This window comes from Macaca nemestrina, chromosome 2 (assembly GCF_043159975.1).
Source record: "Macaca nemestrina isolate mMacNem1 chromosome 2, mMacNem.hap1, whole genome shotgun sequence".
Classification (NCBI taxonomy): domain Eukaryota; kingdom Metazoa; phylum Chordata; class Mammalia; order Primates; family Cercopithecidae; genus Macaca; species Macaca nemestrina.
In genome coordinates, this window is record NC_092126.1 from 1,645,910 (window position 1) to 1,788,264 (window position 142,355).

Here is a 142,355-nt window from a genome sequence, read left to right on the forward strand (position 1 = left end):
AAACCAGCCTGGCCAACACGGCAAAACCCCGTCTCTACTAAAAATACAAAAACTAGCCAGGCGTGGTGGCAGGTGCCTGTCATCCCAGTTACTCAGGAGGCTGAGACAGGAGAATCGTTTGAAGCCGGGAGGCGGAGGTTGCAGTGAGTCGAGATCGTGCCATTGGACTCCAGCCTGGGCGACAGAGTGAGACTCAGTCTCAAAAAAACAAAAACAAACTAACAGAAAACACCCTTCCCGGCAGCTTCCCTGCCCATGAAGAAATGCACGCGGCAGTGACGGAAAGGGTCCAGCCTTGTGTTCTGTGCCTCTGTCTTCCAGAGCCTTGTCAGAAGTGACTGGCGGACAGTTTATGATTGAGGTCTTCTTCCCTCTTGCCATCATAATCGTGACTAGCCGCAAGAATGAAATATGTAGAGCCCCAGTCTAGGCGATCGATATAGCCTCACGTTCCTTTGACTCAGCACCTCCTCCATGGAACATGCAGCACAGGTACTGTTGGGACTCTGCAATGCAGGTACTGTTGGGACTCTGCAGCGCGGGTACTAGTAGGACTCTGTGGCACGGGTACTGTTAGGACTCTGCAATGCGGGTACTGTTGGGACTCTGCAGCACGGGTACTGTTAGGACTCTGCGGCGTGGGTACTGTTGGGACTCTGCGGCGCAGGTACTGTTGGGACTCTGCAATGCGGGTACTGTTAGGACTCTGCGGCGCGGGTACTGTTGGGACTCTGCGGCGCGGGTGCTGTTGGGACTCTGCGGCGCGGGTACTGTTGGGACTCTGCAATGCAGGTACTGTTGGGACTCTGCAATGCGGGTACTGTTAGGGCTCTGCAGCGCGGGTACTGTTGGGACTCTGCAATGTGGGTACTGTTGGGACTCTGCAATGCGGGTACTGTTAGGGCTCTGTGGCGCGGGTACTGTTAGGACTCTGCGGCGTGGGTACTGTTGGGACTCTGCAATGCGGGTACTGTTGGGACTCTGCAGCGTGGGTACTGTTGGGACTCTGCAGCGTGGGTACTAGTAGGACTCTGCAATGTGGGTACTGTTGGGGCTCTGCGGCGCGGGTACTGTTAGGACTCCACGGCACGGGTACTGTTAGGGCTCCGCAGCGGGTACTGTTGGGGCTCTGAGGTGCGGGTACTGTTGGGACTCCGTGGCGCGGGTACTGTTGGGACTCTGCAGCATGGGCACTGTTGGGGCTCTGCAATGTGGGCACTGTTAGGGCTCTGCGGCGTGGGTACTGTTAGGACTGGGTCCCTGCACTCCAGGTCTTCAGAGATACTGTGCTTAATATTTCTGGGCAGCTGCTATGTATTTTATCTACATTATTTGATTTATTTGTTAGAATATCTTGATGGTATTCACATTTCATGGAACACTGAGGCTCACAGACGATAAATAACTTGCTAAAGTCACAACCTTAAGTTTCAGAGTCTTGTTTCAGCCTAGATCTCTGACTCAAAACCTTGGTTACTTTCCCCTCGAGGGGGAGGCAGATATGTCAGCAGATAAATATCCAATAACAAGTAAGTGCTCTCGAAGAGATAAACGTGAGTAGTGTTGGGGTGGCTGACTTGCCTGGAGAGTCAGCAGATACACTTTGACCGTGTTTTATTTACCAGGACTGGAGAGGAAAATGGGAAAAACATACATTCCCTCCAGCCAGCTCCTCTCTGCTCCTCTCCTCACTTCTATGAATCTTCCCTCAGCCTGCCAATGAATTATGATCACCATTCACTAAAGAACCTGACCTGTGTCCAGGTTGCCAGACAAAATTCAGGATGCCTGATGAAATTTCAGATCAATGAATAGTTTTTTAGTATACATATATACCCGATGTTGCATGAAATATAATGATACTGAACAATTATTCATGTGTTTGTTTTTTTTTTTTTTTTGAGATGGAGTCTCGCTCTGTCGCCCAGGCTGGAGTGCAGTGGCGCGATTTCGGCTCACTGCAAGCTCCGCCTCCCGGGTTCACGCCATTCTCCTGCCTCAGCCTCCCGAGTAGCTGGGACTACAGGCGCCGCCACCAAGCCCGGCTAGTTTTTTGTATTTTTTTAGTAGAGATGGGGTTTCACCGTGTTAGCCAGGATGGTCTTGATCTCCTGACCTTGTGATCCGCCCGTCTCGGCCTCCCAAAGTGCTGGGATTACAGGGTTGAGCCACCGCGCCCGGCCTTATTCATGTTTAAAATTCAGATTTCGCTGTGGGCACTGCACTTTTTCCCAATTTTTAAACTGTGGTACAATACACATAATGTAAAATGTTTACCATTTTAACCAATTTTAAGTGTACAGTTAGTTATACTAAATACATTCATAATGTGTGCAACCATCACCACCATCCATCTCCAGAACTCTGTTTGTTTGCTTATTTGTTTGGTAGAGATGGGGTGTTGCTGTGTTGCCCAGGCTGGTCTCCAACTCCCTGATTGAAGTGATCCTCTCGCCTCGGCCTCCCGAAGGCTGGGAATACAGGCACAAGCCACCAAGCCTGGCCTCCCGAGCTCTTTTATCTTGTAAAATTGAAACTTTATGTCTACTAAACAATAACTCCACATTCCTCCAACTCCCCAGTCCTTGGCAACCACCATTCTACTTTGTGTATCTATGATTTTGACTCCTCTAAACACCTCATGTAAGTGGAATTATACAGTATTTGCCCTTTTGTGACTGGCTTATTCCACTTAGTGTGATATCCTCAAGGTTCACTCATCTGTTGTAGGATGTGTCAGAATTTCTTTCCTCTTTAAGACTGAGTAATAGTCCATCGAGCCACGTTCTGTGGATCCATCATTCACTGATGGACTCTGGGTTGCTTTGCTACTGTGAGGAATGCTGCTGTGAACACGGGTGTGTGAAGGTCTCTTTGAGGCTCTGCTTTCAGTTCTTGTGGGTGTGTTCTCAGAAGTGGGATGCTGAATCATACAGTCATTCTCTGTTTTATTTTTCGAGGAACTGCCAGACTGTTTTCCATACTGGCTGCACATTTTACACTCCCACCAGCAGTGCACGAGGATTCCACTTTCTCCAGATCCTCACCAACGCTTCCATCTGATGTTTTCCCAAACAGCCGTCCTAAAGGGTGTGAGGTGAGGGCATTCTTTATTTTTATTTGCCAAATGTAGCAACCCTAAAGCCCAGCCAGGGACCTCTTGCCTGGCTCTGATGTCACACCTTGCCCATCTAACCTTTGCCTTTTCTGTGTCGCATTCCGGCCTGGATCCTGGTCCTCTGGTCCTCACCCAGCCTCTCATTTGCTGCTGCACATGCCTCAGCGTGAGACTGTGTCTGGGGCTGCCGCAGAAAGAGCTCTCATCACCTCTTCTCGCTTTGCTTCCTCTGAGAGCACCTCCCTGGCACCACACTGACAGGTTGGCACCATAGGCTGAGCCTGAATGCAGAAACTGGCAGAACAGCAACTCAAAGGAAATGGTCCAAGAGGAGAAACTGTTGAGATAGCAAAAGTTTGCGGCCTAATCTCAGAGCACTCACAGTTACAGATACCTGACACTTTGCAGGCCGGAGGAAGCTGAATTTTTAGTTATTTGATCCTTTCTTCAGTTAGGGTTCCAGATTCCTCCTCCTTTCCTTTTTTCAGATACTAAGAACCCGCCATGAACACTACGCTGACAGGCAGGCAGAGACACGTAAAACTCTGCCCTCAAGGATCTAGGCCCAGAGAGGAAGCTGAGACCTTTCTAAATAGTTGTAACATATAGAAAATGAGAAGAGCTGAAGGAAGTGCAGGAGGAGCGCCACGTGAGGGCATTTGCAGGTGAGGGAGGGTTGTGGTCCGAGGAACTTTGTGGAGGATGTGTCATCTGAGCAGATCCTTAAAAGATAAATCATATTTAGGCATGTATCAATTTGCCAAATAAAATTGTTAACACAAATTTATATTTATTTATTTTTATTTATTTATTTATTTCGAGACTGAGTCTTGCTCTGTGTCACCCATGCTGGAGTGCAATGGCACGATCTCGACTCACTAGAACCTCCACTTCCCAGGTTCAAGCAACTGGCTTGCCTCAGCCTCCCAAGTAGCTGGGACTACAGGTGCACGCCATCACGGCCAGGCTAATTTTTGTATTTTCAGTAGAGACAGATTTCACCATGTTGGTCAGGCTGGTCTCAAACTCCTGACCTCAGGTGATCTACCCACCTCGGCCTCCCAAAGTGCTGGGATTATAGGTGTGAGCCACCACGCCTGGCTACACAAATTGATTAATAGCAATTTACCAATGTTGCTCGCTAAAACTTTATTCCTCTTTTATTTATTTATTTATTTATTTTTTTTTTGAGATGGCGTCTTGCTCTGTCGCCAGGGCTGGAGTGCAGTGGCCGGATCTCAGCTCACTGCAAGCTCCGCCTCCCGGGTTCACGCCATTCTCCTGCCTCAGCCTCCCGAGTAGCTGGGATTACAGGCGCAGCCACCTCGCCCGGCTAGTTTTTTGTATTTTTTGGTAGAGACGGGGTTTCACCGTGTTAACCAGGATGGTCTCGATCTCCTGACCTCGTGATCCGCCCGTCTCGGCCTCCCAAAGTGCTGGGATTACAGGCTTGAGCCACCGCGCCCGGCCTATTCCTCTTTTTTTTTGAGAAGGAGTCTTGCCCTGTCACCCAAGCTGGAGTGCAGTAGCACAATCTCAGCTCACTCTAACCTCCACCTCCCAGGTTCAAGAGATTTTCCTGCCTCAGCCTCCTGAGTAGCTGGGATCACAGGCATGCACCATCAAGCCCGGTTAATTTTTGTATTTTTAGTAGAGATGAGGTTTCACCACATTGGTCAGGCTGGTCTCGAACTCCTGACCTCATGATCTGCCTGCCTCGGCCTCCCAAAGTGCTGGGATTATAGGCATGAGCCACCACGTCCAGCCAAAACTTTATTCCTTTTAGTAATTTTTTTTTTTTTTTTTTTTTTTTTTTTTTTGAGACGGAGTCTCACTTTGTAACCCAGGCTGGAGTACAGTAGCCGGATCTCAGCTCACTGCAAGCTCCGCCTCCCGGGTTTACTCCATTCTCGTCTCAGCCTCCTGAGTAGCTGGGACTAGAGAGGCCCGCCACCTCGCCCGGCTAGTTTTTTGTATTTTTTAGTAGAGACGGGGTTTCACCGTGTTAACCAGGATGGTCTCGATCTCCTGACCTCGTGATCCACCCGTCTCGGCCTCCCAAAGTGCTGGGATTACAGGCTTGAGCCACCGCGCCCGGGCCCTTTTAGCAATTTGTAGAATGTATAGCAATTTAATTTTTACCAAGCTTTCCCAATATTCCATTTATTTATTTATGTTTTCATTTCAGGCAATGTTTATGTCCCAAATGTCAAAAAACATTATAAGGTTAATTTTTCTCTTCCAACCGTGTTTTTCTGGTTTTAAAAGTAACCTTTATTTTTAATTAATGTATTAATTAATATAAATTAATGTAATAGAAATTAGGATAATTTCATTTCTCTTAGTTAATATGTGCATTATAAGAAACTGAAAAACACAAGCAGAGAACAAAGCCGTCCACAAGCACGAGCAGTTTACAGTTGGCCGTGTCCTTCTAGGTCCCGTGTATGCACAGACACAACACCCAATGGATCGTGCTTTTTCACACATCATTCTGCCCAATTTCAAATCCGTTTTGCGCCTCCTTGGGATTCTATGGCTCTAGTGGCTTGGTTCCCACAGGTATCTCCCTTTGCAAAGCTATGCTTGAAGATTTCTCTGTCATGCTAAGTCAGTGACTATTGTTTTTCAATTTTGACATCTTTGAAATATGCAGAAGAGGCCAGGCGCGGTGGCTCACGCCTGTAATCCCAGCACTTTGGGAGGCCGAGGCGGGTGGATCACGAGGTCAGGAGATGGAGACCATCCTGGCTAACACGGTGAAACCCCGTCTCTACTAAAAATACAAAAAATTAGCCGGGCATGGTGGTGGGTGCCTGTGGTCCCAGCTACTCGGGAAGCTGAGGCAGGAGAATGGTGTAAACCCGGGAGGCAGAGCTTGCAGTGAGCCGACATCACGCCACTGCACTCCAGCCTAGGGGACAGAGCGAGACTCCGTCTCAAAAAAAAAAAAAAAAAAAATGCAGAAGAGTAAAGAGAGTAACAACAAACACCCATTTGCCCAATGTTCAGCTTTAGCAAATCTTAACATTTTGCCATATTTGCTTCAGATATTTTTTCTCAGAAATGAAATGCCACAGATACAGTGGAAGCCTCTTATACATCTATGCCTGTGATTTGACTCCTTTCCCTCCCTCTCTAGAACCTGACACGTGTCATTGCTGTGTTTGTTTTTATGCTTTTCTGTAGTGTGAGGGGTCCCCAGCCAAGTTACTAAACAGTGTGTGTTGGCTGCCTGAACCCTGAAGGCCAGGCCATGAGCCAAGGCCACCGTCCCCAGCAGAGGAGCAGGTGTCCCTTGGAACCAAACATCCTGGAGGGTTTCTAAGAAACTACCAAGAAAAACAGTCCATCACACACACAGTGGGCAAAGAGCCAGAAAATTAGCTTAAAGGCAGTTCAAGAGTGTGGCTGGGCGCGGTGGCTCACGCCTGTAATCCCAGCACTCTGGGAGGTCAAGGTGGGCGGATCACGAGGTCAAGAGATCGAGACCATCCTGGCCAACGGGGTGAAACCCGTCTCTACTAAAAATACAAAAATTAGCTGGGCGTGGTGGCGGGCGTCTGTAGTCCCAGCTACTCGGGAGGCTGAGGCAGGAGAATCGCTTGAATCCGGGAGGTGGAGGTTGCAGTGAGCCGTGATCACACCACTGCACTCCAGCCTGAGCAACAGAGTGAGACTCCGTCTCAAGAAAAAAAAAAAAAAAAGAGTGGGAGACAGTGCAGGTCTCTAATGCTGTCCTGCGGCTGCCCGGGAGGCCTGGTATGTTGGTCCACATAAACTCGTCTACTCGCCAAGCTGGACTTGTCTCAGTCATTCTTTGGTCTCTCAATCTCCTCCTACTTTGGGAAAAGACTTTTTGTTTGTATTTTTTTAATACAATTCCAGGTTTTCTTTTTTTTTTTTTTTGAGACGGAGTCTCACTCTGTCGCCCAGGCTGGAGTGCAGTGGCCGGATCTCAGCTCACTGCAAGCTCCGCTTCCCGGGTTCACGCCATTCTCCTGCCTCAGCCTCCCGAGTAGCTGGGACTACAGGCGCCCGCCGCCTCGCCTGGCTAGTTTTTTGTATTTTTTAGTAGAGACGGGGTTTCACCAGGTTAGCCAGGATGGTCTCGATCTCCTGACCTCGTGATCCACCCGTCTCGGCCTCCCAAAGTGCTGGGATTACAGGCTTGAGCCACCGCGCCCGGCCTCCAGGTTTTCTTTGTTATGTTTTCACGTATCCATGATCTATAAAGAAGGCTTAGCATTTTTTGCATATTTCTAAACCACATACAGGATATATACACATGCGCGTGTGCCATGAGCTGTTTCTGTCCTCCTGCAACTTCACGTTCTTGTAATTTATCCATTCCTAAACATAGAGCTGTCACTTTTTTTTATTTTTTATTATACTTTAAGTTCTAGAGTACATGTGCACAACGTGCAGGTTTGTTGCATATGTCTACATATGCCATGTTGGTGTGCTGCACCCATTAACTCGTCATTTACATTAAGTATTTCTCCTAATGCTATCCCTTCCCCCTGCCCCCACCTCATGATGGGACCCGGTGTGTGATGTTCCCCACTCTGCGTCCCAGTGTTCTCATTGTTCTAATTGCTGTACAGCAGGGGCCCCCAACCCCAGCACAGGTGCACGGCCTGTTAGGAACTGTGTCATATGGCAGGAGGGGAGCAGCAGGCGGCTGAGCAAGTGAAGCTTCATCTGTATTGACAGCCGCTCCCCATCACTGGCATTACTGCCAGAGCTCCGCCTCCTGTCCGATCAGCGGAGGCACTAGATCTCATAGCAACGTGAACCTCATTGTGAACTGAGCATGCGCGGGATCTGGGCGGTGCGCTCCTTATGAGAATCTAATGCCTGATGATCTGTCACTGTTTTCCATCATCCCCAGATGGGACTGTCTAGTTGCAGGAAAACAAGCTTGGGCTCCACTGATTCTACATTATGGTGAGTTGTATAATTATTTCATTATATCTTACAATGTAATAATAACAGAAATAATGTACACGATAAATGTGATGCACTCGAATCATCCCAAACCATCCCCCCCACCCCCAGTTCATGAAATAATGGTCTTCCAGGAAACGGGTCCCTGATGCCAAAAAGGTTGGGGACCGCTGCCGCACAGTATTCCATTTCACGAACGTACTACAGTCTATCGATTCTTCTGTTCACGACCATTTAGGTTGTTTCCCATTTGTGATTACAAACAGAGCTGGAATGAATTCTGTATGTATGTGCTCTAGTTTCTAGAATACATTATGAGAAGTGGCATTCTTGAGTTCTAGCTTATGCTCATCTCCACCTTTGTTAGATATTGCCTAATTGTTCATCACCATCAACATTTCTGTTTCTTCCGCCATCAATATTTCTGTTTATCAAGCAAGGGACAAGGGCAAGCACCAAAAATAATACACGGTACAGGCATATTTCAACCTGCAGGTGTAGGGGATGCACATAGTACCCAAGATTCTCACCACTTCATGGGGAAGAGTGCTTAGGCTGGGCAGAGCTGGACATATCATGTGTTCTGTACAAGGAGAGGGAATATAAAATTCCTTGTTGCCTCACGCATTTATAAAGTATTATGGAGGGCAGGGCGCAGTGGCTCACTCCTGTAATCCCAGCACTTTGGGAGGCTGAGATGGGTGGATCACCTGAAGTCAGGAGTTCAAGACTAGCCTGGCCAACATGGTGAAACCCTGTTTCTACTAAAAATACAAAAATTATTCGGGTGTGGCAGTGCACGCCTATAATCCCAGCCACTCGGGAGGCTGAGACAGGAGAATTGCTTGTACCCAGGAGGCAGAGGTTGCAGTGAGCCAAGATCACACCAGTGCACTCCAGCCTGGGCGACAGAGCAAGACTCTGTCTCAAAAAAAAAAAAAAAAAAAAAAGAATTATGGAGGAATCAGAGATCATCTGACCAACATGGCTTTGCAAGGAAGGTTTCAGCCTTTCTGGCCTAAGAAATAACGTTAGAAACAACCCAATAATCCAGACAGTTTATACATGAGGGGGTTTTTAGCCCATCCTGAAGAGCCAGCTCATTGCTAGGTTACCTGAAAAAAGACTCACAAGGGTCGTCCACTTAACGAACTTGTTTATCCCTCTACATTACACCTCTGGCCCTAGCGATTTATTAAACAGGTTTTCCGACCTAGGGCTTGTATTAGTTGACAACACTGTGACAAGTTTGCATCACAGGCCGTGAAAGGCATAAAAGGTATTTTGAGGCTTTTGTCCATATCTGCAAAGCAAAAGGAGAAATAGTCTTTAAAACTTTTTAATACAGGTTTTTAATCTATCTAGAATTTATTTTTGTTATGGAGAAAGTAGAAATTTCATTATTGAAAATATATGGTTAACATTTCATCCTGCTCCTGTTTACTGAATATAGCTTATGCTTCCCTTGATTTGCAGTGCCTCCTCTGTCACTTATCAAGCTTCCATACATACGTCTACATGGGCCAGCTCCTGGACTGTCTGATTCTTTTGACCTCTTTATCTATACATAGGCTAGTACCATACACTCTTAGTTGTTCTCATTTTATAATCAATCTTTGGGTTTTTGTTTTGTTTTAGAGTCAGGGTCTTGGTCGGTCACCCAGGCTGTGGTACAGTGGCATGATCATAGCTCACTGTAACCTTGAACTCTTGGGCTCAAGAGATCCTCCCATCTCAGCCTCCCTAGTAGCTGGGACTTCAGGTGTGCACCATGACACCTGGTCAATTTTTTTTTATAGATCTGTTATAATGTTTTAAATAATCTTTTTTCTAGGGCTGGAGTCTCACTGTGTTACCAAGGCTGGTCTCATATTCCAGGTCTCAAGCAATCTTCCTGGGATTACAGGCTGGTATTACAAGCATGAGCCCTGTGATCACGGCTCACTGCAGCCTCTGTCTCCTGGGCTTAACTTCTGATCTTGAACTCCTTGGCTCAAGTGATCCTCCCACCTCAACCTCCCAAGTAGTTAGGACTACATGCATACATACACCACTATGCTGGTTAATTTTTTTGTATTTTTTTGTACAGACAGAGTTTCACCACGTTGCCCGGGGTGGTCTTGAGCTCCTGGGCTCAAGCAATCCACCTGCCTTGGCCTCCCAAAGTGCTGGGATTACAGGAATAAGCCAGGGTGCCCAGCCCCAGTCTTCATTCTGAAAGAGCAATTCCCTCATACTTTTGGTTTTAAAAAATTGTTTTGGTTATTTTTGGCCCTTTGCTCTTCTGTATAGATTTTAGAATGTACCTTGTCGAGTCACCAGGAAGTTCTGTTGCAATTTTTATTGAAAATTGAAAATATAAATCAATATGCATGTTGAATCAACAGACTAGAGAAGAATTGGTATCTTTATGATGAAATGCATTCTCATCCATGACTGTAGCATATCTCACCATCTTTTGGGTCACTCGATATTGTCTTTGAGGATCCAACAAAAAGATGGGGTTCCCTGCTTGGGTTTGACCCCTATAGAAGCCAAAATATTATCTTTATTGCTGATAGCGACCAGGTTAGAGGATGCAGCTTTAGGTCTGTTAGCTGATTGTTTAGTAGATCAAGGCAACAAATATACAAACAATTTGATAAATATATCTATATATAAAACACTGCCAGCAGTTTACTCCCCAAAAAGAAAAACAGAACTAACAAATCCAGATTATTCTTCCTAAATTTACTATTTAACATCACTCCGTCCTCTAAGGAGCAGGATGAGTAAAGAGGCAGAGAAACTGAGACTATCACACCAATAGAGGTCCTTGAAATGAATGGAAATCTTAGGAGTAGGAACTAAGCATGCTTTCCTCACAGGCATCTAAGTTGTTTGTGTACAGATCCTTTGCCCATTTAAAAAATGGGTAATTTGGCTGGGTGTGGTGCCTCACGCCTGTAATCCTAGCACTTTGGGAGGTCGAGGTGAGCGGATTGCCTGAGCTCAGGAGTTTGAGACCAGCCTCGGCAACATGATGAAACCCCGTCTCTACTAACAGTATTTTAAAAATTAGCTAGGTATGGTAGTAAGAGCTTGTAATCCCAGCTACTTGGGAGGCTGAGGCACAAGAATTGCTTGAACCTGGGAGGCAGAGGTTGCAGTGAGCTGAGATAGCACCACCGCACTCCAGCCTGGGTGACAGAGTGAGACTCTGTCTCAAAAATAAAAAATAAATAAATAAATAAATAAAAATGGGTAATTTGTCTTTTTATTGTTGAGTTGAAGTCCAACTTATTTACTTCTTTTGTCAATTGGGCTTTTGGTGTCATAGCTAAGAAACCATTGTCTAATTCAAAGTCACAAAGATTTACTCCTTTGTTTTCTTCAAAGGGTTTTATAGTTTGATCTCTTACATTTAGGTCTATGAGAATTTAGAATTTTTTTTATGGTATGAGGTAGGAATTCAACTTCATTCTCTTACATGTGGATATTCATGTGAACTATTATCTATTCAATCATTTCTCCTTTACTGTTATTTTCTTCTGAGGCTTTTAAAAGGGGATATATTAGAGACCCAATGTATTGTCTCCATTGCTTAGCTGATGTCACATATTTTTTACTTGAAAAAATGCCTTTATTGTCTTTACTCCTCTGTCATGTCCTAATTCACAAATTTTCTCTTTGTGCTCAGTCTGGAGTTTATTCTATTAGCTTTTTAAAGTCATTAAACATATGTCATGTTCCTAAGATTTCTAACCCATTTTTTTCTGATTTAAAAATAAACTAATGAATTTATTATTTTTGAATATGAAACATAGGCACGTTACAGAATTCAAAGAATAAAAAATACAATGATGAGGTTATTGGTTTAAAAATATTTGCCTGTTCTTGTTTCATTTTTGTCAGTTCTTGTTTCATAACTTTGTTTATAATGTGTGTTATTTATAGAGGTATAAGTGTGTGTGCAGGGTGTGTTGGTAGAAGACAACATAGGTCACAGCCTGTGCAAGGAAGAACAGTGAGAGGCAAGGCTAAAGAGGTAGGTTGGGGTCAGTTTGTGGACTTTGGAATAAAAGGGAAGAAAATGGTTGTTGAAGAGTATGAATCTTAGCCATGTAGTCTTTGAAGAATTTTTTTTTTTTTTTACCACGTAATAAACATTGTGCTTTAAGAAGACTAAAATGCTTCAGATACACCAAAGGGAGGAGATGGGTAGTCTAGGCCTCATTAAAAGGCTTCCATCTCAGGTGGGTACCCAACCACCTTATATTTCCTTGATCCCTTTTCACACACCTGTATGCTGATTATAAGCCAGATGTTTCAGACATTTTGTGCAAAGATTTTAGTGTCTGGCTATATTTAAATGCTCTGTTTTATTACCTATCCCTCAGAGTCCCCTCCTGTCCTGCCCCTGATGTGGCCACTCTGAAAGGAGTCCCTCTCCCCGGGATCCAACAGTGTTCTCCCAGCAGGGGGCAGCAGCGGCACATGCCAGGTGCTCAGGGTAGGGTGGGGTGCTATGGGGTGCCCTGTGGGGAGGAACTTGGAGGAGGAAACACATAGAATGGAAAAAGTAAACTAGTTCCTCAGTCCCACTTCAGAGTCAAACCCACACCTGTGGTGAGTTGAGCCACAAATATGTTTTCTCTAAAACTGGCAGCCATTTATTTTGGAAGTAGGAAGACGCACTCAATATTACTGAGGACATGGCTTTTTGTTCTTTGCTTTTTCCTAATTTCTTATCCTCTGCTTTGGCCATAAATGTTCTAGTTTCTCTCACTCTTCTCTTTCCCTTCCTTCATGTCCAACATTTTCCCATTTTTTCCCTAATGGTCAGGAGTATAGGTCTGGCCAAATAATCACCTTCTAGTCACTCTGGAAATAAGAAACACAGCATAAGGGAAGGGAAAAGCTGATTGGCTCCCCCCGTTCCTCACCTACCCCAGAGGCATCACATTTATCTCCAAGACTATCATCACCTGGAAGGCAAAGGCCTCTCACAATTTCTTACACATCTCTGAGTTCCCCACTCACTTGCTAGACTGGATGAGAACATGGACACCCACCTGCAATCTGGTCTATACCTTTGTCCACACACGCATGGCATGTGGAGAAGGAATGCCTCGGGGTAGGACCTGGGGGGCTGGGATCAAAAACTGTAATGAGGGGTCGTTTTGCAGAAATCCCCAGAAATGTGATCTTAGGACCTTCTCACTGCTTCTCCCTGAAATCCACTGTTACAATGCCCGTATACCGCCTCGGTACCCCGGTATACCACAGTAGAGGCAGCGTGGCAACTGCGTGACCTCTAACCTAGTCCCACCATGGCCAAGGTGATAAACATGTACATGGGAGTTTATTATCTTGGGCATGGTGGAACTAGGTTAGAGGTCACATAGTTAATTTTGGGCAAGTCACTTGCCTTCTCTGGGACTCAGTTTTTTTTTTTTTTTTTTTGAGACGGAGTCTTATTCTGTTGCCCAGGCTGGAGTGCAGTGGCACGATCTCGGCTTACTGCAAGCTCCACCTCCTGGGTTCATGCCATTTTCCTGCCTCAGCCTCCCAAGTAGCTCGGACTACAGGCGCTCGCCACCACGCCCAGCTAATTTTTTTGTATTTCTGGTAGAGACAGGGTTTCACCGTGTTAGCCACGATGGTCTCAATCTCTTGACCTCGCGATCCACCTGCCTCGGCCTCCCAAAGTGCTGGGATTACAGGAGTGAGCCACCGTGCCCGGCCCTCAGTTTTCTTATCTATAAATTAACAATGCCTTTCTTTTTTTTTTTTTGAGACGGAGTCTCGCTCTGTCGCCCAGGCTGGAGTACAGTGGCCAGATCTCAGCTCACTGCAAGCTCCACCTCCCGGGTTCACGCCATTCTCCTGCCTCAGCCTCCCGAGTAGCTGGGACTACAGGCGCCCGACACCGCGCCCAGCTAGTTTTTTGTATTTTTTAGTAGAGACGGGGTTTCACCGTGTTAGCCAGGATGGTCTCGATCTCCTGACCTCGTGATCTGCCTGTCTTGGCCTCCCAAAGTGCTGGGATTACAGGCTTGAGCCACTGCGCCCGGCCAACACTGCCTTTCATAAAGACCTCACAGAGGACAGGCGCAGTGGCTCATGCCTGTAATCTCAACACTTTGGGAGGCCAAGGCTGGAGGATTGCTTGAGGCCAGGAGTTTGAAACCAGCCTGGGCAACATAGTAAGACCCCATCTCCACAAAAAATAAGAATTACCTGGGCATGGTGGTGCATGCCTGTAATCCCAGCTACTTGGGAGGGTGAGGCAGAAGGATCACTTGAGCCCAGAAGGTGGAGGCTGCAGTGAGCTGTGATCGCGCCACTGCATTCTAGTATGGTGACAGAGTGAGACCTTGTCTCTAAAAAATAATAATAAATACCTCACAGAATTGAGATACTCAAGAAAGATAATAATGTGAAAAGTTTGCATTTGTGGTGGAGTGTTTTTAAAACATTATTTATCATTACTAGCTCTTTCTCAAGAGCACTTTGGCCCTTGTCTCATGGGCATATTGCTTGAGTTTAAGCCAAAGAATTAGGTGTTGGGACAAATTGGCTTAAAAAACATTTGTTAATTTATTTTTAGAGATATGGTCTCTCCGTGTTGCCCAGGCTGGTCTTGAATTCCTGGCCTCAAGCCATCCTCCTTGCCTCAACCTCAAAGCCTCACTTGCCTCAAAGTGCTGGGATTACAGGCATGAGCCACCAGGCCAGGTCAAAAATTTTTTATTTGTAATTATTATGGATACATAATAGTTGTACGTCTTTCAGATTGAACTCCTGAGGGGTCCAGGGCCATTGAGAGGAAAAACAACACAGAACCAGGTGGATTTATTTCTAGGGATTTGGCTCCTAGCCCCTTGTCAGGGAAGGTGGCTTCTTTCTTTCCCCGGGGCCAAGAGAGACTCACAGAGAGATGTACCTCTGGAATCCGAGGTCTGAATGAGACCACCAAAGGGTCATTGGTTTTAGGTGCTGTTGTTGTTGTTGTTGTTTGCCCCTCACGTTAAGGCTACATCGAAACCACTCTAAAGGGATCAGAAGGAATATGACATATAGTCTGTCTGTTAAATGTTTCCATATTCTTTCCTGGTAATTCAGGACTAAGTATGTTTTACAGTGAGTTCTTCTTTTCAGCCTTTTGGCTGCAATTGAGGGTTGCAAATGCTTTGAGGGCAGTCTATTCATCTTTATATCCTGTCCAAACCCAGCACAATCAGGTCCTAGGGTCCCATCTATTGACCTGAGCTGCATTGTTCTGCTCTCCCTGGAGCTAGGAAATATGCTGGTCACTGTTTTTTGTTGGCTTTAAATACAGTATTTGCAAAGTTCAAAACAAACCTTATGATCATTCGGCTTGTGGCTTCTCTCCTAAATCTCCCTCGTTTTGGAATGGTCAGGATGGCAGGAGGACGTGCCAAGACTGAGCTTCTGTTTCTGTTCAAGGACAGTCCCTGCCATGGCTTCGTTTGAGTTGCCCTCCCTTTTCTTATCAAATGAAATCAGCCACCACAGGAAATTGGCTTCTCCAGATTGTAGGAGACAGGAAGCAGCACCACAAAGCAGGGTCCGGGGGGGAAGCCAGAGATGAGAGAAACAGCTCAAGCTCCAGCTCAGTCAGTGCCTGGCCCCCGCCTTGCTTTCTGCCTCTCTGTCTCATTCTTACCATCTCCAGCCTGATCTACCCTTCTCCTGTGTCCTGGTGTCTGAGGCTGAAAGGCGCTGTAGTAGAAGTTACGTCAAGGCCAGCCTCCCTCCCCACTCAGTCACTCCCAACAAGCCTGCAGCATGTGCTTGACCCTTCCAGGGATGGAAATTTTACTGCTTCCCCTAAGAAACCAGCTCCATTTTGCCTTTTATCCATCTGAACCTCCCTCCTCCAGTTTTCTTCCTTAGGTCCACGTGGGCCTCACTTTTCCACGGGACAGCCCTTTCCAAACCTGAGTCTCCAGGCTAAGCCATCCAGGGAGGCCTGTTGGTAGAGGCATGAGTTTCTCAGAAACTCAACCAGAGGGAGTCAGGAAGGGGTCTAAGCAGGAAGGAAAGGCGAGAACAATGCTACTCATGGGCCCTTTCCTTGCCAAGGAGTTACGTGTGGTGGCTTTAACGTGATGTTTACTACAACCTCCGCATGCTTTTCTTCTGCGTGCCTGGTGCCTTATGGGAAGAGTGTCTTCTCTTTAGCTCACTTCATTAATTTTTTATGAAATATTTAAATACATATATAAAGGTATCATGACATTCCACTCCTAAATACTTCAGTATGTATCTTTAAGACATAAGAATATTGGCCGGGCGGCCGGGCGCGGTGGCTCAAGCCTGTAATCCCAGCACTTTGGGAGGCCGAGACGGGCGGATCACGAGGTCAGGAGATCGAGACCATCCTGGCTAACACGGTGAAACCCCGTCTCTACTAAAAATACAAAAAACTAGCCGGGCGAGGTGGCGGCGCCTGTAGTCCCAGCTACTCGGGAGGCTGAGGCAGGAGAATGGCGTGAACCCGGGAGGCGGAGCTTGCAGTGAGCTGAGATCCGGCCACTGCACTCCAGCCCGGGAGGCAGAGCGAGACTCCGTCTCAAAAAAAAAAAAAAAAAAAAAAAAAAAAAAGAATATTGGCCGGGCACGGTGACTTATGCCTGTAATCCCAGCATTTTGGGAGGCCGAGGCGGGCGGATCACCTGAGGTCAGGAGTTCAAGACCAGCCTGGCCAACATGGTGAAACCCCATCTCTACTAAAAATATAAAAATTAGCCGGGCATGGTGGCAGGCGCCTGTAATCCCAGCTATTCCAGAGGCTGAGACAAGAAAATCGCTTGAACCCTGGAGGCTGAGGTTGCAGTGAGCCAAGATCGCACCATTGCACTCCAGCGTGGGTGACAGAGTGAGACTTTGTCTCAAAAAAAAAAAAAAAAAGAATATTTTTCTGCATAGCCAAAATCAAAATATAACACCCAACAAAATTAACTATAACCTCCTAGCATTATTTAATACTTAATCCACAAAATTTCCCCAGTTGATTCCAAAATATCCTTTACTGCTGTTTTGTTCAAACCAGGATCCAGTCCAGGACCATGCACTTACTTCATTTTGTTGTGATGGAACTTAGGACTCTTTTATGGATGACGCTGATAAATAGAAGAAAGTTTCCTTGTTAAAGTGCTCTCTTTTAAAAAGTTCATATCAGGGCCAGGTGCAGTGGCTTACGCCTGTAATCCCAGCCCTTTGGGAGACTGAGGCAGGTGGATCACCTGAGGTCAAGAATTCAAGACCAGCCTGGGCAATGTGGTAAAACCCTGTCTCTGCTAAAAATACAAAAATTAGCTGAGCCTGCTGGTACACGCCTGTAATCCCAGCTACTTGAGACACTGAGGCAGTAGAATGGCTTGAACCCGGGAGGCAGAGGTTGCGGTGAGCTGAGATCACACCACTGCTCTCTAGCCTGGGCAACAGAGCGAGACTCCATCTCAAAATAAATAAAATAAAATAAAATAAATAAAATAAAGTAATCAGGCTGGGCACAGTGGCTCACTCCTGCAATCCCAGCACTTAGGGAGGCTGAGTGGGGCAGATCGCTTGAGCCCAGGAGTGTGAGACCAGCCTGGGCAACCTCATCTCCTCAAAAAAATACAAAAATTAGCTGGGCGAGGTCTGTCGCCCAGTTTGGAGTGCAGTGGCACGATCTCAGCTCATTGCAACCTCCGCCTCCTGGGCTCAAGCAACTCTCCTGCCTCAGCCTCCTGAGCGTGCACCTCCTGGGCATGCCTGTGGTCCCAGCTACTCGAGAGGCTGAGGCGGGAGGATCCTTTGAGTCCAGGAGGCAGTGGTTTCAGCAAGCCGAGATCGTGCCACTGCACTCTAGCCTGAGCCTCAGAACCAAACCCCGTCTCAAAAAAAAGAAGCAAAAAACAAAAAGAAAAACCAAACCAAATAAAATACATATCATATATCATCAACATAGTTCATTACGCCATTATTATATCATGGATATAGTTCACATTACACATCACGAGACAGTTGTACCACTCAGATGTCAGATGCCATGAACCTTCTACTTGAGACAGTGAAATTCAAGAATAATTTTTTCAACCAGGCGCGGTGGTTCGCATCTGTAATCCCAGCACTTTGGGAGGCTGAGGTGGGCAGATCCCCTGAGGTCAGGAGTTCGAGACCAGCCTGGCCAACATGGTGAAACCCCATCTCCACTAAAAATACAAAAATTAGCTGGGTGTGATAGCCAGCACCTATAATCCCAGCTACTGGGGAGGCTGAGGCTGGAGAATTGCTTGAGCCCAGGAGGCGGAGGTTGCAATAAGCCAAGATTGTGCCACTGCACTCCAAACTGGGTGACAGAGCAAGACTCTGTCTCAAAAAAATAAGATTTAAAAAAAATAAAAAAGGATAAATTTTACCAGACTCCATCTCAAAAAAAAAAAAACAAAAAAACATGACCTCATGATCCGCCTGCCTTGGCCTCCCAAAGTGCTGGGATTACAGGCGTGAGCTACAGTGCCCAACCAAGAATAATTTTTTTCAAGAAATATTCAGTCTACAGAGTCCCAGTAATGGAGGTAACAAATATACACATGGTAGCATTTCATATTCATGAATTTGTCCAGCTTGGGAACAATGGAAATTCAGTTTTTTCTTTTTTCTTTTCTTTCTTTTTTTTTTTTTTTTTTTTTTGAGTGGAGTCTTGCTCTGTTGCCCAGGCTGGAGTGCAATGGCACAATCTCGGCTCACTGCAACCTCCACCTCCTGGGTTCAAGCGATTCTCCTGCCTCAGCCTCCCAAGTAGCTGGGATTACAGGCATGCCCTACCATGCCTGGCTAATTTTTTTTTTTCTTTTTTTGATTTTTAGTAGAGATGGGGATTTTCCATGTTGATCAGGCTGGTCTCGAACTCCCTACCTCAGGTGATCCACCCGCCTTGGCCTTCCAAAGTGCTGGAATTACAGGCGTGAGCCACCACACCCGGCCAAGTGATGTTTATTTGAAAGTCACAATTAGTCAGAAAAAGGAAAGGCAGGTATGTTAGCATTCTCAAGGACATGTAGATAGAGAAAGAGATGTTTCTAAGGAATTGGTTCACATAGATTATGGAGGTTGGCTAGTCCAAAATCTGCAGCGTGAGCTGGCAGGCTGGAGAACTGCCTCTTCCTCCAGGGAGCACCGTCTTTTTGTTTCAGGCCTTCAGCGGACTGGACGGGGCCCACTCGCATTGTGGAGGGTAAATCTGCTTTGCTTGAAATCCACCGATTTAAATATTAATCTTTTCCAAAAATATCCTCACAAAGACATCCAGAATAATGTTTAACCACATACTGCTCTGAAAAGTCAATGGGTTCATTTTTTTTCTATTAAAAAACCCCACCACATAGCTGGGTGCTGTGGCCCAGCTAAGCTGATACGTAAAATTAAGATATTACGGCAGCGCTGAGAGAGACAGAGTTTCCATCTCTGCTACTGTGTTCTGTTCTTGTGTAAAAATGTAACACTTAGGGCCTCGGTTTTCCTCTTTGTAAAACAAAGGGTTTGGACTAAAAGATCTCTAAGTTTCCTTCCAGCTTTAAAGTTCTTTTAAAAATTGTAGTAGGCTGGGCACAGTGGCTTGCACCTGTAATCACAGCAATCTGGGAGGCCGAGGCGGGCAGATCACTTGAGGTCAGGAGTTCGAGACCAGCCTGGCCAACATCGTAAAACCCCGTCTCTACTAAAAACACAAAAATTATCTGGGCGTGGTGACGCGCACCTGTAATCCCAGCTACTCAGGAGACTGAAGCAGGAGAATCGCTTGAACCTGGGAGGTGGAGGTTGCAACCTCGTGATCCGCCCGCCTCGGCCTCCCAAAGTGCTGGGATGACAGTCATGAGCCACCGCACCTGGCCTTGTGTGTGTGTTTTATAGCAGCCATCCTAATGGGTATAAGGCAATATCTCATTAAGATTTTGATTTGCATTTTCCTAATGACTAGTGCTGTTGAGCATCTTTTCATAGGTTTGTTAGTTATTTGTGTATCTGTTTTAAAGAATTGTCTCCTTAAGCCCTTTGCCCATTTTTTTCATAACTGAGATTTTATTGGTTGAGGATCAGTACAGACATTTCAATTTGTACACAATTCTTAACATAGGTAACGAAATTCTAAAAAGCCATGTATTGTAATTATTTTTTAAAGTTATTCCAGTGACTTTCCAGCTTAAAATTTGAAGCAAATTTTCCTTAAGAGGCTATCAAGTACCAGTATCTTCACATGTTGGTCAGCTGTTACATGTGGCCCACCAGTTCACAACTGAATAGCATGTACACTACATATTCAAATCTGTAATCTTTCACAGCACAGGAACGAAGTTATTAGGAAAACGGGACTAACAACCAAAGATGTTACAGAGTGCACACAATTCCGACAGGGAGCGAGCGCCATGATCGAGGGGTGGTTTGCTTTAGGAAACAATTCTACTAAAACACATGAGAATAGAAGTAAAATAAAATGTTCAAGACATTAAATGCAGGACTGACTCCATATTGCCATTTAATATGCTTTGTATTCTAGGATATAAAAACTAACCCCCCATCTATGGAATGTTAAGCTGACACCAGAGACAGTCAAAGTCTCCCATAATTCAACATCCCACACTAGTTTCTGGTTGTACCAAAAAATAACCAGCAAATGATTTCACCTCTTAAAAAAAAGCATTTACACCTAAAAAATGGGATGAGGTGGGATTCCCTCCTTCGTAAAAATGTTTCTAGAGCTACTAGAACACTTGCATTTACAAAATAGTTGATAAAAATATTCCTCTGGATTGTACAAGAAGGGACACAGGGACCACTGGTGAGACGTGGTATATGGTATTAATCAGACGTGGCTTCTTTATCTCCTGCTTCGTCAGAGGCTGGACTCTCCTCGGTTTTCGTTTCCCCGTTTACTGCAGGTAAATCTTCTTCAGTTTCTTGGTTAGCCACTTCGGCCTGTTTCCCTTTGCTCCCCTTTTCCCTTTTGTTTGCACTTTTTTGTCTGAAGATTTATCCTTCGCTGCTGCCTTTTTCAGCTTCGCTTCCACTTTTGCGGGAGGTTTAGCTGACAACAGCACCCATCTCCTCTCAGGCTCTTCCTTGGCGGCCCCTTCGGCGGAGCTGACCTGCGGGGAGAAGGAGACGGGGAATGGAGGTGGGCCGCAGTCCCAGGACCCGCGCGCCCGCCCGGCCCGGAGAACAATCCCTTTGCCCATTTTTACGTGAGGTTGTTTGTTTTTGTTGTTGTTGTTGAGTTATAAAAGTTCTTGATATATATTCTGGATATTAACTCCTTATCAGATGTGTGATTCACAATGTTCTCTCCTGCCTAGTGGTTTGTCTTAGCCCTCTGTTGATTGCATCCTTTAATGCACATAAACTCCTTTAAGCCTATGAAATTTGGGGTTGCAACTCTTTCTCCCATAGCTACAGGCTGAGGACCTTAACCTCTCTGTCCTACATGAGTGGTGTTCCTGCCCTCCTATCTCTTCGATGGTACATATTTCAGAATAGAACTCTAAGTTCTTACTGCTGGAATCGGCTTTGGAATTCTTGTCCAACCTCATTTTACTCATGGACAAACAAGGCCCTTTGTGAGCAACAGCTGGATCTAAAGTGTGAGCTTCTCTCTCCATCCAGCGCCCTCTGCACTGCGATGCAGCTTGACGAGGCAGCTGGTCGTTTTAATGAGCTCCTCAGGAATCAGAAGCAATTACAGGAAAAGACAACCAGGCTATTAGGAGGGAATTTCATCCTATTGAAACTCTGCTATGGGGAAACGTGTGTGTTTGTTATAGGTAATCTAGTTACATTTTCAAAACCCTTTTTACTTTCTAAAAGCAACTACATATATTCTAGGACTGTGAGTGCTGGTTTCTGGTAAATGGGGAGTTGCTTAGAAACCAGGAATGAGGGATGGAGACCAGAGGTCTCCTGTGGATGAAGTATAAACAGTAATTCTTCTTTTTTTTTTGAGACAGAGTCTCGTTGTGTTGCCCAGGCTGGAGTGCAGTGGCACGATCTTGGCTCACTGCAAGCTCCGCCTCCCGGGTTCACGCTAGTCTGCCTCAGCCTCCCGAGTAGCTGGGACAACCGGCGCTGCCACCATCCCCGGCTACTTTTTTTTTTTTTTTTTTTTTTTTGTATTTTTAGTAGACAGGGTTTCACCATGTTAGCCAGGATGGTCTCAATCTCCTGACCTTGTGATCCATCCCCCTCAGCCTCCCAAGGTGCTGGGATTACAGGCATGAGCCACTGCACCTGGCCATATAAACAGTAGCTCTTCTAAGGAATCGGTACTAACCTTGGAAAGAAGATGAACATAATTTTTCTTTGCGCAACCTCTACCCCTCTTCTGATGAAAGCACCTGCTTTTCTTGAGGGCCTGCTCCTCCATAAACCTGAGCCCATGTCGTTTGGGTGGAGCTTCAGGAATCGGCATATGAGTCAGTCCAGAAAAATCCGCACATCTGATCGGCCAGCCACAGCGACTAATTGCAGAAGAGGCGTTTGACCCCAGGTCACGCCAAGGGGATTCCGTCCCGGGACTTTTGCTGCACTGTTTTGAAAGAGGCCCTCTTTCCCCTGGTATTGCTAAACTGGCAGGACGTGGGCCTGAAACTGCCAGAACGTACCTTGATCCCAGCCGGGTAGAGTCAGGGGGGAGCAGGGCTGAGAGCTGGAGACACAGATTCCTGAAAGCATTGTTTGAGCACGCGGATCCAGTCTTGCCTTAAATCAGACTTTTTAGTAACATGAGCCGATCAGTTCCTCTGCTACGCCAATTTGAGTTTAACTTATCATTAGTTAATAAGTATAATCATTTAAACACTAATGATTAAAATAGTCCTCATTAGTCCAGATTGTACTTTAAGTTGCTTGCATACATTATCTGGAGGAAAGTATAAAAATAATAGGCTATCAATAGTGAGACTAATATTAAGTTCTTTTAGGTAATGAAAAGTCAAACTGATGGGAAAAGTTCTGTGGGAAATTGTGTGAAGCTATGTTAACAGTAAGAAAAGTGACTAGGTTTTGCTGTAAGTAAATGGATGGTCACACTTTCGGGAAATAATAATTTAAATTCTATTTCTAGTATGACAAGTGGCAAGGCAAAGAATGAGTCATGAAGGGCTCTTTAAGAACATACAGTGCAAAGATGCTACTGTACCGTAACATGTTAGAAAAATATAGTAGAACTAAAACAGGTAACATGTGATGGACGGTGAAAAGGTGTAAAAACAAACAAACAAAAGGTGGCCAGATGCAGTGGTTCACGCCTGTAATCCCAGCACTTTGGGAGGTCGAGGTGGGCGGATGACTTGAGGTCAGGAGTTCGAGACCAGCCTGGCCAACATGGTGAAACCCCATCTCTACTTAAAAATAGAAAGAAAAAAAAATTAGCCGGCATGGTGGCAGGCACCTATAATCCCAGCTACTCGGGAGGCTGAGGGAGGAGAATCACTTGATTCCAGGAGGCAGAGGTTGCAGTGAGCCAAGATCATGCCACTGCACTCCAGCCTGGGCAGCACAGCAAGGATCTGTCTCAACACAACACAAAACAAACAAAACCAACAGGTAACATTCATCCCACTGTTGCGTAGACTCACAATGGGCCTAATGTATTCCGTCCGAGCTTCCAGATCCACAGTCCACCCCCTCCCACCCTGCTCTCCTCTCAGCAGACCTGCGTCCTTTGGCTTCTAGCTGGAGTCCCTAACAGGGATCCCCGTCAGGGAGGAGAGAGTGGTTGTGTGTGTTCCCCTGGTTTCCTCCTACAGGGGCTTCCTCAGGGAGCTGCTTCCCTAGATCACAGGTCACAGGGCTTCTCAAGGAGCCTCTCCCCGGCGTGTGTGGACTCTGCCTTTTGGGTTCAGAGGTCACAGGGCTTCCCAAGGAGCCCCTCCACGGCGCGTGTGGACTCTCGCCTTTTGGGTTCTGATCACCATTGCCTCCCCCAGACCTAGGGATAGTAACAGCCCTTTGGGGCAAGTCCTGGGTTCCCGCATTCCCATGACCACACCGTGTACTGGTCCCTTTATTAAACCCTCCTCGAACTGCCTAGCTTGCAGGTGCCAACTCTGTGCTATAATATGACGTCATATGTCATCATGCACATTCTTTTTTTTTTTTTTTTTTTGAGACGGAGTTTTGCTCTGTCCCCCGCTGGAGTGCAGTGGCGCGATCTCAGCCGCTCACTGCAACCTCTGCCTCCCGGGTTCAAGCGATTCTCCTGCCTCAGCCTCCTGAGTAGCTGGGATTACAGGCGCACACCACCACGCCTGGCTAATTTTTGTGTTTTTAGTAGAGATGGGGTTTTGCCATGTTGGCCAGGCTGATCTCGAACTCCTGACCTCAGGTGATCCACCCGCCTCGGCTTCCCAAAGTGCTGGGACCACAGGCATGAGCCACGACACCCAGCCGCACAATGCACATTCTATGTCCATATTTGGAAAATTACCTTTGATTGTGAGTGTTTAGCCTCAAGAAAACAGCAAGGCAGGCAAAGTCGAAAGGAGGGAAGTGAAGAGATCAAGAGATGGGAGTGTGCAGCCATTTCGGGACCGATCAAATGTGATGCCTGAGCTTACAATCTTCACATTAATAACTTACAGTTTGATTATAGACTAGAATATTAGTATAGGGAGCACACCTTAAACCTGGAGATATGCTTTAAATAAATAAAATGGAGTATTACCTCATGCAGAAGTTTGTACACTCACGAAATTCATTACTCTAAGAGGCAGTATAATTTGAAAGTAAAAATCAATTCCAAATGGCTTAAATACACAAAGGAAGGAATTTTAAGTCACCCAGGGAAACTTGAATTTTGAGGTTAATATCAAGATATGAGAGAGGTAAATGGACTAGAGCTGATCTGGAAATTCTCATGTTTAATAATAAAGGAAATTTTGAACATAAATAAAACTTACGTTAGCTTCTCATTTTCCGCCTTAGTTGGCACTTCTGAAAACATACACCTTATATAATACATTTACCTCTCTCATTTGAATTCTGAACTACTATCTGCTGCCCTCTCAGGATGTTTTAACCTGGAGTCCATGGATTCTAGGGGGTCTGTGGATAGAATTGTATTTCAGCGTAGTCTATTTCTTCTCCTTGAGTATGTATTTCATTTTCTACATTTAAAAACATGATTCTGAGGAGTCCACAGGAGCTGCCAGAGCACCAGAGGGCTGTGTGGCAAGATGAAGTTTAAGATTCCCTTGTAGGCCGGGCGCGGTGCCTCACGCTTGTCATCCCAGCACGTTGGGAGGCCGAGGTGGGCAGATCACCTGAGGTCAGGGTTTGAGACCAGCCTGGCCAACATGGTGAAACCCTGTCTCTACTAAAAATACAAAAATTAGCCAGGTGTGGTGGTGCACACCTGTAGTCCCAGCAACTCAGGAGGCTGAGGCAGGAGAATCACTTGAACCTGGCAGGCGGAGGTTGCAGTGAGCCGAGATCACACTGCTGCACTCCAGCATGGGTGAAAGAGTGAGACTCCATCTCAAAAACAACAAAGATTCCCTTGTAGACCAAACCAGCTGTCTGGATTTCCCAGGGCACTGCCTTGCTTCACAATTCTTGTAAGGGTCCTGGTTAACAGGGCACTTCTCAGCCTCTGGAGAGACAGGGATCTCTCTCCACTTTGGTGTGGATGCAGAAGCACAGAGACTAGAGTTGAGGCAGAAATGAGTAAGAAGCTCTCCCCGCCCAGGGCCTGTTTGGGAAGGAGGAAGCTCAGCTGCCAGGATCATCTTCCAGGCCCAGAACAAGCAGCACCTCCCTTCCCTGACTGCTGCCAACATGGACTCTCTCTGCAGTTCCACTCCCTGATCCCATCCTGCATGACTGGATGCACTTTCGGACCAAGCACTGGGACAAAACTAAATTTAAAAATTTAAATTGGCTGGGCGCGGTGGCTCAAGCCTGTAATCCCAGCACTTTGGGAGGCCGAGACGGGCGGATCACGAGGTCAGGAGATCGAGACCATCCTGGCTGACACAGTGAAACCCCGTCTCTACTAAAAAATACAAAAAAAAAAAACTAGCTGGGCGAGGTGGCGGGCGCCTGTAGTCCCAGCTACTCGGGAGGCTGAGGCAGGAGAATGGCGTGAACCCGGGAGGCGGAGCTTGCAGTGAGCCAAGATCACGCCACTGCACTCCAGCCTGGGCGGCAGAGCGAGACTCTGTCTCAAAAAAAAAAAAAAAAAAAAAAAAAAAAAAATTTAAATTAAGCCAGGTGCAGTGGCTCACGCCTGTCATCCCAACACTTTGGGAGGCCAAGGTGGGCAGATCACCTGAGGTTGGGAGTTTGAGACCAGCCTGGCCAACATGGAGAAACCCCGTCTCTACTAAAAATACAAAATTAGCTGGGCGTGGTGGCGCACACCTGTAATCCCAGCTACTCGGGAGGCTGAGGCAGGAGGATCACTTGAACCTGGGAGGCAGAGGTTGCAGTGAGCGGAGATGGCACCATTGCACTCTAGCCTGGGCAACAACAGCAAAAATCCATCTCAAAAAAAAAAAAAAAAATTATTAGTGGGGTGTGGTGGCACGTGCCTGTAATCCCAGCTACTCAGGAGGCTGAGGCAGGAGAATTGCTTGAACCCAAGAGGCAGAGGTTGCAGTGAGCTGAGATCGCACCACTGCACTCCAGCCTGACAAAGACATGTTCTTGAGAACAAAAGGTTCTTTTTTTTTTTTTAGGCGGAGTCTCGCTCTGTCACCCAGGCTGGAGTGCAGTGGAGCGATCTCAGCTCACTGCAAGCTCCGCCTCCCGGGTTCACGCCATTCTCCTGCCTCAGCCTCCCAAGTAACTGGGACTACAGGCGCCCGCTTGTATTGTTTAGTAGAGACGGGGTTTCACCGTGTTCACCAGGATGGTCTTGATCTCCTGACCTCGTGATCCGCCCGTCTCGGCCTCCCAAAGTGCTGGGATTACAGGCGTGAGCCACTGCACCCGGCCAAAAGGTTCTTTAATTCCCTACACAGGCCCCTAGTGACCACCGCCATCTCATTAATAAATGGCTTTCATTCTTGGGCTCAGTGAACAAAATGGCTTGTGGCGTGTGGAACTGAGTGTCTTTACGCTTTTGAAAATTGTACTAAATTCTTGTCTCCAGAGGTTTGGCCCTTAGTCAATGCCTGGAGGGAAATTTATTTGCAAAACTCCCCACTCTCTGGAAAATCATTTGTTCTGGTCAGATTCCTGGAATTCATATCTAGATACTGGGGCGTCTCACAACGGGTGTCTGTCACAATTTTTTCTGCCACTTTGGGTTGAGTTTTCCTCCGGGCGTGTCAGTTCTAAGAATGCTCCTTCGACAGAGAAAACAGAAGCAACATACGCTGGGGAGTTTCTGTTTTCTCTTGTCACCCACCAGCATGACAACACTGACCACAAACAGCGTATCCCCTTTTTTGCTTTGAATATGACTTTATGAAGCCCTTGTACGGGCCTCAGTTCACGTGAGGCTTTCACTTTCTCGGAAGCACACTGCCATTTGTTCCATCTTACGTTCCTCTGCGGGCAAAAGCACCCTCTGTTCAGCTCAGGCTCACCTTCTCCTACAGTCACATCGAAGAACATCTGCAACCTTGGGTTTCTTTAAGCCCCTTCCTTCTTTTTTGCTGAATTGAGATTTCACTGGCACAGTGAATGTTCTTAGGAAGTACTCAATTCTTGAGCATCTTTCCAACGTCTCAAGCCATGGTATGTTCTTTTAATTGGTAAAATCCAGGGACCATGTCTAACTGGGCCCCACCATTTCTCTCGCTATTATATACTGGAAGAAGACACAGTTGCTTTCTCCCAAGCTTCCTGTCACTTCCACTCTGCCAACCAATTCCTCCTTTTGGCCAAATTTAGTTCAGAGTGGCAGTTCCCCTTACTACTTCCTCTACTCGCTGGAAGATGAGATTGTCAGCAGGCAATAATAATAGCTGACGCCTACTGAGTTCTTTCTGTGCCAGAGGCACCTTTACTATGAGGAAGCAGAGGCACGGAGATGCGAAGTATCTTGCTCAAGTTCACCCATCTGGCCGGGGTGTGGGCATTCGAGCCAGGGTCTGACGCCAAAGCCCAAGCTCTGTTTCTTGCTCTACGCACCTGAAATTGAAGACTCTGATTTCAGCTGGACAGACTTTCTTTATTATTATTACTATTACACTTTAAGTTCTAGGGCACATGTGCACAACGTGCAGGTTTGTTACATGTGCCATGTTGGCTGCTGCACCCATTAACTCGTCATTTACATTAGGTATATCTCCTAAGGCTATCCCTCCCCCAGCCCCCCACCCTACAACAGGCCCCGGTGTGTGATGTTCCCCACCCTGTGTCCAAGTGTTCTCATTGTTCAATTCCCACCTATGAGTGAGAAGATGCAGTGTTTGGTTTTCTGTCCTTGCGATAGTTTGCTCAGAATGATGGTTTCCAGCTTCATCCATGTCCCGACAAAGGTCATGAACTCATCCTTTTTTTTATGGCTGCATAGTATTCCATGGTGTATATGTGCTACATTTTCTTAATGCAGTCTCTCATTGATGGACATTTGGGTTGGTTCCAAGTCTTTGCTGTTGTGAATAGTGCTGCAATAAACATACGTGTGCATGTGTCTTTATAGCAGCATGATTTATAATCCTTTGGGTGTATACCCAGTAATGGGATGGCTGGGTCAAATGGTATTTCTAGTTCTAGATCCTTGAGGAATCGCCACACTGTTTTCCACAATGGTTGAACTAGTTTACAGTCCCACCAACAGTGTAAAAGTGTTCCTATTTCTCCACATCCTTTCCAGCATCTGTTGTTTCCTAACTTTTTAATGATCGCCATTCTAACTGGTGTGAGATGGTATCTCATTGTGGTTTTGATTTGCATTTCTCTGATGGCCAGTGATGGTGAGCATTTTTTCAAGTCTATTGGGTGCATAAATGTCTTCTTTTGAGAAGTGTCTGTTCATATCCTTCACCTACTTTTTGATGGGGTTGTTTGATTTTTTCTTGTAAATTTGTTTAAGTTCTTTGTAGATTCTGGATATTAGCGCTTTGTCGGATGGATAGATTGCAAAAATTTTCTCCCATTTTGTAGGTTGCCTGTTCACTCTGATGGTAGTTTCTTTTGCTGTGCAGAAGTACTTTAGTTTAATTAGATCTCATTTCTCAATTTTGGCTTTTGTTGCCATTGCTTTTGGTGTTTTAGACATGAAGTCCTTGCCCATGCCTATGTCCTGAATGGTATTGCCTCGGTTTTCTTCTAGGGATTTTCTGGTTTTAGGTTTGACATTTAAGTCTTTAATCCGTCTTGAATTAATTTTTGTATACGGTGTAAGGAAGGGATCCAGTTTCAGCTTTCTACATATGGCTAGCCAGTTTTCCCAGCTGGACAGACTTTCAGCAGGTCCAAGGATGTCAAGATCTCCCATCAGCATCTCCCCACCTTGGGGTTGCCTTTGTGATAGGGATGGGTCTGTGGTCTCTTTCCTGAGTCTGGTTGTGAGAGCTGGGTAGCTCTCACTGCAGTGGACAGAGATATACCTCTCTGGTATCTCTTCTTGTCTTCCACCTTTAGCCTTCTATCCCTGTGACCCACGACCCCACACCCCCTCCACTCCTCACAGGGCTTTCTTGGTTACTTCCAGGATGTCTTCATGTTCTCCGCGGACGATTCATGCAGACAGGTTTTTCTTAAACACCTTTTCTTCTTCCTGCCTGTGGACCATCTTACACTCATTCTAGACGTGGCTGGCAGAGGATAATGATGGCCCCGCTGTGGACCATCTTATACTCATTGTAGACGTGGCTGGCAGAGGATAATGGCAGCCCCGCCTGTGGACCATCTTACACTCATTGTAGACGTGGCTGGCAGAGGATAATGATGGCCCCGCTGTGGACCATCTTACACTCATTGTAGACGTGGCTGGCAGAGGATAATGATGGCCCCGCTGTGGACCATCTTACACTCATTGTAGACGTGGCTGGCAGAGGATAATGGTGGCCCCGCCTGTGGACCATCTTACACTCATTGTAGACGTGGCTGGCAGGAGGGTAATGGTGGCCCCGCCTCTGGGACCACTTGATTGGTGGTGGGTTCCCAAGTGGAACAGTTCTTCTTTGTGGATACCTCTCTAAATGGTTCTGCTCTTTTTCTCCCTAAATTTCAATAAGTTTTGGAAATGCCACATTTTCTGCGTTACTTAAGTAATCTCGTTTTAACTAAATGGCTCTCCAAGGCTGCTTCTCTTCCATAGTCATTGAGAATACATCTCACTTTGCCCCACTTAATAAAAACCCTGCAGTCACAATAAAAACAACAAACACGGAGTTCTTAACACGCGTCAGGTGCTGTGTCTAAGGGCTTACAGGATTGATCTGTTAAATTTTTCACAATTCCATGAAGTAGGTACTCTTATTATCACCATTTTACAGATGTGGAAATGGAGGCACAGACAGGCCACACCACTACTGAATAGGACACTTTTGCTCATAGAACAAAGTCTATGTGAATCTGTTTCTTTTACAAACATTCTATTAATAATTTTCAGCCAGTCCATGTGATCAAGAGGGCCCTAGATTGAAAGAAGTATCATTTCATTGAAATTATTTCAAATTTAGGCCGGGCACGGTGGCTCACACCTGTAATCCCAGCACTTTGGGAGGCTGAGACAGCAGATCATGAGGTCAGGAATTCAAGACCAGCCTGGCCAACATGGTGAAACCCCATCTCTACTAAAAATACAAAAATTAAGTCGGCGTGGTGGGGGGCACCTGTGATCCTAGCTACTCAGGAGGCTGAGGCAGGAGAATCGCTTGAACCCGGGAGGCAGAGGCTGCAGTGAGGCAAGCTCGCATCACTGCACTCCAGCCTGGGTGACAGAGCGAGACTTCATCTCCAAAACAAAAAACAAAACAAAACAAAACAAAAAAACAAAGGAAAGAAAGATTTCAAATTTAGTATTATCAAATTCCACCTATAGGCCACTGTATACTTAGAATCTATTAGCTTCTGGTCCATAATTTGAATTATCATGTTTGTTATTATAATTATGTAGAATTGTAATTTCAGAACAGCTTAAATAGTAATTTGACCCAAACTGCAAATATTCTTCTCACATAACCAACTGTAAGTCAATTCTATCAGTTTCTTATTTTTAAGTTTGGTTTGAGTTTACTTCACCTATAAACATTTACTGTCTGTTAACCTTTCTGCTAATATTTTGAGCATGCTGCAAATATTTCAGTTTTTCTATCTTATTATGCAGTTTTGGCTAACATTTAACTCCTATTCTTTTACACATTCCCAGACCTAACTTACCCTAAAGTATAGCCCACCAAGAAACATCATCTCAGAATATCAGACACTACTGCCTCTGTAAATAATCCCATTACTCCGTCTCTCAAGTGACTCAGTTCCCACTGGGGTAGTAGACTGTAATTTTTGACTTTTGCCAATTGAATTGCAGTTCTGGTTTCCCTGGGAGCCCGGTAGCTTTGCACACAGGTGCAGGTGATGCAGTGGGTTACTCTGGCAAGACTTGCTGTCATTGCCTTCCGCTAATTCCAGGAAAAAACGTATTTTACCTTTCCAAATCCTAGTACCTCTTTCCCCTGTCTCTCCTCCTTCCCTCCTCACCTTTCTCAGCTTGGAGGGGTTTAGTTTGCTTTTTTTTTTTCCTACTTGGAGAATGAGTCAGGGTTTTGTTTGTGTTTGTTTTGTTGTTTTTCTTTGTTTTTTGACAGTCTCGCTCTGTCACCAGGTTGGAGTACAGTGGCGCCATCTTGGCTCTCTGCAACCTCCACCTCCCGGGTTCAAGCAATTCTCCTGTGTCAGCCTCTCAGGTAGCTGGGACTACAGGCGCACACCACCATGCCCAGCTAATTTTTGTATTTTTAGTAGGGACAGGGTTTTACCATGTTGGCCAGGATGGTCTCCATCTCTTGACCTAGTGATCCGCCCACCTCGGCCTCCCAAAGTGCTGGCATTACAGGAGTGAGCCACTGCGCCCGGCCCATGAGTCAGGGTTTTTAACTGCAAACAACAGAAACTGATTCTGATTCCACTTGAGCGGGAAAGGAATTTATTGGAAGGATAGTGGGTAAATGTCAGTGTGAAGGCTGGAGATGCAGGTGAGCAAATGGCAGCAGCAAGGGGAGGTGGGCAGCTGCACCCACAGCCGTGGTCATGCCAGGGGGTGGCCTGCTTGGAAAGCTGCATCACTGTGACTCCCTGGGACATTAGAGGCTGCAGCTGCCACCCCTGGAGTGAGGCAGCTTCCTCACATACTTGCTCCATGCCCATGTTTCTTAGCACACCTTCAGACAGTTGAGCTCAGATCATGCAACCAAATCCTAATTTCCGAGGCATAGGCCTCTGTTTCCAACCAAAACCATGCAAGAAAAGCCTCCCCTTAGCAGTAAAGAGGTTCAGATGCTGAGCACCCATCAAACACAACCCCTGCAAATATTGACTATTATAGATTCCAGCTCTAGGGACATCGTCCTTTTATCCCCAAGCAGAAGAAGAGTCATTTCTGCTCTCAAAGGGAGGAGTGCCCCTTCTCCGTAACAAGGAATACCAACTTCCTGCAGTTTTCTGATATTTAACAATATATACTTTATATATTTAAATTATATAATTTTTAAATATTTATATTATTCTTAATATAATTATATTTAATACATTATACTAATATGATATATAATTTAATATAGTAGAATGTATTTTATATATTAACGATCTCCTTAGTAATCATCTCCAACGTGGGGTTAAGGATAATTGTGGCAATTCTGAAATTTGGTTTTGTTTTTGAGACAGGGTCTCGCTTTGTCACCCAGGCTGGAGTGCAGTGGCATAATCTTGGCTCACGGCAGCCTTGACCTCCTGGGTGCAAATGATCCTTTTGCCTCAGCCTCCCAAGTAGCTGGGACGACAGGCACGTGCCACCATGCCTGGCTAATTCTTTTGCATTTTGTATTTTTGTAGAGATGGGGTTTTACCATGTTGCCTAGGCTGGTCTCAAACTCTTGAGCTCAAGGGATCCACCCACCTCAGCCTCCCAGAGTACTGGAATTACAGGCATAGGCCACCGTGCCTGGCCCAGATTATTTTACTTTATTTTATTTTATTTTATTTGAGACAGAGTCTTGCTCTGTCGCCAGGCTGGAGTGCAGTGGTGCGATCTCGGCTCACTGCAACCTCCGCCTCCCAGGTTCACACCATTCTCCTGCTTCAGCCTTCCGAGTAGCTGGGAGTACAGGCGCGCACTACACCCAGCTAATTTTTGTATTTTCAGTAGAGAAAGGGTTTCACCGTGTTGGCCAGAATGGTCCTGACCTCTTGACCTTGTGATCCACCCACCTCGGCCTCCTAAAGTGCTGGGATTACAGGTGTGAGCCACCATGCCTGGCCGATAATTGTATTTTAAATAAGAAAACTAAAGCTTCAAAATCCTTAAAATATAATGCTTAAAAACATTTATACAGATATTAAAGGAATAGTTCAATAGCAGTGAAATATTTTTAATTTGAGAAGCCAAATACATATTCATGAATCACTCTACAGCTACAGAGAGAAACTGCAGTATTTCAAAATAGTATGGTCAAAATACTGTGTCATTCTGTTTAACCAGCTTTAAGATGTTGCTAGTTGCTCCAATACTCTATCTGATTTAGACTATAATAGGAAACCACATGTTTTACATAATGTATTTTCCAAATAACTGGAGAGTATCAGTTTAAGCACTAATCTTTTTTATTCTGATTTTCAAAAACTGTTAAACAAATCACACTTCACGGGGATTATAGATGTGAGCTGCCGCACTTCCCTTTCTTGTATACTGAGTCTATGTTAATCTATTCTTTTTTTCTGGCGTGATCTCGGCTCATTTGCAACCTCTGCCTCCCCGGTTCAAGTGATTCTCCTGTCTCAGCCTCCTGAGTAGCTGGGATTACAAGCATGTGCCACCACAACCAACTAATTTTGTATTTTTAGTTTCACCATGTTGGTCAGGCTGGTCTTAAGCTCCTGACCTCAGGCGATCTGCCTGCCTCAGCCTCCCAAAGTACTGGGATTACAGGTGTGGGGGATCTGCCTGCCTCAGCCTCCCAAAGTACTGGGATTACAGGCGTGGGCCACCGTGCCCGGCCTAAATCATTTTATTTTATTTTATTTTATTTATTTATTTTTTGGAGACAGAGTCTTGCTCTGTCGCCAGGCTGCAGTGCAGTGGTGCGATCTCAGCTCACTGCAATCTCCACCTCCTGGGTTCATGCCATTCTCCTGCTTCAGCCTCCTGAGTAGCTGGGATTACAGACATGCACCACTACACCCAGCTAATTTTTTGTATTTTTAGTAGAGACAGGGTTTCACCATGTTGGCCAGAATGGTCTCGATCTCTTGACCTTGTGATTGACCCGCCTCGGCCTCCCAAAGTGCTGGGATTACAGGTGTGAGCCACAGTGACCAGTGGTTTATTTTTATATAACAACTTTATTGAGATATAACTCACCTACCATATAATTTACACATTTAATGTGTACGAGGCAATTTTTTTTAGCATATTCACATAGTCATGAAACCATCACCACAATTTTAGAACATTTTCATAACCTCAAAAGGAAACCCCATACCCATTACCAGTCACTCCCATTTTCCCCCAAACCCCCAGGCCTAGGTAACCACTAATCTTTTTTTTTTTTTTTTTTTTTGAGATGGAGTCTTGCTCTGCCACCCAGGCTGGAGTGCAGTGGCACAATCTTGGCTCACGGCAAGCTCCACCTCCCAGGTTCACACCATTCTCCTGCCTCAGCCTCCCGAGCAGCTGGGACTACAGGGGCCCACCACCACGCCTGGCTAGTTTTTTGTATTTTTAGTAGAGACAGGGTTTCACCGTGTTAACCAGGATGGTCTCGATCTCTTGACCTTGTGATCCGCCCATCTCGGCCTCCCAAAGTGCTGGGATTATAGGCGTGAGCCACTGCACCCGGCTGGTAACCACTAATCTTTCTCTCTCTACATATTTGCCTTTTCTGGACAACTCATATAAATGAAATCATGTATCATGTGATCATCTGTGACTGACTTTTTTCACTTAGCATAATGTTTTCGAAGTTTGTTCCTGTTGTAGCATGTATCAGTACTTCATTCTCTTCCACGACTGAAAAATGTTCCACTGCATGGCTGGATGCAGTGGCTCACACCAGTATTCCCAGCACTTTGGGAGGCTGAGGCGGGTGGATAGCGTGAGCTCAGGAGCTCGAGACCAGCCTGGGCAGAAACCCCATCTCTACCTGTGGTCCCAACTATTGTGCAGGCTGAGGTGGGAGGATTGCTTGAGCCCAGGAGGAGTTTGCAGTGAGCTGAGATAGCGCCACTGAATTCCAGCCTGGGTGACAGAAGGAGACCCCATCAAAAAAAAAAAAGAAAGAAAAGAAAGAAGGAAAGAAGGAAGGAAGGAGAAAGAAAGAAAGGAATTCCACTGCATGGATATACTGTATTTATCCACTTGTTAGTTGATGGACATTTGGGTTGTTTCTACTTCTCAGTAATCATGACTAATGCTATTCTGAACATTCATATTCAGGGGTTTGCACAGCATGTCTTCCTTTCTTTTGGGTCTCTAGGAATGGAATTTGTGAGCCACCTGATAACTCCATGCTTTTACCTTTTGAGGAGCTGCCAGACCCCCTTTCCAAAGTCTCTGCACCATCTGACACTCCCACCAGCCATGTATGAGGGTCCCAGTTTCTTTTTTTTTTTTTTTTTTTTGAGACGGAGTCTCGCTCTGTCGCCCAGGCTGGAGTGCAGTGGCCGGATCTCAGCTCACTGCAACCTCCGCCTCCCGGGTTCACGCCATTCTCCTGCCTCAGCCTCCCAAGTAGCTAGGACTACAGGCGCCCGCCACCTCGCCCGGCTAGTTTTTTTTTTTTTAGTTTTTTAGTAGAGACGGGGTTTCACCGTGTTAGCCAGGATGGTCTCGATCACCTGACCTCGTGATTAAAGTGCTGGGATTACAGGCGTGAGCCACCGCGCCCGGCCTGAGGGTCCCAGTTTCTCCACATACTTGTTATTATTTGACCTTTTGATCCTAGCCATCCTAGGGCATATAAAGTGATATGTCATTGTAGCTTTCTTTTTTGGGGTTTTTTAGACAGGGTTTCACTCCCGTCACCCAGGCTGGAGTGCAATGGCACAATCTCGGCTCACTGCAACCTCTGCTTCCCGGGTTCAAGCCAGTCTCCTGCCTCAACCTCCCAAGTAGCTGAGATTACAGGCATAGGCCACTATGCTCGGCTAATTTTTGTATTTTTTGTAGAGATGGGGGTTCACCATGTTGGCCAGGCTGGGCTTGAACTCCTGGGCTCAAGCGATCCATCCACCTCAGCTTCCCAAAGCGCTGGGATTACAGGGATGAGCCATAGCTCCTGGCCTCTCATTGTAGTTTTGATTTGCATTTCCCTGATGACAAATGATACTAAGCATCTTTTCATATGATTACTGGCCATTTGTATCCTTCTGCAGAAATGTGATAACACCCTTTGCTCATTTTAAAACAGGGTTATTTCTTTATTATTGAGTTGAAGTAATTCCTTCTTTTGAGTGTCAGTGACTGAGGTTCACTGTGACACAGAGGGGCTCTCCTGGACAGCTGTGGCAGACACTCCATATTAAAAGGCAACATGATGCTGTCAGGAAGAACAAAAAAGCAATTATAAAAACATGTTATTACATATTTATGCACCTTTTTTCTCTCTCTTTGCTATCTATTCTCACAGCTGTAAATATGAATTATTTCTCTAGGTAGAAGCCAAGAGTAAGTCAGCTTCTCCCAAGAATGAGTTGCCTGGGTTTTGAGACAGTTTTCTGCCATACTTTGGGTAATTGTAGTCGCTAGGAGTCTGACTTCTGAGGGCATTAGGTGCCATTTGCCGTAAGTGGAGACAGTAGGTTGAAGAGGGTGGGACTAACTGGGGAAAGTTTTGGGGAGGTGAATCTTTAGTGAAATCTCCAAGAACACAATGGTGAGGACCTGGCAGAGTGGAGGAGATTTTAAGGCTGGGGTAACTGAGTAGTGGCGTCTGGGCACTGGGTCCTGTAGAAGCGAATTGGCAAGATGAATGAGCAGGGCATCACTGGTGTGACTGATCTTGGTCAAAGCGGTGAGAAGTCGTGAAGAGACAGGGTCTGCATGGGAGCAGTGGAAGGTCTAAAATTCAGCCTTTGAGCCCAGGGCTAGGCTTATGCTAGTAACTGGTTCTGATAGGTTAAGCTTCCTCTGGTTTGCTGGTGTGAGAAGAAAGAAAACCTACTCCTCCCTGTTTCCGCCTCACCAGCTTCCCCTCCTCGGCCAACCCCACCCTGCCCCCAGCCCGTGTGGCTAAACTGCCCAACTGACAATTAAAACCCACACCTCCCAACAGACCTCGCACCACCCAGAAGCCCCAGTCCCCACCATTCCTTCTGCTCCCCGGCTGAGAGTCGCTCCAGCCAATCACCTTCCAGGTGCAGGGCGACCGCTGCAGGGCCTCTGCCTCTTCGGGGGCCTCTCCCTCTCGCCTCCCCTGATTGTGGCTGAACTGTCACCACTTGATAGCAAACCACACTTGACACAGGAAGGAGAACAGGGCCCATCGCCCTGGGCCTCCATGAAATCAACAAGGGCGCGTTCCTCCCACCGCAGGCGCTGCTGAGCCTCCCGCCCTTCCTTCCGGTCGCTCTGGGTCTCGCGAGGCCCCGCAGGGAGCCTCTGGTGGTCTCGCGAGGCCCCGCAGGGAGCCCAATGGTGGTCTCGCGAGGCCCCGCAGGGAGCCTCTGGTGGTCTTGTCCTTCGCTGTTACGTCTTAGGACAGCGAAGGGAGAGGAAGAAAAAATCTCTTTTTCTTACTCTACTTACAGCTCCTTTTTTTCTTCCAACTCCTTTTTTGTTCTTCCTGACAGCATCATGTTGCCTTTTAATATGGCGGCACGTGGGCGGGAGATGAGTCTGGGGCCCTCGGACCTCTGCTTTGTGGCAGTTCTCACCTTGCTCCGCTCGCTGCCGACGCGCCTGCGGGCTGGGTTCGCTCTTCCTCCTCTCCCGCGTCTCAGGAGCCTGCCGCTGACCCCCCAGCCCGCGCCCTCCCGGTTCTAGGAATCCACCACTTTCTTGCTTTTGCTTGGGTATCTGGCGGAGGGGCCGTGGGGCCGAGGAAAGAGCAATGAGGGAAGCTCAAAGCCAGAGTCGGCTCCAGTGAGGAGCTGCCGGAGGGTGTTCAAGTTTTTGCAGAGTGAGGAGCAGAGTGATGGGTATAAAGTCAGAGGGAGCAGGGAAGGGCCCGGATCATGCAGGGCCTTGAGCCTGTGGTAAGGACTCTGGGATTTATATTCACCAGTTATGAAAAAGGACTTCTCGGCCGGGCGTGGTGGCTCACACCTGTAATCCCAGCACTTCGGGAGGCCAAGGCGGACGGATCGCCTAAGGTCAGGAGTTCGAGACCAGCCTGGACAACATGGTGAAACCTCGTCTCTACTAAAACTACAAAAATTAGCCGGATGTGGTGGTGCACACCTGCAATCCCAGATACTTGGGAGGCTGAGGCAGGAGAATCGCTTGAACCCGCGAGGTGGAGGTTGCAGTGAGCTGAGATCCTGCCATTGCACTCCGGCGTGGGCAACAAGAGTGAAACACTGTCAAAAAAAAAAAAAAAAAAAAAAAGAAAAAAGAAAAAGAAAAGAGAGAAAAGAAAGAAAAAAGAAAAGACAGAGGACTTGTCAGTGACCACAAATGAGTAAGTCCTCAACCTCTGCAACGGCTCTAGAGCAAATGACACTTTAGCCTTCATTCATTTAAGAAACCTGTGCCTAGGCCCTACAAGGTGCTAGACTAAGTATTCTTGGGGATACATACAAATATGAACAAGCCAGAGGCCCTCTCTGACAGGACTCGCTGACCAGGGGGAAGGCATAACTGCACAGATGAGCTGCGACGCCCCATGGGAAATGCTGGGCAGAGCCAGCAACAAAGTCCTGTCGAGGCACAAAGAGAGGCTGTCATCCCCCTGCAGCCTCCTCCTTGGCATGGCCTCATTTTCCTTGTCGGATCCTTAGTGTCCCACCCCGTGCCAGGTCCCACCCCAGGAGGGTCCAGTGCACACTTCCAGAAAGTCGGGGCTGCACTGCCCCAGCGGCTGTGCCCTTCGTGCTCTCCCCGTCCCAGGACTCTCCCAGCACCGCATGCCCATTTTCCCCATGGTCCTTTCTGCCCTAGACCAGACTGTGGTTAGTCATGGGTGCCCCTTCCCCTCACTGTCCCACTGCACGCCCTGGCACGGACAGGACACTTCCATGTCGTCTTTGCACCACCTGAACTCTGATCATAGGTTGATACTGTCGGTGTTTCAGGACAGGAAGAGGCAGTGTCCCCACCGAGGTCAGTCACCGGAGTCAGTGGCTGAGGGAGGCCGTGGGCAGCAGGGAGCCAGAGGAGTTGATCTCAGGATTGGAGACCGCCGCTTCCTCCAGGAGGAGAAAACCTGCCGGGAAAAGCCCCCAGCCCCACCCCCACCTCCGCACTGCCTTCGGCCTCTGCATTGACCCCTCCACTTCTCCAGGACAGGCATCATGAGGCGTTGAATGGTACCAGTGTGGGCGGTGGGCTCTCCTCTTTCCGGTTTTAATTCTTGGTTCTTAAAAACTCCGTTCCAAATGAGGGAAATGAAACTACTGAACACTCTCCCCCAGTAGCCAGCTGACGTGGGGCGAGAGAACAATTCCCAGTTAAGGCCCCAAAGGAAATCCCCTCCCTGCCATGTGCTGAGGCTGGAGAAGTGGGGGCTGGAGAAGTGGGGGCTGGGAGAAGTGGGGGCTGGAGAAGTGGGGGCTGGAGAAGTGGGGACTGGGAGAAGTGGGGACTGGAGAAATAGGGGCTGGGAGAAGTGGGGGCTGGGAGAAGTGGGGGCTGGAGAAGTAGGGGCTGGGATAAGTAGAGGCTGGAGAAGTGGGGGCTGGAGAAGTGGGGGCTGGGAGAAGTGGGGGCTGGAGAAGTGGGGGCTGGAGAAGTAGGGGCTGGAGAAGTGGGGGCTGGGAGAAGTGGGGGCTGGGAGAAGTGGGGGCTGGAGAAGTAGGGGCTGGAGAAGTGGGGGCTGGGAGAAGTGGGGGCTAGAGAATTGGGGGCTGGGATAAGTGGGGGCTGGAGAAGTAGAGGCTGAAGTGGGGGCTGGAGAAGTGGGAGCTGGGAGAAGTGGGGGAGGCTCTAGCTCCCTGCTGAGCCAGGCCCCGCCACCAAGGTGAAGGACCTGTCTATGGCCAGCAGCTGAGAGCCCACAGCACAGTGGAGAACCCGAGGCAGGAGTGAGAGGACCATGATTTAGCCCCGGATGAGCCACCAGTTCCAGGTCCCATGGCTCCGCTGCTTAGGTGCAGTCCAGATGCTCCTCTCTCACAGACCCCTGGAGTGTGGAGCAGCCCCAGCTCCTCCCACAGCTCTCTTGCACACTGAGCTGTGTCTCCTCTCACAGTCTGGCTGTAGCCCCCCACCCCTGGTCTCAAATAGGTTACAATCTGGAAAAGCAGTCAGGGGTGGGGGTCAAGGGCAGAAGCTAAGGCTCCCTTTGATCTTCTTGGGAGGCTGAGAAGTCCCACAAGTGACAAACTCTTATGAAGCTTAGTTTAAGAAAGAAAAGAGATCCCCACACCTGCAGAGGGCAGCAGCTAGAGAATTATTACAGACAAAGCGGGTTGACCACCATCATTCCTTCCTTCTTCCCTCTCTTTGTTTCTTTTCTCCTTTCTTTCTTTTTTTTTTTTGGAGATGAAGTTTCACTTTTGTTGCCCAGGCTGGAGTGCAGTGGCATGATCTCGGCTCACTGCAACCTCCACCTCCCAGGTTCCAGCAATTTTCCCACCTCGGCCTCCCGAGTAGTTGGGATTACAGGCATGTGCCATCACGCCCAGCTAATTTTTTGTATTTTTTTTTTTTTTTTGAGACGGAGTCTCGCGCTGTCACCCAGGCTGGAGTGCAGTGGCCGGATCTCAGCTCACTGCAAGCTCCGCCTCCCGGGTTCACGCCATTCTCCTGCCTCAGCCTGCGAGTAGCTGGGACCACAGGCGCCCGCCACCTCGCCCAGCTAGTTTTTTGTATTTTTTAGTAGAGACGGGGTTTCACCGTGTTAACCAGGATGGTCTCGATCTCCCGACCTCGTGATCCGCCCGTCTCGGCCTCCCAAAGTGCTGGGATTACAGGCTTGAGCCACCGCGCCCGGCCAATTTTTTGTATTTTTAATAGGGATAGGGTTTCACTATGTTGGTCAGGCTGGTCTTTAACGCCTGACCTCAGGTGATCCACCCACTTTGGCCTCCCAAAGTGCTGGGATTACAGGTGTGAGCCACTGTGCACAGCCTCCTCCTTTCTTTGAGCAAATAGTCACCAAGCCCCTTTATGTGCATAAAACACTGTATTTTTTGGAATAACACATGACCCCTGCCTCCAAAACTTTGTAGTAGGCCAAGCATGGTGGCTCACGCCTGTAATCCTAGAACTTTGGGAGGCCAAGGTGGGTGGATCACCTGAGGTCAGGAGTTCAAGACCAGCCTGGCCAACATTGTAAAACCCCATCTCTACTAAAAATACAAAAAATTAGCTGGAAGTGGTGGCAGGTGCCTGTAATCCCAGCTACTTGGGAGGCTGAGGCAGGAGAATTGCTTGAACCCAGGAGGCGGAGGTTGCAGTGAGCTGAGATGGCGCCATTGCACTCCAGCCTGGGCAACAAGAGCAAAACTCTGTCTCAAAAGAAAAAAAAGTTTGTAGTGCAGTTGTGGAAACAAGACAGAAGTCCAAAGAATTAAATCACAATACAAGAGATGTCATGAGGCCGGTGGATACTGGGGACGCTGGCACCATGTGTTCAGAGGACAAGGTGGCAATTGCAGTGGGGAAGGCTTCATGGAGGAGGGAAGTCCAAGCCATGCCTCTGGGATGCGGAGGGTTGGGGTGGGCAGAAGAGGCCATTCCAAAGAAGGGAACCCTCTGCCAGAGAGACTGGAGAGTGGGAAGCGTTTGTTCTGTGTTCGGGGAAATAGTGGGCAGCCCGGGCTGGGGGAACCCACCTGCAGGTCATGTGTGCAGTGATGGTGAAGTGTGGGCGGTAGTCGTGAAGAGAGGCTGGAGGCGAGCTCAGGCTGAATGAGGCATCTGGACTTTCTCCTCCAGCCAGGAGCTGCCTGGTTTGTTGCTTTCACTTTGGATCTCAGAGATGCTGCTGTGCTGCTTAATACTGTACTTGCTTTATTCCTGTTGAGTGGAATAAAGCAAACACCCTAATATGTGGAGCACGCTCAAAGAAAGAGGCACATGGCCCCCCAGAAATTCTCGTGATCCTGTGGAGGGGTGAGCTTGGCCAGGGCAAGTAGGCCGGATGCACCAGGGTTGCATTGGACAAGAAGCACTCTGGTCTCCTCTGCCTCGAAAAGCACAGTGAGCGGGGAGCCCAGAGCTCACGACCAAGTAGGAGGATCCAGAGCTGTGCAGTCAGACTTCCAGCCTTGCTGGCATGTTCTGCTTTCAACTGGAATCTGCGCCGGTTTCAGCTGGACGTCCAGGCTTCCACCCACTGAGCCAGCGTGCTGCTAGACTAGCGGAGGGCTGCTGGTGTTGCCAACCAACTGGCTTGTCTCTACACATCCTTCAAGACCACTGGGGCCGGGTGCGGTGGCTCACACCTATAATTCCAGCACTTTGGGAGGCCGAGGTGGGCAGATTGCTGGAGACCAGCCCAGACAACATGGTGAGACCCCTGTCTTTACTAAAACTACAAAAGACATGGTGGTGTGTGCCTGTGGTCCCAGCTACTCAGGAGGCTGAGGTAGGAGGATCACCTGAGCCCAAAGGTTGAGGCTGCAGTGAGCCTTGATTATGCCACTGCACTCCAGCCTAGGCAACACAGTGAGACCCTGTCTCAAAAAAAAAAAAAAAAGAATTAGAATAAAAAAGACCATTGGTTTACTAGATTTTTTTTTGAGGGGTAGCAGCTGCCTTTCTCAAAAGAAATTCTATGGAGAACCCCAATGTATGAAACATATCAAAGTGGAATTACTGGGATGCGGAGGGAATGGGGTACCTGGATCCCACCTGCCAGTCTTTAGGCATTCATGAGGAACCCCTGAACCTGCTGAAGCCTGTAAAAGGGCTTAAGCAGAGTGTGAGATGACCCAATGCACATTTTAGAAAGATGCCCGTGGCTGCTGGGTAGAGCCGACATTGGAGAGGGACGCGATTGGGGGCGGGGAGCCAGTTTCAGGAGGCTATGAAAGTGGTCCAGACGTGAGCTGATGAGGTCTAGACCCAGGGCAACAGCCTAAGGATGAAGAGCAGGGTTGGATTCCAGAATCCAACATTTCTGAGCTAGAATCAGCAGGAATTTCTGCTCAATTGGATATAAAGGGTGAAGGCTGTGAGGGCTGGGCTGCCTGGGCTGAAATGTACCGTAAAGTGTGACAGCCGTACAGGAGAGAAACTGCTGGGACAAAGGATAAGAGTTGAGTTTGGGGCCAGGCACAGTGGCTCATGCCTGTAATCCCAGGACTCCGTGAGACTGAGGTGGGCGGATCACCTGAGGTCAGGAGTTTGAGACCAGCCTGACCAACATGGTGAAACCCCATCTCGACCAAAAATACAAAAATTAGCTGGGCGTGGTGGTGGATGCCTGTAATTCCAGCTACTTGGGAGGCTGAGGCAGGAGAATCACTTGAACCTGGGAGGCAGAGGTTGCAGTGAGCTGAAATCGCACCACTGCTCTAGCCTAGGTGACAGAGTGAAACTCTGTCAAAAAAAAGAGAGTTGAGTTTGGGATACATCATGTTGTGACTCTGGGACATACAGTAGTTGATTGACCAGTAGAGAGTTAAAAAAGCAAGTCTGGATCTTCTGGATCTTCTCTTGTGGGAGAGAATGTTGGAGCTAGAGATTAAAATTGGGGAGTTATCAACAGATTGGTAGACACAAAAGACATGGAGTAGAGAATGTGCATACCGGAGAGAAAGAGGCCTGAATCAGGCACCTGGGTTTGTGACAATTTGATCTTTATTTAGCTTTTTCACTGGTGTCATTGTTATTACCATTATGAGAGAATATTTTATTTTTTAAATTATTTTTATTTTTTTAAACACATGGTCACACTGTATCGCACAGGCTGGAGCACAATGGCGTGATCTTGGCTCACAGCAGCCTCAACCTCCCTGAGCTCAGGTGATCCTCCCACCTCAGCCTCCCAAATAGCTGGGACTACAGGTGCGTGCCACCAGGTCTGGCTAATTTTTAATTTTTTTGTACGTACAGGGTCTCAGTATGTTGCCCAGGCACTCAAGAGGTCTGCCTGCCTTGGCCTCCCAAAATGCCAGGATTACAAGCCCGCGCCTCTGTGCCCGGCCATGAGTGAACATAGTAGAAAGCAGAGACAATGTGCCGGATGTTTGGAGTGAAAAGGACTTGCTCCTGTTCTCTTAGGATGGACAATGCTACACACAATCATAAATCACAGGCTACAGGAGAGGCACCCAATCCTGCAGGACACTTCAACGTTCCAGATTAGAGGGGGAACGAGAGATCAGAGCTGGAGGTCCCTTTTCTGAGCCCCTGAGTGTGGTGGTCCACGCCACTCACTCTGCATGCAGCAGACACTAAATATTTCACCTTCTCTAGACGACAGCAGTTCCTCAAGACCAGGAACGCTGGGATAAAGCATATAAAGCTCTTAGCACAGTGTCTGGCGCCCCTTCGATGATGGTTATATTATCAATTTTCTTATTCCTTTGAATTACTGGCCAGAGCTGGCAGGGAACTTTGCACACATCAGGCACAAAAAACCCGTCCATGCAGTCTATGATCAGGAAGCTCGCGGCACTCTGACAGTCCCCGACAAAGCAGTTCCCCTTCTTCCTAACACAGCGAGGGTCCGTAAAGGAGATTATCCACAAGGACTAGCTGAGTGGATAAAAAGACAGACTAGCTGAGTGGCTGACCCTTCCAGACGGCGGGCTGCCCCTGTACACCTGCGCTGCGGTTCTCAAAGTCGGCCTCAGCTTGGTCCTTGGCTGGAAGCTTGTAGAAAAGTTTCTGGGTCAGCAGACCTCACAGGCAAGGGTCCCCTAGCTGGCCACCCCAGCTAGTAACCAAGGCAGGAAAGCCGGGGGGCCCCGTTAGCGTCGCTGGAAAACCATTTAAACATCCCCGCTGCTTGGCCACCAGGCCGGCAGGTGCAGGGGTCGGGCCAGCTCCCCGCAGCCCGCCCATCCCCCGCGCCCCGCGCTGCAGTTCCCTCTGCGCAGCCCGGTCTGAGTGAGCCTGTGCCGAGTCGCCCGGCAGCCCGCTCTCCATGTGACTTCAGTTTCCGTCTGTTCCTTCCGCTGGTGCTAAAATAATCTGATGCCCCACAGAAAGGAGGGAGCCCAGCCCCGCGTTCGGCTGCTCTCGAGGAGGCCGGAGCCCCGGAGAGGATGCGCCCCGCGGAGCCGCCTGCGCCTGCGGGAGCCGTGAGTATTTCCTGCGTGGGGGCGTCCCCAGGGGACTTCTCCAGGTGGGCGAGCTCGAGCGAGGTTGGGCGGCAGGAGGTCAGGTCCGTGGCCGGCAGCTCAGGGCTGAGGAGGAAGCTGTGGCTTGCTGCATCCAGGCGCCGCGCTTCTGTGCTGGGCGTGGGGGCCGCGGCTCTGGGTGGAGGTGGAAATGCCTCCCTCCAGGAGCGCTTAGAGCTGAAAAGCTGGTGCGGTGTAGTGGAAACCACCAGGGCTTCAGACTCAGACGTGGGTTTGAGTTCTGGCTCTGTAGGGAGCATGTGAGCAGACAGTGAAGGTTTCCGAGCCTCAGTTTTCTCATCTGCAAAGTGGGAACAGCCGTGCTCCCTCCCTGGACTGGGCGACTGGATATGATGGGACGGCTCTGTGCACACTCAGCATGCTGAGCGCTGGGCTCTCCTTTCCTGTCCCACAACGTGGACTGAGAACCACTGTTTCATAGATGAAGACGCTAAGGCTGGTTAACAGCTACACCTGTTCACAGATTCCGTCCACGTGCCAGGCCTGTCCAAGGCTCTGGGGATACAGCTGTGAAGATGTGCAAAGCCCCTTCCCCCACAGACGGTTTGTCCTTGGGAGATCCACTGGGGCTCTGTGACTTGGATCCTAGCCTAGCCTTAGATCCATGGCTTATCAGAGGGAAACTAAGAGGAGGGCGACTCAGACTGGGAAGCTCGTCGGTGGCCCTCGTGGCCTCTCCATGTGGGCCGGCTTCTGAAGGGGTCAGCATACTTCCCCGGGTACCCAGGAGCTAGACGGAAAGAAGTAAGGAGCCACCGGTGTGGCTTTGTGCTGCCTCTGAGACAAGGTGAACACGTGCCAGTTAGTGGCTGGGACTGGAGGGGGCCAGGTCGGGGTCCTAAGAATGGAACCTCTGGATGGGGCTGGTCGGGGCTGCTGTGCTTCCGGAGGGGCTGAGGGGGCCCCACTGGAGGCTTCTTCGTGATGGGTACAGCCTGTTAGGAGTCTGGATGCTAGAAACACTCAGAGTCTGTGGAGCTGGCCCTCCGTGCTTTCCTGTGTGCTCTTTCCCTGCTGGCTGTGACACACAGACTGTTCCTGTGGATGCTGGGGGGTTGCTGGGCTTTACATACAGTGCATATTTATTCTCCTCACACACCCCTCAGGTTTGTATGTGTATGCCTGATAGTTCCTAAAGATTATAGAATCATGGGCCCAGGAAAAAACCTTAATTCCTGCCTTTAGGTTTAAAAAAATAATAATAGGCCGGGCACGGTGGCTCAAGCCTGTAATCCCAGCACTTTGGGAGGCCGAGGCGGGTGGATCACGAGGTCAGGAGATCGAGACTATCCTGGCTAACATGGTGAAACCCCGTCTCTACTAAAAATACAAAAAACTAGCCGGGCGTGGTGGTGGGCGCCTGTAGTCTCAGCTACTTGGGAGGCTGAGGTGGGAGAATGGCGGGCGGAGCTTGCAGTGAGCCGAGATCACGCCACTGCACTCCAGCCTGGGAGACACAGCGAGACTCCGTCTAAAAAAAAAAAAAAAAAAAAAATAATAATAATAATAATAACTCAGCTTCACAAAGAAGGAACTTTAAAAAAAAGATTATTTATTTTTAGAGACAGGCTCTTGCTCTGTGGCCCAGACTGGAGTACGGTGGCACGATCACAGATCACTGCAGGCTGAAACTCTTGGGCTCAAATGATCCTCCTGCTTCAGCCACCTGAGTAGCTAGGACAACAGGTGCACGCCGCCATGCCAGCTAACTTAAAAAATTTTTTTTGTAGAGACAGGATCTTGCTATGTTGCCCAGGCTGGTCTCGAACTCCTGGGCTCAAGCAATCCTCCTGCCTTGGCCTCCCAAAGTGCCGGGAGTGTGAGCATGAGTCACCACACCCAGCTTTCATGTAATGAGTACCTTCATGGGAACTTCATGAAAACACATGTAAACATAATCTCTCATAGTTTTAAAATTCATCATCCAAGAGATCCTGCTCTTTGATAAAGAGACATAACTTCGTAGGCTCCAAAACAGAGAGTACACGCCTAGTGTCTTTGTTCTGGGCATTAAGAATACATTGACCGGCCGGGCGCGGTGGCTCAAGCCTGTAATCCCAGCACTTTGGGAGGCCGAGACGGGCGGATCACGAGGCCAGGAGATCAAGACCATCCTGGCTAACACAGTGAAACCCCATCTCTACTAAAAAAATACAAAAAACTAGCCGGGCGAGGTGGTGGGCGCCTGTAGTCCCAGCTACTCGGGAGGCGGAGGCAGGAGAATGACGTAAACCCGGGAGGCGGAGCTTGCAGTGAGCTGAGATCTGGCCACTGTACTCCAGCCCGGCGACAGAGTGAGACTCCGTCTCAAAAAAAAAAAAAAAAAAAAAAAAAAGAATACATTGACCTTTCTGTCTCTGATCTTGACTCTTTTGGAAGAGAGATGCTAGTACTGATGACAACCTGCATTCTGGCTGCGGTGTGCGTCCACACTGCAAAGTGTGCGCAGACTCTCATACGGACAATGACTGTGCCTCACATTGTGCTCAGGTCCGTTTCAGAGCCTCAGAAGTTAGGGGAGGGTGGACTTCCAACCACGACTGAAAGCACCGTCTTTCTTAGGACATGCTGTGTCTATAACATACTTACAGGTGTCTGCACTCACCGATGCTTGTTGAGGTGTCATTACACATCAGTGACAAACATTTATCATTTTTTTTGCTTTTGGTAGAACTTGTTTATTGTACTCACTTTCCTCCCATACCATTTTTCTTAACTTCATCATGAAACAAATGTCATGTGGTCAGTCTGTCAGTCTGTGATGAGGCTCAGGGCTGGGTTAGGTGACTATTTCTGAAAGCTCAGAGAGGTGAAGGAAAAAGGACATCAGTGCTTGGATCTTATAAGCCTCACATGCAACGATAAACCCGAGTTCAAGGATCAGATTCTTAGACTGGTTTGGCTGCAAATGACAAAAAACCAACTCAAATATGTTTGGAAAAAAGAAAAAAAAAGGATTTATTGTTTCAAATAACTGAAAATTGTATGGGCAATAGTTTTGGGCATGGCTGGGTCCAAATGCTCAAACAGCATTGCCAGGAATCCATCTGTCTCCGTTCCTCAGCTTTGCCTTCCTCTCTGTGGGCCTCATTACCAGGCAAGTCCTGGAGCTGGTGGCAAAGATGGCTGCCTGCAGCTCCAACTATATCCCCACTGGTCTGGCCTCTGAAACAGAAAGAGCAAGTCTGCTTTCCATGAGTTCTAGCAACTGCTCTTGGATTGAGTCTCATGGGCTTGGCTTTTATGATGAGCCTGTGTTAGGAAAATGGAGTTGCTCTCACAGGCCCAGCCTTATTCATAGACCCCATCCTGGAACCAGAAGTTGGGATCAGACCCCAACATACGCAGACTCTTAAGAAAGGAAGGGGGTTGGTTGCACAACAGTGTGAGTGTACTTAACACTACTGAGTTGGACACCTAAAAACGGTTAAGATGATCACTTTCGGCCAGGCGCGGTGGCTCACCCCTGTAATCCCAGCACTTTGGGAGGCCGAGGCGGGCGGATCACCTGAGGTCAGGAGTTCGAGACCAGCCTGGCCAACATGGCGAAACCCCATCTCTACTAAAAATACAAAAATTAGCCGGGCGTGGTGGTGCGCGCCTGTAATCCCAGCCACTCAGGAGGCTGAGGCAGGAGAATCGCTTGAACCTTGGAGGCTGAGGTTGCAGTGAGCCGAGATCACGCCACTGCACTCCAGCCGAAGCGACAAGAGCGAAACTCCGTCTCAAAAAAAAGATAATCGCTTTCATGTTTTGTGTATTTTACTACAATTAAACATTTTCTAAAGAAAAAAAGGAAAGAAAGGGCTGCTTTTCTCAAAGGGGAATTGAGGAGTTGTTACCAGAAGGAGAAATGAATGTGAGTAGGCGAAACCAACCAATTTCCAGAGCAAACGGAGTCAGGTGCTGAGACCAAACCAATGTGCCATTTCTGACTTTAATGCCTGAGGGATTTTAGACTGAACAGAGTGAAGAAAGGAGGAAGTGGAACCTTGTCATGGTCCTCACCCACGAGCTGGGCGCGAGGAGCGGCTGGTACTGGATGGGCTCCATGCGGCCGCAAAGCCTGGTGAGGTCACAGGGACTCCCCTCCTCCAGCCCCAACCCAAAAGGTTGCCTAAGGCAGGTGCTGCGCCATGTGCACCAAACTTTCTGCAGCCACCTCCAAGAAAGAGGGATTTCTCCCAGGAGAGAGCACGTAAGGCTCCGTCTTTTCACCTGTCTATTCTCAAGCAGGACCTGAGTATCTGAGGCAGCCCCACACCCACAGTGCCTGGCAGGGGCTCACCCTGGGGTACACATCGTGTTCTCCTAAGCTCATGTCACTCCATTTGAGATATCAACTGGACACGGACTCCTGCTGATCCTCCTACTGTCATTCACTCCTCTCCTGGTCCAGCCCTGATCCCTGAGATTTCTTCTGCCCTTCCAGTGTCTCCCCTCCGTGGTCCTCGGACACCAGGGCTGAGCCTTTTCCCTCGGCCCTGCAGGGTCAGTGGGGAGTGGGGCTTTCCCTGTCTGGCCCTGGACCACGTCCTTCAACTTCAGCAAGTTAGTGGCCTCCCGGTCACCAGCCAGCCTGGCGCCCTGAGACCTCCTCACAGGCCTCCCCCAGTGGCCTTTCTCTTGTTCTAGGTCATTGGGCCCTTCCTCAGGTCCTTAAACTGATGCTTCCATTTGGCTTCTCATCTCCTTCCAAATCCCTAGTTTTCTTCTAGGCTCTCTGCCTCCTTTAGAAGGCCTCTGGCAGCTCCCATCTTGCTTCGCCTCCACAGAAGGCCATGGTCCCATGATCTACTCAGGAGCGCTGTTCAGAATATCAGGCACCGTGTGGCACAGCTACTCAGGAGGCTGAGGCAGGAGAATCGCTCGAATCCCAGAGGCGGAGGTTGCAGTGAGCCAAGTTCACGCCACTGCACTCTAGCCTGGGTAACAGAGCGAGACCTTGTCTCAAAAAACAAAAGAAAAGTTAAATCACTTGATATGCATTCTGAAATATTTAGAGGAAAGTATATCAATGACTGCAATGTACTTCAAAATGCACAATGAGGCCGGGCACAGTGGCTCACGCCTGCAATCCCAGCACTTTGGGAGGCCAGGGCAGGCAGATCACCTGAGGTCAGGAGTTTGAGACCAATCTGGCCAACATGGTGAAACCCCATCTCTACTAAAAATACAAAAATTAGCCAGGTGTGATGGTGATCTGTGGTGATCTGGTGCCTGTGATCCCAGCTACTCAGGAGGCTGAGGCAGGAGAATCTCTTGAATCCCAGAGGTGAAGGTCGCAGTGAGTGGAGATTGTGCCATTGCACTCCAGCCTGGTGACAGAGTGAGACTCTGTCTCAAAAAAAAAGAAAGAAAGAAATGCAGCGTGGGTGGTGCTGTGTGCCTGTAGCCCCAGCTACTCGGTAGCCTTAGGTGGGAGGACTACTTGAGGAGGAGCTTGCAGCTGTAGTGTGCTACAATCCCGTCTGTGAATAACTACTGCACTCCAGCCTGGGCAACATAGCGAGACCTCTGAAAAAAGAAGAAGAAAGAAAGATGGACAGAAGGATAGATAGATGGATAGTATGTTGTTGGGGAAAAGCTAAATGACTAACAGTACCTAGTAACTGTTCACATTCCTTGTTATAATCATAAAAACCAAATAATAAGAAATTAGAAAACTTCCATTGGAACAGTAACTACCTGAAATACACTGTCACATGAATTACCGGGTTATTGCTCCACTGAACTATTCGTTTGTGATGAGGAGGTGATACCAGCACTGAGCCTGGCAGGATGAATAAGAGCTTTGTAGGTGAACGAGACCAGCAAAGGAGCCTTTCCCACAGAGGAAAGAGTATGTGGGCATGCGTGATTTAGTCAAGGAGTGCAGGCATCCCAGGGTGGCTGGGCTTGCGGAATTGAGGTTGAGTTGATGCAGAAGTCACAGACCCGGGTCTGAATTGTGGCTCTAACATTCTCTAGCTCTACGGCCTAAACCTATGTGAGCCTCCGTTGACCAAGTGTGAAATGGGGATGACAACATTTGCCTGCTAGGATTTTTGTGGGAATTATACGTAAAGCACCTGGTACAGCCATGTTCTAAGGTGAGCACTCGGTAAGCGTGAGCTGTCACAGTGAGGAGCCCGGACAGAATCTGGGAGCCATTATGCAGACCTCGAACAGCACTGAGTTGACCTTTGAATTGGCCTCTTGTCAGGAATCCGGGTCATTTCATTCTTCAGCTGTACAGGTTCTCAGGGAAACCAAGTAGTCGAGGTGGGGAGATGTATTTTCATTGTTTTTCCACTGTGGCCACTAAGCCGCTGTCATCACCCATAGTTGCGGCCAACAGTCTACCCTGGACTCTGGGTACTCTTTTCTCCCTGGACATCCCAGGGTCCACACGCTGCAGCTCCCAGGGGTGGGAGAAGGGGCGAAAGCTCCTCCTCCTTCACTGTATTTCCTTCAACACCAGCTCGCTGTTTGCACAGAAGAACTCCGCTTTCCCTTTGATTAATGCACCACTTTGTCTCACTACAGAAAGTGTCTGTCCGCCTCCAGCGGGGGAGTGTTCTCCCACGGGCCTTGGAGGACTTGGAGGTGGGGGTCCCCCGCCCACTGAACTGGAGTCCAAAACATTCCCTCACACTGACAAAGCCTTTCATCACACACTGTCTCATTCCGCCTTGACACAACCCCGTGAGGTCAGCAAGGCTAGTGTCGTCCTCCACGGCCACCACCAGAGTGAAGGAGCCAGACTTGGGCCCAGGTCTCCTTCCCCAGCCCAGGGTCCCTTCCTCTACACAGATGCCACCTGCTCCTTCGTGTCGAGAAGGGCGGTGGCAGGTGGTCGCTCCCTCGGAAGTGACCAGCGGGAACAAATTCATGATGCTGAAGGGAAATTAGACGCTACTGCGTTATGCGGCTGAGTGCCCATCAGCAGAGGTTATGTGGGTCTCTCCTATAGAAAGGTGACACCGAGGACCCAGCCCCAGCCACCACCAGCATGCCAGGGCGAGGTGTCACTTCCCAGTGGGGGCAGGTTTGCATTCGTTAAGACCTGTGGCCAGATGCAGCCTGTGGGCATGGAACAGGACAAGGGGAACTGCCCTCTGCTGGCCCTACCAGGCCGATGCCGACCACATGGGGAAGCCAGTTGGCTTATTGGTGGCCCTGAGGAAATGAGGGCTGAGCAGGGAGGTGCTCAAGACCGGCTCCTCACACTGGCTGTCTGGAGTCGCTGTGGGAAGGGCCCAAGGGAAGAAGGGTTGCTGTGGCCCCTAAATCCCCCTCCAGGTGGAGGCAGAGCCTCATGCATTCCCAGAGCGTCCCTTGTCACAAGCCCCAGTAGAGCCCAGGCTGACCAGGAGTGTGAGGCTCGGGTGGGAACCAGAGATCTGCGTTTAACCAGTGCTGGGAACCATGGCACTGCCTTCCCCGAGCCACCGTGCGCCTCTCATTTCACCTCTCTGGCCTGCATATTCTTTTAGCAAACTTGGGGATTGTACTACACATTCTGCTTTACACTTTCCATTCCTTGATATTATTTTATTATGAACATCTTTCTGCGTCAATCAATATATTGCTACCAAAGCATTTGTTATCACACCACGTCATTCCTGTCGTGTAGTTTCATCATAAGTGATTCAGCCAGTGCTCCCATTATTGGACTTTTCATGGTTTCCACTTTGTTATTATTATTACTAATGTTACAATGAATACTCCTTTTAAAATATTTTTATGTACATTGTATTTCCTTAGGATAAATTCCTAGACATTGAATCAAAGAGAATCCACACTTTTAAGGTCTTTGATAAATTGTGCTAAATTGTCCTTCAGAAAAAGCGTGCCAATTTTCTGTTCTACCTGCAGGCAGGGTGTGAGACAGTTCTTGGGGGGAAAAAATTCAAAACCTTTGTATTGCCTATATTTTAACAAATTCATTATTAAGAGAAAGCTAGAGAAGCAAATCACAAGCTCTAATTCACACATCACAATTCTAAATGTTTGCTGTTCCAGTCCTCAATTTCAGGTTCTTGTTAACGCATCCACCATTTGAATATTCACTTTTTCAAAATACAGGAATGTATTAATTTACCAAAGATCACAATCGGTTTTTTTCTTTTTTATTTTTTGAGATGGACTCCTACTTCGTTGCCCAGGCTGCAGTGCAATGGCAGGGTCTCGGCTCACGGAAACCTCCGCCTCCCCGGTTCAAGTGATTCTCTTGGCTCAGCCTCCCGAGTAGCTGGAATTACAGGTGCCTGCCACTATGCCCGGCTAATTTTTGTATTTTCAGTAGGGACGGGGTTTCACCATGTTGGCCAGGCTGATCTCAAACTCCTGACCTCAGGTGATCCACCCACCTCGGCCTCCCAAAGTGCTGGGATTACAAGCGTGAGCCACCGCGCCCAGCCACCTGGCTAATTTTTGTATTTTTAGTAGACACGGGATTTCTCTATGTTGGCCAGGCTGGTCTCGAACCCCTGATCTCAGGTGATCCACCCACCTCGGACTCCCAAAGTGCTGGGATTACAGGTGTGAGCCACTGTGCCCAGCCTGTATTTCCATTTTTAACATGACAAATGTTTCCTAAGCACCTTTCTGAGAAAAGTGTTTGAAAAAGATACGTTAGTAATTCCTGAAAATATGGGAACAAAGATTACCATAATTTTACCTCTGTTTTCAGGAACATTTATTTCATTTTCCTTGTTTTTAAATGTGAGTACTTTAAAACTTACAGAAAAGTTTACAAGAAAGTACAATGCTGGCCGGGCGCGGTGGCTTAAGCCTGTAATCCCAGCACTTTGGGAGGCCGAGACGGGCGGATCACGAGGTCAGGAGATCGAGACCATCCTGGCTAACACGGTGAAACCCCGTCTCTACTAAGAAATACAAAAAATAGCCGGGCGAGGTGGCAGCGCCTGTAGTCCCAGCTACTCGGGAGGCTGAGGCCGGAGAATGGCGTGAACCCGGGAGGCGGAGCTTGCAGTGAGCCGAGATCCGGCCACGGCACTCCAGCCTGGGCTACAGAGCGAGACTCCGTCTCAAAAAAAAAAAAAGTAAATAAATAAATAAATAAATAAATAAATAAATAAATAAATAAAAGAAAGTACAATGCTAAATTTACTGAGTAGTAATATTTTGCTTTACCATCTCTATTGAGCCATTCGAAGGTAGGTTACATAAATTACGGACACCATGAAAGTGCCCTGTAAGTGCTTCAGCCTCCCAAAGTGCTGGGATTACAGGCTTGAGCCACCGCACCTGGTCGCAAAGAAACATAATTTCTAAAACAAAGGAGACTCTTCGCAGCGGCTGCAGGTTCTTCTTCCTCACTGTCAGTGTTCTCTTGTTGCAGAATACAACCTCCATTCATGTTGTTTTTATGAATGAATCTTTTTACCACTTTGTTGCTATGACCAGGTCTGGAGGCTGAAAACCATGTTGTCTTCTCTGCCTAAAAAGCAACACCACATCTTCATAGACAAGGTTGGTTATGGAGTAGACTCACGGCATTCCATAACTAGTTAGAATGCAGCAGTGTTCCAAATGGGCCAAACCTTGTCAAGACAGGAGCAACAGGCAACTCAGGGTCCCGGAACACTCACCAGCTGGCAGCCCCTCGGGAAGCTCCCGGGCTTTCCACCCGTTCCGGGATGCTGGGCACGTGCTGGCTTAGATGCCCTCACAGCTGCAGGCGCTGTGGCGTGGCCCTCAGCCCTGAGGATGTGTGGGGGGAGAGGAAGCAAGTCCTGTACTCGCAGGGGATGAGTCATGGAATTTCGCAGGGAGATATGGCAAGCCGATTGTTTACCTTGGACTCTGCAGTGCTATGGCTCTGAGGAAGCTCTCTGCAGCTACACACTCTAGGAAGTGGGTTTCTCAACCTCAGTGGTCAGTATTTTGAAAGCCTTTTATTTCTTTACAGTCATTACATCTAATTTAGCACTGGGTCATGGCCATTCTCACATGATTGTATCAGGCAAGGTCCAACCAGGAAACAGAAACTGCCCAGATTATTTAAAACAGAGGATATTGAATGCAAGAAAGTGGCAACACATGATGGAAGAGGCTGAGAAGGCGAATCAGCAAATACCCAGTCAACACAGCGACGAGCAGCTTCAGGAAGCTTCTTATCCTCACCCTAACTCGGTAGGGTGAGGATGAGAGGAGGAGGTAGGCCAGGCACCGCGGCTCACGCCTGCAATCTCAGCACTTTGGGAGGTCAAGGCTGGTGGATCACCTGAGGTCATGAGTTCAAGACCAGCCTGGCCATCAAGGTGAAACCTCATCTCTACTGAAAATACAAAAATTAGCCAGGTGTGGTGGCGCGTGCCTGTAATCCCAGCTACTCGGGAGGCTGAGGCAGGAGAATGGCGTGAACCGGGGGAGGCGGAGGTTGCAGTGAGGCAGGATTGCAACATTGTACTCCAACCTGGGCAACAAGAACAAAACTCTGTCTCAAAAACACAAAAAACAAAAAGAGGAGGAGGTGGTGTCACCAGAGCCTGGGGTCAGCGGAAGAAACTCTAGGATGTCTCTGTCCAAGGCAGAGAGGAAGGGAGAGAAATACTCTGGACTCTTTCTGCCCTCTGCTCTCTGACCTCCGGGAGTGGCTTCCGTTGACTAAACCGCTGGAGGCCAGGTGACAGCAGCGTTCGAGATTCAGAGCCTTCAGAAGTCAGAGCCCTGCCACACCGAGGGCAGCAGGGAAGGGGAAGGCATGGCTCTGGGGACAAACTGCTGTGAGCCAGCACAGTTGTCTGTGCCCAAAGTTAGCCTTGCTCTGCAACTTATGAATGTAGTTTTTGATTGAACCTTCCTGCATACCTTTTACACATCTGGTTGGTGTAATTCATCCTTCCAGCCACATTACTCAGGCCTTTATTTTAGACTTTGTGGAGCTGCTGAATTACCTTGGAGATTACACAGGAACAACCAGCACTCAGTCAAGTCACTGGTGTTTGAAACTCACAAGTCGTAATTAATAATTGTGTTACTACCTTTACAGCTACGAAGCCCTTTCACATACATGAGACTGGTTTATTCTCATGCAACTCTGGAATAGTTATCGTTACTCCCATTTTGTAGATGGATTCTCCGAGTCTTGGAGACTTTGAATTCCTGAAGGACAAATAACAAACAACAGAGGCGGAATTCAAACTCTAGTCTGCTTGGTTCCAAATTCCCTGATCTTCCCATGATATCCTGTGCTTCCTGCCAGAAGGAGCTACCCAGGGCCACAGCAAGAGTTTTTCTGGGCCAGTTGGCTGAGTTTAGGAGGAAGGAGAGGATATGTTTTAAACTTGCAAAATTCTAGATGACCCATAAATTAAAATGCCGTTGCTGAGTGTGACGCGAGGCCTGTCTTGCCTTCCAGTCTGAAGGTTACCTCCTCACTGAAGGACCTGCACTCTTGCCCCTTACACATCTAGATTCAGTTCTTCAATATACAGGGCTGGCTGTTCTAGAAAGATCGGAGTCGCAGCAGTGGGTGCCACCCCACACCTGACAGAGGCGGGCAGGAGGCAGGGAGGGTTCTTACCTCCCCATCTCCCTCAATAAAATTCAGGATGCCCAGTGAAATTTGAATGTCAGATAGACAATTTGTTGGTATAAGGATGTATCTAGCATTGAAATGATGCCTTGTAATTTACTAAATCTGAAACTATGCAACCTCATCTCATGGTGGGCAGTGATGTGATCCCAGGTTTCAGGGGCGTGGGGGCGGGGAAGGGTGATGGATTCTGAGGTTAGGAACCCATACAGCTCTACTTTTGCCCTCTCTCCCCTGTGCCGGCCACAGGGTAGTGATTCCTGTGTGGGTGCAGAGGCAGAAGTGGGTCTGGAAGGGGATTCCCAGTGTCTGGCAAGTTCTGGTGAATTCCGCATTGGAGGTTCTCTCTGTAGTAAGGGGAGTTGGCCTGGCCTGAAGTGAAAGCTGGCTTACCCGGTTTCATTTGGCTCTTCAGTTAGTCTGTTTGCACTGGTGGGCATTCAAATCTGATCAAGAAGGTAAAATGAGCCTTCAGGATCCCTAAATACATGTGAAGAAAGGAAAGAGGAGGCCCCTGAGTGGCTGGAGCGAGCAGGTGGGATGAGCTGGTGCCGCTGGCCCAGGAGAAGATGGGAGGGCACACACTGGGCCTCAGGTGGGTGTCAAGGAAGGGGACAGACGGAATGCTGGGGCCGGCTCTTGCTGCTGGGTCTGCAGAATGCAGAGCTGGGGGCCCGCACCAGGCGTCAGGTCCCCAGCAGGGCAGCAGTGAGTGCAGCCTCACTGCTGGGAGCGTCTGCCCTGCTCACTCATCAGAGCTCAGGGAGCTCGGGGGCTGCTCTCAGCCCTGCCGCTAAGGCCATCCACAACCTCTAGTAGTGTCTCCGGGCCTTTGTTCACCTGGCAAATGTGATGAGTATATTGCGTTTCCTTTTTGGCTCCTCTTAGTTCTGAGTCTCTGCTGGTGTGTGTATACCTTCAAGCCTCCTCATTACCACTGTTCTGTGTGCACCGGCCAGACAAGAGGGCTGGCAACCTCGTTTCGTTAACCGTCTTTATTCTATCCAAAGTTTTCTTCTTCATTTTCCTCTCCATTTTTCCCCCTGTCCAGGCAAAACATCAAACCTCTTTTTCCAAAGGGTCATAGTGAAATGAGTTAACCGAAGAGGTCAGCCTCACATCAGCTGCTGAGTAGTAACTCTGTGGGACAGGGGCTCCAATCCGTTTCCAGTCTCAGTCCACTCTCCGATTGTTCATTCACTCACTCAGCAAGGACTTCCTGAGCTCACGGGATGCCTCAGGCCGATCCGAGCTGGAGGCAGGAACACTTCAGCAGAATTACGAAATATGGGAAACTCCAGGTGACCGGAGGCCTGGTTACTCAAGCCTTATGCTTCTCCCTTCTGTGCTGGACTCAGTGAAGTTTAGTGTTCAGCCACCCGTCCATCAAAGGGTAGAGGCAAAATGAAATTGAGTCCTTGTCAACAGTTTCAGTGAAAGGCTGGAAGTCTTGGCTACATGGAGGTATTTGAGTAGCCCGTGGGCTGCACCTCTGTGGAGCTGTGAGCTCCGTCGAGCTCCAAGACCACATAGAACTGGAAATGGCTCCTTCTCCCGAGAATACAAACAGCCCCCCGGGATGTCCTTCTCTGACTTGCTTCTTCCCTGCTCTCCGTCCACAGGGCTGCCCTTGAGATGGAGTTGCTGCCCCTCTGGCTCTGCCTGGGTTTTCACTTCTTGACAGTGGACTGGAGGGACAGAAGTGTAACGGCCACAGCAGCTTCCCAACGGGGCTGTAAGTTGGTGAGTTTTCCCTTGAACCCTGATCTGTCAGTTGCTCCTGTCCTGACAAAGCTTGGTCCATTCAGAAAAAGCTGACGGATTGTCCATCGGGAAGGGCAGAGAATGAAGGAGCCTGAATCACTCTGTGCCTGCCTAGCACAGTGCCATGTGCAGCTGCCCGTTAACCACAGGAGTTTAAGCTGCTGCCTGGGAGACAGTCCCTGCCCCACCCTTCTCACACCTGCTGAGGATAGGAGGCATCCGGGACCAGCCTAGGGCAGCCTTCCAGAACAAGAACAACTTGTTAAAAATCTGGATGATTCAGGCCGGGCACGGTGGCTCACGCCTGTAATCCCAGCACTTTGGGAGGCTGAGGCAGGCAGATCAATTGAGCCCAGGAGTTCAAGACCAGTCTGGGCAACATGGCGGAACCACATCTCTACAAAATACAAGAATCAGTCAGGTGTGGTGGCACACGCCTATAGTCCCAGCTACTTGGGAGGCTGAGATGTGAGGATGGCTTGAGCCCGGGAAGTGGAGGTTGCAGTGAGCTGAAATCATGCCTCTGCACTCCAACCTAGGTGATGGAGCAAGACCTTGTCTTTAAAAAAAGAAAAGAAAAGAAAAATTCTGGGCGCGGTGGCTCATGCCTGTCATCCCAGCACTTTGGGAGGCCAAGGCGAGTGGATCACCTGAGCTCAGGAGTTCGAGACCCGCCTGGCCAACATGGTGAAACCCTGTCTCTACTAAATTAGCTGGGCGTGATGGTGCATGCCTGTAATCCCAGCTACTCAGGCGGCTGAGGCAGAGAATCGCTTAAACCCAGGAGGCGGAGGTTGCCATGAGCCGAGATCACACCTCTGCACTCCATCCTGGGTGACAGAGTGAGACTCTGTCTCAAAAAAAGAAAAAAACAAACAAAACAAAAAACTGAATGATTGAGCTGCACTGATGGTATGAGAATATCTGGGTGAGGTGCATGAAGGCTGGAGAAGCCCGCCTCAGAGTTTGTGGACGGGTTGACAGCTAAGGCTTACATAGCTGTAGGGAGGGTTTGCTGCCATGTTGTACCACAGAGCAGCAGCCTGGACCATGCTCGGGCTAACAAGACCCACAGAGTGGATACCCAAGCCTTTACGGGTGCCTTCTCTAGGGCTTTCACCCTATATGTGAAAATAGACTTGGGTCAAAATTGAGAAATTCCTAGTAATTGTCTCCTTCACCTATATAACAATGATATCAAAAATCTGCTTGAGAAACACATATTTAGGCCAGGTGCGGTGGCTCACGCCTGTCATCCCAGCACTTTGGGAGGCCGAGGTGGGCAGATCACGAGGTCAAGAGGTCAAGACCAGCCTGGCCAACACAGTAAAACCCCGTCTCTACTAAAAATACAAAAATTACCCAGGTATGGTGGCACGTGCGTATAGTCCCAGCTGCTTGGGAGGCTGCTGAGGAAGATCGCTTGAACCTGGGAGGCAGAGGTTGCAGTGAGCTGACATCACGCCACTGCACTCCAGCCTGGGTGACACAGTGATACTCTGTCTCAAAAAAAGAAAGAAAGAAAGAAACACATATTTCTTTTTTTTTTTTTTTCTTTGAGACGGAGTCTCACTCTGTCGCCCAGGCTGGAGTGCAGTGGCCGGATCTCAGCTCACTGCAAGCTCCGCCTCCCGGGTTTACGCCATTCTCCTGCCTCAGCCTCCCGAGTAGCTAGGACTACAGGCGCCCACCACCTCGCCCGGCTAGTTTTTTGTATTTTTTAGTAGAGAGGGGGTTTCACCGTGTTGGCCAGGATGGTCTCGATCTCCTGACCTCATGATCCACCCATCTCGGCCTCCCAAAGTGCTGGGATTACAGGCTTGAGCCACTGCTCTCGGCCGAAACACATATTTCATAAACATTTCTTGAACCATATTATATACTAGGCACTGGGAAGACAAATTGGATGTCAGGGCTAACACATTCAAATATGTATTCTTAAAGCAGATTAATCTTTAACACCCAACTGTCATGGTTTTTAACCTCTTTTAGTAGTAACCTATAACCACTGTGCTAGAGTATATTCCAGTATGACATAGGAGTTACGAGCTAGACTGGCCCAGTTTAAAACCCAGCCCCACCCTTAGCTAGTGACATTGGGGCCCTCTAGGCCATAGTTTCTCCATCTGTAGAATATATACGTAATAATAATATCTACCAATAACATCATGCTGTGTTGATTGATGATTAAATGAGTTAATACATGTAAAGCACTCAGGACAGTGCCTGGTAGATAGTAAGTGCTATGCGTTTATCCATTATCACTCATATTATTATTAATCTCTGCTATGTTTGACCTCCAGCATTCTCTTACAGAGGCAATAAAGGATTAACTGCACAGTAGTTATTCAGGGGTTCCCAGGCACAGGAAGAGGAGAGATAAATGAATAGCCTTTCAGAGTTCAGGCTAGACCCTCTGCTTGGCACTGTCTGGCCCAGTGGGCAGGAGTAGAGAATTGGCTGCCAGGGAGCCCAAAGAGTGAGTTTCCTGCAGCTGTTCCGAGTTGAGGACTGAGAATTGGAGAGTCTGGGTGCCCTTCACTCGCCCTCATCACAGCATCTATTTGACCTCATTAGAAAGTAAACGTTGGCCAGGTGTGGTGGCTCACACCTGTAATCCTAGCACTTTGGGAGGCTGAAGCAGGCGGATCACCTGAGGTCAGGAGTTTGAGACCAGCCTGACCAACATGGTGAAATCCTGTCTCTACTATAAATACAAAAATTAGCCAGGCGTGGTGGCAGGCGCCTGTGATCTCAGCTACTTGGAGGCTGAGGCAGGAGAATCGCTTGAACCAGGGAGGCCGAGGTTGCAGTGAGCTGAGATCACACCACTGCACTCCAGCCTGAGCAAGAGGGCAAGACTCCGTCTCAAAAAAGAAAGAAAAAAGAAAGAAAGTGGACATGGTAAGCTTTTCTGGGATGGCCATGTGGTCCTTCTACATCACTTCAGTGGGGCCACTGGGAGTTGCAGAGGTGTGACCCCCAACTGCAGCAGCTGTGGAGAAACAGCGTCCCACAGCGTGAAGAAAGCCCCTGACATTCTCCAGTGAGTCCCCACACAGGGAGGAGAGCAACACTCACTCACATAAAGACACACACCTGGCCGGGCACGGTAGCTCACGCCGGTAATCCTAGCACTTGGGGAGGCCAAGGCGGGTGGATCACCTGAGGTCAGGGGTTTGAAACCAACCTGGCCAACATGGCAAAACCCTGCCTCTACTAAAAATGCAAAATTAGCTTGGCATGGTGGTGGGCATCTGTAATCCCAGCTACTTGGTAGGCTAAGGCTGGAGAATCGCTTGAACCCGGGGGGCAGAGGTTGCAGTGAGCCGAGATGGCACCACTGCACTCCAGCCTGGACGACAAGAGTAAGACTCTGTCTCAGAAAAAAAAAAAAAAGTAAATTATCTTCCAGAGTAATTTGTAATTATAATGCAATCCCAATCAAAATACCAAAGAGGGAGGGGGGATGTGGAAAGACCTTGGCAAATCCATTCGAATGTTCATCTGGAAATTAGAGAAACCCAAATGCTCAGCAGTAGGAAATGACTTAATTAGATCATCCTAATAATTAGAGCTAACATTCATGAAGCACAGTAAATGTGTTTCACGTAAACAGTTGCACTTGATCCTGAAAAAAAAAAACCCTATGAGAAAATTACGAGTATAATTTCGGTTTTACAGGCAGGGTAATGGAGGTCTTTTTTGGTTCTGTAACCATCCAAAGGTCACCCATTTGATCAAAAGCAGAGCCATGGAGCATTGGCCCTGGAACTCCTGCTCTCAACCACCGTGCTGTTCATGAAGTGAATGCATATGCTTCCTAAAAGGATCATGATCAAATGTATTTGTACTGCCAAGGCAGTAAGTCTGTCGTATGTTATTGACCAGGAGAAAAATAGGTTACTGAACAGTTTGCAGAGTATGGTTTTATTTTTGTTTTTAGACAAAGGTAGGTAATATCTTAGGAAAGATCCAGAAAAACATGGAACAGAAGGTGACTGGTATTTCTCTGAGAGAGGGGCTGAGGTGATGGAAGAGTTTAGCTTTCCACATGTCAATGCAGTATCCATGTTTAATTACTGGAAGGTTTTCTTTTAATTATCAGATAAAGAACCCGAGGCTCCAAGAAGTTCCATGCTAGTGGTGGTAGAGCCGAGACTCAGACATGAGTCTGTCCTCCAAACCTGTGCTTCTTCCTCTCTCGGAATGTTTCTCCTGTTGCCGCACTTGCCCTCTGGGACTGAGCCCACAACTGCAGGCAACCACTGCCCTCGTGTTACTGATGAACGTGCACAAAGGAATGTCGTTGCTCCTCTGTCTTACCACTGAAAACTTTTTTCTGGCCGGGCGCAGTGCTCACGCCTGTAATCCCAGCCCTTTTGGGAGGCCGAGGCGGGCAGATCACCTGAGGTCAGGAGTTCGAGACCAACCTGACCAACATGGTGAAACCCCATCTCTACTAAAAATACAAAAGAAGTTAGCTGGGCATGGTGACGTGTGTGCCTGTAGTCCCAGCTACTTGGGAGGCTGAGACAGGAGAATTGCTCGAACCCAGGAGGTGGAGGTTGCAGTGAGGTGAGATTGTGCCATTGCACTCCAGCCTGGGTGACAGGGCAAGACTTCATCTATAAAAACAAAAACAAAAAAACCATTTTTGTCCTAGACACTTAAATGACATCCTATGGCTGATTGTTGGTTTTGCCAATTTTGCAAAACATGGGGCTGAATTACAGTATCCTGGCATGTGTGCTTTCCGCAGTGTGACCTGGGCGGCCTCATGCCTCCCGCCTCCTTATTCTGCACAATCAGAGTAGAGCCCTGTTCAGCAAAAGCACTGGACTGGGCATTCAGAGCCCTGGGCTCCAGTCCCAGCACTGCCCCGGCTCTTCGCTTCTCCACTGCAGTCCCACTTTACTTCCCTGTACAATTCAGGATGGTGAAAGCTCTCAAGTCCTTTTTTTTTTTTTTTTTTTTTTTGAGATGGAGTCTCACTCTGTCGCCCAGGCTGGAGTACAATGGCATGATCTCGGCTCACTGCAATCTCCGCCTCCTGGGTTCAAGCAATTCTCTGCCTCAGCCTCCCAAGTAGCTGGGATTACAGGTGTCCACCACCACGCCCAGCTAGTTTTTTGTATTTCCTGTAGAGACAGGATTTCACCATGTTGGCCAGGCTGGTTTCGAACTCCTGACCTCAAGGGATCCACCCGCCTCGGCCTCCCAAAGTGCTAGGATTACAGGCACGAGCCACTGTGCCTGGCCTTTTCTATCCTATTTTGAAAATGAACATCCCTAGAGCCATCCCCAGCAGTTGCAGGGACAGTCTGATAAGTGAACTAAGTTTCTGGGCATAAATGCCTGCCTCTGGGCCTCCTCCCTGCTGACCAGTGTGGTTTTGGCCGCAGGTGGGTGGAGACACTGACTGCCGAGGGCAGAGCCTTGCTTCGGTGCCCAGCAGCCTCCCGCCCCACGCCCGGACGCTCATCCTGGATGCCAACCCTCTCAAGGCCCTGTGGAATCACTCCCTCCAGCCTTACCCTCTCCTGGAGAGCCTCAGTCTGCACAGCTGCCACCTGGAACGCATCGGCCGCGGCGCCTTCCAGGAGCAAGGCCACCTGCGCAGCCTGGTCCTGGGGGACAACTGCCTTTCAGAGAACTACAAAGAGACGGCAGCGGCACTCCACACCCTGCCAGGCCTGCAGACGCTGGACTTGTCGGGAAACTCCCTGACGGAGGACATGGCGGCCCTCATGCTCCAGAACCTCTCCTCGCTGCAGTCCGTGTCCCTGGCGAGGAACACCATCATGCGGCTGGATGACTCCGTCTTCGAGGGCCTGGAGCGTCTCCGGGAGCTGGATTTGCAGAGGAACTACATCTTTGAGATTGAGGGAGGTGCTTTTGACGGCCTGACTGAGCTGAGACACCTCAACCTGGCCTACAACAACCTCCCCTGCATTGTGGACTTCGGGCTCACACAGCTGCGGTCTCTCAACGTCAGCTACAATGTCCTGGAGTGGTTCCTCGCGGCCGGGGGAGAGGCTGCGTTTGAGCTGGAGACGCTGGACCTGTCTCACAACCAGCTGTTGTTTTTCCCGCTGCTGCCGCAGTACAGCAAGTTGCACACCCTCCTGCTGCGTGACAACAACATGGGCTTCTACAGGGACCTGTACAACACCTCGTCGCCAAGGGAGATGGTGGCCCAGTTCCTCCTTGTGGACGGCAACGTGACCAACATCACCACCGTCAACCTCTGGGAAGAATTTTCCTCCAGTGACCTCGCAGATCTCCGCTTCCTGGACATGAGCCAGAACCAGTTCCAGTACCTGCCAGATGGCTTCCTGAGGAAAATGCCTTCCCTCTCCCACCTGAACCTCAACCAGAATTGCCTGATGACGCTTCACATTCGGGAGCACGAGCCCCCTGGAGCGCTCACCGAGCTGGACCTGAGCCACAACCAGCTGTCGGAGCTGCACCTGACTCCAGGGCTGGCCAGCTGCCTGGGCAGCCTGCGCTTGTTCAACCTGAGCTCCAACCAGCTCCTGGGCGTCCCCCCTGGCCTCTTCGCCAACGCCAGGAACATCACTACACTTGACATGAGCCACAATCAGATCTCACTTTGTCCCCTGCCAGCTGCCTCGGACCGGGTGGGCCCCCCTAGCTGTGTGGATTTCAGGAATATGGCATCTTTAAGGAGCCTCTCTCTGGAGGGCTGTGGGCTGGGGGCATTGCCAGACTGCCCATTCCAAGGGACCTCCCTCACCTCCTTAGACCTCTCAAGCAACTGGGGGGTTCTGAATGGGAGCCTCGCCCCACTCCGGGACGTTGCCCCCATGTTACAGGTCCTGTCTCTCAGGAACATGGGCCTCCACTCCAACTTTATGGCGCTGGACTTCTCCGGGTTTGGGAATCTGAGGGACTTAGACCTGTCGGGAAATTGCTTGACCACCTTCCCAAGGTTTGGGGGCAGCCTGGCCCTGGAGACCCTGGATCTCCGTAGAAACTCGCTCACAGCCCTTCCCCAGAAGGCTGTGTCTGAGCAGCTCTCCAGAGGTCTGCGGACCATCTACCTCAGTCAGAATCCGTATGACTGCTGTGGGGTGGACGGCTGGGGGGCCCTGCAGCAGGGGCAGACGGTGGCCGACTGGGCCACGGTCACTTGTAACCTCTCCTCCAAGATCATCCGCCTGGCGGAGCTGCCCGGGGGTGTGCCTCGGGACTGTAAGTGGGAGCGGCTGGACCTGGGCCTGCTCTACCTGGTGCTCATCCTCCCCAGCTGCCTCACCCTGCTGGTGGCCTGCACCCTCATCGTCCTCACTTTTAAGAAGCCTCTGCTTCAGGTCATCAAGAGCCGCTGCCACTGGTCCTCTGTTTACTGACCTGCCTGTGTGCCAAGACTCGAAACTTGGTCTGCACACAACAGGACATTTTCTCTTTTCTCTGCTAGCTTTCAAGATGGGATGCAGAGGCCAAGTCTGACGAATTGAAGTTTCAATTAAAATTTAAAATGTTTCCATTCCTCATCTCCACTCCCCACCGCCCACCCAAGTTCTTTTTCCATCATTATAATTCATCCTCATTATCGTGGTAAAATATTTATTAGGTAACATTTTATAGAAATAAAAGGCAACATGTCTCATAAATATTTTTTAAATTAAATGCAGCTTGTGTGTATTTGTTTCATGTTCCTTTGTGGTTTCCCTTGGATTATTTTTTAATGTCCTCCCCTTGGTGACCTCCACAGAGCCGAAAAGGTCGCAATTCAATGCAACCTACTGGAAAAAACTCCAAGAGTGCGTGCTGGAGATGGTGAGTCAGTGCCCTGGGGATGCAGCAAGGCAAGGATTCCATAGCACAATAACAACAACAACAACAACAACAAAGAATTTCAAACACAGCCGGAGGGTCTGACGTAAGATGGTAAGATGTGGCCTCTCACCTGCTGTGTGACTGGCCACTGCCGTCAGAACAGGCCTGCGATCCCAGCACTTTGGGAGGCGGAGGTGGGTGGATCATCTGAGGTCAAGAGTTCAAGACCAGCTTGGCCAACGTGGTGAAATCCCCTCTCTATTACAAATAACAAAAATTAGCCGGGCGTGGTGGCCGGTGCCTGTAATCCCATCTACTCGGGAGGCTGAGACAGGAGAATTGCTTGAACCCAGGAGGCAGAGGTTGCAGTGAACCAAGATCACACCACTGCACTCCAGCCTGGGCGATGGAGCGAGACTCTGTCTCAAAAATAAATAAATAAATAAATAAATAAATAAATAAATAAAATAATGGACCTCTAGCTGGGCCCTCTCCAGGTGCCCTGGCTTCATACCCAAAGTCTCTGGCAGATAGACATGACTCTTCCGTGGAGAAACTAAGAGAGTAATAACTGGCCCCGAGTTTATCCAGTCAGTAAGCCGACTGCCAGAGACAGTCCTCGTTCTGAAGGGAAGTAAAGAGGAAGCAGAAAGGAATGAATTCTACTCGCTTGTGAACCCTCCTAACTCTTCACAAAAAATTGCTTACAACTTCTTAGCAGATGTTGAGCCCCTCAAGTCACACCATGTAGCTGACCACTCTTTCTGTTCTTAGGATCCAGCCCGGGAGGATGGCAAATGGAGCCCCAGCCTGCCTGTGACTGTGACTTTAGAAGGCTGTGGGCTTTCCTTCCTAGTGTTTTCCATCACAAGGATCCAAAGGTGATTTCCCGCTGGGCGCGGTGGCTCACGCCTCTAATCCCAGCACTTTGGGAGGCTGAGGTGGGTGGATCACCTGAGGTCAGGAGTTCGAGACCAGCCTGGTCAATATGATGAAACCCCTTCTCTGCTAAAAACACAAAAATTAGCTGGGTGTGGTGGCGAGTGCCTGTAATCCCAGCTACTCGGGAGTCTGAGGCAGGAGAATCACTTGAACCTGGGAGGCGGAGGTTGCAGTGAGCCGAGATGGTGCCACTGCAGTTCAGCCGGGTCAACAAGACAAAATTCCGTCTCAAAAAAAAAAAAGGATGATTTTCTAGGTTTCTCTCAGTATATGGAAAGTTACATAGGGAAGGTGCTTTCTGCCTCCAGTCCTCAGCCATGGTTCCCCCAGCAAATTCTGTCCCCTTTCCCTGCTTCTCCCACAGGACAAGGACCCACAGGACAGCGTACTGGCAAGGGAAGGACCCACAAAGCCTGCTACCAGCGTTCTCCGGTGGGGCCAGAATGGTGGTCTGCGTAAGAGCTCCCATTCAGCCAGGTGGGGCACCACGTGGTTCTTCCTCAGTGGGTGGGAAGTAGGGGCCATCCCCAATTGCCACATGCCAGAATATTCAGACAGGAGAATATTCAGAATCACAGATAAATCATGTCAGAGACTGATCTGTAAACATGAGTAACAGTAACTTAGATTTTGGAAATCCAGTCATAAAACAAAAGCTGAAGGTTTTTCTAGAGGCATTTAAGTTAGGGATCAATTTCAATTGATTCCTTTCTTTCTTTCTTTCTTTCTTTCTTTCTTTCTTTCTTTCTTTCTTTCTTTCTTTCTTTCTTTCTTTCTTTCTTTCTTTCTTTCTTTCTTTCTTTCTTTCCTTCCTTCCTTCCTTCCTTCCTTCCTTCCTTCCTTCCTTCCTTCCTTCCTTCCTTCCTTCCTTCCTTCCTTCCTTCTTTCCTTCCTTCCTCCCTCCCTCCCTTCTCTCTCTCTCTCTCTCTCTCTCTTTTTAAGACAGAGTCTCGCTCTATTGCCAGGCTGGAGTGCAATGGAGCAGTCTCGGCTCACTGTCACCTCCACCTCCTGGGTTCAAGTGATTCTCCTGCCTCAGCCTCCTGAGTAGCTGGGATTACAAGCATGCGCCACCACACCCGCCTAATTTTGTATTTTTAGTAAAGATGGGGTTTCACCATGTTGGCTAGGATGGTCTTGATCTCCTGACCTCGTGATCCTCCCACCTCAGCCTCCCACAGTGCTGGGATTCCAGACGTCAGCCACTGTGCCCGGCTGATTTTTCTAAAGTGCTGGGATTCCAGGCCTGAGCCACTGCACATGCCGATTTTTTTAAAGGACCCCAATTGCAAGCAACTGGACAAACTCTAATCCTTGGTTTGTATCACTGGTCATGTCACTTTTTGTTTATTTATTTATTTATTTATTTATTTTTTGAGGCAGAGTCTCGCTCTGTCGCCCAGGCTGGAGTGCAGTGGCGCGATCTCGGCTCACTGCAAGCTCCGACTCCCGGGTTCACGCCATTCTCCGGCCTCAGCCTCCCGATTAGCTGGGACTACAGGCGCCGCCACCACGCCCGGCTAATTCTTTTGTATTTTTAGTGGAGACGGGGTTTCATTGTGTTAGCCAGGATGGTCTCGATCTCCTGACCTCGTGATCCGCCCGTCTCGGCCTCCCAAAGTGCTGGGATTACAGGCTTGAGCCACCGCGCCCGGCCACTTTTTATTTATTTAATGTGCCAGAAAGCTTCCATTTGCTCCTCCAGATCCACTTCCCACTCTTTTCCACCCTGCCCCAGGAGGCTGGCCTCAATGGGCTCCCTTGGCCTTTGGCTTCCAGTGGTATTTGGCTAAGAGGGAGGTTTGGAAAATTAGAGGGGAGGAAGAAAGTGAGATGAGAGTATTTATTCTCCTGACTCCTCCCTGTAGATATGTCTCAAACTGGCTGCACCTCTCAACCAAACTCACACTCATCTCAGGGCAGCTCTTTGCACACGATTCTCTGCCTTGGATGTCTGGGAACCACTCACTGCCCTGGCTGTCTTCTCTGGGCCTAGCATGGGTAACAGCTCTGCCTCACCAGCTCGTGTAATTGCATTATCCTTTGTGGTTTGCCTTCCCCTCACCACCCCTTTGTGAATCGTCCCTCTATAAATCCTCCTGACTTGTCCTTGTTTGAATGTGCCATCTGGTTCCTGCTGGGTCCCTGCATGATGCAGCTGGCTACTCATTTAGTAATACTGAGCCCGAGAGATTCCAGCACTTGTATCGGGGAACCACAGAGTGCTAAGGATGCAGCCAGCACTACGAAAGCAAATCTCCCGAAGATGGAGCCCTCTGATTTCCACGGAGTCCATGGGTGGACATGAGGAAGACGGCACGCCTCAGTGTGTTGCAAACATATTCATATTTTACCCAAATTAGAGTGGGAGAACTTTCTAGCCTTGGAGACCTTCTTTAAAAGAGTGTGGGCCGGGCGCGGTGGCTCAAGCCTGTAATCCCAGCACTTTGGGAGGCCGAGACAGGTGGATCACGAGGTCAGGAGATTGAGACCATCCTGGCTAACATGGTGAAACCCCGTCTCTACTAAAAAATACAAAAAACTAGCCGGGCGAGGTGGCGGGCACCTGTAGTTCCAGCTACTCGGGAGGCTGAGGCAGGAGAATGGCATAAACCTGGGAGGCGGAGCTTGCAGTGAGCTGAGATCTGGCCACTGCACTCCAGCCTGGGCGACAGAGCAAGACTGTCTCAAAACAAAAAAAAGAAAAAAAAAAAAAAAAAAAAGAAATGCATTGCGGCCGGGTACAGTGGCTTACACCTGTAATCCCAGCATTTGGGAGGCCAAGGCGGGAGGATCACAAGGTCAAGAGATCAAGAGCATCCTGGCCAACACGGTGAAACCCTGCCTACAAAAATTAGCCGGGCGTGGTGGTGTGCGCCTGTAATCCCAGCTACTCGGGAGGCTGAGGCAGGAGAATTGCTTGAACCCAAGAGGCAGAGGTTGCTGTGAGCTGAGATCCCGCCACTGCACTCCAGCCTGGGTGACAGACTTAGACTCCATGTCAAGAAAAAAAAATTTTTTTTAATTGCATCATATTTAAAACTCTTATCCCTTTACACACTGAGTTTGCAACCAGTAATCCCTCCCTTTGCTTATGTCAAGGGTGTTTAGCTTATAAATGGCAACACAGCAAACCATTTTACATATAAGGACATTAGGAGCAATTCTGACACTAAGTGAGTCTGAGTCTCGGTGACTGACTAACTCTTAGTAACTTTACGTAACAGCATCTTATCTTGCTGAGACTGAGAAGTTCCTTGCATCATCTCAAAATCTTAAGAGAGATGGTATTAGCAGATCACGGTTCAAAAACAGTCTTTCCTTCAGACCTCCAAAAACCTTTGTCTAGGAGAACATGGGAAGGTACACATACAGCTACATCAAATCTCAGTGGGGATAAAGCTGGCACGGACACCGGGGAGGGGGGGCCTGCACAGTGCAACGCCAATGGGGCCTCCCAGTCACTGAGGGGGAAATGGGGCCGGCATGGGGAGGGCAGAGAGAGCAAGGAGGAGGGGAGAGGTCATGCTCTGGAGGGTGGGTGGGTGCTCTCTTTTCCGGCTACTGTTTTCAATGTGGTAAGCACATCCCTTCAGCTGAATGCCCTGGAGAGGAAGCCCAGTGCTTCCTGTTGTCTTACCAATGCTGCAAAATGCAAGTTAGAAATAAAGCAAAAGGGGGGAAAGGGGAAAAAAATGGGAAGCTCTCCTAGCTAGATCGGAACGCCAGCCTTTAGGAGGAAACTCAGCCCACATTTTTTCCCTGGGGATGCAGAAGAAGAGGCACACCTCAATGTAAGCTGTTTCCCAAATCAATCAGGATTCAGAAAATAATTTCTCTATATAAAAAGGGTATTTTTGGCTGGGCATGGTGGCTCACGCCTGTAATCCCTGCACTTTGGGAGGCTGAGGTGGGAGGATCACCTGAGGTCAGAAGTTCCAGACCAGCCTGACCAACATGGTGAAACCCCATCCCTACTAAAAATACAAAAATCAGCCGAGTGTGGTGGTGCACGCCTGTGGTCCCAGCTACTCGGGAGGCTGAGGCAGGAGAATCGCTGGAACCCGGGAGGCAGAGGTTGCAGTGATCGGAGATCGCACCACTGCACTCCGGCCTGAGTGAGAGAGCAGGACTCTGTCTCAAAAGAAAAAAAAAAAAGAAAAGAAAAAGAAAAAAAAGAAAAGAAAAGAAAAAGAAAATACAAGGAAAACAGCAGAATAAACTACAGAGTTGAAAGTCTTAAGAGGAAGACTAAGGAGATATGTGTGGGAGATACAGCCAAAGAAATATACCCACCCTGTTTAATGCCCTCAAAATCCTTCCATTCTGTGAGAATCGACCCCAAGGTTTTGTAGTGTTGGAAAGAATCATTTAAATATCAGATTTTGTTTCATTGCTTTGCTGCTCTGAGCATCTTAGCTGCCAATTACATACTTCATGAAATGTAGCAGAAACATCCTGGTCCCCACGGTAGAGGACACGGGCAGTTCTGACAGGTCACCCGTATTCATATACTTATTTATTTATATCGCCATCATTAATATACATACATTTATTTATTTATTTATTTATTTTTATTTTTTGAGATGGAGTCTTGCTCTGTCGCCCAGGTTGGAGTGCAGTGGCCCGATCTCAGCTCACTGCAAGCTCCGCCTCCCGGGTTCATGCCATTCTCCTGCCTCAGCCTCCCGAGTAGCTGGGATTACAGGCACCCGCCACCACGCCTGGCTAATTTTTTGTATTTTTTAGTAGAGACAGGGTTTCACCGTGTTAGCCAGGATGGTCTCGATCTCCTGACCTCGTGATCCGCCTGCCTCGGCCTCCCAAAGTGCTGGGATTACAGGCGTGAGCCTCCGCACCTGGCCACATTTATTTATTTTTAACATTACCATACAATTTACCACTTACCAAAATAGCCTCTCTTTGGCTGGCATTTCACTGATAAACTTTTTTCTACTATGCTTCAAAAAGCCAATATATCTCCATTCAAATTTTATTGGGCCATTTGCCTTCCCCACACCCCCTTCTTAGATAATGTCTTTGAGAAATCTGTGAGAAGGAACGTTTTTAAACTGTCATCTGCGAATGACACCTCTCCTGAAATTTCGAGATTATACAAGAAACTTCTCTTAAAAGTTTCAAGCGAACCCTGACTTTCTTGATCTAGATTTCTTGAAGAATATCATCTTCCTCTACTGCCTGTGTTTCATTTTGTAGAACATCCTTCCTCTGAAAGAGTGATAACAACAACAAAAATTCCACTTTGATCGTAACAGAAAAGGAAACGCCCTTCAGTTCTCTAACTTTTCAAAAATGTCACGTGCTTTCGGCTGGGCGGTGGCTCACGCCTGTAATCCCAGCACTTTGGGAGGCCGAGACGGGCGGATCACGAGGTCAGGAGATCGAGACCATCCTGGCTAACACGGTGAAACCCCGTCTCTACTAAAAATACAAAAAATTAGCCGGGTGCGGTGGTGGCGCCTGTGGTCCCAGCTACTCGGGAGGCTGAGGCAGGAGAATGGTGTGAACCCGGGAGGCGGAGCTTGCAGTGAGTGGAGATCGCACCACTGCACTCCAGCCTGGGCAACGGAGCGAGACTCCGTCTCAAAAAAAAAATCACGCTTTCCTTTCGAATGCAAGTCAGTGTTGCCTCCCCAACTCCGCTTCCTACAGTTGTCCTAACAGGCAACTATTTTTTCTTCTTTTATTTCTTTATGGCCACTGTCCTGATTTAGTTTATTATTTTTAACTTTTGTGGGTACAGAAAAGTGTATATATTTATGGGGGATGGGAGATGTTTTGATACAGGTGCACAATGTATAATAATCACATCAGGGTAAATGGGTACCCATCACCTCAAGCATTTATCTTTTCTTTGTGTTAGAAACGATCCAAATATACTCCTTTAGGTATTTAAAAATGTACGGTAAATTACTGTTGACTGTAGTCACTCTATTTTGCTATTAAATACCAGATTTTATTCATTCATTCATTTTTTTTTTTTCCCCCTGAGACAGGGTCTTGCTCTGTCACCCAGGCTGAAGTACAGTGACCGGATCTGGGCTCACTGCAGTCTCAACTTCCTCGGCCCAAATGATTCTCCCACCTCAGTCTCCTGGGTACTGGGATCACAGGCGTGCACCCCTACGCCCGGCTAATTTTTTTTATTTTTTTTTATTTTCGAGACGGAGTCTCACTCTATTGCCCAGGCTGGAGTACAGTGGCTCGATCTGGGCTCACTGCAACCTCTGCCTGCTGAGTTCAAGCGATTCTCCTGCCTCAGTCTCACGAGTAGCTGGGATTACAGGTGCCCACCACCATGCCAAGCTCATTTTTGTATTTTTAGTAAAGACGGGGTTTCACCAAGTTGGCCAGGCTGGTCTTAAACTCCCGACCTCAGGCAATCTGCCCTCCTTGGCCTCCTAAAGTGCTGGGATTACAGGCGGGAGCCACCGAGCCCGGCCCTTTTTTTATGTTTTGCAGAGATGGTGTCTCACTATGTTGTCCAGGCTGGTCTTGAACTTCCGGGCTCAATCATTCTCCCATATTGGCTTCCCACAGTGCTAGTAGCATGAGCCCCTGCACCCAGTCCATTGTTTCCCTCCCTCCCTTCCTTCCTTCCTTCCTTCCTTCCTTCCTTCCTTCCTTCCTTCCTTCCTTCCTTCCTTCCTTTCTTCTTTTTGAGATGGAGTTTCTCTCCTGTTGCCCAGGCTGAAGTGCAATGGTGTGATCTTGGCTCACTGCAACCACCAGCTCACTGCAACCACCGCCTCCCTGGTTCAAATGACTCTCCTGCCTCAGCTTCCCAAGTAGCTGAGATTACAGGCATGCACCACCATGCGCAGCTAATTTTGTATTTTAGTAGAGACGGGGTTTCACCATGTTGGTCAGGCTGGTCTCAAACTCTTGGCCTCATGCGATCAGCCCACCTTGGCCTCCCAAAGTGCTGGGATTACAGGTGTGAGCCACTGCGCCTGTCCCATTGTTTCTAACTATATTTTTGTACCCATTAACTATCCCAGTTCCCTCTGACCAATCACCCTTTCAAGCCTCCGGAAATCATCATTCTACTCTCTATCTCCAGGGATTCAACTGTTTTACTACTTTTAGTTCCCACAAATAAATGAAAACATGTGAAGTTTGTCTTTCTGTGCCTGGCTTATTTCACTTAACATAATGACCTCCAGTTCCATCCATACCATTGCAAATGACAGGATCTCATTCTTTTTCTTGGCTGAATAGTACTCCATTGTGCATATGGACCAGTTTCTTTATCCATTCATCTGTTGATGGATACTTAGGTTGCTTCCAAATCTGGGCTATTGTGAATAGTGCAGCAATAAACATGGGAGGGCAGATATCTCTTTGATATACAGATTTCCTTTCCTTTGGGTATATACCCAGCAGTGGGATTGATGGATCAGGTGCTAGCTCTATTTTTAGTTTTTGTTTGTGTGTTTTGAGACAGGGTCTCACCCTGTCGCCCAGGCTGGAGTGCAGTGGCATGAACTCGGCTCCCTGCAGGCTGAAACTCTTTTTTTTTTTTTTTTTTTTTTTTTGAGACGGAGTCTCACGCTGTTGCCCAGGCTGGAGTGCAGTGGCGCGATCTCGGCTCACTGCAAGCTCCGCCTCCCGGGTTCCCGCCATTCTCCTGCCTCAGCCTCCTGAGTAGCTGGGACTACAGGCGCCCGCCACCGCGCCCGGCTAATTTTTTGTATTTTTAGTAGAGACGGGGTTTCACTGTGGTCTCGATCTCCTGACCTTGTGATCCGCCCGCCTCGGCCTCCCAAAGTGCTGGGATTACAGGCTTGAGCCACCGCGCCCGGCCTGCAGGCTGAAACTCTTGGGCTCAAGTGATCCTCTCACCTCAGCCTCCCAAGTAGCTGGGACTATAGGCATGCGCTACCATGCCCAGCTAATTTTTTGTATATTTTGTGCATATATATATATATATATATATATATATATAGAGAGAGAGAGAGAGAGAGAGAGAGAGAGAGATGGAGATTCACTCTTGTTTCCCTGGCTGGAGTGCAATGGCATGACCTCAGCTCATTGCAACCTCTGCCTCCCGAGTTCAAGTGATTCTCCTGCCTCAGCCTCCTGAGGAGCTGGGATTACAGGCATGTGCCACCATGCCCGGCTAATTTTGTATTTTCAGTAGGGATGGGGTTTCACCATGTTGGTCAGGCTGGTCTCGAACTCCTAACCTCAGGTGATCCACCCACCTTGGCCTTCCAACGTGCTGGGATTACAGGCGTGAGCCACTGCACCCGGCCAATTTTTTGTATTTTTAGTAGAGACAGGGTTTCACCAGGGTTGTTCAGGTGGGTCTCAAACTCCTGAACTCAGGTGATCCACCCACCTCGGCCTGCCAAAGTGCTGGGATTACAGGCATGAGCCACCGCACCCGGCCCCAAATAATTTTTTTTAAGTTACGTTTAAAAATGAAATAACTCTTTGCATAACGCATGTGTTCACGAATAAGAAAGTGGCATATATTAATTCAGTGGCTGAAATATAATTCTGTGTATGAAAGTACAAAGTATTTTTTAAAATGTGGTTTATTTTGATTGCTAGTGCTTCTCCTGAGGTTCCCATGGTGGGCGCAGTTCTGCTGCTATTCCCCTTTCTTTTTTTTTTTTTTTTTTTGAGACGGAGTCTCGCTCTGTCACCCAGGCTGGAGTGCAGTGGCCGGATCTCAGCTCACTGCAAGCTCCGCCTCCCGGGTTCACGCCATTCTCCTGCCTCAGCCTCCCGAGTAGCTGGGACTACAGGCGCCCGCCACCTCGCCCGGCTAGTTTTTTGTATTTTTTAGTAGAGACGGGGTTTCACCGTGTTAACCAGGATGGTCTCGATCTCCTGACCTCGTGATCCGCCCGTCTCGGCCTCCCAAAGTGCTGGGATTACAGGCTTGAGCCACCGCGCCCGGCCTGCTATTCCCCTTTCTATGAGTATTTTGTGTCTCCCATTCTCCTCCCTGTCAAGCCTGCTCAGCACCCAGCAGGTAGAACATCGTTGTTCATCCTTTTAAAGTTTATTTAGACCAATAGCGAAATACTCTAACAACTCGATTTTTTTTTTCTTTCAATGACTATTAACTCAAGTACTCTCCTGTTTTTGGAATTTAAAATCTTATAAATAGGCACAATTTGTTTCTCAGGCTTCAAAGGAAGAAAAGAGCTGATGCATGTTTGAGCAGCTCCGCCTCTGGTGCCTGGCATCAAATTTCATTAACTCATCGTTGAATTTATCGTCTTATCCCTTCCTGACTTATTTAATCTTTTTTTTCCCTCCCAATTTGTACCCACTCAGTCCTTTTTTATTTCATTTTCAAGTGTCCCTCTTGGGTGTATTTTTGTGAGTGAGTTCATGAAAAAATGTTACTTCTATTGGGGTGCTTAGTTTTCCAATGTTGATTTCTTAGCGTGTGAATCTCTCCATAGCCCTTGCAAAATGTTGCACTTACTGTTGTTTACTTTTGTAGTTTGTGGGGTTTTTGTTTGTTTGTTTGCTTGTTTTGAGACGGAGTCTTGCTCTGTTACCCAGGCTGGAGTTAAGTGGCGCGATATCGGCTCACTGCAAGCTCCGCCTCGCGGGTTCCAGTGATTCTCCCGCCTCAGCCTCCCGAGTAGCTGGGACTGCAGACGCCGCCACCACGCCCGACTAATGTTTGTATTTTCAGTAGAAATAGGGTTTCACCATATTGGCCAGGCTGGTCTCAAACTCCTGACCTCACGTGATCCGCCTGCCTCGGCCTCCCAAAGTGCTGGGACAACAGGCGTGAGCCACCGCGCCCGCCCGGCGAGTCTGTGGTTTTCATCCCTCGGTCACCTGGGGAGCTGCGGATCCAAGATGGCGGCCGCCATGGCTGCTTTGTGAGGACGTGAGTGCTAGCTGGGCTTTGATGTTGTGAGGTTTGTTCATTCTCAGAGGGCATTTTAATTTTGAGTTACTACTAGGTTGCCATGTTACTGGGATTCGTATTAAATTCTGGGTCCTGTTTAATTTTTGGTAGTAGGTGACAGTGCTCATCACCTTTTCTGAGACGAGAGCGTATAGCCTGTTTGGGGAACTTGTATCAGGAGAGGGAGGGTTGCTGGTTGAATGGTATCAATCCTTCGAGTCATCGCCAGTTCACAATTTCTGTCTTCTAATGGGACATACTGTTTTTCCCAACCCCAAGAAGCCTTTTGCTACATACATGATTTTTAAAAATCAGCCTTTTTTTTTTTTTTTTTTGAGACGGAGTCTCGCTCTGTCGCCCAGGCTGGAGTGCAGTGGCCGGATCTCAGCTCACTGCAAGCTCCGCCTCCCGGGTTCCCGCCATTCTCCCGCCTCAGCCTCCCGAGTAGCTGGGACTACAGGCGCCCGCCACCACGCCCGGCTAGTTTTTTGTATTTTTTAGTAGAGACGGGGTTTCACCGTGTTGGCCAGGATGCTCTCGATCTCCTGACCTCGTGATCCGCCCTCCTCGGCCTCCCAAAGTGCTGGGATTATAGGCGTGAGCCACCGCGTCCGGCCCCGTTTTTATTTGTTATTGGCTGTAAGTTTTCCACTGTCAGTTCCTGAGCTTCCGCCGGTGGAAAGGTAGGACAGCCTGCGGTCTGGCTGATGCATCCACGCTGAGGTTCCTCGAGGTCGGGGAGCAGCATGACTGGGCGTTAGCACTGAGGTTACAGTCCCAGGTTGACTCTAAGGAAACGTGTGCTCTTGAGCTAAGCATTTCCCTCCTGGGCTTCACTTTCCTCACCTACAAAATAAGGAGGTTGAACTAGATAATTTCTACAGTTTCCAGCAAATCTAACGTTCTGTGATTCTAAGAGCTTTCTGTTGGATTATCTGGGTGAATTAGGCAGGTATTAGAAATGTTTATAAATAAAATATCAATTGTAAATAAAATTAGAGTGGAAGGGTTAGGTTAGTTAAGCAAGGGAGCAATGTGGAGGTGTTTGGTTTGCTAGAGGCCCAGAGAGGAGGATGAAGCAGGCTTCCCTTCCTGTCCCCACAGCCTTTATTTGATTGTTGATAACGGTGAGCTTCCAGTGTGTGAGAACACCTATGTGGATTTTGTTTGTTGTCTCTGAGGGTTTCAGCTAACTCATATCCACAAAGTCCAATAGCCCTCTGGGATGGGTATGTCTCTGCTCTTTCTCATCCAGGTTCCAGCATCTACCTGCGAGATACTGACCAGGACTCTCTTTCCTAACACCCCTAAAATAGTCTGGAATCTGCCCCCCACCCCTCACACCAGCTGACAGCAACACTAGGACAAGTTTATATGTTACTAAGCTGACAAAGGACACTCTGCTTGGGAACTGCCCACTGTTTTCTTGTTATCAGTCAACTAGAGCTTCACCACCCACCCCCACATCCTCAAATCTGATGTCCTCATCAGGGAATTACAGCTTGGTCTTCCCTTACAATTTCAACATCATAAACCTTTTAGGTCTGTTCACGTTTAGAAAGTTGCATTTATTTGCTTGGGGCTTATTTAACGTCCAAATACACAGAAATCTTACTCCTTGTTTGAGCAAATCCCTAAGTCATTCATTCATTCAGCAAATATTTACCAAGCTGCTGCTGTCTGCAAGGCACTACTTAGCTCTGGGGATACATACAAAGCTATATTTTTAATTCATTGGTTGTCATTTACAAGTTGTTTTTCTTCACTTCCATCCCCCATCCCTCCACTGTTCTTGACTCCCCTCAGTATCCTGAGAGCTGAGTACTGAACTACTCCGGTCAGCGCTGGGTTGAGGTTCTCTGTGCTACATTAGGACCATGACCGGAAGGGTGTGTGGCATATGGATCACATAAACTCTTTTCTGTGTCTTCAGTTTTCTTAATTTAATGTGCTCCTGACAGAGGAATCAGTTCCTCTTCCTGTGTCACCCATGCATTTACCACACACTATAACACAATAGGCCATTTCTGTTCTTAGTCTTAAAGCTGGATGACACAGAACATCAATTTGCCACATATCCAGCCATCCAACAGACACATTAGTCTAGGCTTTGGGCTCAGAATCTCAAAGAAACTAGAAAACAAGTAATATTGGCTTAGCCCTATTGCCAGTCAGTTGCCTCTTTACTTTCAGATCCATTCTCCACCCTTTCCTGTTTTGCTCTGTATCCATCCATACTGATATAAATAAATATCTGAATAAATGAATAAGTGGGAAAGAAGAATTATAAATAACATGTGTAGATTCTCTACATTCTAGGAAGTGAATCTTATCCTCCTCTGCTGCCCTCACTGAACTTTTGAGTGTGGCTGGACTTAGTGACTCACTTCCAAAAATAAAATATGGAAAGGCAAAAATAGTACCGTCACAGTAAAGCAATCTGGCAGATACTACTTGAACCAAGTGATCAAGGTTAACATCACCAATGCTGTCATGTATGTAGTATGTACCCCTTGATACAACGTGATGAGAAGGGAACGTCACCTTTGGTCTTCTTTCCAATAACCCATCACCCCAGTCCTATAATGAGAAAAATGCAAGACAACCCAATCTGAAGTACATTCTACAAAACATCTGACCAGTCCTCTTCAAAACTGTTGAGGTCATGAAATACAAGGAAAGCCTAAGAAAGTAATAACTAAACACAATGCAGTGTTCTGGATTGGATCCTAGAAGAAACAAAGATCACTAATGAAAATATCTGGTTGCCGGGCGCGGTGGCTCAAGCCTGTAATCCCAGCACTTTGGGAGGCCCAGACAGGCGGATTACAAGGTCAGGAGATCGAGACCATCCTGGCTAACACGGTGAAACCCCGTCTCTACTAAAAAATGCAAAAAACTAGCCAGGCGAGGTGGCGGGTGCCTGTAGTCCCAGCTACTCGGGAGGCTGAGGCAGGAGAATGGCGTGAACCCGGGAGGCGGAGCTTGCAGTGAGCCAAGATCTGGCCACTGCACTCCAGCCTGGGTGACACAGCAAGACTCCGTCTCAAAAAAAAAAAAAAAAAAAAAAAAAAAAAAGAAATATCTGGTGAAATATGAGTAAAGTCTGGAGTTTATTAATAGTAACATATCAATGTTGATTTCTTAGTTTTGACAAAAGTATTGGATAAACAAATTGGGTGAGAGGTATATGGAAACGTTTTGTATATCTTCAGAACTTTTCTGTGACTCTGAAATTATTCTAAAACAAAAAAAATTTAATAAACTGTCAAGAGGAAAAAAATGAATTACCAATGTCAGGAATTAAAATGAGAATATTGCTACAGATCCTACAACAATAAGACGGTAATAAGATGTTGTAACTATCTTTGTGCAATAATTTGAATAGTTTAGATGAAATCAGCAAAGTCTTTGGAAAATACAAGTAAATAAATATGAGATGAGAAGAAAGAATAAAATCTGAATAGTCCTGTAAGTTGGATTAGTAATAAAACCTTCCTACAAAGAAAATTCCATGTCCAGATGGCTTTACTAGTGAATTACTCAAAATGTTGAAGAAAGAAAAATATTAGTTTTCTTCAAATTTTTTTTTAAAACAATAGAACTTCATGACCAGCCTGACCAACATGGTGAAACCCCATCTCTACTAAAAATACAAAAATTAGCCAGGTGTGGTGGCTCATGCCTATAATACCAGCTACTCGGGAGGCTGAGGCAGGAGAATTGCTTGAACATGGGAGATGGGGTTGCAGCAAGCTGAGATCGCACTACTGCACTCCAGCCTGGGCGATGGAGCAAGACTCTGTCTCAAAAAAAAAAAAAAAAGGAAAAGATAATATATTCCAACATGTTTTATGAGGTGGGCAAATCCCAATATCGAGACTCAAAAACAGACATTGCAAAAAGAGAAAATTGTTGGACAACCTCTTTAATAAGCTTGGATATAAGTATCCTCAACAAAATATTAACAAAGCAAATCTGGTAATATACCCAAAAAAGACCTCACACTTTGCTCGGTAATGCCGGGTTTATTCTAGTAGTGCAAGATTAGTATAACATTTGAAAGTCAATCAACACAAATTTTACATGAAGAGACTAAAAGAATAATCATGTAATCATCTCAATATACAAAAAAGCACCTGAAAAAATTCAATACCTATTAACGTAAGGAAACCAATAATAGAAAATTTGTTAATCCATTAAATAGTATCCATCTGTGCTGGGCACCGTGGCTCACGCCTGTAATTCCAGCACTTTGGGAGGCTGAAGAAGGTGGATCATGAGGTCAGGAGTTCAAGACTAGCCTGACCAAGATGGTGAAACCCCGTCTCTACTAAAAATACGAAAATTAGCTGGGTGTGGTGGCAGGCGCCTGTAATCCCACCTGCTCAGGAGGCTGAGGCAGGAGAATCGCTTGAACCCAGGAGGCAGAGGTTGCAGTGAGCCAAGATTGTGCCACTGAACTCCAGCCTGGGCAACAGAGCAAGATTCCATCTCAAATAATAACAATAATAATAGTATCCACCTGCAAAAAGTTTTCACAAAATACTGCAAAAATAGTATCCATCTGAAAAAAGCACTTTTTGCAGAACTTTTCTGTGACTCTGAACTTTTCTGTGACTACGAAATTATTCTAAAACACAAGAAAATTTTAATTAGGTATACATATCATCAAACTGCATGCTGAAATATTGAATACTTTCCCCTGACATCAGAAACATGGCAATGGTATGTACCATCACCACCAATACCCAACAGTGTACTGGAGGTTCTAGCCATACTATCAAGAAAGCGGGGAGAGGAATAAAAACTGGAAACCAAAAAAACCTGTCATTATTCACAAATGACATGATGATATACGTAGAAAGTCTGAAAGAATCTGCAAATAAACTGAGATTTCACAAATGAATTTAGCACAGTTGCTAGAAGGAAGGTCAGTATACAAAAACCAACTGTATTTGTGCATGCTTCTACAATCAACTAGAAAATAAAAATCTTTAAGACGCCATTTATACTAACACTGAGCAATTCCATTCCTAGTACTTATCCAAGGAAAATGAGTCCACTGAAAGACATGTACATGTTTTTAGCAGCTGTATCACAATAACCAAAAACTGACAACCACCTAAATGTCCATCCACACCAAATTGTAATATATTCATATATTGGAATACCACACAGCAATACAAAAGAGTAAGTTACCGTTTTATGCCACAGAGTCAATGAATCTCACTGCCCTATGTTGAGCAAATAAACCAGATGCCAAAAAGTATATACTGTTTTATTCAGTTACATTCAAGATGACGAAAGCAATCTAAGGTGGTAGAAGTTAGAGTAGTTCATCCTTTTGGGGGTTTGGTATTGACAAGGAAGGGGATGAGGCAGCCTTTTGGAGGTGCTGGAGATGTGTGGTGGTGCCCACAGGGGTGTACAACCATGTCAACATTCATTGAACTGTACACTTAAAATTGATGCACTTTGCTGTACCTCCATTCAATAAAAATAACTATGGAATAATAGAAACCAATCTAGACAGTGATAATACTGTAGACAACATATGATGAAAGCCTGGACCAAAGGGCATGAGGGCGGGGATTGTAATTTCTGAGACTGACTCTTCAGGACTTAGAATCTCCTCAGAAAGAAACATAAGTGTAAAAGTTACTACTCTATAATGATGACATAGATTTTTTTTTCTTTGCAATTTTATCTTTTTTTTTTTTCGTTCTGGTTGCCCAGGCTGCAGTGCAGTGGCACGATCTCGGCTGACCGCAACCTCCGCCTCCTGGGTTCAAGTAATTCTCCTGTCTCAACCTCCTGAGTATCTGGGATTAGAGGTATGCACCACCATGGCTGGCTAATTTTGTATTTTTAGTAGATAAGGGGTTTCTCCATGTTGGTCAGACTGGTCTCGAACTCCTGACCTCAGGTGATCCACCCGCCTCAGCCTCCCAAAGTGCTGGGATTATAGGCATGAGCCACAACACCCAGCCCTTATCTTGTATTTTAAAGGACACTGTTGCTTTACACATTTGATATCAGTGGTTTTCAAGAAGTCAATTGCTTATGTGTTACTACCTAGCTTGGGAAAACTTACAGGTCTTTTTATTAGCAAACACACATTGTGTGGAAAACACGCTGCTCTCTGGAAGAAAAGCAAAAAAGGAGACTCAGGAAATGAACCTGTAAATTAAAGAAAGGAGGGAGATGCTTCCTCCAGCTAGTGGGAAACCTGGAGAGAGGACAGAGGTGACTCTTCCCCCACTCCCACACCTCTGGACTTTTCCCTCACGGAGGAAGGAAGGAGATGCGGGTATATTTGCTGGAAGGATTTTTTCTGAAGTGGGATGTAAACAAAATACTGTGAACCAACCTAAGGCAATTTGTCTGTTTATAATCATTGGTAGATAACAGATGAGGTCCACAGACTCCTGACCCACAACATCATGGCCACAATGGAAGCAAGTCTCAGCCCAGATAGGGCCGCATGCACATCATGTTTACTATCAGGCAGGTACAGAAACAGTTTTCAAATGTGTTCTGAGGACTTGATGAAGCCCCAGATCTCGGACCTTTTCAGTACTACTCCATTCCACTTGACACAAATGAAACCCTAGTCTCCAGTGAGGATTCAGCTAGCATCTTGTCAAACCCAAAAGGCCAAGACTCTTTTTTTTTTTGAAACGGAGCCTTGCTCTGTTTTCCAGGCTTGAGTGCAATGGCACAATCTCAGCTCACTGCAACCTCCACCTTCCGGGTTCAAGCAATTCTCCTGCCTCAGCCTCCCGAGTAGCTGGGATGACAGGCGCCTGCCACCACTCCTGGCTAATTTTTTTGTATTTTTAGTAGTGATGGGGTTTCACCACGTTGGTCAGGCTTGTCTCAAACTCCTGACCTCAGGTGATCCACCTGCCTCGGCCTCCCAAAGTGCTAGGATTACAGGCCTGAGCCACCGCACCTGGCAGTCAAGACTCTTTTTGGATCAGTAGCTGGATTACAGGAGCGTTTAGGAGTCAAACCTACAGTGCTGTTCTAGGGGTATGAGTCACCAGGCATGGGATCCTGCCCCTGCCATGGCAGGAAAAGCTCTTCAAGTATTTCCGAGAATCCACGCATCCTGGACACTGCTAACCTCACCAGTGAAACACCTCTAACATCCATCGTGCTGGTTAAAGCCTCCCGTGTGACTGGACACAGAGCTATCTGAAGCATTTGATGACTTGCTTCACTAATCGCCCCTAGAGTGTGTGCTCTCGCTCAGGGCAGCTAGCCCTAGCTTGCATCTACAATCTGATGAGCACACACATTTACATCACAGTGATTCTGCTGGAGTCTTCAAATTATAGACAACAGAACAGAAGCCATCACAGAAAGGTTCTCTTTCTTTTATTTTTTTATTTTTTTGAGATGGAGTCTTGCTCTTGTTGCCCAGGCTGGAGTGCAATGGAGCAATCTCGGCTCACCGTAACCTCTGCCACTCGGGTTAAAGTAATTCTCCTGCCTCGGCCTTCTGAGTAGCTGGGATTACAGACACGCACCACCACGCCCGGCTAGTTTTTTTGTATTTTCAGGAGAGACGGGGTTTCTTCATGTTGGTCAGGCTGGCCTCAAACTCCCGACCTCAGGTGATCTGCCCACCTCGGCCTCCCAAAATGCTGGGATTACAGGCATGAGCCACTGCGCCTGGCCCAGAAAGATTTTTTCTTTTTTTCTTTTTTTTTTTGAGACGGAGTCTCACTCTGTCGCCCAGGCTGGAGTGCAATGGCGTGATCTCGGCTCACTGCAACCTCTGCCTCCCGGGTTCAAGCGCTTCTCTTGCCCCAACCTCCTGAGTAACTGGGACTACAGGCACCCAACACCACGCTCGGCTAATATTTTTGTATTTTTAGTAGAGACGGGGTTTCACTGTGTTGGCCAGGCTGGTCTTGATCTCCTAACCTCGTGATCCACCCGCCTCGGCCTCCCAAAGTGCTGGGATCACAGGCGTGAGCCACCATGCCCGGCCAAGGTTTTCTTAATGGAGGGACACAAAGTCGATGTTAGTGGAAAGGGACAAGGCCCCCTCTTTTACAGTGGACAGAGCTGAAAGGACTATGAGTGACAAAAATTAGGGATAAGTGAAACACAAAACAGGAAAATAGAAGGAGTTACAGTAACATTGTTTGAAGTGTTTTGTTTTTGTTTGAGGTGGAGTCACCCAGGCTGGAGTGCAGTGGCACGATCTCGGCTGACTGCAATCTCCATCTCCCGGGTTCAAGCGATTCTCCTGCCTTAGCCTCCTGAGTGGCTAGGAGTACAGGTGTTCACCACAATGCCTGTATTTTTGTATTTTTAGTAGAGATGGGGTTTCACCGTGGTGGCCAGGTTGGTCTCAAACTCCTGACCTCAAGTGATCCCCTGCCTTGGCCTCCCAAAGTCTTGGGATCACAGGTGTGAGCCACTGCGCCCGGCCTGTTTGAAGTTTTCTTAATGTATTGCATTAAAGAGGGTTGTAAAATGTTTTTCAACTCAGGTGAGCTCTGAAAGTGCCTAGTCCTTGGGTTCACCCAAACCAGTGTTTAACTCCTACCACTGCCACTCACGAAATGCTAGGTTGCCTACTATTTACATCACTCTGCTCCTTGGTTTCTTAATCTGCATAATAGGATCAGAAATTCTTCTGTGAGGAAATTCGGAAAGGAAAACCCAAACCTAGCAGAGACAATTGACATTGGCACCCTTCTGCCCCCTGGTGGTAATGTTTAGAACTATGGGGGTAGTGGTGAGGGCAAAAATAAAACGTGGAAAAGGGTAAAACAAAACCCCCCCAATGTCTTCCTTGTAAGGCACAGCCGCGTCGGAGTCGTTCATTGTCTTGCCTCCTCGGTGCCTTCTCCCTCCCACCACTATCAGTAGTCCAACCACGCATTGCAGGAAGTTCCAGGAGTCATCCACTTACCCTGGAGCAAGCTTGTCCAGCCCGCTGCCCGCCGGCCGCATGTGGCCCAGGCGGTTTGAATGCAGCCCAACACTAATTGGTAAGCTTTTTCCCTTGTGACTTTTTTAAAGCTCACCAGCTATCATGAGTGTTAGTGTGTTTTTTAATGTGTGGCCCAAGACAATTCTTCTTTTAATGTGGGAAGAAAAAAGACTGGACACCCATACCCTAGAGGAATGACAGTGTGTAGTATTTGTTTTCATCCTTATTTTCCTTCTCCTCTACCTAGCATGGATTGTGGAGCATATCCATGTCTTCAGGTCATTAGCGTGACTTTTAGGGGATGTGATCACAGAGTCGAAGCCATGGGAGATACAGAATTCAGCTGAAGATCACTTAAATATCCAGCACTGCTGTAGCACTAGTGATAGAAAGAATATGAAGAGCATTCAAGATTGAACAAAGTGGCCGGGCGCAGTGGCTCAGGGCTGTAATCCCAGCACTTTGGGAGGCCAAGGCGGGCAGATCACCTGAGGTCGGGAGTTAGAGACCAGCCTGGCCAACATGGTGAAACCCCGTCTCTACTAAAAATACAAAAAAAATAGCCGGGTGTGGTGGTGGGCGTCTGTAACCCCAGCTACTTGGGAGGCTGAGGCAGGAGAATCGCTTGAACCTGAGAGGCAGAGGTTGCAGTGAGCCGAGATTGCGCCACTGCACTCCAGCCTGGGCAACAGAGCAAAACTCCGTCTCAAAAAAAAGATTGAACAAAGCAGCGAATAGATTAATTGGATTTAATTAAGTGATGAAAGAATTGAGTAATGGAACTTCACCCATTCTAACCAGGTGATAAAGCAGAAAAAGTTCAAAGATTTAGTAGGGGTTTAAATTGAGTTTAAGAGAATGGGATTACAATTCCAATCCCATTGATAAGACAAATTTCATTTTTAAAAATTCATGTATTTCCCTCCTTTATACAACTGCAAATGTGAGTTTGGGGCTGGAGTGGGAGAGGAAAGCAAAGAATGAAGGGAAAGAAATAGGAGGAAGATTCTAAGAATGAGGGCAGCATGGGAGAAGCAGTGGCAGCAAAGTCCTGGCATAGAGATGCCAAAATCAAAACTTCTGCCCTGTTTCCTCACTGCTTGGTGTCAGCCCTGGGGCCGTTCCTCGAGCCTGTGACCTTGGCACCCTCTGTGTTGACCTGGGCTCTTCCTTTGTCATTCCACCCGGATGTCCTTTGGTGTGTCCTGGCCAGGCTCCTATTGCTCCCTTGAACCTCTGGAGCTTTTGTCTGCTACATTTTCTTACACTGATGCCGACTCAGGCCTAATCCTGGGTAAAGTCGCCATGTGGCTGGTGTCTGGGTGTAATTCAAGAATCCTCGAGGGAGAATCAGGAGTTTTGGGTTCCAGTTCCAACTTGGTAATTTACCAAGTCACAGCCTCCTGGAGCCTGGTTTTCTCTATCAATAAAATGAAGAAATCTGTCTTCTCTAGTTCATAAGTTGTCAAGATCAAATGTGTAAATACATAGGCAAGTTCTTATGAAAGGTAAGGCTTCTATCACTGCAAAGAAGCATCATTGATAACTAGTATATTATAATCTGCTGCCATCTGCCTTCCCCATATGTACCCTATCCTTCTCTGAGTCCCTCCTTCCTGCCTTTTCCCCATCTCCTATCACAACCTGCTTTTTGTATGCGATTGCTATTTACACCTTGATAATATTAAATCAGAGATTTATACAACTAAATTTGAGATAGTTACGCCTTATCCAGAAATATTCACATATTAAGCCTGATGTCTATTTGGGTGGTAAAAACATTTAGTCCTTGTTTAAGCAATGTTTTTTTTTTTTTTTTTTTGAGACGGAGTCTCACGCTGTTGCCCAGGCTGGAGTGCAGTGGCGCGATCTCGGCTCACTGCAAGCTCCGCCTCCCGGGTTCCCGCCATTCTCCTGCCTCAGCCTCCTGAGTAGCTGGGACTACAGGCACCCGCCACCGCGCCCGGCTAATTTTTTGTATTTTTAGTAGAGACGGGGTTTCACTGTGGTCTCGATCTCCTGACCTTGTGATCCGCCCGCCTCGGCCTCCCAAAGTGCTGGGATTACAGGCTTGAGCCACCGCGCCCGGCCTGTTTAAGCAATGTTAACCAGCAGTTTGGGGTAGGAGGGAGAAGTGACGCTTTCCTTTGTGTTCTGAAATCACTATATTTCTTGCCTGAATTAGCCTATCTGAGCTGGAATTCAGAGTTAATCTTTGGATCAATGTTTTAAAGGGACAACTATAGAGACTCCCATTGCCTTTTCTATGTGCATAATTTTTGTGTGGTTTTTACTGGAATCTTATTACAGTTACAGTTGCCATCCCATGGACCAACATGGTCCATCGAGGGCCATAGCAGTGAGAGGCTCAGTGCACAGATGCTGGAGCCACATGACGTGGGTTCAAATCTCAGCTGTCCCACTGATGACCATGTGGCCTTGGACAGGCTGCTTCACTGCTCCAGGCCTCAGTTTTCTAATTTGCAAAATGGGAGAGATTGATAATACTTATCTCCAGAGGTTTGTTGGGAGGATTAAATAATAGGTCTAAAACAGCTAGAGCAGTGTCTGGCACTGAGTACACATTAGCTAGAATTTATTTCAATTGCATGTTTGAAAAAATTTAAACCATTCAGAAATTTAATTTTAAAAATAAAAAATAAAACCTCACTTAAGCTCTCTATCTCCCACTTTAACCCCACTCCCCTTTCCACAGGCAAACTGTTAACAGTCACTTTGCAAACATCATTCAAGAGGTTTGTTTTGTTTTTGTTTTGAGATGGAGTTTCGCTCTTGTCGCCCAGGCTGCAGTGCAATGATGCGATCTCAGCTCACCGCAACTTCCACCTCCCAGGTTCAAGCGATTCTCCTGCCTCAGCCTCCTGAGTAGCTGGGATTACAGGCATTCGCCACCACGCCCAGTTAATTCTGTATTTTTAGTAGAGATGGGGTTTCTCCATGTTGGTCAGGCTGGTCTCAAACTCTTGCCCTCAGGTGATCTGCCCACCTCAACCTCCCAAAGTGCTGGGATCACAGGTGTGAGCCTCTGCGCCCGGCCTCATTCAAGAGTTTTCACTGATGTAGTTTTTAAGTCAAGGAATTATAATATGCTATTTGGCAACTTGTTTTCCTCACTTAACCGTGTAGCTAGGAGTTATTTCCAGGTCACTATGCCCAGTGCTACCTTCTTCTTCCTACAGGTTTCATAGTATGCCGCAGCATGGACACCGCACAATTCACTTAACCAATGTCTTATTGATGGACATATGGAGTGTTTCCAGTTTTCCACGATCATATTCGCTTTTTACACATTCTTTTCTTTTTATAACTCAGAACCATCAAGCTGAAGCCCAGCAGGGCTTCCTCATTTCATCATCATAGCTCATTTCCTATTGAGCAAAGCTGCTTCCTCGGGTCAGCTCTTGCCACACTTCTTTCTACAGAAAGAAGAAGTGGAGTTATCTGTCCTGGGTTTCGGGAGTAAACACACCCATTCCCTTGCTGGTGCTGCCCACGCGGCTTTGCCCACACAGCCTCACTGTCCCTGGGGTTCCTGAATAATAGCCTGCTGGACAAAATCAACATCCCTTTGGCTCCAGCACGGCTAATTGCACTTAATAGGTTATAATAGTTCTGGCAGAGACAGGCTGCTTCCCATGATGTATTTCACCACCTCATTGAAGAGATGTGTGTTCCAGTGTGAGTCTGTTCCTCCGAGTCATCCCAATAAATGCTCCGATGTTCAGGGGCCATTGTCAGGATGGTTGCCTTGTCAGGAACACTCTTTCCTCTCCCTTCGACATGGACAGACCTCCCTTTGAGGACACACTCAACTCCAACTCCTTTTGTGAAGCTTCTCCAGCTGCTCCAGCCCGCATGAATCCTTCCCTCTGCCGAATTTCTTCAGCAAGAATGCCTTCTAGCCCGGGCGCGGTGGCTCACGCCTATAATCCCAGCACTTTGGGAGGCCGAGGCGGGCAGATGACCTGAGGTCGGGAGTTCGAGACCAGCCTGACCAACATGGAGAAACCCTGTCTCTACTAAAATACAAAATTAGCTGGGCGTGGTGGTGCACGCCTGTAATCCCAGCTATTCAGGTGGCTGAGGCAAGAGAATCACTTGAACCCAGGAGGCAGAGGCGGAGGCGGAGGTTGTTGTGAGCCGAGATCGTGCCACTGCACTGCAGCCTGGGCAACAAGAGTGAAACTCTGTCTCAAAAAACAAACAAAAAGAATGCCTTCGGCCGGGCGCGGTGGCTCAAGCCTGTAATCCCAGCACTTTGGGAGGCCGAGACGGGGGGATCACGAGGTCAGGAGTTCGAGACCATCCTGGCTAACACGGTGAAACCCCGTCTCTACTAAAAAATACAAAAAACTAGCCGGGCGAGGTGGTGGGCACCTGTAGTCCCGGCTACTCGGGAGGCTGAGGCAGGAGAATGGCGTAAAAACCCGGGAGGCGGAGCTTGCAGTGAGCTGAGATCCGGCCACTGCACTCCACCCTGGGCGACATAACGAGACTCCATCTCAAAAAAAAAAAAAAAAAAGAATGCCTTCTAAGTGCATAGCACCTGTGTGAGGGTGAAACCCTGGCCTACAGAGCCAGTGGTTGTAGGAAGGTTTAAAATAGAAGGCCATGCTATACTGGAATTCTGTAGAAATAAGGTTATTACAAAAAGCCTATAAGCAGAGAGACACGATGGAACATACTGAAGCTAATACGAGCCAAAGGGAATTGCGGGTTGGAACACCAGGACCCACAACAACGGTGAGAGAAAGCAGAGTCGCACGGTGCTTCTCAAAGTGTGCTCTGGGGGCTTGTTAGAAATGCAATTTCTTGGCCAGGCGCAGTGGCTCACACTTGTAATCCCAGCAATTTGGGAGGCCAAGGCAGGTGGATCACAAGGTCAGAAATTCGAGACCAGCCTGGCCAACATGGTAAAACCCCGTCCCTACTAAAAATATAAAAATTAGCCGGGCATGGTGGCACACATCTGTAATCCCAGCTACTCAGGAAGCTGAGACAGGATAATTGCTTGAACCTGTGAGGTAGAAGTTGCAGTGGGCTGAGATTGTGCCACTGCACTCCAGCCTGGGTGACAAGAGCGAGACTCTGTCTCAAACAAATTTAAAAAAAAAAAAAAAAAAGGAAAAGAAATGCAAATTCTTAGGCTCCACCCCAGACTTACTGAATCAGAAATTCTGGGGGTGGGACGCAGCAATCTGCGTTACCGTAAGTCCCACGGGTGAGTCTGATGCATGCTGAAGTCTAAGGACCACTAGCTTGAGTAGAGATTCAAAGTTTGTGTCTCTAGCACAGAAAGACTTTTGCAACAACGAGTCTCGGGAGGTGTAAAGCAAGTAGAGAGGACTGGACTGTTAAGAGTAGTCCTAAGAAGATTCCACTTAGGAGAACTCAAGTGTGGGGGCTGGGAAGCCCCAGCTGGCAGGGAGGGGTCCTACCTGGCGAGCCACCCCACAAGGGCCTGTGCTGGTCAAGTGTCTCCAGAGGGCAGGAGAAACACAGGTGTCCAGGACTAGCATTCTGACGGTTATGTGGCCCTAGCATTTCTCTCCTGGGACCACTTGGAGAGGCAACCCTTGGCTGCCAGAGGAAGAGACTGATGGAGGCAGCAGGACAGGAGGAAGGGCTGTGGGAGGAGGGTGCCAGAGTGGGAAGGGAGCATGTGAGGAGAGTCTTGACGGTTAATGCCAATTACCTCTAGAAAATTACCAGGCTTTACAGACTCAAGAGCTACTACCCAACAGATTGAAAACACTGCCTTAGGCTGGGCGCGGTGGCTCAAGCCTGTAATCCCAGCACTTTGGGAGGCCGAGACGGGCGGATCACGAGGTCAGGAGATCGAGACCATCCCGGCGAACACGGTGAAACCCCGTCTCTACTAAAACATACAAAAAACTAGCCGGGCGAGGTGGCGGCGCCTGTAGTCCCAGCTACTTGGGAGGCTGAGGCAGGAGAATGGCGGGAACCCGGGAGGCGGAGCTTGCAGTGAGCTGAGATCCGACCACTGCACTCCAGCCTGGGCGACAGAGTGAGACTCCGTCTCAAAAAAAAAAAAAAAAAAGGAACCCACCCCAGGGAAGAGAGTGCTGTTTAGAAAACTCCAGAAGCAAATAAGCTCAGACAAATCTGAGATTTATCTGGTTTCTGCTCCTGAGTCCTGTCTGAGAATCAGGCACCTAGGAGATGGGGCCTTGTGTCCATCAGAGATGGTGGAGAGGCTGGGGGCGGTGACTCCCGCCTGTAATCCCAGCACTGTGGGAGGCCAAGGCGGGCGGATCACCTGAGGTCAGGAGTTCGAGACCAGGCTGGCCAAGGCGGTGAAACTCCGTCTCTACTAAAAGTACAAAAATTAGCCGGGTGTGGCGGTGCGCGCCTGTCATCCCAGCTACTCGGGAGGCTGAGGCAGGAGAATCGCTTGAACCCAGGAGACAGAGGTTGCAGTGAGCTGAGATCACACCATTGCACTCCAGCCTGGGTCACAGAGCGAGACTCTGTCTCAAAAAGAAAAGAGAAAGTGAAGAAAGGCATCATCTCTGGTGGTTTGCAAGTTTGATTTTAGCAGCAGAAACCTTAATGAAGATCTCAAGTGGAACTCGGAAATGGGAAAAACTTAAACACGTAAGAATTGAGGTGCTGTGGATAAATTAGGAGTCCAGTTCTCACCTCCTTATCCTTTTTGTCACTCAGGAACAATGACCACTTTTACAGCCCGACCCCAACCCCAGCTCCCCAGGATGCTGCTCCACAGAGGCCAGCTTGAAAAACGCCGATGCTTAACCTCCTCTCGGGCGCCTTGCTGGGCTACTTTAGGGACAACCAGGTCACTCCTTCATAAAGTCATCCTTCCCATTGCTGGCAGTTTGGATCTTCAGAAAGTTCTGTCTTTTCTTTTTTCTTTTTTTTTGCTTGTCCTCCAGGCTAGAGTGTGCAGGGGCGCAATCCCGGCTCACTGCAACCTCTGCCTCCCGGGTTCAAGTGATTCTCCTGCCTCAGCCTCTCAAGTAGCTGGAACTACAGGCACCCGCCACCATGCCTGGCTAATTTTTGGAATTTTAGTACAGACGGGGTTTCGCCATGTTGGCCAGGCTGGTCTCGAACTCCTGACCTCAAGTGATCCACCCGTCTTGGCCTCCCAAAGTGCTGAGATTACAGGCGTGAGCCGCCACGCCCAGCCAGAAAGTTCTGTCTTTTCTTGAGGTGAGAGCTGCTCCCTAAATTTCCAATCACTGTGCCTGGTTTTTCCCTCTAGAAGTACTAATATATTCTTCTACGTTGAAGATCTTTAAATAACTAAAGAGCTCTAAGGGCAATCTTCTAATTTTTGCCTTTTCCAGGCAAAAATCTCATCACTTCTTGCAACACTCTCTGTGGGACACACTCCAGTTTGTCAACATCTTTTAAAATGAGACTCCTGGAAGAAAACATGGCTCCAGACAGGATCTAATCAGGACAGTGTAAAATGGAGCCATTCCTTTCCCTGATCTGAGCATTTAACCTCAATCAATGCAGCGTAGGTTTCCATTAGCTTTCTGGGCAGCCAATCCGCAGAGTGTTCATACTGCATCTGCTGCCAGTTCGATGCCTCTGTCTGTGCCACGTTAATTGCTTTCAGGTTAACTCTTTCCTGTCCTGCGCTCTTGCAGTTGGGATTTCTTCATGCAAGCCGTGGACTTTCCTTGTGTCTCCATAATATCTCATCCTGTTGGTGTTAGTCCAGTCCCTCAACATATTATAAAATACAGATCTTTTCTTCTTTTTCTTTTGAGGTGGAGTTTTGCTCTTGTTGCCCAGGATGGAGTGCAGTGGTGCTATCTCGGCTCACTGTAACCTCCGCCTCCCAGGTTCAAGCAATTCTCCTGCCTCAGCCTCCCGAGTAGCTGGGATTACAGGCAGGTGCCACCACACTGGCTAATTTTTGTATTTTTAGTAGAGACGGGGTTTACCATGTTGGCCAGGCTGGTCTTGAACTCTGTTGCCCAGGCTGGAGTGCAGTGGCACGATCTTAGCTCACTGCAAGCTCTGCTTCCCGGGTTCATGCCCTTCCCCTGCCTCAGCCTCCCGAGTAGCTGGGACTACAGGCGCCCACCACCACACCCGGCTAATTTATTTTTGTATTTTTAGTAGAGACGGGGTTTCACCGTGTTAGCCAGGATGGTCTCAATCTCCTGACCTCGTGATCCGCCCGTCTCGGCCTCCCAAAGTGCTGGGATTACAGGTGTGAGCCACCGGGCCCGGCCTTGACTTCCTTTTTAGATTTTGCAGGAGGGAATGGATTGAGTGAAGGAGGAACCCCACATGGTCTACTCTGTCTACACAGCATTTATGACCGTGCGATATTTTTCTTTTTCTTTTCTTTTTACCTATAGTTTCTTATTGGAAAAAGATATTCTTTTCTTGTTGACTGTTGCTCCCCGACGGAAATGTGAGCTCCACGAAAGAAGAGTCCTGGCTGCCTAGCCCTCCTCTGTATCGCTGTTACCTAGAACAGTGCTTGGTACCTGTGAAGAGTGTCAGACAGATGAGATCAATAATTAAAGGATGGTTCCATGTATGGCACAGACAACCTAGCACTTTTTTTTTTTTTTTTTTTTTTTTTTGAGACGGAGTCTCACTCTGTCGCCCAGGCTGGAGTGCAGTGGCCGGATCTCAGCTCACTGCAAGCTCCGCCTCCCGGGTTCCCGCCATTCTCCTGCCTCAGCCTCCCGAGTAGCTGGGACTACAGGCGCCGCCACCTCGCCCGGCTAGTTTTTTGTATTTTTTAGTAGAGACGGGGTTTCACCGTGTTAACCAGGATGGTCTCGATCTCCTGACCTCGTGATCCACCCGTCTCGGCCTCCCAAAGTGCTGGGATTACAGGCTTGAGCCACCGCGCCCGGCCAACCTAGCATTTTTAAAAGATTATTTTAAAAAAGGTAAATTCTGAGCAACGCTCACTCTAGATGTGGAGGTAGTCACATTCAAATTATAAGAAAAAATTGGCCGGGCGCGGTGGCTCAAGCCTGTAATCCCAGCACTTTGGGAGGCCTAGACGGGCGGATCACGAGGTCAGGAGATCGAGACCATCCTGGCTAACACAGTGAAACCCCGTCTCTACTAAAAAATACAAAAAACTAGCCGGGCGAGGTGGCGGGCGCCTGTAGTCCCAGCTACTCCGGAGGCTGAGGCAGGAGAATGGCGTGAACCCGGGAGGCGGAGCTTGCAGTGAGCTGAGATCCGGCCACAGCACTCCAGCCTGGGCGACAGAGCGAGACTCCGTCTCCAGAAAGAAAGAAAAAAAAAAAAAAAAAAGAAAGAAAAGAAAAAATTGCGGCCAGGCGTGGTGGCTCACACCTGTAATCCCAACACTGTGGGAGGCCGAGGCAGGTGGTTCACTTGTGGTCAGGAGTTCAAGACCAGCCTTACCCTCCTCTAATCCCAGCTACTCAGCAGGCTGAGGCAGGAGAATTGCTTGAACCCGGGAGCGGGGATTTCGGTGAGCCGAGATCGCTCCACTGCACTCCAGCCTGGGCAACAGAGCGAGATACCATCTCAAGAAAACAAACAAACAAAAAAAGGATAAGAAATAGAAAAAGAAAAAATTGCTAATACCCAGTGCCAAGCCAGAGCTACCTTTTGATAAATTAAAAAACAAATACTGCCCTCTGATGGTAGTAGTTTTTTAATTTTTAATTTTAGCAGCAATAAACATCCTCATTTCCTGAATACCAAAGTATGGCTGCCCACAGTGGTAGAGCCGTTGGGAGGGACGTGAAGATGCACGATGTGCTTTGCCATCTGTGTCCAGGACGATTCCCTCAGCTGCCACCCACTACACACCCACACACCCGCACATCTGCACACCCGCACACCCTACACACACGCACACCCACACATCTGCACACCCGCACACCCCACACACACGCACACCCCACCCCCCACACACCCCTGCACACCGGCACACCCACACACCCCACACACACAAATACCGCACACCCCACACACCCACACACCCCCCACACCCCACACACCCACACACTACACACTCACACCCGCACACCTGCACACCCTACACGCCCACACACCCCCTACACATGCACACCCCACACACATACACACTACACACCCACACACCACACACACCCATACACCCACCCACTGCACACCCACATGCCCACACACCACACACCCGCACATCTACACACCCCACACACCCACACACCCCACACCCCACACACACGCATACCCCACACCCCACACACCCACACACCCTCACACCCACACACTACACACACCCATACACCCACCCACTGCACACCCACATGCCCACACACCACACACCTGCACATCTGCACACCCCACACACCCACACACCCCACACCCCACACACACACATACCCCACACCCCACACACCCACACACCCTCACACCCACACACCCTCACACCCACACACCCCACACACCCACACACTACACACCCACACACCACACACACCCATACACCAATCCACTGCACACCCACATGCCCACACACTACACAGCCACACACCACACACCCGCACATCTGCACACCCGCACACCTCACACACACGCACACCCCACCGCCCACACACCCCATACACATGCATACCCCACACCCCACACACCCACACACCCTCACACCCACACATCCACACACCCCACACACCCACACACGACACACCCACACACCACACACACCCATAAACCCACCCACTGCACACCGACATGCCCACACACTACACAGCCATACACCACACACCTGCACAGCCGCACACCCCACACCCCACACACCCACACACCCACAAACCCACACACCCACACACCCCACACCCACACACCCACCCCCCACACACCCCCACACCCACACCCACACACCCCACACCCACACACCCACACACCCATGCACCCACACACCCCACACACCACGCACCCACACACCCCACACACCCCCCCACACACCCACGCCCCCCCCACACACCCCACACCCCACACGCACACACCCACACACCCCAACCTTCCAACTACATTGCAATTCTCTCAGCTACCACTCACACACCCCAACCTTTCCAACTACCTTGCAGTTCTCTCAGCTACCACTCACACACCCCACCCTTCCAACTACCTTGCAGTTCTCTCAGCTACCACTCACACACCCCAACCTTTCCAACTACATTGCAGTTCTCTCAGCTACCACTCACACACCCCAACCTTTCCAACTATGTTGCAATTCTCTCAGCTATCACCCACACACCCCAACCTTCCAACTAGGTTGCAATTCTCTCAGCTACCACCCACACACCCTACCCTTCCAACTACACTGCAATTCTCTTAGCTACTACCCACACACCCCAACCTTCCAACTAGATTGCTGCCCCTGGCCTCTTTTTTTTTTTTTTTTTTTTGAGACGGAGTTTCACTCTGTCGCCCAGGTTGAAGTGCAGTGGCGCAGTCTTGGCTTGCTGCAACCTCCGCCTCCCGAATTCAAGTGCTTCTCCTGCCTCAGCCTCCTGAGTAGCTGGGATTACAGGGGCGCACCACAATGCCCGGTTAATTTTGTAGTTTTAGTAGAGATGGGGTTTCACCATGTTGGTCAGGCTGGTCTCGAGCTCCTGACTTCAGATGATCCGCTCGCCTCAGCCTCCCAAAGTGCTGGGATTACAGGCGTGAGCCACCGCACCTGGCCCTAGGCTGTCTTACATAGAAATTCTAGAACCCCACTGATTAACTTGGCAGTGCTAGTGTAGGCCTGTCCAGACGCAGTGTCAGGAAGATAGTGACACAGCTTGCTTACTTGTGCCAGCTGGGATCCAGAGGCAGGTAACCCCGTCTGGCTTCTCAACTTGACCTCTTCTTTTTTTTTGCCTCCAATTTGCTGCTCTTTCCTGCTTCCATTCTACCTGTCAGCTCCTCTCATAGGTAGAAATGTGGAAAATGTAAAATATGTTAGTCCGTGCATCAATAGCATACCCCAAAAGGGGGGTTGGGTGTGGTATCTCATGCCTGGAATCTCAGCACTTTGGCAGACCAAAGCAGGTGGATTACCTGAGCTCAGGAGTTTGAGACCAGCCTGGCCAACATGGTGAAACTCCATTTCTACTAAAAATACAAAAATTAGCTGGGCGTGGTGGTGTGTGCCTGTAGTCCCAGCTATTTGGGAGGCTGAGGCAGGAGAATCACTTGAACCTGGGAGGTGGAAGTTGCAATGAGCTGAGATTGTGCCACTGCACTCCAGCCTGGGCAACAGAGTGAGACTCTGCCTCAAAAAACAAAACAAAACAAAAAACAAAAGCATCCAAGCATGCCCCAAAGGCTAAAATGTTTTTTTAAGTTTATTATTTATTTATTTTTGAGACAAGGTGTTGCTCTGTCACCCAGGCTGGAGTGCAATGACTCAATCTCAGTTCCCTGCAGCCTCCACTTCCCAGGCTCAAGCGATCCTCCCACCTCAGCCTCCCTCGTAGCTGAGACCGCAGGTGCACACCGTCACATCCAGCTAATTTTTTTGTATTTTTTGCAGAGATGAGGTCTCACTTTTTGCCCAGGCTGGTCTTGAACTCCTGGACTCACCTGATCCTCCTGCCTCAGCCTCCCGAAGTGCTGGGACTGCAGGCATTAGCCACTGCAGCTGGCCCTGAAAAGATGTTCATCTCTTTATCATACAGGCTATCAGTGCCAAAGTATAATTTTCAAAATTCAAAAAAAAAATTCCCATATAAATAGAAAATGAATCCGTGTTTAAGACTTATTAACCCATTGGTGAAGCAGACCAGTAAGATGTAAAGCTAGTTCAAAGAGTATTTACAGGCATTCACAAAGGGAAGTTAAAATAAGACTGTTAGTTCAGATATAAAAGTGGTTAATGGACTGGACACAGTGGCTCACAACTGTAATCTTTTGGGAGGCAGAGGCGGGCGGATTACTTCAGGTTAGGAGCTCGAGACCAGGCTGGCCAACGTAGTGAAATCCCGTCTGTACTAAAAATACAAAAATTAGCGGTCGTGGTGGTGCACACTTGTAATCCCAGCTACTTGGGAGGCTGAGGCGGGAGGATCGCTTGAGTCCAGGAGGCAGAGGCTGCAGTGAGCTGGCATCCAGCCACTGCACTGTATTCTGGGCAACGGAGTGAGACGCTGTCTCAAGGGGGAAATGCCCTCTAGTGAAATGAACTATAACTTTCACAGTTATCTTTTTTACTGGGCAGAAATCTTCAAGTTAATATGTAGCTGCACCATGTCTGGGCTCTAATCAAATAGTCAACAGCAAAGTCAAACAGTTCCATTGTTCTAGAAAATTAAATAACCCTTGTGCAAGCTTTTAAATAATGCCCCGGTATGACACTGAAAAGACAAGTGGCCCTGATTTTTGCCTTATTGTAAGTTTTGGATAGTTTGGGAGAGTTAACACAAGTTTATGTATTCTTCAACCTCTTACCTTCTTCTATTAGTCTTTCCCTGTTTTGGAGTGTGTTAGTACTTCTCAAATTAAACAGTGGATATGAAAAACATAAAATGTAAATCTCTCAAAACTTCTTTTGTTACTAGTTGACAATTCTAATTTCAGGGTGGCGAGAAAAAAGGAAAAGTAAGGGAAGAGATTAAAAGTTTTGAGTTAGGCTGGGCGCGGTGGCTCATGCCGGTAATCCCAGCACTTTGGGAGGCCGAGGAGGGCAGATCACGCGGTCAAGATATCAAGACCATCCTAACCAGCCAGTTTTTTGTATTTTTGGTAGAGATGGGGTTTCTCCATGGTGGTCAGGCTGGTCTCCAGCTCCTGACCACAGGTGATCCCCTCGCCTCAGCCTCCCAAAGTGCTGGGATTACAGGCGTGAGCCACTGCGCCCAGCCTAACCTTCCTAATCTTTTATCACTTCTCTCCTCTGTATTTTTTTTTTTCCTAAACATCTACTATAATTCCATCTTCTTACATTTTCTTCTTCAAATTGTTGGTGCAGTTGCCAAAACTGTAGTAAGCATTTTGTACCCACCCAAGTGACATTAGGATCTGGCTGATTTTATTCTCCCTTTTGCCGCTCATCAATGTTTCCAGGATCTTTCAACATCTAAGCTGTTGCTCCTTGAGACTCCTTGATTTCACATGACTCTATAACTTTCTTGATTTCCTGTACTTCCGTCTCTATCTTTCTTGGTTTGGAACGTGCAGAGGCCGGATCTCATTAGCACCAGGGCTTATAAACTTCCGAGATCTCTTAACTCAGCATTCCCCTTCTCTGACCCAATTGCTTTATCTGTTTTCTCCCAAGCAAACCTGACACAACTTGCTAAATCTGTCCTGGTGCAATGAGTCAGTCCCTATCATTTTAGTCACTGCCTCCTGGCTCCACAGGACTCTATTCAGCTTTAGATTCCAAGGTCCACTGCTTTGCGCTGCCCTTGCCAGTTTCCTGGCCTTCCTCAATCCCTTATGCCTGCTCTGTCCACTGTATCAATTTCTTCCCAGAGGTCTCCGGGCCTATTCTTGAGACACAGTTGGTTCATATTGTGTCCAGAGATGGAAGAGGCTAATGGAAAAGGCTTATTCTCTTGTTAACGGAATTTTTTGCTGCAAGAAACAGAAAAATACCAATTTAAATTGTTTTTTTATTTATTTGTTTATTTATTTATTTATTGGGACGTTCTTGCTCTGTCTCCACGCTGGAGTGCAATGGCGCGATCTGGGATCACTGCGACTCCACCGCCCAGGTTCAAGTGATTCTCCTGCCTCAGTCTCCTGAGTAGGTGGGACTACAGGCATGCTCCAATATGCCCAGCCAATTTTTGTATTTTTAGTAGAGACGGGGTTTCACCATGTTGGCCAAGCTGGTCTCGAACTCTTGACCTAAGGTGATCCGCCTGCCTTGGCCTCCCAAAGTGCCGGGATTACAGGTGTGAGCCACTGTGTCTGGCCTAAATTGGTTTTTAAAATGTGAAATTTGACAGGTTGCAATGGCTCACGCCTGTAATCCCAGCACTTTGGGAGGCCGAGGTGGGCAGATCACAAGGTCAGGAGTTCCAGACCAACCAGGCCAACATAGTGAAATCCCGTCTCTACTAAAAATACAAAATTTCTGGGTGTGGCGGTGGGTGCCTATAATCCCAGCTACTTGGGAGGCTGAGGCAGGAGAATTGCTTGAACCCGGGAGGCGGAGGTTGCAGTGAGCTGAGATTGTACTACTGCACTCCAGCCTGGGCAACAGAGCAAGACTCCGTCTCAATCAGTCAATCAATCAATCAAATGGGAAATTTGTTATTTCATATTACAAGGTAGGACAGCCTCCATGTGCAGTGTATCAGGGCTCTGTATCCTTCTTTCTGTGATTCTCTTTGTTCTGCCCTCATTAATAATGACTGTCATCCTCAGCTGGCAACAAAACGACCACAGTATTTCCCGATACCACATTCAGACACAATCACGTCTAGAGAAGAGGGGCCTTTTCTTTTCTCCCACAAATACAGAACACCTTTCTACCATTGATCTCAGCCAGAAGGCAGAGAAGAAATCTAGAACATCTTTCTCACAAGTCCTTGTAGACGCTTTCACATCTCATTGGTCAGAACCAGGTAATGGGTCCATCTCTGAACAAATCATAGACAATGGAATGGGATCACTGGTATTTATGATTCTTTTTTTTTTTTTTTTTTTTTTGAGACGGAGTCTCGCACTGTGTCACCCAGGCTGGAGTGCAGTGGCGCGATCTCGGCTCACTGCAAGCTCCGCCTCCCAGGTTCACGCCATTCTCCTGCCTCATCCTCCGAGTAGCTGGGACTACAGGCGCCCTCTACCACGCCCGGCTAGTTTTTTTTGTATTTTTAGTAGAGACGGGGTTTCACCGTGTTAGCCAGGATGGTCTTGATCTCCTGACCTCGTGATCCACCCGCCTCGGCCTCCCAAAGTGCTGGGATTACAGGCTTGAGCCACCGCGCCTGGCCTATGATTCATTTTTAAATTTTATTCTTTATTTCTTTTTTTTTGAGACAGAGTTTCACTCTTGTTGCCCAGGCTGGAGTGCAATGGCACGATCTCGGCTCACTGCATCCTCCGTCTCCTGGGTTCAAGTGATTCTCCTGCCTCAGCTTCCCGAGTATCTGGGATTACAGGCACCTGCCACCACGCCTGGCTAATTTTGTATTTTTAGTAGAGACGGGGTTTCTCCATGTTGGCCAGGCTGGTCTCGAACTCCCAACCTCAGGTGATCTGCCCACCTCAGCCTCCCAAAGTGCTAGGATTATAAGTGTGAGCCACGGCACCCGGCCTATTGTTTCTTTTAGAGACAGGGTCATTCTGTCACCCACGCTGGAGTACAGTGGCATCATCATAGCTCACTGCGGCCTTGAACTCCTGGCTCAAGCAATTCCTCCTTCCCCAGCCTCCCAAGTAGTTGGAACTACAGGTGTGCACTATCATGCCTGGCTAATTTTTTAAAATTTCTGTAGAGATGGATGGGGGGCACCCTCACTATGTTGCCCAGGCTGGTCTTGAACTCCAGGTCCTCAAGCAATCCTCTCCCCTCGGTTTCTCAAAGTGCTGGGATTACAGGCATGAGCATACTACACCCAGAGATTTATTTAGATCAGTCAGGATTTGCCTCTGGATCTGGGACTTGTGTGAGAGGCTTATACTTGAACAACAAAATTGGATTTCTGCAGGCAATAAAGGAGATTAAGGATGTTGAGTAGGTAATCAGCAGTATCTGCTATAGTGTGAAATGGTGGACCATTGAGAGGAAGACTTCATAAATACTTTTGAGCTTGAAGGTCCCTAATTTAACCATTAACGGTCTCTTGTAAATGTGACCATGGGAAGTTCTTTTATTAGTTTGTCAGTTGTTTTTTCAGGGGAGATGGTGAGGATGGGGGAGATTCTCTTTAATTTGTAACTCCTGGCCAGGTGCGGTGGCTCATGCCTGGAATCCCAGCCCTTTGGGAGGCCGAGGCCGGCGGATCACAAGGTCAGGAGTTTGAGATCAGCCTGACTAGTATGGTGAAACCACGTCTCTATTAAAAATACAAAATTGGCCGGGCGCGGTGGCTCAAGCCTGTAATCCCAGCACTTTGGGAGGCCGAGACGGGCGGATCACGAGGCCAGGAGATCGAGAGACGATCCCGGCTAACACGGTGAAACCCCGTCTCTACTAAAAAATACAAAAAAACTAGCCGGGCGAGGTGGCGGGCGCCTGTAGTCCCAGCTACTCGGGAGGCTGAGGCAGGAGAACGGCGTAAACCCGGGAGGCGGAGCTTGCAGTGAGCTGAGATCCGGCCACTGCACTCCAGCCTGGGTGACAGAGCAAGACTCCGTCTCAAAAAAAAAAAAAAAAAAAAAAAAAAAAAAAAAAAAATACAAAATTAACTGGGCGCAGTGGTTCATGCCTGGAATCCCAGCACTTTGGGAGGCCCAGGCAGGTGAATCACTTGAGGTTAGGAGTTCGATATTAGCCTGACCAACATGGTGAAACCACATCTCTACTAAAAATACAAAAATTAGCCAGGCGTGGTGGCGGGTGCCTGTAATCAATTCCAGCTACTCAGGAGGCTGAGGCCGGAGAATCACTGAACCTGGGAGGTGGAGGTTGCAATGAGCCAAGATCTCACCACTGTACTCCAGCCTGGGTGACAAAGTTAGATTCCATCTCAAAAAAAAAATTGTAACTCCTGGATTATCCATTTTTGTTTGACACCCCCAGAATATACTTTCTCCATCTATGTTGAACATATCCAATCTTAGCCTTCCATCTGAAAAAAGGTCCTCTGCTCACCTGCTCTTTTCATCCTAACTACTCCCTCTCTCCTATGCTTCTTCCCGTCTCGCTCTAATCCCATGGCTCTGGTTGCACCATTTAGGGGAAAACAGAAATCGTTTAACCTCAACCAGCTCTTCGCATCATAAACTGGCCTGACCATAACTACATCAGTCTTTTGTCTTGTTCTTCCTTCTCCTTGAAAGCTGTCTGTTTCCAGACATCCTGGGGAGTTTCCACAGAGTAAATACTCAAAAGTGTTTACTGAATAAATGCATTTATTCTGTCCCTTCTCCAGCCTTTTTCAACCTCCACCTTTGTGTGGGCGCAAGGAAGTTTTACATGTATCTTTGGTCCCCCTTGCTCAGTCTTAAAACAACGGTCTGCAGACATTTGTTTCCTATTTTTTAACAGCTTTATCGAGACATAATTTATATAGCTCAATATATGCCATAACATTTACCTGTTTTTAAGTGCACAAATCAATTACAGTTAATTTATAGAACTGTGAAAACAAGACACAATCCAGTTTTAAAGTGTTTGCATCAACTCCCAAAATATCATCTCCCATCCCCACCTGCAGTCAGTTCCCATCCTCAGCCCCAGGCAGCCATAATTAGTTCCCATCCTCAGCCCCAGGCAGCCGTAATCAATTCCCAGCCTCAGCCCCAGGCAGCCGTAATCAATTCCCAGCCTCAGCCCCAGGCAGCCGTAATCAATTCCCAGCCTCAGCCCCAGGCAGCCGTAATCAATTCCCAGCCTCAGCCCCAGGCAGCCGTAATCAATTCCCAGCCTCAGCCCCAGGCAGCCGTAATCAATTCCCAGCCTCAGCCCCAGGCAGCCGTAATCAATTCCCAGCCTCAGCCCCAGGCAGCCGTAATCAATTCCCAGCCTCAGCCCCAGGCAGCCGTAATCAATTCCCAGCCTCAGCCCCAGGCAGCCGTAATCAATTCCCAGCCTCAGTCCCAGGCAGCCGTCATCTTCTTTCTGTCTCTATAGAGCTGCCTTAAAAAAAAAAACAATAATAATAATAATAATTCATGGCCGGGCGCGGTGGCTCACGCCTGTAATCCCAGCACTTTGGGATGCCGAGGCAGGCGGATCACGAGGTCAGGAGATCGAGACCATCCTGGCTAACACGGTGAAACCCCGTCTCTACTAAAATACAAAAATTAGCCAGGCGCGGTGGCGGCGCCTGTAGTCCGAGCTACTCGGGAGGCTGAGGCAGGAGAATGGCGTGAACACGGGAGGCGGAGCTTGCAGTGAGCCCAGATCGCGCCACCGCGCTCCAGCCTGGGCGGCAGAGCGAGACTCGTCTCAAAAAGAAAAAACAAAACGCGAATTGGGAAGTGTGCTGCAGATGATAATGACATCATTAAAAGGTAACTATTTGATGCATGTGGGAATTTAGTATATGAGAAAGATGATATTTTTTTTTTTTTTTTTTTTTTTTTGAGAAAGAGTCTTGCTCTGTCGCCCAGGCTGGGGTGCAGTGGCCGGATCTCAGCTCACTGCAAGCTCCGCCTCCCGGGTAAGATGATATTTCAAATCAATAATCTTGACAGGGCGCGGTGGCTGCCCTTTGGGAGGCCCAGGCCGAGGCGGGTGAATCACCTGAGGTCAGGAGTTTGAGACCAGCCTGGCCAACATGGCGAAACCGTCTCTACCAAAAATACAGGCGTGGTGGCGGCGCCTGTAGTCCCAGCTACTGGAGAGGCTGAGGCAGGAGAATCGCTTGAACCTGGGAGGCAGAGCTTGCAGTGAGCCGAGATCGTGTCACTACACTCCAGCCTGGGCAACAGAGTGAGTCTCCATCTCAAAAAAAAAAAAAAATCTTGTGGGGAATGTTTTTCTACATATGACAAAAGGTGCAGATGTGTAGAGGAAAATATTCATACATTTTACCACATTAAAACATTCTACCTGGAAAAAATATCAAACTTTTTAAAATGACAAGGTGGAAATATTTGCAACTTATATCATAGACTAAGGACTAATTTCCTTAATAAACAACTTTAATAAACCTGTAAGGAAAAGACCAGCAACCCACCAAAAAAATGAACAAAGTACTTAAGTTATTTAATAAAAAATGGCTCTTGGCTGTGTGTGGTGGCTCACGCCTGTAATCCCAGCAATTTGGGAGTCCAAGGTGGGCAGATCATGAGGTCAAGAGATCGAGACCATCCTGGCCAACCAACATGATGAAGCCCCGTCTCTACTAAAAATACAAAAATTAGCCTGACATGGTGGTGTATGCCTGTAGTCCCAGCTACTCAGGCAGCTGAGGTGGGAGAATTGCTTGAATCCAGGGGGTGGAGGTTGCAGGGAGCTGAGATTGTGCCACTGCACTCCGGCCTGGCGACAGAGACTCAGTCTTTTTTTTTTTTTTTTTTTTTTTTGAGACGGAGTCTCGCTCTGCTGCCCAGGCTGGAGTGCAGTGGCCGGGATCTGATCTCACTGCAAGCTCCGCCTCCTGGGTTCACGCCATTCTCCTGCCTCAGCCTCCCGAGTAGCTGGGATTACAGGCGCCCGCCACCTCGCCCGGCTAGTTTTTTGTATTTTTAGTAGAGACGGGGTTTCACCATGTTAGCCAGGATGGTCTCGATCTCCTGACCTTGTGATCCGCCCGTCTCGGCCTCCCAAAGTGCTGGGATTACAGGCTTAAGCCACCGCGCCCGGCCTGAGACTCAGTCTTTAAAAAAAAAAAAAAGGCTCTTAAATGTATGATACTCAGACCCCCTCAAAATAAGAGAAATGCAAATCAAAACTATGAGATACCACTTTTATATTACAAAATTGGCAAAACTTGAAAAGTTTGTAACATTCTCCATTGATGAGTATATGGGGGAAGTGGGGGTACTCAAATGTATTGCTGATAGTTTAAGTTGGTACAACCTTCATAGTAAGTACTACGCATTGGTAAAACGCACTCCAACCTCATCTCCTACCGTTTCTTCTCTTGCACAATTTGTATTAGCCACATTGCTCCTCCTCAAACATGCAAGGCACACTCCAGCCCCAGGGTAGTGCACTTACCTTTCCCTGCTAATCCTGAAATGCATACCAATTTTCCCTTACCTCCTTCAGGCCTTTGCTCATCACATGATCTAAAACAGTGGCTCCCATCCCCTCTATCATTCTCTTTTTCACCCTGTTTTCTTTTGAGCACTTATCATCTGATGACACTATTCTATGCATTTATGTCTCTGCTCCCCAACTGTAAACCCAGGACTTTGTTGTATATACTGCTGTAACCCAAACTCCAGAACAGTACAGGCTTAGAATGTAGTAGGTGCTCATTATCTACAAATACTTAATGAATGAATGGATGAAGGTCCATTGAAGACAACTTAGCATCTATTAAAACTTAGAATGCACATACTTAGTAATTCCCCTTTAGGCATTTATCTAATAGATATCCTTGCATATGTGCAAAACAGAGAATGTACAAGGTTATTTCCTGTAGCACTGTTTGTAGTCATGAAAGGAGAAAACAACCTGAGGACAATTTTTTGGGGGGGGGATGGGATTTCACTCTTGTTGCTCAGGATGGAGTGAAATGGTGTGACCTTGGCTCACTGCAACCTCCACCTCCCGGGTTCAAGTGATTCTCCTGCCTCAGCCTCCCGAGTAGCTGGGATTACAGGCATGCACCACCACACCTGGCTAATTTTGCATTTTTAGTAGAGATGGGGTTTCTCCATGTTGGTCAGGCTGGTCTCGAACTCCTGACCTCAGGTGATCCGCCCGCCTTGGCCTCCCAAAGTCCTGGGATTATAGGTGTGAGCCACCGTGCCCAGCAACCCAAGGACAAATTTTAAAATAAGTTACCTATAGCCAGGCGCAGTGGCTCGTCTGTAATCCTAGCACTTTGGTAGGCTGAGGCGGATCACTTGAGCCCAGGAGCTCGAGACCAGCCTGGGCAACATGGTGAAACCCTGTCTCTACAAAAAATACAGAAATTAGCCAGGTGTGGTGACAGGCACCTGTATTCTCAGCTACTTGGGAGGCTGAGGGGGGAGACTCACTTGAGCCCAGGAGGTTGAAGCTGTGGTGAGCCGTGATCATGCCACTGCACTCCAGCCTGGGTGAGAGTGAGACCCTGTCTCAAATAAAAAATAAACTACCTATATCTATACAACAGAATAAAGGAATACTATGTAGATATGGAAAAATCTCTAATTCAGAAAATTATGTGGCTCCCTTTGGCTACTATATGTATGAGATCTGACTATTTCAAAACTCTGGTGATATCACAAGAATGAGCTCCCTTTTAATGAAGCGCTTACTGGTAAGGAGAGTGGAAGTGAACAGGTAGAAACAGTGAGTAATTATTTTCAGTTTTATTTAATAAACATCAATTTCCTTGTAGAAAACAGAATTTCTACCAATTATACAATACTGTAATAAGGATAAACGTATTAAATCACAGACGTTGTTAAACGAAGATGCCCTCTTGCAGATCCAGTCATGAACAGACCTAAACTGGCAGTGCCTATTGTTCATTTATTATGGGTGGATTTCCCATTTTACAAACAAACCTTTTATTTAAGGGAAGAGGTTCAGCATTTCACAATGTCTTTAATATGTAATTTCCTGATACCGGAGGGGCAGAATTCCCCTCTGTCCATCAAGTGACATCTGCTTGCAGCTGTAGGGAATTTTGCAGGGCACGCTTTTCCAGAGATAAATACATATAAAGATATAACACATACGAGGTAATGCCCTGGTAACCATATATGCCCCCCAATCTTGTCAAACTATAATTTGCTTATCGTTCCTCAAAAAAAATTGTTTCTTGTCCCTTTACTACTTCACCTCTCCTTCTTTTCAGTTGCTCTTATTAGGAATCCACATAAGCATATACCTAAACACTACTATGTCAAGGGCCAGGCCAACTCCTATCTCTTTACTGAAGGACAAAGCCTTCCCTTACTATTCTACTCTACAGTAATATACGCTCTGGCCTTCTTTAGCCTTTATCATGCATTTGGCTCTAATGTTTTTGTTGCTTAATACTGCTAATTAGTTTTTCACAAGTTTTGACATCTTCAGTTAGATTGTAAGCTCCTTTTTTTTTTTTTTGAGACAGAGTTTTGCTTGTTGCCCAGGCTGGAGTAGAATGGCGTGATCTCGGCTCACTGCAACCTCCGCCTCCTGGGTTCAAGCGATTCTCCTGCCTCAGCCTCCCGAGTAGCTGGGATTACAGGCACCCGCCACCACGCCTGGCTAATTTTTGTATTTTTAGTAGAGACGAGGTTTCACCATGTCGGCCAGGCTGGTCTTGAACTCCTGACCTTAGGTGATCCACCCGCCTCAGCCTCCCAAAGTGCTGGGATTACAGGTGTGAGCCACCACACCCGGCATGATTGTAAACTCCTTAAAGGCAGATTCCTTTATTCTATTTTTCACACATTCCTCCTGCACCTACCTAGTAGATGCTGTAAATGTCCTGGTTTTGAAAAGTAACATGGTCAATCCCCTATAACCCCACATATGTATTTAGTATTCTTTAAAGCTTTTTCCAGAACCAGTCTGGTAATAAACATGGATGTTCTGCTGGCCCGATGCATGTTTTGAGGGTTTGGTATCATAACTCATCGGCTGACTCTGACACGGATGTTCTGCTGGCCTGATGCATGTTTTGAGTGGTTGGTGTCAGAACTCATCGGTTGACTCTGTGTCCCAGCCACAGGACTGCAGTTGATCGTCCTGTGGGAATTCAACCTCAATGTCATAAACAAAATTTGGATCATCCTTCTTCTTCTGATTTTTCTCAAAAAGTTCATCCATGATGCTCTTCCTTTTGGCAAGCTCCTTGTCATCTAGTTTGTTCAGGTCTTCCTCAGGATCAATGGTTGTTTCCCTTCGAATTTGTTCCATTGTTTCTGCCAAACTCTGCCCTGACAAGTAACCTCGTAAAAAACTGAATAGCTTCTCTAGCTGCCTCAGGGATACTTGTTCTAGGTAACTCTTGTGTCGAGGATTATTCTTTAATTGTTCAGCAGCTCTGGTGCAATCTGGGAAAGAGAAGAAAACTATATACCACATACATCATATACGCCACAAACTACTGCAACAGCCAAAATAGAACAAAAACTCTGAACCCTGAAAGCATTATCTCCATATAGTCAAGTAGCTAAATGGCTTGATTGAAATGAATTATTTTGTAGAACTATTCTTTTTTTTTTTTTTTTTTTTTTGAGACGGAGTCTCGCTCTGTCGCCCAGGCTGGAGTGCAGTGGCGCGATCTCCACTCACTGCAAGCTCCGCCTACCGGGTTCACGCCATTCTCCTGCCTCAGCCTCCTGTGTAGCTGGGACTACAGGCGCCCGCCACCACGCCTGGCTAATTTTTTGTATTTTCAGTAGAGACGGGGTTTCACTGTGTTAGCCAGGATGGTCTCGATCTCCTGACCTCGTGATCCACCCGTCTAGGCCTCCCAAAGTGCTGGGATTACAGGCGTGAGCCACTGTGCCCGGCCGAACTATTCTTTTATATTGAGCTTTCAGTGTGGTGGGAGAAGGAGAGATATAGTTTCGACTTCTTTAACTTAAAAATCACTTTGTAGAGATATTAAACACTTTCAACTGGAGAATATGTCTGAGAAGAAAAGTGATATTATAGCTTTTAGATAGCAGTAGTGGTATTAATAAAATATTAAGACTACAAATAAAAAACATTTGGAAGGAGAGAAGGGAATTAATATTACTGCATAATGCTATATCATTTAACCTAGGTAGCAATCCCAAAAAGATTATTAATTATCAAACTGGAAAAAAAATTCCCTTTTATAGATTAGGAAACTGAAGCTCATTGACACTAAGTAATTCATCCAGTGTCACACATCCAATCCCTGACAGAGTCATGATGTGAACCTGTATTTAGAGAATATTTAAGACAGGAGGCAAGATAAGACAAAAGTTACCTGAAAACTTTGAAAAGTTTCGAACTGGCATAATGCGCTGGCGAATTTTCCCCTTGACTTCACTCTCATAGATTAAGACAATAGCTGGAGGCTGAACCCTAATCCCACATTTCTTGGCAGTGCACATCATTCCCACGGACATGTCAGGGTAAGTCAGAGGAAATCTGATGGAAATGTGTAAGTTGCATAATGACTTCCTGCTACAGGGAAAAAACAACTAGGTGTTGGATAAATGTCATTCATTCCCCTCACCCCTTTGCCCCAGAAGATCCGATTCTAGTCTAGCTCTGGCCACAGATGCTCAGCCTGTGAAGCTCAATATTTTTTTAAAATTAAAATGTAGAATCTCCATGAATTTGTGTGTCATCCTTGCGCAGGGGCCATGCTAATCTTCTCTGTATCATCCCAATTGTGGTGTATGTGTGCTGAAGCGACCACAAAGAGAGCTTCCTATTTTGAGAGCTGCCCTGAAGGTTCAGTTTGGTCCTGGGTTAGTTTCAATCTGTTGGATCCCTAAGGCTCTCTGGTGTTCTCAAGGATATAGACTTGTTCATATGTGAATCTGGGGATGCAATCCAGTGTGAACCTCTTAGTGTACTGCACTCTTACTGAAGATTGAATATGAACCCCTAAGTCAGTCCAATAGCTGACCTATAGGGTCTTTACTATTTATCAATTAAAAAAGGGCATATCAAGCATCCTCGGTATCAAGGTACTATGAGTTTTTTAACCTTAATCATTTTGTCCTGAGAGGTTCACCAGTCCAGAGCTGTCTCCTTTGTACTTTCCCAATTATTTTACTAGAGTTTTTCGTTATTATTTATTTAATCATCTATCTTCCCTTCTAGTCAATATGGTATATGAGGGTGGGGGCATATTCATTTTTCACCACAATATCTCAGCATAATACCTGGAAAGTAGTAGGCATTCCATACATTGTTTAATGCTATGAATTAAAATGATGGTACCTGTACATTTTCATAAGCACTTACAGTCTAGAAGCCTGATCAAAAAGCAGACCTGATACAGAATCATCTTCTTCATATACAAGTCAGTAACATCTGCACGGCTTTTATTTTGGCCTACGTGTCTCACTATATGATATTCTTCTAGCTACAAGAAGCACAGCTATTAGTAGATGAATACTTACTATTCTCTCTTCCTTTCCCCACCCTCAATGCCCAAATAATACACTTAATCTCCTAAGCAGTGCTTTAGATGTGACTATGACATTCTCAGAAAGATTTGTAAATGTTAAGAAACATTGAGGTAAAGTGGCATAGGGTATGATATTTTCGTGAACTCAGTTCTGCTGAAGAATCACTATTAGGAACATACTTTTAATAAAATACTTAGCAGTGATTATACACCTTCATTGTAGAATACTGGGGGCAAAGGAGAGGGGAAACATATAGAAAATAATCACCCTTAATTGTGTCCAGTCTTTTTTCTAGGCATATAGTTTAAGTATGTTTCACACATGGTCGTACAAGCTATTTCCTGAAGTTCAAATTTAACAACATATGTTATTATTTTGTCATTAAATGTTTTACTACAATGTAACATTTTATACGACTGCTAAGTATTGTATTTTATGGATGTACTAAAATCATATTATTCACACTTATTGTTGGACATGAGAATTTTTACTCTTAGAAAATTAATCACGTATAAGCCCAGGCACAGTGGCTCACCCCAGTCAGCACTTTGGGAGGCTGAGGTGGGCAGATCACTTGAGGTCAGGAGTTCAAGACCAGCCTGGCCAACATGGTGAAACCACGTCCCTACTAAAAATCCAAAAATTAGCTGGGCATAGTGGCAGGTGCCTGTAATCCCAGCTACTTGAGAGGCCGAGGCAGGAGACTCACTTGAACCTGGGAGGTGGAGGTCACAGTGAGCCGAGACGGTACCACTGCATTCCAGCCTGGGTGACAGAGCAAGATTCCATCTCAAAAAGATGGAGACAGGCATGGTGGCTCAGGCCTGTAATCCCAACACTTTGGGAGGCCAAGGAGGGAAGATCCCTTGAGGCCAGGAGTTTGAGACCAGCCTGGGCAACACAGTGAGACCATGACCATGTCTCTACAAAAAATTTAAAAATTGGCCAGGCATGGCAGCATGCACCTGTAGTCCCAGATACTCCAAAGGCCAAGGTGGGAGAATCGCTTGAACCCAGGAGTTTGAGGCTGCAGTGAGTTGAGATGGTGCCACTGCACAACAGCCTCTCCAAAGCGTGATAAGCCTATTCTTTAAAAAAAAAAAAAACTTTAAAAAATTACTGTGCTCTACCTCTAATCTGATGCAATGATCCCACACCATTTTCTCCTTCTTTTCCTTCTCTTTTCCTTTTTTTTTTTGTTTTTCTTTTTTTTTTTTTTTTTTTTTTTTGAGACGGAGTCTCGCTCTGTCGCCCAGGCTGGAGTGCAGTGGCGCGATCTCGGCTCACTGCAAGCTCCGCCTCCCGGGTTTACGCCATTCTCCTGCCTCAGCCTCCCGAGTAGCTGGGACTACAGGCGCCCACAACCGCGCCCGGCTAATTTTTTGTATTTTTAGTAGAGACGGGGTTTCACCGTGGTCTCGATCTCCTGACCTTGTGATCCGCCCGCCTCGGCCTCCCAAAGTGCTGGGATTACAGGCGTGAGCCACCGCGCCCGGCTTTTTGTTTTTCAACGAATACTACTCCCAATTCACCTAACTAAAATTTGATGTTAGTAAACTAGAACCTACTGGGCACAATATAAACTACACACACTGACGCAATGGCTGTACTCCTCAAAGATGTATGCAGTTGGTGCTCAAATAATGTAGTTTTTTTTACTAGACTTTTTAAAATTTAACTTTAATTTTTGTTGAAGTAATGTTTGTATTTGGAATATAAAATAATTCTATAAGGCTTATAACAACAAACTATAGTCCTTGGCCCTACTCCTCTTCATACGGAGCCGGATTGAATTTTAAAAAGCATGCCTTCCAAAATTTCTCTCTCCATTTCTTAAGAAACATGCTTATACTACCATTTTCAGTTTTTATTTTTTTGAAACAAGTCTCGCTCTGTCGCCCAGGCTGCAGTGCAGTGGTGTGATCTCGGCTCACTGCAACCTCCACCTCCCGGGTTCAAGCGATTCTCGTGCCTCAGCCTCCCAAGTAGCTGGAATTACAGGTGCCTACCACCACGCCCAGCTAATTGTATTTTCAGTAGCGACGGGGTTTCGCCATGTTGGCCAGGCTAGTCTCGAACTCCTGACCTCAGGTGATTCGCCCAAAGTGCTGGGACTATAGGCGTGAGCCACCTTGCCCGGCTATTTTCAGTTTTGGATAGTATCTTTTGACATACATTGTTTCCCCTTTGAGACACCAGCTCTAGAGCCCTCTATTCCACTCCAAGCCGCCTGTGCTCTCTTGGCCTGCTTACAGATTCCACTCTGTTCAGGAAGAAGGAGGCCACGTTTATACAATTATTCTTCCTGGACACGAATACTCCTCTCTCCAGAGATCAGGAACTGCCTACAATCTTGTTGGGAAGCCCCACAGCACCTAAGGGTACGGATGTCGCCCAATCGGTAGACGATTCTCTCCCTACTCACGTCTCCACTAGTGCAAGGCTGGCTTTCTTACCCTTAGAGAAATACAGAAATGACATCTTCTGCAGGCCAACGTCTAAACACCCAGGAGTGGGTTTTTCCACCCAACCGCAGCGCACGGAAAGCACCTAAGCCGACTTTGAGGCCGGGCGGAGCCTGGCGCTGCAGGAAGAGGCCACAGCCACAGCCCTACTGACGAGCCCGAGGGGTGAACTCCCCGGCCGGAGGCCCGAACCCTCAAACACCGGGAAGCGGAGGTGGGGCCGGCCGGGGGCACGGTCCACCGGCTCCCACCTCGGCGTGCAGGGATTCCGGGGGGCGCTGGCCGAGCCGTTTCCACAGCAACAGGCCGGGCGCGCGTCCCCGCGCGTGCGCAGCTCCTCGCCCGCCCCCGGGTGGGCGGAGAGGGGAACGGCGGGGCCGGGACGGCCGCCTCACGCCGCCCGGGAACCTGTGGGGGCCGGGGCTACAGGCCGCGGGGAACCGCGGGCGCCAGGGGCGCACCCAGCCCTCTGTCCCGGCCGGTAAATCTGGGGCAGCGCGCCGTAGGAGCTGCGGGCAGCCAGGCCCCTTCCTGCGTCCGCACCTGGCCCCGCGCGCCCCTCTCGGGCGTCCGGCCTCCGGCGTCCTGGCGGTTCGGGTGGCGGCGGTTCGGGCGGTCGCCTGGCTGCTCCTCGGGGCGGCGACCGGGCTCACGCGCGGGTCCCCCGCGGTCCTCGGCGCCGCGCGCTCTGACGCGGGTAAGGGGCGGGGCTGCGGAATGCGGGCGGGGCTTGGGGGCCGGAGCGTGGGGAGCGGTCGCGGCTCCCCGGCCTCTCCGCGGGTTGCGGGGATGTGGGGACCCGGCGCGGGACTTAGATCAGCAGGGCCAGCCGGAGGAGGTCAAACGCTAGAGCCGCGTGCCCTCCTCCCGCCCCCGGCGCTCCCGTGCGCTTTGCTCTGCGGCGGATCCCGGGTCTCCGGAGAGTGGGGCTCGGGCCCTGCGGTTCCCAGGCTGGACTGGCCGCCCTGTCACTAAGGTCCTGAGAAGGAAAGTCAGCCGTCAGGCGTCTTGGGACGCTCTTGGGTTGCACGAAGCTTCTGATCACCAAGGGGCCAGCAAGGCCTTAGCGCCCTGTGAGGCCTGAGAATGCCTAAACCGAATATAGGACTGCGTGCAAACTGCTAGTTGTTCGTGCAAGTAGTAGTTGGCAAACTGCTTGTACTACTGAGGCAGGCAAGTGCGGGAATAATTACAATAAAGTGGTAAGGTTTGACGGGAGGAAAGCACAAACCCGGCAAGTTTCTCCATCTGTAAAATGAGGATGTTTCTGTCATCCTTGGTACCATTTAGATCCATTTAGTATGTGTCAATCAGTGCATTTCTGCTTGTGTGTTTACATACTGGGTTTTCAAGTTTATCTAAACAAAGGATTATGAGGCCAAGAATTTCTTTTTTTTTTTTTTTTGAGATGGAGTCTCACTTGCCCAGGCTGGAGTGCAATGGCGCGATCTCGGCTCACTGCAACCTCCGCCTCCCAAGTTCAAGCAATTCTTCTGCCTCAACCTCGCAAGTAGCTGGGATTATTACAGGCGCCCGCCACCATGCCCAGCTAATTTTTTGTATTTTTAGTAGAGACGGGGTTTTGCCATATTGGTTAGGCTGGTCTTGAACTCCTGACCTCAGGTGGTCCACCCTCCTCAGCCTCCCAAAGTGCCGGGATTACAGGCGTGAACCACCATGCCCGGCCAGAAGAATTTTTAAACAGTTGGATTTGGTCATCTCTAGAGGCTTCCAGCATTGGCATTTTATAATTAAAAAGGGGTCAAAATTAGCCGGGCCTGATGGCGTGGGCCTGTAATCCCAGTTACCCGGGAGGCTAAGGCAGGAGAATCGCTTGAACTAGGGAGGCCAAGGTTGCAGTGAGCTGAGATTGCGCCGTTGCACTCCAGTCTGGGTGACAGAAGGAGACTCTGTCTCAAAAAGAAAAAAAGTAAAAAGGAGTCAATTGGCCGGGTGCGGTGGCTCAAGCCTGTAATCCCAGCACTTTGGGAGGCCGAGACGGGTGGATCACGAGGTCAGGAGATCGAGACCATCCTGGCTAACACGGTGAAACCCCATCTCTACTAAAAAATAGAAAAACTAGCCGGGCGAGGCGGCGGGCGCCTGTAGTCCCAGCTACTCGGGAGGCTGAGGCAGGAGAATGGCATGAACCCGGGAGAAGGAGCTTGCAGTGAGCTGAGATCGGGCCACTGCACTCCAGCCTGGGCCACAGAGTGAGACTCCGTCTCAAAAAAAAAAAAAAAAAAAAAAAAAAGGAGTCAATTTCCAGAGCCAGTTCACCACAACCAAAGTAATATTTTTTTTTTTTTTTTTTTTTTTGAGACAGAGTCTCGCTCTGTCACCCAGGCTGGAGTGCAGTGGCCGGATCTCAGCTCACTACAAGCTCTGCCTCCCAGGTTTACGCCATTCTCCTGCCTCAGCCTCCCAGGTTTACGCCATTCTCCTGCCTCAGCCTCCCGAGTAGCTGGGACTACAGGCGCCCGCCACCTCACCCGGCTAGTTTTTTGTATTTTTAAGTAGAGACGGGGTTTCACCGTGTTAGCCAGGCTGGTCTCGATCTCCTGACCTCGTGATCCGCCCGTCTCGGCCTCCCAAAGTGCTGGGATTACAGGCTTGAGCCACCGTGCCCGGCCCCAAAGTAATATTTAAGAGGAAAAATGTTGAAGGTAAATTCATATCCAACAAATTCTTTTTAAAAGTGGTACTTTTGCCTTTAAAGTCATAATATTCTAGTATTTGCTATACTATTTGTAAATTAGCCTTTCTCCGGTCCCAGTGATCAACTGCTGTCTGGTGTACATACCGATAGAATTTAAACCTGTTAATAATTTTTCTTCTAATTTAATTTATAGTTGGATAGTAGCCCTCACTTCCCACCCTACCCCTGTTAAAATTAAACATGATGAAGAAAAATCTGGATTTGTGCTGGGTACAGCGACTCACACCTGAAATTCTAACACATTGGGAGGCTGAGGTGGGAGGATTGCTTGAGGCCAAGAGTTCAAGACCAGCCTGGAAAACATAGCAAGACCCTGTCTCTACAAAAAAATGTAAAAGTAGCCAGGTGTGGTGGTGTGGGCCTGTAATCCTAGCTACTTGGGAGGCTGATGTAGGAGGATTGCTTGAGCCCAGAGGTTCAAGGCTGCAGTGAGCTGTGATCATGCCACTGCACTCCAGCTTGTGTGACAGAGTAAGGCCCTGTCTCTCTTTTTTTTTTTTTTTTTGAGACGGAGTCTCGCTCTGTCGCCAGGCTGGAGTGCGGTGGCGTGATATCGGCTCATTACAACCTCCACCTCCCAGGTTCACGCGATTCTTCTGCCTCAGCCTTCCAAGTAGCTGGGACTACAGGTGCACACCACCACACCTGGCTAATTTTTTGTATTTTGGTAAAGACAGAGTTTCACCATGTTGGCCAGCATGGTCTCAAACTCTTGACCTTGTGATCTGTCCGCCTCGCCCTCCCAGAGTGCTGGGATTGCAGGCATAAGTCACGACGCCTGGGCTTTTTGTTCTTTTTTTTAAGAGGTAGAGCCTTGGCTGGGTGCTGTTGCCCACGCCTGTAATCCTGGCATTTGGGAGGCCGAGGCGGGCAGATCACCAGGTCAAGAGATCGAGACCAGCCTGGCTAACACGGTGAAACCCCATCTCTACTAAAAATACAAGAATTAGCTGGGTGTGATGGTGGGTGCCCGTAGTCCCAGCTACTCCGGAGGCTGAGGCAGGAGAATCACTTGAACCCGGGAGGCAGAGGTTACAGTGAGCCGAGATCGTGCCACTGCACTGCAGCCTGGCGACAAAGTGAGACTCCGTCTCAAAAAACTAAATAAATAAATAAAAATAAAAAAAGAACAAATAAAAATCTGGATTAGTATAAGATACATATGGGATTTGGGGATTTGTTTATTTGGGAAAAGATCATATGCTTCTCCAAAGCAAATACAATTTCTTTTTTGAGGGTTGGAGGTTTTCCAGTGAAATGTAACTAGACAAATTCTAAAAGAGCTGTAACACTAAAATCTCTTTCAATTTTAGTGTTGAAAGTGGAAGTATTTTAGGCTTTAAAAGTCAGGCATACCTTTCTTCTATTCGGTCAGGTAGTTAGTTGTATGACCCAGGGCCATTTACTAATGCTTTAGAAGTTCAAGTTTCCTCCTGCAAACAAATGGCAGTAATTTTGCTTATTTTGCTATAGATTGTGAAAGTTAAAACACATACGAAAGCATCAAGTAGAGGATCTCTAGCACGTTAGATGTTATTTTAAAAATGTTATTTTTTTCTATTCTTTTCTCATTCCTTCAGATAGTTTCACCTTCGCATCGTTTTTCTTAATATATCTTTTCAGAAATACATCGAATGGATTCAGCAATATGCAACGATAATAACAGGATTATGCAAATAATATATAGTAATATATAGTTTTCTGTGTGTGTGTGTGTTTTGTTGGTTTTGTTTTGTTTTGAGACAAGGTCTGGCTTTGTCACCCAGGCTGGAGTGAAGTGGTACAGTCTCTGCTCACTGCAGCCTCCCTCTGCCTCCTGGCCTTAAGCCATCCTCCCACCTAAGCCTCCTAAGTAGCTAATTTTTGTATTTTTCTTAATGGAGATGGAGTCTTGCTATGTTGTCCAGGCTTGTGTGTTTTTTAAATGTTCTTCCCACAGATTTACAGCTTTTAAAATGGGACAAAGTTCCATAGCAAATGCCTGGCAGAGTTGCTGGTCAATAGTAACTGAATTTTGAGTTTTAAGATGCTTACACTGAGTAATAGTTTTCTTTTTTTGTGTTTAGAGACAAGGTCTCTCTCTGTCACCCAGGCTTGAGTGCAGTGGTGTAATCGTAGCTCACTGCAGTCCCCATCCCGTGGGTTCAAGCAATCCTCCCACCTCAGGTGCAAGCTGGCACACCTGGCTCTGAGTAACAGCTTGAATGTCTGGAGTCTGGATGAAGTCAGTGTACTGAGATTTCTGGTTATTCTAAGTTTACAGTGGAACCCATTGAAGCTTTAAGTGCCTCCAGGTTTCTTTCTTTCTTTTTTTTTTTTTTTTTAAACCTTCCAGCATCTCCACAAGGCATACATGTACCATTTTCCTGGTTTTGTAGGCATGGATGTTAGAATATAGAAGTTGCCAGTATGTATCTATTTGATAACACAGTTTCGGTGAACTAGGGCCAAAATGGAGATTTCCTGGCTCTTTAGCCGTCCTGTTCCTTTTTGGCATCTTGGGATCACCTGAATAAAGTAATATTAATAACAAACACTTATATAGAACACTTAATATGTATTCTTACTGCTGTTCTAAGTGCTTCTACATATATATTAAATTCTTATGACAGCTAGTAGAGAGATAAACTATCTTGCCCAAAGTTGACACGGCTATTAAGTTGCAGACTGGGATTTGAAATCAGGCAATCTAACTTCAGAGTCATTGTTCTTAACCACAGTGCTATATTGCAAGTATATATATCTCAAATTGCTTAAATTTTAGAAGTTTTTTTTTAGGTTGGTTAGATTTTCTAGGCAAGTAAAGCCTACTAAAATAACTCTTTTCTAATTGCTTAAATATTATTTTATTCAGTGCTTTTATTTTTTTAAAAATATCTTTTGGCTCTTATAGGCACAAGGGCCATGTGTTCTGAAATTATTTTGAGGCAAGAAGTTTTGAAAGATGGTTTCCACAGGTAAGTTGCCCATTGATTTCTATTTCTATTAAAATAATGTCTCATATAATTGAGAGCAAAAAATTGATGGTTGAAATATGTATAAGTTGAAAAATCAGGCCGGATGCGGTGGCTCTCATCTGTAATCCCAACACTTTGGGAGGCGGAAGTGGGCAGATCACAAGGTCAGGAGTTCGAGACCAGCCTGGCCAACGTAGTGAAACCCTGTCTCTACTAAAAATACAAAAATTAGTTGGGCATGGTGGTGCACACACCTGTAGTCCCAGCTACTCCGGAGGCTGAGGCAGGAGAATCGCTTGAACCCAGGAGGTGGAGGTTGTGGTGAACTGAAATCATGCCACTGTACTCCATCCTGGGCAACAGAGCAAGACTCTGTCTCAAAAAGAAAAGAGAAAAATCACTTGCTTCCTCACAGTTACTCAGTGATGGCATATGTGGTTCACACTTTGAAATAATGATTAATTGAGTGGAGCAAAGAAGAAAACAAATATGTATTGTTTACCACGTACAATTGTCCCTTGGTATCTGAGGGGATTGGTTCCTCCTGGACCTCCCCCGAGGACACCAAAATCCTCAGATGCTTAAGTACCCTATATCAAATAGCATAGTATTTGTTTTTTGTTTTTTTTTTTTTGAGACGGAGTCTCACTCTGTCGCCCAGGCTGGAGTGCAGTGGCCGGATCTCAGCTCACTGAAAGCTCTGCCTCCCGGGTTCCCGCCATTCTCCTGCCTCAGCCTCCTGAGTAGCTGGGACTACAGGCGCGCGCCACCTCGCCTGGCTAGTTTTTTGTATTTTTTAGTAGAGACGGGGTTTCACGGTGTTAGCCAGGATGGTCTCGATCTCCTGACCTCGTGATCCACCCATCTCGGCCTCCCAAAGTGCTGGGATTACAGGCTTGAGCCACCGCACCCGGCCTCAAATAGCATAGTATTTGTATAGAACCTACACACACCATCTCATATACAGTATATTTTTATATATACAACCAGTGCCTATATATACAATATTCCATTTAATCTTCACAATGGCATGAGATAGATGATTTTTTCTTATTTTTCAGATGAGGGAGGTAGAGCTCAAAGAATTTAAATAATTTGGTAGAAATTAGGGTGATAGAGCTCTGACTCAGATTTAGTACTAGTATACTTCAAAGCCATCTCAAGTACTATGATACACTACTCTAAGTCACTATTTCTTACTACTGTTGATTCTAAATGACCAAGCTGTTTCCAAAAAAGAAACTATCTTCAAAAGATGAATATTTGCCTATATTGAAGATCTTTAAAAGTCTGGCAAAAGGGGCCGGGCGCGGTGGCTCAAGCCTGTAATCCCAGCACTTTGGGAGGCCGAGACGGGCGGATCACGAGGTCAGGAGATGGAGACCATCCTGGCTAACACGGTGAAACCCCGTCTCTACTTAAAAATACAAAAAACTAGCCGGGTGAGGTGGCGGGCGCCTGTAGTCCCAGCTACTCGGGAGGCTGAGGCAGGAGAATGGTGTAAACCTGGGAGGCGGAGCTTGCAGTGAGCTGAGATCCGGCCACTGCACCCCAGCCTGGGCGGCAGCGCAAGACTCCGTGTCAAAAAAAAAAAAAAAAAAAAAAAAAAGTCTGGCAAAAGGGTGTGGAAACCATTTCTCAAGAAAACTTCCCCAAACTGAAGCTTCTCAAGGTGATTATTTTGAAATGATTCTCAGATACTTGATATATAAATTCTGATTCATTTATTTTTTTTTTAATTTTTTTTATGCCGGGTGCAGTGGCTCACGCCTGTAATCCCAGCACTTTGGGAGGCCGAGGCCGGCAGATCACGAGATCGGGAGTTCAAGACCAACCTGGCCAACATGGTGAAACCCCATCTCTACTAAAAATACAAAACATCAGCCGAGTGTGGTGGCGGCGCCTGTAATCCCAGCTACTCAGGAGGCTGAGGCAGGAGAATCACTTGAACCTGGGAGGCGGAGGCTGCGGTGAGCCGAGATTGTGCCACTGCACAGAGTGAGACTCTGTCTCAAAAAAAAAAAAAGGGGGAAGGGTATAGTTATTTCACCATGAAGTATATTTGTGTTAGGTTTTTTGTAGATAGCTTTTTATGAGTTGAGGACTTTCTCTTAAGTTTCTGGTTTCCTGAGAGGTTTTTTTTTTTTCCCCCCCATGATTGGGTGTTAAATTTTGTCAGATACTTTTTCTTCCTCTGTTTTGAGAGGATCATACAATTCTTATATTTTATTCTGTTAATATGATGAAGTACATTGATGTTTCCAATAGTGAACCTACTCCTTGGTCATGCGATGTTATCTTCTTGAAATAGATCTGGATTTGTTTTGCTAATAACTTGCTAGGTATTTTCACTTGTATGTTCACGAAGGCTATAGGCCCATGACTCTGTTGTGATGCCTTATTCTGGTTTCACTGTCAGGGCATTGCTGGCCTTATCGATTGGGAAACATTTTTTTCTTCTCTAGTTTCTGCTTGTGTAGCATTGGTATTATTTATTCCTTTAATGTTTAATAGAATTTAACAATGACTATGTGAAGCTCTGGTTTTGGGTGTGTATGTTACATTTAGGATTGTTCTTGATGCTCTTGATATGTTCTTGATGAACTGGATGAGTTGACCCCTTTATCTTTGTGTAATGTCTTTCTTTACGACTGACAATATTCCTTGTTCTGGAGTCTCCTTATTCTACTATTAATATAGCCATCCCATATTTATTATTAATTTTTGCATATCTTTCTTATCCTTTTACTTGTATCGTCTTTATCGTCAGTGTGTTTTCTGTAGATAGCATATAGTTAAGGGTGGCCTTTTTTTTCTTTCCAAATCCCAAGAGCCTGTGAAAGGAGTTGCTGTTTTATCCATCTGTCAGTCTCTGCATTCTAACTGGAGTGATTAGACCATTTATTTTTAATGTAAATATTAATATGGTTGGTTTGGTTTAAATATATCTAGCTACTTTTTTTTCTATTTGTTTTTCTCTTTGTTGCATCTAGTCTTCTTTTTTTCTTGCCTTATTTTGGATACATTGAGTATTTATTAAGCATTCTGTTTTATCTCAAGTGTTGGCTAATTAGCCATCTCTCTGGTTTTAATTTGCTGCTTTAGGGTTTACAATGTGTAATCGTTACCTATCACAGTCTACCTTCAAATAATTTTATTCCATGTCACAGATACTGTTTTATCAGGACAGTTTCATCTCCTTCTCTTTTCTATGCTGTTGTTATCACATATTTTACTTTATTTTTTACTTGCGTTATGAGCCCCACAATATATTGTTATTGGTTTTTCTTTAAGCAGTCACTTTTTACATTATTTATTTTAATTGTGATAAAATACCCATAACATAAAATTGACAATTTTAACTTTTTTTATTTTTTATTTTATTTATTTATTTATTTATTTATTTTTTGAGACGGAGTCTTGCTCTGTGCCCCAGGCTGGAGGCAGTGGCGCCATCTCGGCTCACTGCAAGCTCCGCCTCCCGGGTTTACGCCATTCTCCTGCCTCAGCCTCCCGAGTAGCTGGGACTACAGGCGCCCGCCACCTCGCCCGGCTAGTTTTTTGTATTTTTTAGTAGAGACGGAGTTTCACGGTGTTAGCCAGGATGGTCTCCATCTCCTGACCTTGTGATCCGCCCTCCTCGGCCTCCCAAAGTGCTGGGATTACAGGCTTGAGCCACCGCGCCCGGCCTATTTTTTATTTTTTGAGATGGAGTCTCGCTCTGTCGCCCAGGCTGGAGTGCAGTGGCGCGATCTCGGCTCACTGCAACCTCTGACTCCCGCGTTCAAGCGATTCTCCTGCCTCAGCCTCCGGATTACAGGCACATGCCAGCACGCCTAGATAATTTTTGTGGGACAGGGTTTCACCATGTTGGCCAGGATGGTCTCCATCTCCTGACCACATGATCCGCCTGCTTCAGCCTCCCAAAGTATTGGGATTACAGGCGTGAGCCACCACGCCCAGCCTAATTTTAACTATTTTTAAGTGTACAATTCAGTGGCATCAAGTACATTCACATTATTGTGCTACCATCACCACCATTCATTTGCAGAACTCTTTATTTTGTACAACTGAAATTCTTTGCCTATTAAGCAATAACTACTCATTTCTCCTTCTGCCAGCTCCTGGCAACCAGCATTCTTGTCGCTGTGAATTTGACTCCTCTGGGTACCTCATATAAGTAGAATCATATAATATTTGTGACTAGCTTATTTCACTGAGCATAATGTTCTCACCGTTGCTTCGTGTTTTAGGGTATGGCAGAGTTTCCCTTCTTTTTAAAGCTGAATAAATTCCATTGTATGTTGAGACCACATTCTGCTTGTCCGTTCATTGTTGACGGGCACTTTGGTGGCTCCTGCCTTTTGGCTGTTGCCTCTTAAATGCCTGCTTCATGTACCCAGAAGTGGAATTGCTGGATCATGTGATAATTCTGTGTTTTTGAAAAATTGTCATAGAGTTTCCCATAGTGGCCACATCATTTTACATTCCCACCAGCAATGCTCAAGGGCTCCAATTTGTCTAGCAATCATATTTGAAAGCAATTAAAACATGAGAAAAAAGTATTTTATATTCCCCCACATAGTTACCATTTCAGATCTCTTCTTTCTTATAGATTTATGTTTCTATCTAGTATCATTTACTATCTGTCATTTCTTGCAGTGACAAATTCTCTTAGTTTTGTTTGTCTGAATCTTTATTTTGCCTTTATTTTTGGAAGATTTTCCTCCTGGATGTAAAATTCTAGATTGACAGCTGCTTTTCTTTTACTACTTTAAATAAGTTGCTCCATTATCTTCTAGCTTATTCTTATCTTTGTTAATCTCTACATAATTATTGATAACTTTTAAGATTGTTTCCCATTGACTGGATAATAATATGCCTTGATGTGATTTTCTTTGTATTTATCCTGCTTGGAGTTGGTTGGGCTTCTTGGATTTGTAGACTTATAATTTTTATGAAATTCAGAAAGTGTTCAGCCATTATATCTTCATTTTTTTTTCTGTTACATTCTCTTCTCTATTTTAGGAACTCCAAATATATGTATACTAGACTACTTGATATTGTTTAAAGGCCTTGGAGGCTGTTCTTTTTTTCTCCCTGGTCTTTTTTCTTCTCTGTGCTTCAGCGTGGATAGTTTCTGTTGCTCTGTCTCCAAGTCACTGGTCTTTTCTTCTTCAGCATCTAATGGCTTTTAATTACGTCTGAGTAAGTTTTTATTTCAGAAATTATATTCTTCATCTCTTAAAGTTGCATTTAGCTTTTTAAAAAAATATATCTTCTCTCTCTATCTCTCTTTTTTTTTTTTTGAGACAGGGTCTTGTCTCTGTCCCCCAAGCTGGAACATAGTGGTGCTATCAGAGCTCACTGCAGCCTTGACCTCCTGGGCTCAAAAGATTCTCCTACCACACCCTCCCTTATAGTTGGGACTATAGGCACACATCACCACGCCTGGCTAATTTTTAAATTTTTTTTAGTGACGGGTCTCTCCATACTGCTTAGGCTGGTCTCAAACTCCTGGCTTCAAACAATCCTCCTGCATCAGCTTCCCAAAGTGCTGGGATTTTACAGGCATGAGCCACCATCCTCAGCCTATTTTTTTCTTTTTTCTTTTTTTTAGATGGGGATTTGCTCTGTCACCCAGGCTGGAGTACAGGGGCATGATCTTGGTTCACTGCACCCTCCACCTCCCAGGCTCAAGAGATTCTCCTGCCTCAGCCTCCTGAGTAGCTGGACCACAGGCATGTGCCACCATGCCCGGCTAATTTTTGTATTTTTGGTAGAGACCGAGTCTCGCCATGTTACCCAGGCTGGTCTCGAACTCCTGAGATCAGGCAGTACACCTGCCTCAGCCTTCCAAAGTGCTAGGATTATAGGCATGAACCACCATGCCTGCCTTGTGGCCTATTTTTTTCTATGTAAATATCCAGTTGTTTCAGTACCATTTGTTGAAAAGACTGTCCTTTCCCCATTAAATTACGTTGGTACCTTTATTGAAAATTGTGTGAGTGTTACTGGATTCCATTCCTTTCCATTGATCTTTGTCTATTTTTACAATAATGCTATAGTGGCTTATGACATGAATTATGAAAGATCTAATGGATGATTCTGACATGTTATAAATATTTCATTTGACTTTATAATCTACTTTTGGAAAATGAATTTTGAAATACAGTGTTTTCACTAATAGGAATACAGTGTTATGTTATCTCATTTAACAGTTGAATGAAGAGATTTACTTTAAATGTACTTGTCTTACAGAGACCTTTTAATCAAAGTGAAGTTTGGAGAAAGCATTGAGGACTTACAGACCTGCCGACTCTTAATTAAACAGGACATTCCTGCAGGACTTTTTGTGGATCCATATGAGTTGGCTTCATTACGAGAGAGAAACATAACAGAGGTACAGTGATTAGGGGATTTTTTGGGAGAGAAATTAATTTAGGGGTGCTATAGTTTGGACTAAGAAAAAATAGCAGGTTTCCTTTTCATTTTGTTAAAGTGTGTAAAGTGACATTTTTAGAGATAGAATGGACATAGTCTTTGTCAAGTGAGTGACTCTTGTCAGGAATAAGCCAACTAAACTGAGCTAGTTAAATGCTTTTTAGCAAGATGGTTCACAGCTCAGTGACTAAGAAAATTATCTGTGTGGGCCGGGCGCGGTGGCTCAAGCCTGTAATCCCAGCACTTTGGGAGGCTGAGACGGGTGGATCACGAGGTCAGGAGATCGAGACCATCCTGGCTAACACGGTGAAACCCCGTCTCTACTAACAAATACAAAAAACTAGCCGGGCGAGATGGCGGGCGCCTGTGGTCCCAGCTACTCCGGAGGCTGAGGCAGGAGAATGGTGTAAACCCGGGAGGCGGAGCTTGCAGTGAGCTGAGATCCGGCCACTGCACTCCAGCCTGGGCGACAGAGCCAGACTCAGTCTCAAAAAAAAAAAAAAAAAAAAAAAAGAAAATTATCTGTGTGTATGTGTATGTCTTGAGAAAATTAATGATTAGTAAATAGTGCCTCAACAGTAACTTTGTTAATGAGAATGACATATACCCCAACATCTGGGTAAGTGTCGCATCATTGCATTCTAGCCTGGGCGTCAGAATGAGATTTTGTCTCAAAAAACAAAAAAACAAACAAACAAAAAAAACTGAGGCACAACAAGGCCAAGTAACTTATCCAAAATCATATAGGTAAATGGAAGAGCCAATAAATGGATCCAGGATTGTCTGGTTGCAATATTGTTGCCCTTGCTGGGCCTAAATCTTACCCCTTAGTTAGAAGAGTTTCCTTGACTTTGATAAGAATTCCTTGGGGGCACGTTTGTACAGATTATTGCCTTCCTGGGAAATCCTGATTCATTAGGTCTAGATTGGACCCGAAAATCTGGTTTGAAGAACCCAGATGATTTCTTTTTTTTTTTTTTTAATTATTGTGGGTACGTAGTAGGTATATGTAACCCAGGTGATTTCTGTTAAGAAATTTTGGGAGACACTGTCTTAGTTGATAAGATTATAATCTACTTATAATTTTTAAAACTGTAAAATAGATGCGTCTATAGTTATTCATGATGGCAGTTTGTTTATTTCTAATCGTGGTTTAGGCCAGTTTCTTTACCCGTTTATTGTATTTTAATTTTTTTTGAATAAGTAATTGCATTCTCAAGGGTTCATTGAGTAGATATAGAAAGGTATGCAATGATAGCATTCTACCTATGTCAACCCCAATCACCAAGTGTGTTCTCAGTTTTTTGTGTATGTATCACAGTTCACATACACATACAATTATGGAAGGACCTCATTTTTTAAAATTTAATTAATTTTTTTTTTTTTGAGACAGTGTCTCTGTTGCCTAGGCTGGAGTGTATTGGCACAATCTCGGCTCACTGCAACCTCTGCCTCCCAGGTTCGAGTGCTCCTGCATCAGCCTCCTAAGTAGCTAGGATTACAGGTGCATGCCACCATGCCCGGCTAATTTTTGTATTTTTAGTAGAGTGGGGGTTTCACCATGTTGGCCTGGCTGATCTCGATCTCCCGACCTCAGGTGATCCGCTCGCCTTGGCCTCCCAAAGTGCTGGGATTATAGGCGTGAGCCACCAGCCAGAAGGATCTCATTTATTTCTTTTCTTCAATGAATTATGAATTCTAAGTGAGGCTTTTCAAATTTAAAATAATGGATTTCAAATTTCAACACAGTTTTTGGCTTGTAAGGACATGGGTTGGAATCATATTTAAATCTACTTAATAAAATCACTTACTGTGTTCTAAGAAAATGGAAGTTTTTTGGATGGGGATTACCCAAAAAGTCGTACCTTTGGATGGGGATGAGATTTGGATGTTTGAAGGTTGACTGTTACAAGGGTACAGGTAGAGAGTGCCATTATAGATTGATTAACAAGTTTATCTTGGTCTTGATTTTCTGCTTTCTAATCTTCTAATCCCTAATTATAAGCCTTGTAAGTGTAGGTACTTCTTTATTTTGGAAACTTCTAGAAAAATAGATGTTACATTTGTGACATTTAAATATATGGAATTTGATGCCTGACATATTAGATGCTGCTTGCTTCTGCCTAGTTGAGATTGTGGCCCAATTCCTTGTACAGAAAAACTTTGTTATGCTAAGTATTATTATATAATAAGTGTAACTGGGTAGAAGGAACTTATATGTAGGGACTGACTGATGCTTGTATACCTGGATTAATGTCTTGATTCTGCTCCAGGAAATAAAATTTTTGGCTGCAGCAAATGGAACTGTGGGCCCAAACTAAATGAGTGATGTGCCAGCAAAATGCTTTGTAAGGAGCTTGTGATGGTTTGTGAATAATTTGAAAATAAATGCAAGCCTTAAGTAGGTTCACCAAGGATAAGGCAGATCAAATAAACCTCATTTCACTTTTTTAGGTAGGGTTATTAAATGTATTTTTTCATCAAAATATCTTAGATTCTTTGAAAGCAGTATAATATTAGATTGAAACATATAAAATTGCTGTTTTATAGGTCAAAATGGAAACACTTTCTGAAACCGTAAGTTTTACTCAAAGTATGTAGTATTAAGGCTTATGCTTAATAAGTGGACAAGTGGAGAACAGGTAACAGATTTAGTCTCTTACTTGAAACAAGCAAGAAATAAACAAAATATATGAAATAATGGGAAAAGTCATTGGGTATCAGGCAATGAAGGGCAGAGATATCCAAGAGAAGGGAAATAAGTGAGGTGAGCCCTGCTGTCATCCAGCTTATTTCCTTGAGAATGTTTTCAGGCTTAATGCAGGGAGGAGAAACTCAAGCAGAGCCTAGTGGACTTTTTGAGTTGAGGAGGTAAAGTTGAGATTCTGGGCAGACAGAGGTCACTGGAATTCACAAGACAGTGTACCAGAGAGGGGAGAACTTCATGGAGTCAGAACTCCAGAAATAACAGAAAGTTCCTTTCAAGTATGTAGCTGAGTATTTTTCAGTGTTTATATGTTAGGAAACTACCTGATGCCAGGGAAAGAACCATCTAACAAAATGAGCGGTAACAGTGTGTCTCTGTTGAGTAACTGCACTCACACAGGGACAGGAGTAGTACCTCGTCCCAACAACCAAACTGAGAAAAGCCTTATAATTTCTTGAACAACGGATAAACAGAGAACTTTTACTCAGTAGCAGGGAATACTTAGCCGCAAACTGAACGTTGCTTTAGTCCTGCATAACAAATCTTAAAAGCAAAACCTTAAAAAAAAAAATCAAACTGTTTCTAAGTAAACTATCTGCATTGCAAACAAAGCTCAAGAATATGTATAGGAATACAGACGTATCCAGCAAGATCAAATCAGCAGTTTCTTAACTCTAATAAAAAATTAGCAGCTAAGCAAGGATGTAGGGGAAAAAAATGACCTATAATGAGGAGGTGAATCAATCAGTTAAAACCAATCTAGAATTGCCCCAGATGTTAGAATTAACAGGCCATAGACCGGGGTTGGTGGTTCACGCCTATAATCCCAGCACTTTGGGAGGCTGAGGCAGGTGGTCACTTGAGGTCAGGAGTTCGAGACCAGCCTGGCCAACATGGTGAAACCCCGTCTCTACTAAAAATACAAAAAATTAGCCAGGCGTGGTGGTGGGCACCACCAGCTACTTGGCGGCCGAGGCAGGAGAATCACTTGCATCCCGGAGGCGGAGGTTGCAGTGAGTTGAGATCGCGCCATTGTACTCCAGCCTGGGCAACAAGAGCGAAACTGCAACTCCGTCTAAAAAAAAAAAGAATTAACAGGCCATTAAAACAGTTACTGTAACTGCATCCCATGTGTTCAGAATTTAACTGGAAACGTGGAAGATATTTTTAAAAGTCAGCATTGAACTTCTAAAGATTAAGACTGCAGTGTGTGAGATGAAAAATACACTGAATGAGTTAGTGGCAGATCAAATATTGCAGAAGAAAAGATGAATGAACTTGAAGATACTGCAATAGAAACTATCAAAAATGTAAAACAGATAAGAAACAAATTTCCAAGGTGAACAGAGCATTAATGAACTGTGTAACAACTAAGTGGCTTGCCCTACATGTCACTGGAGTCCCCAAAGGGTAAAGTGAGAGGCAGAGATGGAAAAAATATTTGAAGAAAATTTGACTGAAAACTTTCTGAATGTAATGAAAACTATAAACTCAAATATGAAAGATGCTGAAGTACAAGAACATGAAGAAAACTATATAAAGGTACATGATAATCAAATAGCTTAAAACAATGATAAAGAAAATGTTTAAAGTAGAGAAAAAAAGATGTTACACACAGAGGAGCGAAGATGATGACAGGTGGTAACTACAGGGTAAATATGTAAGACTTCCTTTTTTTTTTTTTTTTTACTATTTCAATCTCTTTACAAGATAATTGACAAAAATAATAACAATGTAGCATAGCATTGATACCATATGTAAAAGTAAGATGTGTGACAGAAATATCACAGACGGCTGGGCTCAGTGACTCATTCATACCTGTAATCCAAGCACTTTGGGAGACCAAGGTAGGAAGATTGCTTGAGGCCAAGGAGTTTGAACCAACCCAGGCAACGCAGTGAGAATCTCTACCAAAAAGTTTAAAAATTAGTTAACTGTCAGGCGTGGTGGCTCACGCCTGTAATCCCAACACTTTGGGAGGCCAACGCGGGAGGATCATGAGGTCAGGAGTTCGAGACCAGCCTGGCCAACATGGTGAAACCTCATCTCTACTAAAAATACAAAAAATTAGCTGGGCATGGTGGCGTATGTCTATAGTCTCAGCTACTTGGGAGGCTGAGGTGTAAGGGTTGCTTGAGCCTGGATGGTTGAGACTTCAGTGAGCTGTGATCACGCCACTGCTCTCCAGCCAGGGTGACAGAGTGAGATCTTGTCTTGAAAAAAGAAGAGGCTAGGTACGGTGGCTCATGCCTATTATCCCAGCTCTTTGGGAGGATAAGGCAGGAGAATGCTTGAGCCCAGGAGATCAAGGCTGCAGTGCACCATGATTGTGCCACTGCACTCCAGCCTGGGTGACAGAGTGAGACTCCGTCTCAAAAAATAAGATAGTAGGTGCATATAAAGCATAGTGAGATAAGGCTGCCAAAAAGCTAATGCAAGTTTTGCCTAAAGAAGATAATACTGCTACTGTACTCTATGAGTATTTCAAAGGCAGCTAATATGAGGAATGATTTGGAAACCATGTCATGAGAACCCAGGAGAACTGTGAACATTTCCCTTGTCAGGAGAAGACTTCGTGGCAGCAGCTATGGTTGCTTTCTGATGATTGAAGGATCCCTAGTGGAATAAGGAATGAATTTATTGTAGACATTGTAAGCAAGAACAACTGATAAATGTTACAGGCTAGTACATAAAGTTTCTACTCATGAAAAAGAAATAACCTTATAACGGTAGATAGATCGCGATGACTCATAATAATGAGCTTCCTTCCAGTCACTGGAAGTACTCAAGCAGTGGTGGTATACCTGAAAAATACCTTTGTTGGTACAGTGGTTTAATTTTATTACTTCTAAGGTCCCCTATGACTCATGAGATGATACAATTCCTTGACTTTTGCCAAGGAGTTCTGTTCCTGCTGTGATTAACTGAAAAGGAACAACATGAAAAGAAAACATAGCACTTGGTGTCACTGTCAGAGGACAGTTAGGATGCTTGATGGATGGGAAGGAGTTAATGCTGTTTGTTTCTTTAAGTTATGCCCAGGTTTTGCATGGACAATCTAAAGAGAAGTTATGTGTGTGTGTACATCCATACATGTACACATAGGTCATGTGTATAATGCCTGGGTGTGTATGTGGATATATGTGTGTGTGTACATAAATATGTATGTATGCGTGGATATATATATGTGTGTAATAAATAAATACACATGTTATAACTCAGGCCTAATTTCTGCCATGTGTACACTTTCACTTTTGGTGAATACTATACTTTTCTATAAAATAGTTTTTACCATATTATTTTAAGAAATCATTTACTATTTTTTCCATTAACTTTTTATACCCTCTCTAGAAAGAGTGCTGGCCTTTGCTTTGACTTCCTGACCGCAGTGCTCATACTCACTGCCCTCACTTGCTTCTCTGAAGAACAGGAAATTGTCAGAATGATACCAGTCATTTTAACTCAATACAGGTTTTACCCTTTGTCATCGTTTTTGTGCTTATTGAATAATGCTATATTCACAAAATTTCTCAGTTCTTAGGTACCTGTTTTGTCACCTAAACACAGACTAATAAGAAAATATTACAGGAATAATTTTTATTATGGGGAAATTTGGTACCCTAGAATATAATTCCCCCAGTTTATTTTTAGTAAGCAAACTTTTATTAACCATAAATTGTCTTCTGTTTCTCTCCTTAAAATTGAGGATGGAAGGGGAATGGAAATTGTTTGTAAAGGGGGCAAACTTGACACTGCTCTGTGTGTCTGAATATAGTCTTCCGGTTTTCACTTTTAAAAAATCTTCCTCATTCATTTCTTCTTGATTAATATTTATTTTCTTTTTGAACAGGCAGTGATGGTTTCAGAAAATTTTGATATAGAGGCCCCTAACTATTTGTCCAAGGAATCTGAAGTTCTCATTTATGCCAGACAAGATTCACAGTGCGTTGACTGTTTTCAAGCCTTTTTGCCTGTGCACTACCGCTATCATCGGCCACACAGTCACGATGGAGAAACCTCGATTGTGGTCAATCACCCAGATTTGTTGATGTTTTGTGACCAAGGTGAGGGCTGCAGGTGTTTTCTAAGGGTCAGAAAATAAGAATAAAGGTATGGTGGCAAGTTCTCCTTCTGCTAGGGTGGCTGGCAAAGTTCTATTTCTTGACCTAAGTGGTAGTTAGAAGGGTATTTGCCTTATAATAATTCACTAAACTATGTATTTGAGTAGATTTTTATGTGTGTGCTTTATTTTACAATCAAAAAGTTAAAAAGAAACATGCATTTGCCATCCCTGTCCTTGACACCGCTGCCCCAACTGTCGTCTCCTTCCCTCTACGACTAACCCACCATCCTGACTTTCAAATACTTACTTATGTTTCTTTATATGTTTATCATCCAGATGGGCATTCCAAGATACTATACCAAGACTAAGGTCTTGTCCATTTATAAAAATCTACTATTTCCCTCAAGTCTCTTAATTTACAGGTTTCTCTCTATCCCTTTCCTTTCTTCCAAACTGAACTGTTGAAAGAACCTGGGCCATTTGACCTGCAGAGTTGGTCGTAGCTGGGGTTTTGCTAATTGTACTCATGTTCCTCCTACTTCTTTACTTACTGGAAATTGGCAGCTGGCTCCAGAGGAATGATCAGATTCAGGTTTGATTCCTTTGACAAAACTATAGGTAGTGCTGTGTTCTCTTCTCAGTAGCCATTTAATCTTAGTAGGCATGTACATGTGTTTATTTTTGCAGCCTTTGGTCCACATTGCCCCTCTGTTGCTTTTTGTTTCTTCGTACCAGTCTTGCAGGACTCTGTGGCTTTTGATGTTTTGTTTCCACTTGCATGTATTTTGATGTTTGGGAAGATACTTTATCACCTAGTTTTGTTGTAAATTTTGTCTGTGAGTTTTTTATTTTGCTGCATGATTGTTGTTTCTGTTTTTATGTGAGAATTTGGGTAAATTGAAAAATTAGCTGGGTGAGGTAGCTCACAATCCCAGCACTTTGGGAGGCTGAGGCGGGTGGATCAGAGGTCAGGAGTTTGAGACCTGCCTGACCAACATGGTGAAACCCCATCTCTACTAATCTCTACTAAAAATACAAAAAATTAGCTGGGCATGGTGGCAGGGGCCTGTAATCCCAGCTACTTGGGAGGCTGAGGAAGGAAAATCACTTGAACCCAGGAGGCGGAGGTTGCAGTGAGCCAGGATCGCACCAGTGCACTCCAGCCTTTGCAGTCTTCTCAAGAACGTTTTCTTTCTTCCTTTTTTTTTTTTTTTTTTTTTTTTGAGGCAGAGTCTCGCTCTGTTTCCCAGGCTGAAGTGCAGTGGCGTGATCTTGGCTCACCACAATCTCCGCCTCTCCTGCCTCAGCCTCCTGAGTAGCTGGGACTACAGGTGTGTGCCACCACGCCCAGCTAATTTTTGTATTTTTGGTAGAGATGAGGTTTCACTGTGTTGGCCAGGCTGGTCTCGAACTCCTGACCTCGTGATCCGCCCGCCTTGGCCTCCCAAAGTGCTGGGATGACAGGCGTGAGCCACCGCGCCCGGCCCGATGTTTTCTTTAGTGTGAGAAGTTCCTTTCAGTTTTCGGTTCTTTGTGTCTTCGAATTTGGGTTGATTTAGAATGTTTATAACAGTTAGTAGCACTGAGGCCAGGTACAGTGTATCACACCTGCAATCCCAGCACTTTGGGAGGCCGAGGCGGGCAGATCAGTTGAGGTCAGGAGTTCGAAACCAGCCTAGATAACATGGTGAAACCCCATCTCTACTAAAAATATAAAAATTAGCCAGGTGTTGTGGTGTGTGTCTGTAATCCCAGCTACTCGGGAGGCTGAGGCACGGGAATCGCTTGAACCCGGGAGGCAGAGGTTTCAGTGAGCTGAGATCCTGTCACTGCATTCCAGCCTGGGAGACAGAGCAAGACTGTCTCAAAAAAAAAAAAAAAAAAAAGGTTAATAGCACTATTACTAAAAACCGACAGATGGGAGGTTTTTAATGCTACATTTGTTACCATCGTACCTTTCATGTTGAGAAAATTTAAAAGTGTTCAGTTATATTAGCTTTGTTCATCCAACCTTGTTTTCTGTTTCCATTAAAGGTACCTCTTAGCATAAATAAAGTTTGGAAAAGTTCCTCTCCTGAGAGAACTGGATTCTGGTATTCTGTCTTTTTATCTGAATGCTCTTTTATGGGTGTGTTTCATATGGAAATTTATCGAGTTTTGCACTTACAATATGTTTACTTTTCTGAGTGATGCTTCAAAAAGAAGTTTACATTAAATTTTTAAGAGCAGCCCCAAATTTGAGTACAATGAAGATTCATTAAGAAGTCATGTTTGGGCCGGGCGCGGTGGCTCAAGCCTGTAATCCCAGCACTTTGGGAGGCCGAGACGGGCGGATCACGAGGTCAGGAAATCGAGAGACGATCCTGGCTAACACGGTGAAACCCCGTCTCTACTAAAAAAATACAAAAAAAATAGCCGGGCGAGGTGGCGGGCGCCTGTAGTCCCAGCTACTCGGGAGGCTGAGGCAGGTGAATGGTGTAAACCCGGGAGGCGGAGCTTGCAGTGAGCTGAGATCCGGCCACCACTCCAGCCTGGGTGACAGAGCAAGACTCCGTCTCAAAAAAAAAAAAAAAAAAAAAGAAGTCATGTTCGGCCGGGCATGGTGGCTCACGCTTGTAATCCCAGCACTTTGGGAGGCCGAGGTGGGTGGATCACGAGGTTACGAGTTTAAGACCATCCTAGCCAAGATGGTGAAACCCCATCTCTACTAAAAATACAAAAATTAGCTGGGTGCGATGGCAGGTACCTGTAATCCCAGCTACTCTGGAGGCTGAGGTAGGAGAATCGCGAGGTGGAGGGTGCAGTGAGCTGAAATTGCACCACTGCACTCCAGCCTGGGTGACAGAGTGAGACTCCGTCTCAAAAAAAAAAAAAAAAAAAAAAAGAAGTCATGTTCAACTTCAATACTTTTGTAATTTTCTAATTTCTTAGGCAGTCACATAAAAAAGGATGCTAAAAGGCCAGGCGCAGTGGCTCACGCCTGTAATCCCAGCACTTTGGGAGGCTGAGGCGGGTGGATCACGAGGTCAGGAGATTGAGACCATCCTGGCTAACATGGTGAAACTCCGTCTCTACTAATAATAAAAAAAAAATTAGTTGGGCGTGGTGGCAGGCACCTGTAGTCCCAGCTACTCGGGAGGCTGAGGCAGGAGAATGGCGTGAACCCAGGAGGCGGAACTTGCAGTGAGCCGAGATCGTGCCACTGCACTCCAGCCTTGTCTCAAAAAAAAAAAAAAAAAAAAAAGAATGCTAAAATAACAGAAGGTGATAGATGGGTCCAGATCATATACATAATGTATTAAAATGTTTGACTACTTCTATCTGTTGAGGTTTAATACAAGCCTAGCTTTGAGTCCAAATACAGGTTTTCTGACATCATTTTCTACAACTTTTCTCAGAGTTCCCAATTTTGAAATGCTGGGCTCACTCAAAAGTGGCGGCTCCTTGTGCTTTGGAGAATGAGGATATCTGCCAGTGGAACAAGATGAAGTATAAATCAGTAAGCTAATATTTTATGTTGTTTTTTAGATCATGTGCCTCATTTAAAGCTCTTTCTGTAATGTTTCTGCCATATTTAAGAGATTAGCACTTTTTTTTTTTTTTTGAGACAGTCTCGCTCTGTTGCCCAGGCTGGAGTGCAGTGGCACAATCTCGGCTCACTGCAACCTCCGCCTACCAGGTTCAAGTGATTCTCCTGCCTCAGCCTCCCAAGTAGCTGGGACTACAGGCGTACACCACCACATCCAGCTAATTTTTGTATTTTTGGTAGAGACGGCGTTTCACCCTGTTGGCCAGGCTGGTTACTCCTGACCTTAGGTGATCCGCCTACCTTGGTCTCCCAAAGTGCTGGGATTACAGGTATGAGCCACCGTGCCCAGCTGGGATTAGCATTTTCTAATATAGGAAGCTGTTTTGTCTTACAGCAAAGGGTTACTACAAAGCACTGCTGTTTTTGGTTGGGGAACTTTCATTGAACATACAGTTGGGAAGATGGATGACTCTGCAATCTTATGCAGTGTAGATTTGTTTTCAAGTAGATTACCATTGCCATATGGTACCTGGAAATTTTTCTCAAACTCTAAAATACATCTGGAGACCTGCATTTGATTGATTATGTCAATGAAGAGTATGCTTAGTGTTTATGATTTATTGATTTAGTGCATTGCTACAAGGTAAGTGGTGACCCTATTAAAACATTTTGAATTCAGTTGTCTTTATTTTTTTTTTGAGACGGAGTCTTGCTCTGTCGCCCAGGCTGGAGTGCAGTGGCGCAATCTCGGCTCACCACAACCTCTGCCTCCTGGGTTCAGGCAGTTCTCCTGTCTTAGCCTCCCAAGTAGCTGGGACTGCAGGTGCCTGCCATCATGCCTGGCTAATTTTTGTATTTTTGGTTGAGACGGGGTTTCACCTTGTTGGTCAGGCTGGTCTCAAACTCCTGACCTCAGGTGATTCATCCCCCTAGCTTCCCAAAGTGCTGGGATTACTGGCGTAAGCCACTGCATCTGACCTCAGTTGTCTTTAAAATTCTGTAACTTGCCATAAGAGGTCATAATTTAACACTTTAAATATAGTTTATATATATATATATATATATATATATATATTTTTTTTTTTTTTTCCCCGAGATGGAGTCTCGCTCTGTTGCCCAGGCTGGAGTGCAGTGGCGCAATCTTGGCTCACCACAACCTCCGCCTCCCAGGTTCCAGTGATTCTCCTGTCTCAGCCTCCCTAATAGCTGGGACTATAGGTGCCCGCCAACACGCCCAGCTAATTTTTGTATTTTTAGTAGAGACAGGGTTTCACTATGTTGGCCAGGCTGGTCTCAAACTCCTGACCTCGTGATCTGCCCGCTTCAGCCTCCCAAAGTGCTGGGATTACGGGCGTGAGCCACCGCACCCGGCCAACTTCGTATATATTTCATCTTTATATATACCAGAAAAACCAGGTGGCCGTTACTAAGGTGATATTCCATCCCAAGGTTTGTTGAAGATGTCATTTTTTGAATGATGGTTTTCAGATAGCACTTTGTTACAGATTGGGTTGGTTACTTGTATTTTTGGGGGTGTAAAATCATAATTCAGGTATTTACAAAAAGAAAACAAAAAGTATTCCCAAGTTACCTAAATTTTAATGTTTTGTAAAACTTATTATAAGTGTAAACTTTCCCAGTGTTTTTCACGGAACTCCTTTATCTTCAAAACCAAATAGAAAATAGAACCGAGTTGAATGTAGGAACTTTTGCGTTGCTGGTCACAGCAAAGGTCACATTCAGTTGCACAATATGTGAATAACAAGGTTTTAAAAGCTATCTGGGGTGAGAAAGGCAAATGGGAATGAAAGGATAATTTAGTTTTTTGTTGTTTTAATGTTTTTCCTATACATCTTCAATTTAGAGAGAATTCTGTATTCTAATTTGAAACACGTTAAGAGGAAGTAAATGTTTATATTGATTACAGAGGTGACACTGGGATATAGCTTTTCTTAAAAGAATATACTTTATGTAAAAAGCAGAAAAATCAGAACTAATGAGATTTAGCAACTTATTGTGGGAACTGAGTCTGATTCTGTAACATTAAACGAAATGTTAGATTCAAAAGTCATTCAAACCAATAATACTACATGTAGTGTAGCACTGGCTGAAAGATATTTAAAACAAAAAGGAAAGAAAAAGATCCAATTAAAAATCAAAGAAATAGTGGTCTCACCTTATGACATGCATTTTGTTTTACTATATTTATTTATTTATTTATTTATTTAATTTGTTTGAGACGGAGTCTTCCTCTGTCGCCCAGGCTGGCGTACAGTGGTGCGATCTCAGCTCACTGCAAACCTCCGCCTCCCAGGTTCAAGTGGTTGTTCTGCCTCAGCCTCCCTAGTAGCTGAGACTACAGGCACCTGCCACCACACCTGAATAATTTTTGTATTATTAGTAGAGACAGTTTAGTAGAGATGTTAGCCAGGCTGTGTTCGAACTCCTGACCTAAGGGATCTGCCTGCCTTGGCTTCCCAAAGTGCTGGGATTACAGGCATGAGCCACCACACCGGGCCCATGACATGCATTTTAAATGTCTAACTTCTCTCTCTCTCTCTCTCTCTCTCCCCATAGGTATATAAGAATGTGACTCTACAGGTTCCAGTGGGACTGACTATACATACCTCTTTAGTATGTTCTGTGACCCTGTTCGTTACAATCCTGTGCTCTACGTTGATCCTAGTAGCAATTTTCAAATATGGCTATTTTTCCCTATAAGTTTTATGTAGTTAAATGCTTCCTAGAAACCTAAATAAGATCTATTAATTTCTGACGAGAAGTGTTCTTCTAGAATTTAGTTAATTACTTTTATCTTTCGTCTTCATTTGTGGCCAAAATTATGTTTACTAGAGGAAATTTGGGATAATTCTCAACTAATTCCAAAATTTAGTGCTCTATTGCATAGATCCTTGGTAATCCTCAAGCATCAAAGGCCATAAGAGGAAACTTAATTTTGCTAAATTAATGTTTATTTTGTGAGAAGTGACTTTATCTTCATTTGAGAGAGAAAAATTATTTCTTTTTTTTGAGATGGAGTCTCGGTCTGTCGCCCAGGCTGGAGTGCAGTGGCGCAATCTCGGCTCACCGCAAGCTCCGCCTCTTGGGTTCACGCCATTCTCCTGCCTCAGCCTCCCGAGTAGCTGGGATTACAGGCGCTGCCACCACGCCCGACTGATTTTTTTGTATTTTTAGTAGAGATGGGGTTTCACCGTGTTAGCCAGGATGGTCTTGATCTCCTGACCTGGTGATCTGCCCGCCTCGGCCTCCCAAAGTGCTGGGATTATAGGTGTGAGCCACTGCGCCCTGCTGAAAAATTACTTCTTTATGTAGTAGAGACAAATTATTGTCATTCTGCGAATACTTTCAATTTAAGCTACAAATTGAGAAAACCATTATAAATAAGAATAAAATAGGCCAGGCGCAGTGGCTCACACATGTAATCCCAGCACTTTGGGAGGCCAAGGTGGGCGGATCACCAGAGGTCAGGAGTTTGAGACCAGCTTGGTGAAACCCTGTCTCTACTAAAAATACAAAAATTAGCTAAGGGTGGTTGTGGGCGTCTGTAGTCCCACCTAATTGGGAGGGTGAGGCGGGAGGATCGCTTGAACCTGGGAGGCGGAGGTTCCAGAACTGGGAGGGTGAGGCGGGAGGATCGCTTGAACCTGGGAGGCGGAGGTTCCAGAGAGCCAAGATCGCACCACCGCACTCCAGCCTGGGTGACAGAATGAGACCCTGTCTCCAAAGGAAAAAAAAAAAAGAATAAAATAATTTGGATGAAAATCATGTTTATTTAAATATTAATGTTATGAGACTATTAAAGACATTTGCCAGAGTTTCAATGAAAATCATTAAAGTAGGACAGCTAAGAAATTAATATTAATTTCAAAATTATTGGTAATCTTAAATTATTGATTATTCCTTAACGTACTCCATTCTCCTTTTACATTTTATAATGTTTCTTTTGGATATATGATTTAGCAAAGGACTTGATGAAACTGAATACTAAGATTTAGTACAGTGTCAGGAAGACAACTCAGATTGCCATTTTGAATAAAGTTGTACATGAACAATAATTGGAATCATCAGGTAATTTTTTTAAACAAAGTTTCTTCATTTACTGTTATGTTTGGAAAAAAATTAGAAAATAAAGTAAGTGCCGTAGGCTAATTAAAAAATAAAACCGGCCGGGCGCGGTGGCTCAAGCCTGTAATCCCAGCACTTTGGGAGGCCGAGACGGGCGGATCACGAGGTCAGGAGATCGAGACCATCCTGGCTAACACAATGAAACCCCGTCTCCACTAAAAATACAAAAAAAATAAGCCGGGCGTGGTGGCGGCGCCTGTAGTCCCAGCTACTCGGGAGGCTGAGGCAGGAGAATGGCGGGAACCCAGGAGGTGGAGCTTGCAGTGAGCCGAGATCACGCCACTGCACTCCAGCCTGGGCGACAGAGCGAGACTCCGCCTCAAAAAAAATAAAAAAAAAAAAAAAAATAAAAAAAAAAAAAAATAAAACCTTAGGGCAAGTGTGTTCCAAAACAGAAGCCATCAAACCTGGGTGTGTTGGCATTATTTGTTTTATATAGAGTATTGAGATGTGATAAACCTTTATATATGCCATCACTGCTCCATTTCCTAAAATATTTTGGTGTTTTCATGGGACTACATCTTGTAGAATTTGACATGTATGACTTGACTAGCCATAACCGTTCTTTTTAAATGTGTATTTGAGACTTAAATATTGGAAAAGGCAACCCAGTGCCATAAAGCAGAAACAGTGACCTTTCAAATGACTAAAATTTCAACCCAGTTGAGTTTCAGACTGATTTCGTGCTTTCTCATAAGAAAGAATTTCATGTTTTAGAAATATTTCTTTCACTATGGCATTAATAATGTGACACTGAAATGGAATTATATGTCAGTTACAATTCAGTAACATTGACAGGCAACGTTTTGGAATACGGTTAGACAGGGAGGGAACATGGTACTGTTTCACATCGAGAGTGAGTATGTGGGGGTATGTGTATACAGAATGTTTTGTTTTTGCTCATCACAACCAGGTTT

At 46.7% G+C, this 142,355-nt stretch overlaps 3 protein-coding genes, 1 long non-coding RNA gene, 1 other non-coding gene and 3 pseudogenes across 13 annotated transcripts; 3 read left to right on the top strand and 5 right to left on the bottom strand.

Annotated features, from left to right (window-relative positions):
- The first annotated feature begins 8,049 nt into the window (after positions 1-8,049).
- On the top strand, positions 8,050-66,614 carry LOC105470781 (negative regulator of reactive oxygen species). 4 transcript variants are annotated; one of them, XM_071090571.1, is made up of 3 exons: positions 8,050-8,068; positions 58,817-58,937; positions 64,364-66,614. In XM_071090571.1, exons 2-3 carry the CDS (start codon positions 58,830-58,832, stop codon positions 66,332-66,334), a joined length of 2,079 nt encoding a protein of 692 aa, XP_070946672.1. In that variant the 5' UTR covers positions 8,050-8,068; positions 58,817-58,829; the 3' UTR covers positions 66,335-66,614. The 4 variants fall into 4 exon arrangements, with proteins under 4 accessions (XP_070946672.1, XP_011721317.2, XP_070946674.1 ...); XM_011723015.3 differs by lacking the exon at positions 8,050-8,068 and adding an exon at positions 44,444-45,586; XM_071090573.1 differs by lacking the exon at positions 8,050-8,068 and adding an exon at positions 51,036-51,738.
- On the bottom strand, positions 20,133-23,166 carry LOC105470778 (non-histone chromosomal protein HMG-14-like; annotated as a pseudogene).
- Positions 36,141-38,699, bottom strand: LOC105470779 (uncharacterized). The gene is made up of 3 exons (XR_980746.3): positions 38,105-38,699; positions 37,579-37,922; positions 36,141-36,768 (listed from the first exon to the last, which is right to left on the bottom strand). It is a non-coding gene; the product is annotated as an uncharacterized lncRNA (long non-coding RNA).
- Positions 45,605-47,843, top strand: LOC105470782 (uncharacterized; annotated as a pseudogene).
- Positions 66,615-105,558: 38,944 nt separating the features above from the next.
- Positions 105,559-140,068, top strand: LOC105470783 (phosphatidylinositol glycan anchor biosynthesis class X). Of its 5 annotated transcripts, none has more exons than XM_071090579.1 (7): positions 105,559-105,703; positions 120,486-120,549; positions 126,811-126,952; positions 133,551-133,764; positions 134,328-134,355; positions 137,162-137,262; positions 139,870-140,068. In XM_071090579.1, the coding sequence occupies exons 1-6, from the start codon at positions 105,682-105,684 to the stop codon at positions 137,223-137,225; spliced, it is 534 nt and encodes a 177-aa protein (XP_070946680.1). In that variant the 5' UTR covers positions 105,559-105,681; the 3' UTR covers positions 137,226-137,262; positions 139,870-140,068. The 5 variants fall into 5 exon arrangements, with proteins under 5 accessions (XP_070946680.1, XP_070946679.1, XP_011721321.1 ...); XM_011723019.2 differs by lacking the exon at positions 105,559-105,703 and adding an exon at positions 115,438-115,570 and having other exon boundaries at positions 134,328-134,381; XM_071090578.1 differs by lacking the exon at positions 134,328-134,355 and having other exon boundaries at positions 105,570-105,703.
- Positions 108,650-115,111, bottom strand: LOC105470784 (centrosomal protein 19). 2 transcript variants are annotated; one of them, XM_011723020.3, is made up of 3 exons: positions 114,865-115,100; positions 111,250-111,449; positions 108,650-110,341 (listed from the first exon to the last, which is right to left on the bottom strand). In XM_011723020.3, exons 2-3 carry the CDS (start codon positions 111,389-111,391, stop codon positions 109,980-109,982), a joined length of 504 nt encoding a protein of 167 aa, XP_011721322.2. In that variant the 5' UTR covers positions 111,392-111,449; positions 114,865-115,100; the 3' UTR covers positions 108,650-109,979. The 2 variants fall into 2 exon arrangements, with proteins under 2 accessions (XP_011721322.2, XP_070946681.1); XM_071090580.1 differs by lacking the exon at positions 111,250-111,449 and having other exon boundaries at positions 114,865-115,111.
- LOC112424786 (U6 spliceosomal RNA) lies at positions 111,581-111,687 on the bottom strand. The gene has a single exon (XR_003015725.2). It is a non-coding gene; the product is annotated as a U6 spliceosomal RNA (small nuclear RNA).
- Positions 118,850-118,886, bottom strand: LOC112424796 (U7 small nuclear RNA; annotated as a pseudogene).
- Positions 140,069-142,355: the final 2,287 nt, after the last annotated feature.

Bases quoted from the DNA above. Each gene is read 5' to 3' on its own strand.
- LOC105470781 (XM_011723015.3), top strand. From the start codon at position 45,480: ATGCCCCACAGAAAGGAGGGAGCCCAGCCCCGCGTTCGGCTGCTCTCG. The intron at 45,587-58,816 runs GTGAGTATTTCC...CTCCGTCCACAG, and splicing joins CGCCTGCGCCTGCGGGAGCC to GGCTGCCCTTGAGATGGAGT. The intron at 58,938-64,363 runs GTGAGTTTTCCC...TTTTGGCCGCAG, and splicing joins CCCAACGGGGCTGTAAGTTG to GTGGGTGGAGACACTGACTG.
- LOC105470784 (XM_011723020.3), bottom strand. From the start codon at position 111,391: ATGTCCGTGGGAATGATGTGCACTGCCAAGAAATGTGGGATTAGGGTT. The intron at 110,342-111,249 runs GTAACTTTTGTC...TCTCTTTCCCAG, and splicing joins AAACTTTTCAAAGTTTTCAG to ATTGCACCAGAGCTGCTGAA.
- LOC105470783 (XM_011723019.2), top strand. From the start codon at position 120,497: ATGTGTTCTGAAATTATTTTGAGGCAAGAAGTTTTGAAAGATGGTTTC. The intron at 133,765-134,327 runs GTGAGGGCTGCA...GGAAATTGGCAG, and splicing joins GTTGATGTTTTGTGACCAAG to CTGGCTCCAGAGGAATGATC. The intron at 137,263-139,869 runs GTAAGCTAATAT...CTCTCCCCATAG, and splicing joins ACAAGATGAAGTATAAATCA to GTATATAAGAATGTGACTCT.